Source organism: Varanus komodoensis, unplaced genomic scaffold, assembly GCF_004798865.1.
Source record: "Varanus komodoensis strain SLA01 unplaced genomic scaffold, ASM479886v1 scaffold1, whole genome shotgun sequence".
In the NCBI taxonomy this organism is placed as follows: Eukaryota; Metazoa; Chordata; class Lepidosauria; order Squamata; family Varanidae; genus Varanus; species Varanus komodoensis.
In genome coordinates this window covers 117,779,952-117,898,380 of record NW_025335268.1, presented here as the reverse complement: position 1 = coordinate 117,898,380, position 118,429 = coordinate 117,779,952, and the positions used below count along the sequence as shown (strand labels likewise).

The following is a 118,429-nucleotide window of genomic DNA, read 5'->3' as shown; positions in this document are numbered from 1 at the left end:
TCCAAAAGTATACTCTAAAGCTAGTGCGGAATAATTGAATCAAAATGATCAGTTCCCATATGAGGAAAAGTTAAATATTGGGGGCTTTTTTAGTTTTAAAAAAGAGTAAAAGGAGACTTGAGAAAGGCTTATAAAATAACACATAGTGGTAGAAAATAGAGGTTTTTCTTTCTCTTATAATACTAAAACTGGTGTGATCTAATTAGGTTGTTTCTTTGTGCCATCACGGCATCTCTGACTTACAGCAACCTTGTGAATGAATGCCTCCCACAAGGTCCTGTTCTTCACAGCCCTGATCAGCTCTTGTAAACTCAAAGCTGTGGCATCCTTCGTGGAATTAATGCATCTCATATTAGGTCTTTCTCTTATGCCTTTGACTCTTCCTAGCATTACTGTCTTCTTCAGTGAGTCTTGCCTTCTTGTGATGTTCCCTAAGTATGACAGCTTCAGTTTTGTCATTGTTGCTTCCAGGAAAATGATGCCTAGTTTTGATCTAGACTCGCTTGTTTGTTTTTCCGTTGATCCAGGATGTTTGCAAAGCTCAGCCCCACCATAATGTTTCAAACAGATTTCTTCCTGTCAGCTTTCTTCACTGTCCAGCTTTTATACTCATACATTGTGATTAGGAAGACAATAATTTGGATGATCTTGACCTTGGTCTCCCATAAAACCTGATAATCTTTTCTAGTTCCATCATTGTTGCCCTTCCAAATTTCAGTCTTCTAGTTTCTTGGCTGCAGTCCTCTTTGAACTGATGACTGAGCCAAGTTTTCAAAATTTTTCACAATTTCAATTTCCTCATTGTTGATCTCAAAGGTGTGTAATTCTTCTGTAGTTTTTTTTTTACTTTTTTGCACTTTCATCAGATGTAATTTCAATTCATTGCTGCTTTCTGCCAATATGGTAACATCTTCTTATCCTAAATTAGTGTCTTCCGTCAATTTTCAGTGCTTACTCAGATCCTAATCCAGCTTTCCTTATGATATATTTTGGTACAGATGAACAGATAGGGAGATAAAATATGCCCTCAGCTAACATGTTGCCTGAAGGAAACCATTCTGTTTCTCCATATTCTGCCCTAAGAGTGCAGTGGTACCTCAGCTCACAAATGTCTCAGTTCATGACCAGATCGGGTCATGAACAGAAATTTCAGAAAATTTTTGCCTCACGTCATGAACTCTGCATTGTTCATTTGCGATCACATCCGTCTTCCCTGCACGAGCACAACGGCAATCACGCCCATCTTCCCTGCATGATCGCGGCTGCAATCTTTGTTGTTCTTTGTTACTTTGTTGTTTTTGTCACTTTGTTTCAAATTTTTGTGATTTAAAAAAATGGTTACAGAACAGATTAACCTTATTTACATTGAACCTTACCGGGAAATTTGACTTGGCTTACGACCAGTTTGGGTCGCGACCAGAGTTGTGGAATGGATTAAGTTCATGAGCCAAGGTACCACTGTAGTTTCTTGCCTATGATAAGATTATGCATCAGAATAAACAAGTACTGAGGCACACCCATTTCTTTCAGGACTATTCATAGATTATTGTAATCCACACAAAGGCTTTAATCTATAAAGCATAGACTGATCTTCTTTTCATATTCTTGATGTGCTCCTGTAGCTAATATATATTATTATTATTTCGATTTATATCCTGCCTTTATCCTACAAAGGGTTCAAGGCAGCTTACATCTCCTCCTCCATCTTATCCCCACAACAACCCTGTGATGTAGGTTGGGCTGAGAGTCTGTGACTGGCCCAAAGTCACCCAGTTGGCTCCATGGCTGAGCGGGGACTAGAACCCAGATCGTCTGAGTCCCAGTCCCATGCTCTTAACCACTACACCACACTGACTCTCACATATATATAAATACATGCATAATAAGATCTTGAGTGCCTCTTTCTATTCAGTATCTAGCTTGAACATCAGTCATTTCTTGCTCCTTTTAAGGTAATATTTTAGTTGCAACACCTTAAGCATGACTTTGCTCATTGGAAATTAGAGTAATGGTCCAGTAAGTTGCTGCATTCTTCTGCATCACCTTTCTTGGGGATTGGAATGTATATGGGACATTTCCAGTCTGTGGAGCATTGTTTTGTTTGTTTTACATATTTGTTGACATACCACTAAAAGTAATGACTGGGAAGTTTCAGAAAAGCCCAGCAGTAAACAGTAGTTAAACAATGGCATGTGCAGTGGCTGAAAATTTAGATGTTTTTACCAGAGGATTCAACAAATTCATGAAAAATGAGGCTATCCCTGGCACCTAGTCAAAATGACTATGCTACCTCCATCATCAAAGGCCTCTGAAAATCAGTTTTCACAGAACAAGAGCCAAAAAGGTGCATCTAGTTGCCATTGTGGGAAACAGAATGCTGAATTAGAAAGGGCTTAGATCTGCTGCTACGTTGATTTTATCATACTAGATGGAAGGGTTTTGTTTTTAGGAGGTGAGTTTACAGGATTCTGTTGTTTACTGGAGCAGTTGGTTTGAAGCTTGGAAATAACCCAGAGAACAGAACTCACACAAATACTCAGATGCCACAATGGGAGATCCCAGCTGCAATTCTCAAATGACTAATGCAGCTGCAACCTCACAGGAGACTTTCCTGTGCTAAGCTATTCCTTTTCTTTTAACTAAGTCCCTTCTCCTCTACCTGTTGGGAACAATGGAAAGGGGATGAACAAGAACCCAGATTTCATGTGTGGCACAATGGCAAATGCTTGCTTTTTTAAAGCTAAGTAATGCATACCTTTTCAAATAAAAATAAGATTGGTCCAGAAATGCAATTGATTTAAAGTAGGCAAGTATACAATATGATGTTCTGGGATTTTACCAGTTCCTCAGTTCATCCCTTTAGCTGAGTGCTAGAATTACTAGTGTAATGGATTAAAAGCTGTGTCTACTATTAGGAGCTAAATCAATAAACTGCAGTGGTGGATTTCTATTGTAAAAACAACCTGGACTCACTTCTTCTGTGGCTATGATTATTTGGCCACTTATTAAGCCAAACAAAATGGTCAATGTCATTGCACAAACTGCTCACTCCCGATATAACATACAAAAGAAAATTCCTAGGAGCAACTGTGATTTCCCCTAATAGGAAGTCACAACCTCCACAACCACTTTTTCCCCTCTGCTGCGGTCCATACCGCAGGTACAAGATCTCGGCTAACAATGATCTTCTATTCATACGCTTTGCAGATGGAGCAGTGATGGAAGAAGCTCAAGCTGTGATAACTAGGCACAGTCTTGGCAAACAGTTGCATTTTCTAGGAACATATCCAGCCTGTTGTTACCACACTTACTCAGAACATGCATCTCTAAACATATCTGCAGACTATTTCTATATGTTCAGGGAATTGCATCTCCAGAACATGAATGACCAGAGGAATTTAGTTCAAGTCTATGCTAGGGATCATTTCCCAATGCATCCCTGTCTTTATTCTGCACAAGTTATAGGCATTCTCTCTATCAATTAAAGCAGATTCAAATTAACACACCTTTTTACCAAAACATGGAGGAAAACATGCATAACTGGGATCATTTAGTCTGGGAAGAAAGAGTGCTCCCATAAGATATAGAAAGCCAATGGAGAAGAAATCAAGGTTTTCCTGAAGATGAAAGTTGTTTTTATTAAAGAAATATCACCCAATAATAGTGATAATAAGCAATCAAAAAGCTTTCTAGCAAAGGTATTCCATAAAGGAAAAATGGAAGGAGCTATGGAAGAATTTGAAGGAAGCTTGAGTATTGATTAGTCAATGTGAGTCCAAAAAAGATAAGGGAGGGAACTTACAGAAGAAAATGGGGGAGGGAAAGAAAAATATTATTAATTGTTACCTTCTGTTTAGGTTGCAGCAAGAGGCAGTGACCCAGGGAAGCACCTGAGTCTTACAGAAGAGCAGACTGGGAGGGAGACACATTGGAGAAGACTTGGGGGAAACAGTTCCAATGAATCTTGCAGGGAGAGAGCGAAAAAGATTTCAGGAAGGAAGACCTCATTGAAAGTAATGGAACTCAAGAAATTTCTAAGGTACAGGGACTTGTATTCATAGACTTGTATATTTGTAGATTGCTGAATATTGGGGTGGTCCTAGAGGGGTGACCTTAAGGTAGATGCAGAAGAAACCACTGCTTAACAGGACAGACATACATGAAATCAATTGTGAAGGTGACTTTTCTCTTCTGCTGGATAATTAGTGCATGGCATAGTGAAGAATGCATAAATTAAAATAGGATGGTTTGGCTATCTGTGATCTCTGTAGCACCTCAATAGCTAAACATCCAAAAGAATTCCTCCTTAACCCAAATTATTAGAAGTCTAGAGAGGAACTAGTAGGCCGTATATGCATTATCATTTTCAGCCACAATCACAAGCAAGGTTGTGTTAACTATAATCAGACAAATTGGAAATAATTTTGAGGAAAGGGTGCCATGTGGGGGGAGTAGCAACAGAACTTTGCTCTCTGATAAAATTATCCAGTTATACATTAGGTAAAAAACAGGCGGTAGTACCAAGCAGATACTCCTTATTGCACCTCTTTCCACTACGGAGCAGCTCAGCAACATTGGAACCATTTGCTGGATTAGACCTAAAGTGTGCATTCTTCAAAAGTGACCAGACTTCCTGGGAAGCTAACATCAAGGGCATGATGTCATTATCTCCCTTGTATGTTCCTCATTTGGTAACTGAAGTATACTTCTTCTGATTAAGGTAGTGTGAGAAATGAATACTTCTGCTACTCATCTAACTAGCGGCAAATGCAAACAGCCTAGGGATGTTGCCAAACTGACACTTCTGAGAGTAGAGACGCAACTTGAAATTCAAGTTACTCCCCAAATCCCAGCCACTGTCTCAAGCAATAACAAGCTAAGCTGACCAAGGTCGGGTAGTAACAGTTGATTCCTGAAATATGACTGTTTTAATATCTGCCCTGGGCATTGTGGCTCCCTAGAGACAAAGGGCATGGGGAGAGGAGGATTTTCCAGTTTATGGGGCAGAGCAAGAGAAATCTCACTATTGACTATCAGTAAAGCTTTTACGACTGCTTCACAGCATGAAGTCTGGGTTGTGAGCATGTTTAGAAGGTGTCCTAATAAGCACTGGATACATGGCTTCAAATAAGGTGGGTTAGATGAGGCAGGGGTCAACTGCCCTTACTGAGGCCTGTTCCAGGTCAATCCATCCGAGGTCAAAACACCCAAATGTTTGTTTTTAAACCCTCCATGTTATGGATCTGTCTACTCACAGCAGTCAGGGTGATAAAGTCATAAAACAAATGTTGCATAGAAGATGAAGCAGGAAGCTCTGTGAACAGGACTAGTACTAATGGATGGAAATTGTAAAGAAGCAGATTTTTAGGGGGAAAAATAGTACTAAAGCTGTTCAACATAGGAACAGGCTTGCTGTAGCGGATGCTGCATGTGGCTCCTTTTGCTGTAGCGGCTTTCTTTGCTGGAGGTATTCAAGCAGCATGTTAGGGATGCTGTGCTTGCAGAATTCCTGCACTGAGTAGGGCAGGGGTTGGCAACTTTTTTCTGTTGACAGGCTCACTCCGCTGTGGGCAGATTCTGTGTGGAGCTGTCACATATTAGCCATAAGTGGGTGGGTAACTTTTTATTTCTTTTTCTGGCCAAGTAGCAGGCTGCTATGGAAAGGATAGATAATTTCTGGCCAAGGTTTGCACTGCTTGTGTGCAGAAGGCTGCATGAATTTGTGCCTAAGTCTGCAAGATACCTATCCCTGGAGTAGGGGCTGTTTTGAGTTACCTGAATAGTCCCTTTCAATTTAAGATTCTATAAAAGTAAAGTGGGATGCAGGTCTCTAAACTGGAGAGAAAAGTTGAACAGGAATCCATGCAGAAGAAGGGATGTAAGTGAAGTAATTGCACCTGGATAACTGAGGCCATGTTGCAATTTGATGGCTCAAGAAAGGTTTCTCCTTCCTTTAGAAAGTTCTTGTACCAGCAACTGGAAGCCATGGAGACAAAGCAATCTGTGTCAGTCTCCCAGTGGATGTATCCACAACTATATGGGACATCACGATTGCAGATACAACTGAAAACAAACTTTGTAGGTACCCTGAGGACAGCATTTTGAAGTGAAGATGCAGTTGTCCTTGTTTCGCATGCGAAACATCACCTGTCAAAATCTTTTTTCAACAGCGATAAAAGGATCCCTGTTCTCCTTTGCATTTGATCATCCTGACATGTGCAGTAGTTTATTCAATCCCACAGTGAAACGGTATCCTCACAGTGAAAGTGAGATGGGAGTGCACCTTCTCCTGGGAAGCTGATGATGCAATCAGCACTTTACTTATTCAGACTCTAGTGTAATAATTGGCTGTAGGAATTGGTTTCAGTTTGGTTTACATGTAAATTTCATCTATGGAGCAGCACTAGTGCAGAAAATGGTTTAAATTATCTCACAGTACTCTTATTCCTCTTAGTCAATAGTGGTTTGAGGGCCCTTCTTGGACTATCACTATAGTAGTAAGTACAGAGGTGGCGGGGACTATTTCTTGAAGAATGAAGTTTTCCATTAATTAGATCTAGGACTTCTTGGCTGAGGTCAATGTTAAACAGAGGAAGACAGTGGTAAGCTCTTACAAAACAGAGGGCAGCAATAGTATCAGGCATCAAGCTTCACATTGCCTTTCCTGGTCCACTGGGCACAATTCTCTGAACTACAAAGTGCCATGTCCTAATCCAGAGACTCCTCTTGTAATTTTAAGAGTAGTCAGAAAATATGTAGCCGCTATACCTAGCACTGTTCTGTGTTAACCATCTATTTGCCTACTAATTTCTCCTACCTGTTTTAGCAAGATTCAAGTAATGCCCAACCCAGATGGACTCATGCAGTGGGACTTCCCCTTCATCTTGTTCTGCCCCTCACGGCAAAGAAGAATGGGCAGACATTCTACCAATAGTAGCCTTTGTATTATCAGACAGGTATTCTGGGATTTTGCCCTCCCATCTCTTAAAGTTACAGGCAGAGTCTCTGGGTTGGGACTTCGCAAATCAATATACAGTGTCTCCTGCTATGTAAGGAAAAGGTGATTATTATGGAAGAATTATAGTGCTGCCTTCAACAGGCGCTTCCAGACAGCAGTTAAGCCAGCACTGCAGCCTGTAAAACAGAGGTGCTTAGCTGAAGGGTTCTCTGAAATGCTGGTGCTGGGATCCGGACAATGTAAAATCAAGTAAGCAATATGCTGGGTGAATTCCCATCAGGAGCTCAAAATCAGCCAACCCAGCAGACCGACCAAGCCTCAGGGAGTAGTAAGCAGGATGCCTAGCTCTGAGAGCAGCACGGCTTCCAGGCAAGTCTGAGTCTCAGCATCTTTGTTTTCATTGGGATGCCTCATGTTTGTTGCGATTTGTATGAACAAAGCATGTACATTCAGGAACAAGGCCATTCACATTGGCAGCCTTGATTTAAATACCAAATGGTGCAGCAGCCAAAAAAATAGTAAGACTGGGGAGGGGTTCAAGATCAACTGTTCTACTCTAGAAGTCTTGATAGTTAATGGTACTGCTGTGCTCATCAGCTGGAGCACTGTCACTATCACTAAACAGTCTTGAGAGATCAGATAAACAAGAGCAGTACTGTTCTTTCTAAAACTGTGAAGTTTAAAGCAGCAGGTTAATGTCTTAGGAAAAAACATTCATCAGGAGCTCTTGGAACAGGGCCTGAGAAATTGCCACAATGGGCCACTTTGCCTTCCAAGATCCATGCAGCCACATACCTGCCTCTCGATACCATGCTTCCCTAGCCCAGTTGCCTGTTCTCTCCTCCCTGCCCATAGATGCCCCTTATTCCTTTTGACTGCAGGCTGGGGAGTTTATCTCCAAGATCTAATTCCCCATAATAAAAACTCTGTTGGGTCATAAAGAAAACATTTTCCTCATTCCAATTTGTATGCTCAGTAGCACTAGATAGTTAGCTCCTTGGAGTTGCTGGTCCATTACATTCAGGACCAGTCTCCCTCTGAGCCAGGGTCGTTTGAACAGGAATAGCCTGTATAGTCTGGCTGCCAAGATAACCACAAGGCTGCATTTATGTCCATTCCATCTTAAAATTTAGAGAAGAGGCCGTATTTTAATCCTGCAGTCTGACCCTTGCTACCAGCTGTCGGTTATGTTCAAGATTTAGCCAGAACAGAGTCTTATGGAACACACTGGATATTTCTCATTTCAGATTGCATTGCTGCAGCCTGAAGGGTATAAAGTAGGTGCCTGTGCAGAGGATACAAAGTACTGAGCGTTCTAAGGAGTTAACAATTGCTTCCTGGTTCTTCCAGAGTGGGCAACTGGTTAACCAGAAGGAAGTGAAGCACTTAAATGCAAAAAGTATCATACAAGGAAAGGCTGAGAATGTAACAGGACAGGACACCTTTCCATCCAGCAGAACCAACATGCCCAAGACAAGTCAAGCTGACTTCACATCAACTTTACTGGAGCTTCCCCTATTTCTGTATATCACAGGAAAATACAAATCAGCAGGAGAGAGTGCACCTTCCAAGTAGATCAATGCTGACATCTGCTGGCAAGAACGGGTTCTTCTTAGGGGATACTGCAAGCGGCTAAGGTAGCTAGGGAATTAAGAGATGATATTGTTGCCTTAAATATGTCTGGAAATACAGTGCATATTTCAAGATGCTTAAATATATATTTAACAAAAATTGGATCATCGACTCTAGCAATTCCCAGCCCTATCACTTCCTGTAAGCCTTACATGTAGGAAAAGTATTTTGGAATCTGAAAAACTGAAGGATGGCATCCCTTAGGTACAAAGTTGCCAGGAAATGACATATTTCCTGGTCATAAGACATATTCCATTTATGTGACTCTGCAAAAGCAAGTTCACTAACTTTTTTTTCTGGTAATGTCTCATGCCCTTAATAGTTGCATGACAAGCAAAACTTCAGCAATTACTACACACTTCACCATTGCTACACAAACTCATCCAGAAAAGCTGAATTTCTCCTGTTGCTGTTAAAAGCAAAAGTCTTGCCACAAGATATGGTAACCCTTAGAGGATGACGGAACACAAAATGGCAGAAAACATTAGAAACTTCACTAATGTTTCAGGTGATAATTTAAGATAATTTTAGCAAAATATTATGGATACACATTTGAAGACCAAGCTTAACATTTTCAAATCAAGCCTGTTACGCATTTTCCCATGGCATTCTGGCTAATTCCAAAGTCTCAGCTAAGGGATCAAACAAATGGACCTACCTTCCCAAAAATGCTAAGGACAGAGTACACAACTATCTCAATGCATGTATTATATCATAGGGATTCTTGGAGGCACAGATCTTGAAATAATGCACCAACTTAAAGGCAACCATTTAAAATTAAGAAATAATATATGAAGAGCTATGGATCTTTATCTTCTGTGGGGTGGCAGGAGTTGGTGAGCAGTTTTGCAGTTTTCAGACATCCTTTTGCTAACGCTTGCAGATGAATCCTAAAAAAAGGAATGTATTTTGAGAATCAGAGACATTACAAGGGTAAGGAAGATAGCTTTAAAAATCATGTTCAACTCAATGGTGCTCCAGAGGAAGAGGGATGCTTGTAAGACAAGAAGAGATCGCCTACCTGCTGCACAACATAGCATTACTAACTGAGGAAAAACTAGGTAAAGTGAGGAATGATCACTGTACTATATATAAGTGTGGCAGTTTTTGTGCATTCAGCCAATAACAGTAGTAGTAGTTCCTTGAAAGTTAATACTGTGTTACTTGTCAGTAATATGATGTTTAGGATTGAGATATATATTGGGATTTTATATTAGTATTCTTTTTTTAATTCATTCATTGTAAAGGCTATTTAGTACAATTGTATGCTGTTTCATTATCTGCGGAGTTTACAATACCTACAGTATAAAAACAATTTAAATAGAAAAATACGAGAGAAGATCATAGATCAAGAGCAACACACTTGCAACAACAGAAAACAAAACTGACAGCAGGCTCAGAATTAAAACCCAGATTTCAAGATAAAGAGTCTTGAACTTTATGAGGTATTTAGAAGTCCTGAGTAAATAAGAAAGTTTCATGTGTTCCTGAAGTGACCACAAGAATGGCACCAGGCAAATCATTCTGGGAGGGCTGTTTCATAAGCCTCCAGTAAGACCTGCTCCCTGGTAATCACCTACCTCAACTGCATCTGATGGGGCACCCATAGCAGGGCTGAAAAGACTGCACAGTTCCACAAGCTACCTACAGCAAAAAGTGGTCCTTCAGGTAACCTGGTCCCAAGTTTTATATCAACAATTAAATTGTTCCTGCTATAGCTTTGATAAGTACATTAACAGTTAGGCTTTTTTGACAATTTGTGCATTTCCCATCACTTGCATCCTGCTTTTTGAGGTCCATTCACTCAAAATCCACACCTAATAACTCTCCATTCACTAGAATACCTCTAGTGGCTTATTACATGAAGGAAATTAAAAACCAGCACTTGATCTCCACTTCAGCTGTGGCTACATACTAGTTGCCAAACAGTTTTATTTCCACCCATATTAAAAGATTCATCCAGTTATTTTGGTGACGATCAGATAAGCATCAATAATTGTTGTGGCAATGACTTTTAGTGAGAACAGATACCTCTAAATTTGGAGAGAAGGTTCAGATTGCCAGGTACAATCCAATCTTTGAATGGAAATGTCCTATCATCTTGACTTGCCTTGTAAAAGGAAGGCCCCTTTCCAAAGCACAGCAGCTGCAGTGAGGAATGGACAACCAGATTGATTTTTGGCATCAGCCACTACAGGCGTAGCCCATGTTCCTATTTCCCCTGTGCTGGCGCTGCATGAAACCACCTGCTTGGGTTTAATGGTTCCTTGATCCCAGCTGAGCGCTGAGAAACTGATTAAGATTGACTGGTGTGTGCCTGTCCTGGCTGTCCTTTGACACTGTTGATACAGCCTGGGGAGGTCAGAGGTTAACGTCACACTTAGTGCAGTGAAGGAGGGTGTCAGGTTTGTTAAACACTCTGGTAATGAAGTCAAGGCAGCTGCATTATTTTGTCATTTTCTTAGAGAGAGAGAGAGGGAGACTCCGGCACAGCCCAAACAGATCTATAAGGGCGTGCATTAGGAGGCCACAGTCTCAGGCATAGAGTTACAATGGCCCGAGCAGTAAGTGGAAGAGCGTCTGGGAAGCAGGGGCTAGAGGTCAACAGCTCCGCTAACGTGGAAGGTGGAGGTGGCGCCATGCCATCATGCAGACGGGTCAATCTAAGGCGTGCGCAGGTACTGCCCCCCCCCCACCCCAAGACACACATGCACATCCACACACAGCTCCTGTGGTCTTCTCTTGAGGGAGAAAGGTATTCTTAGTCCACCTAGGAAGCACCTTACTGCCTCCCCAAGCCCAGCTAAAATCCTCACTACCACCACTAGCTCTCTTCAGCATTTTCTCTTCTGGAGTCCGTGGTCACAAAGAGCAGAGTAGCAAAGTGAGCATAAGAGTTAGTTTGCCAGCTACTCCAGTGTACAAAGGTAACTGGGTCAGCTGCATTTACTCTGGAATGGGCACCCAAACACTTGTGCAGGAGCACATCTTTTCACTTGTGCCGGAGCACAATCCCAGCTTTAACACAGGCTGTGTTTTGGAGCTGGCATTGGTACTTTTTAATATCACCAAGAACCCAAAAAGTAAAGCCACAAAGAAGAGGGGAGGGGAGGGGAGGGAGCCCATGGCTAAGACAGTGGAAATCAGCTCCTTGTGCTGCCACTGTCTCCTGAAGTGGCTTTAGACAACTCACTTGCTTCACAAAGGGACGGTGCCCATAGATAACAAGGTGCAGATGAGCTGCTGAGGACAAAAGATCCACTCCACACTGCTGGTCAGAACCAGGAGGCTTGCAAATTGAGGTGATGGAAATAAATAATGAACCACTTCCTGCCCAGGCCAATGAGACCAAGCATGTAAGGTACTGAAGGGAGGGGGAGACATAAATCTCCATGATGGATCAGCTAATATTTTATTTAAAATATCTTCAAAAAGAGGAGAGAGATGATCTATCGAATGTATTGAGAAAATGCTAATGCATAATAGCACGTGTCAGGAGGCTCGTCCATCACTTTCTGCTGCCTTCCGGGAGATCCATATCTAATTAACGGTAATGAATGATCGAGCCACACTGACGACAAGCCACCAGTTTGTTATGGAAATCAGGCAAACCAATTAATTAAACAAACTGTCCCCACCATGGCAGCCTGGCCTCTGAGCTCTGACTTCAGTGCTGTTTTTATCTACCAGCCAAAGATGCGTGTGTAGAGGTAGGTGATCAACACTCAGGAATCTGATGCTGGTGCTATCCTGGCATGTAAAGGGAGCCTGTTCAGATTCTGCTTCCACCCAATATCCATTCCTTGGATTCTGGTCAAATCTTTCCACTACTCTGACCCACACACTCAGTTCATAGTTTGAGCAGGCTGTTCTCTCAAAGACAGCAAGGCAAAGTCTGACAGGACATCACTATTAATTGCTTTGGTGCTTATAAATCAGTCGGTCAGTTACTAGAGAGTTAGGTTTGTTCCAAGGGGAATGTGGCATGTATGTCCATATGCCTGTTATAACCGTGTGTTCTGATGGTTCATGATAAACCAGAAGGCAAAACAAAATCTAAAATGTGTTATATCAAGATTGAAACACTGATTTTATGATAGTAGCAGTGACGGACGAGGGGAGGTAACAATCTTGAATCCAGTAGTCACAGACCCAATTGTGAATCTCTTACTCAAGGATCAGGTTGTACTGAATTTCAGAAGTATTGATTTTTTTATTGCCTTGAGCCACTTTGGAAATACATTTCTAGCAAAAATTTGGAATAAGTTAGAGGTACTAATGGCTGGTAGTTTGTCAGGTTCAGAGTAGTGAGTGATACTGAAATCAGCAGCAAGAGAAGGACTTGTAACTGTCTCAGTAGGCAAGTCCTGCAAATCCCTACCCAGGCTGCCTTTCATTAAAGTGTACTTCCAAATTTAGGAAGGTCGACAAAGGAGTTGAAAAATCATGACAATGGAGCATAAAAAAGAAAAGTGGGAGCACATCCACAGTTCCCCACTTCCCCAGCTTGCAGAATGCCTCTCTTCTGTGTGCTGAGCACCAAATAGGAAAGAGAATCAGACTGCAAGTATAACAAATGAAAACAAGGGACGAATATTATGATATACTGGATTTTCCATAAAACAGCAGTCACATTCTACCTAGGTCATAACAAATCCTAAGGAAGCCACAGATACACTGAAGTGAGATGCAGGTCAGAAGGTGCTGTAGATCAGGGCAGTCCAACTTTTCATACCATGGGTACTGCATGAGGATGACATGGAATCTGGGTGCGGTGCAATGAATTACATTTCCATATCACAAATTAAAGGGTTTGAAATATATTAATATATACAGTTAATATATTTAACCATTAAACAAGATTTAATAATTTTAAGATGATTTTAGGACTAATTGAATGACAGGACCCCAATCTCTGGAGAGATCACAGGCAGCTCCTCTGTCCACAGCCCAAGCACAATGACCACTCCTCTGGGGTGGCCCATCCCCTTCTTCCCCGTTTCTCCCACCCAGAAAACCTCCCATGTGACCCCTCCGGCCCCTTCTTCCTTGGAACTGGCATGCTGAGCCTCTTTTACTTCAGCCAAGGAACTCTCCCCAGCATACCCTTCTGTTCCTGCTGGCGAGTAAAAAAGGACTCTGCTCCTGAGCACATTTGTGCTAATCAGCTGGAGCAGTGCAGGGCATGCTGGGGCAAGTTCTTGCAAGGCCATTGTACTGTCCCACTCTCTTCCTGAGCCTCCTGAGGATGCAGACTGGGGGTGGGGGTGGGGGGCTCTGAGCAGCAAGAGGGACACAGAACAAGGCCTTGGGGACCACATGCAGCTCACGGGTCACGTGGTGGACCACCCTGCTATAGAGGATCAAGTCTGCATATTCTGTTACATCTACAGAAATAGCTAGAATATAGGTCAGGTTTGTGCTAGACATCTCAGTCTCCTTTCTACTATTACATTAAAATAATGTTCTGCCTTCATCAGGGCATGGAAAACTTTGGAAAAGTGCAAGCAGCATTTCCTGACAGCTGAAAAAACAAACATGCAAGGGTTCAAGTGGATACAAGTCAGTGCCCTTGACTTTTTCCCATTGCTCCTATTGTCTTAACCTGGCCAATAGTTTGTCTTCCTTGTCTGTCAATACAGTTACTGCTGTAGTATCTAGTGGAAATCCAAATGAAACAAAGGTTTGAAAAATAATGACCATGTTTATTTACAGCTTTGCAAACTAATGGGACATGCATGGTATGAGAATATACCTCTCCTTACCTCACTGTAAAGATGTGAAGGCCTGGGAGGCAGGAAAGCCAATCCCTTTTCCCCCCTAAGGCTTATTTGGAGTTTTTTTCCCCTGAAAATTTGAACAGTTCCATATTATGAAATATTTTCTTTCAGAAGTTAAGACAAAGTGTTTATATGTTGTTAGTCAGCATTTACTCCCATCTAATGATTTCTAAAAGCTATAAAATAACACTCATAGAAAGACTAGAGTTTTAAAATGTCTGAAACTTATGAAGCCATGGTGGGAAATATTTCTTTAATCCTCACTATAGGGTTACCAGCATAGTTATTTCTTCTGTTCCTTATTAAAATTACTGAGTTAATGTTTCTTTTATTGAGTTTTTAGTGAAGTTTCAGATCATGTTCAATTTGAGTCACTATATCATAATATAGAAGAAAATATACAAAACCATTAATTCCTACTAGAAAACCCAGGAACAGAGTTAGGAAGTTCTCTGAACTTGTCACAAACAGAACAGATGCAGTGCAATTAGTCTTCCTTTGTCCCCAGTTCTTCTTGATTCTTTTGGTTTCTAGAATGATTCAGGTGTTTTGGAAGTTCCTTCTGGACAGACATAAAACAGGACCCTAAAATGTGTTATCTATAACTTAGTTTGCTCATAAAATACATTTGGAATGTTAAACTTAACTTATAGCTCATTCAAACAAAAATTTCAAATTATTTTTAGTTTACTTTAAAATGCTAATATAATGACATTTTTATGATCAAACCAAGCTACACATTATATAACTTTAGGGATATAATGTTTTATGTTCCTAAAACAGCCTTCCCAACTTGGTGTCCTCTAGATGTTTTGCACTACAAGACCCAGCATTCCTGATGTTGGCCATGCCTCTGGAGACTGATGGACGCTGACGTCCAAAACGTCTGGAGGGCACCATGTTGAGGAGGGCTGGCCTACAGCAACAAACAGTGCAGTCCTATGGCCACTGGACAGCATCTAGATGGCCATAGGATTTTTTGGAGACCAAGTCAGAAAATTGCTCAGCTCTTGTGGCTGGGTGTTTGTGCTCAGAGACACCATCCCTGCTTCACAACTAGCAGACAGAACTGTGCCAGCTATGTCTCCAAGGTCCCAGGAGCTGGTGTTTTAGGAGGCAAGGAGGAGAAGGGCATTGACAAGATACATGGTATCGTGGCTGTGCCTCAGTGTCCTTTCCTCGTACTCCCAGGTGTAACATGCAGCCACAATGAGCTAAATGTTTTGCAGGAGGTGACCTTTGCCTCCAACTCTTTCACACTACATAAGAGACCCATAATCCTCAACTCAGGGGATACAGGCATCTAGATTGAGTTGATTTAGATCCATAAAGAGCACCTTTGCTGGTTTTTCCATTGCCCCCTCAAAATTGCAATAGCAAGCAAAGTTTTCCCCCCATAGCTTCAAAATTTGTGGAAATTTTATCTCTTTCATTGTGAACAAATTTTGGAGTGAAGATCCTGGCTTGTATGAAAGGAAAGTTCCCCAGTGTACCAGCCAAGGGGATTCTACTTAACAATGGTTGATAAATCAGGATAATAAGCTAGGATCTTTAGTCGGATAAGGGTCTTCTACTTAATGCAAGCCAGGATCTTGCCAAAACAGCTGCACAAAGGGAAGGGTGTATCTCAATTGTGTTGCCACATTTTCATAAACCATGGTTTATGAAGCCATGAACAATTACGCAAACATGCCCAGTATAAGCAGGTTTGCAAATATTTCACTATAACATCTTATTTCAACATTCCAACACTTTCATTCCTAGTTATTTGCACATCAGGAGCCCTGAGTTTGCACTAGAATCTCTCTCTGAAGAGCTGTAGCCTGGGCATGCAGGACTTCATCTGCACACGCATCACACCAAGCTGGAATTCATGCCCTGCTTCCTTGCCCCCAGACCTTGGCTCTCTGTTTTTACATGTCAATAGCTTCTCAGGATCTCTGTGCACATACACAGATTTCCAATTGAAGGCGTGTATTTGGCTCCTGTGGTATTGACACTGAAGCAAGAAGGGCTCAAGGTTAATTCCTTATCAATACCTTATTGTCAGCTCGTTAATCAAAGTGAGAGGTCAGAGGCAACTAAGGTGTTCAGACAGCAAAGAGATGGACTCTAGCTCTGTCACAGTCCCTTAAGACTCTTATCACTATACTATTCCCAATTTAGGTTGAACATTCCAAGCTTTCTGATGGCCTTTGATCTTCTGCCCAGCAACATATCACTTTTACATTTCGTAGCTCTCTTTGGGTTGACTCCACATAATAGAATTGGCCCATTTTCTTGGGAATAACAAATCTATTCCTAACTAATGACCCTCTCAGTATCACCAGCCTGGTCTTCTTTGGTGCCTTTGATCTCCCACTTGTATTCTTTCTCCCCAAGACAAATGTTCTATGGCTAGTAGATATGAAACAACACATGAACTCATTTCTGTGCCATGTCTAGTAAAAAGTAGTCAGGAGTAGCCTTCATCAAATGCAAAAACCTTTTTAGATCAGAAGGAAGCCTGCCTAGTCCAGCAGCGTGTTTCCCAGGGGCCCAACCAGATGCCTCTGGGAGGTCCACAAACAGGACGTGAAAGCTACAGAGCTCAGAGATTAGTATTAAGTGCTTCTGCACATGGCAGATTCCACATAGTCATGATGACTAATAGCCAGTGACAGGCTTATTCCCTGTGAACTTGTCCAATTGCCTTTTAAAGCCATCTAACCTTCACGCCATCACCACATTGTGAAACAGTGAATTCCATTAATTAATTATACGCTGCATGGAAGTATCCTCTTTGTCCATCCTAGCTCTATTGTCAATCAGTTTCACTGGATAGCTCTCAGGTCTTTCATTTTCTAAAGGGAGAAAAACTTCTCCCTATACATTTTCTGTACACCATCCATCATTTTATAAGCCCCTATTAAGTCCTCCTCACTTTGTACTCTTTTTTCTAACCCAAAACAAGTCAAAACTCTAAAGAAGCTCTTGCAAGAAGTTGGGTTAATTGGGTTAATCTTAGTACAGAAGAAAGCTATATGATAATAGTGTTTTATGTGTTACTTTGGGCTATATCGCTCAGAATAACCAGTGCCGCAAGGTACATAACTTTAATTCTTAATAAATTAATTAGGACAGCCACTATTCAGTCTGAGGGCAAGGAAAGAGGAACAGCTAAAGAGTATTAGACGTGCTGCATGAACATGCTTTTAGGCAAGGGCCAGCTACATCTCGCTAATCCATGGGTAGGCAACCTTGGACCCTCCAGTTGTTTAGGACCATAGCTCCCATAATTCCTGATCTCTGGTTATGTTGGTTAGGACTGATGGGAGTTGTAGGCCAAAATAGTGGGCGGGCCCTAGGTTGCCTGTCCCAAGCTTTTTTCTGAATCTCTGTAACCAAAACTATAGTCAGGATAAAGCGGTTAGGACTGATACAGTCAAACATTTCCCGTTGCCTTATAAATGCCCATACGATTTCAGAGTCTTGCTTGTGCCTCTTAATTCATTTGGGCTGTACAGCACTGAGTTCCATACACTTCTCATATTCAAAAGCTCATTCTTTAAATGATTGAGTTCAGAGTGTCAATGGTAACACAACCTACTGCTATTAATCAAGCATTACACAGTTGCATAATACCACTCATATTTGTATAAACTGACATGAATTTCCAAATGTAGTTTATATTGTCAGATTATGACATAGGTACTGTGCATAACCAAACTGCAAAGTTATTTTTCTAATAAATTAGTTGAAAGATTTGACTGATCAATTAGATCAATTCACAAGTTGACCTTTGAACCCATCCCCATTGCTAGACACAAAAATTGGGTAGAAAGATTATAGTTATGAACTTCTCTAGCAGCTGTGTATAACAATTGTCTTCCTGCTGTACTAATGGGTGGTCAGATGTGGTCTTGTAGTCATGGGTACTATATTATCTCTGTTGTCAAAATAGTTGCAATTTTAAGGAGGAGTCTGTGGCCAGCTGTGAAAAAAAAAAAGCAATGCAACTGTTAGCTGAGCAAAGCAAGCCTATCTGCTCCCATGAAAAAAATAAATAATTTAAACAACAGGCATTCTAGCAAATGAGAATTATCTGTGTATTTGCTTTTTAATCTTGAAGCTTTTGTTGTTTTGACTTAGATCCACTAGAAAGTGGTCAGTCATACTTTTCCCCTGCAAGTTGGGAACTTTAAAAACACTTCTGCTAACCAATATTTTCTTTTAATAAAGAGGGAAATAATTTTAATCAGGAAAAGAGAACTTGGAGCTAGATGCTGCATCACTTACTCTCCAACTACTAAATCCATTTTGGGTAACTGACAATCCCTGTGCTTCCAATTCTCACCCAAGCTGTGTATATAACTTCTTCCAGGGCTGTATGTGTTTGGGCCTATAGCACTATGAACCTGTATGAATATACAGTAGTGAAATCAGAACAGAAACATATGCATTTCTACATGTTGAATGATTTCTATCAGAAATTAGATTACTTTGGGATTAATTGGTTTAATAATTCTTTTATCTGTTTTATTCTCTTTTAATGCTGCTTTCCTTTTTCATCTTTTACTGTGCTTGCATTTTATTTTTACTGTCTATGATTAAGTGCATTTCATTTTGGAAAGTGGGATATACATCTTCAAAATAAAAAAGCAGTGGACACTTCATATAGCTTCTAAAAAGCAACACAAAAGGCAGCATTTAAGTATCGTTCAAAGTGTTCTAACATAAAGCTTTGTGCACTACTGCTCAACTTGCACTGGATCACCAACACTTTATATCTCAGTCTTGTTCCACTGAGTTCAGGGTGATTTACGTAAGGTTTTTCCCATGTCATCCTCACAAAAACCTGTGGCAGACATTAGACTATAAGTTGTGGCTGACCCAAGACTACCAAGTACTTTTCATCACTGTGATGCAACTCTATGTAGTTACCTGGGAGCAAGTTCCAATATTGAGACTTGTTTTTCAGCAATGATGAAAGATTAAGGTGGGAGTAGGGATTGAAACCAAGGCTTGTTGGTTGAACTCCAATGCTGTTCACTCTACCAGAAAGAACAGAACACAAAACGCAAGACTGTGATGCCCATTTTGTTTTTTATTCCACATAGATGCAAGTGTATACATCAGTAAGTCCTCTTTTCAAGTAAGGGCTAAATTACCATTCCTGACCTTAATAATCAGTCTGCTTTTTTCTATAGAAGTGCTCCTTTCATCCTTCAACTCTGTGACAGTAATCTGAAAAAAAAAACCCCAGCGGTACAAGAACTTGTGTTCGCCTGAGGTGGTGGATGGGCAGCTTCCCTGATCTAATGCCCTCCACATGTCTTGGAGGACATGTTTCACAACTCTCAACTTTCCTTACCATGGGCCATGGTCCAAAACTTGTGGTGTCAGTGCAAAACTTCTGGAGGATAACAATTTGGAGAACCCAAACCCAAACCCAGTGGTAGGGAATTTCTATTGACAGAAAAGTGTATCATACAAAATCCGCTGGCTGGGGGAGATATGACTGCTCTCACCACAGATCTGTATTGAAGGCAACTAGGACCACGTTCCAGGGGGAATGCCAGTAGCCTTCTGAACTTGGAGAACAGAAGTGGCAGAGGAGCAAACATCACTTCTCTGCTCCTCCTGCCTTGAAAAAAAATCCTTCACCACTGGCTATGCTGGCTACAACTGATGGGAGTGGTAGCCTGGTGCACCACACAGCTCCTAGCCCTGGTTTACAAGATTCAAGCCCTTACAGTTGTTCAAGATTTATTCTTATTTAAGGTAGCTTCACAGAAAGCAACAGGACCTTAGTTGAAACTTAAGTTAACCAGGACTAAGTAACTCCCAGTGTTTTTTAACATAACTCCCAGAGTGTGCCTTTCTACATGAACTGGCCTGCTAACAAGTTGGGGACAGTTCCATGGCTGCCATGGAGTCCATGAAATCCTGAAATTCCACTGATAGGGTGCCCTCAGCATGGATGTTAACATTCCCCAGGACCAAAGTCTGGGGGACTTCAGCACTGTAGCCAAGGCAGCCTCTGTCAGCTCAGGTAGGGAGACTGTGGAGCAGTGGGGTTCATGGTACACCGACAAAATTATCTACTCTGGCATACTTGCCCAACACAAGATGCAAACCCTCCAGACAAGTAGTCAGTCTGGAAAGAGAGATATAACTCCTACAGACCACCGCATCCCTCCTCCAAATCCCTTAGGCCTTCTTTGGAGCTGGACCAAGTACTCCAGTATCTGAGAGAGAGAAGCTCTTCCCAGTTCACCACCAGGTCTCAGTGCTGCAGGCCATATCAGCTGCTTCATCCACTATTAAATCATGGATGAGGGAGTCTTGTTCTGCACTGACCTTGGGTTCAGAAGCAATAGCCAGAGAGAGGGCAGGCTGATAGTGATTCTTCAGATTCAGAACACTAGATACCTATTCTTTTTGAATAACTAGCCCAGAACACTTAGCACATCTGATGTTTTCCTCTCTGATTATTTTCACTACACAGTTCAACAAGGAACAAAACAGCTTGACTCACTGGATCATGGATGCAAAGGGATCTGTTTCAGAGTAAAAGACATCCAACGATGTAACAAACACACAGACTGAAAAGCCACCTAAGGTGAAAAAGGGAGACACATACACACAGATACCATGATGGACTTAATCTACCCTTTAATGCATATTAATTCAGTTATGACAGCTTGACTAATACTCCACTCAATAGCCTTCACTATTTTACAGCCTTCCTGCTATGGGCACATAAACAAGTTAATACTGACTAATTGCTACAAAACTCCCTCTAGCTACCCCTATTCTTAAAACAGGATAGTGAAAGAGTATTTTGTTCTGAACAACATCCTTTCAGTTCCAACTTTTTGGTACAGAATCCGATTTATGTCAGTACATAACATACAAAGATATGGGCATTATTTTAGGTGAATATGGATTTCAAGGAATCACTGTGTGCAGAATGCCCAACCACATAAGGGATATGAATTCGAAATGTTTCCTCTTAGTTCAGTTTTGCAGGCTGACTGTTGATAAACTGCTTTTTGCAAAGTAGCTTTGACTCCACAAGAAGTCTCCTTCTATCCTCAGTTTAAAAGTTGACAGACACAAAGGAAGTCTGTGAGGAAGAAAGTAGCCCAGATACAGTCATGGATCAAGGAGGATCCATAGCAGGATGGACACAGCAGCTCAGGAAGGAACTTTGTTTCACAGCCACAAAATAGACAATGACAAAAGGAGAAATGAGGAAGGAGGTGCTGCAAAAGAAGCTTTGTACTTAAGTGCTCTTGTCTACCAAAACCTCAGAAATCAAAGCTGAATAGGAAAAACTTTGGACAAAGCAGAGCTTTATGACTGGTAGAGCCAGTAGCTCCTTGACCCTTATAAGAAGCAGAAGCAGGACACAGTATATAAAATAAGGAAATATATATAAATCTGCTTAAATGGATACAGGAGATAGCACAAAGCCCACTTTGCAAAGCTTATTTAGAGAGCACTTTGTAAAGCTCACTTACAGGGCCAAGAATGAATGGATTGCAAAATACACTGGTTTGGTTGTTCCCACATTTATCCTGCAGTCCCACTTCCAACTGTTCAGCAATGTGACTATTTCAGATATTCAGTGTGCAAGAAGTACTTTGGTTTCACCAGCAAAATTGTATTGAGAGCAATTATGAACAGTGTACAGTATCAAACTATTAAGGGAAGGTGGAATATGCAGTCATGGCATCCTGGTGAGCCTAAGCATGCCCAATGCAACTGTACATGAAGGAGACGCAATGAGTTGCATATGAGGTGGGATACACCCGCAGATGGCTGACATGATCAGAGTCCACAAAGTCCACAGCCTGAACAAAGACCTGTTGCCGCCGCCGGGCCACTACCATGCTCTCCACATCACTTGCTAGGATAATGGAATCAGCCTTGGAGTATAGGTACAGCTCAGGCCATCTAGACAGTTGCTTCAACATGGCATCATAGTGGTTCTGATGTACAAAACGGGTCACAGGATACAACATGATCCGCAGTGTCATCACCATGACCGCAAACATCAGCAGAAGAAGGTACTTGACATATATACTGTATGGTGCTAAAACAAGTGACAGGGCACGGAGCCCACCCACCAGGTTCCTCCTGCCAGGAGCACTGTCAAACACAGTACCCACCACCCTCAGATGCTGGAACGGTTGCTGCGTGTGAAGGAGCTCCACAATGTAACGGTAGAGCATGACACCTCCATTGCTGAAGACATGAAAAAGCAGCGGCTTTGTCTCCACTTTGTAGTCAAAGAGGCACTCCAGTAGCTTCTTAGCCAAGTTCTGCAGGGACTTTATGCCCAAAGATTCTGAAAAGAACACCAGTCTCCAGGGAGCCGTATAGCGGATCACTACACATCCCTGTGAGGAATACACAAGTTTTAGTGTGGGCATGTAATACACAGAACAAGCAACTGACAAGATCTGTCAACAGGACTCATAATTAACTGCAGTTATTTACTGCAGTTATAAGATGCTGCACTTTACACAGGGAAAGGGCAGCATCTTAGAAGCAATACTGTTCTACAGATTATCATGGCTTGCAATGCCATACTTTAGGTAAACAACATGAGAAGCGCTATGGTTTCTAAGGACTTTATTGGTCAGAGGCCTAGACACAAGTCCCAACTAGTCCTGCTTCCAGTCATATTTAAACTGCATAAGAAAATATGAAATGACAGACTGATTTACCAAAGAATGGAAGACAGTGTGCTGGGTTCCCACAAAGCTAGAAAGCTGTGTACCTATAGGCCAGATCAGGTTCCCTTCCACCTTTCAATCTGGCATTTATGACTCCACCTTGGCTTCTTCCTGTGTGGTGTGTTGGCTCCACTGCCATCTCTCTTTGTTTGTAGACTCCACTGCTATCTTCATGATCCTTAACAGTTCCATGTGAGTGACACACTCAGGAAAAGTAGCAATGAAATAGAGGAGCATCCCTCCTTCCTCATGAACAGCTTCCTCCTTAGAGCTGTTCTGTACATATCCTAATTCAAGCTAGTACTAATGGGGCAACAGAAACTATGAGGTGTTGTACATGCTTCTATGTTATATACAAAAAGAAACTTTTTGAAATGAGCCCCAGGTTCATTTAAAATTGGCAACATATCCACATCGTATACAAAAATAATCTTCACTTGGAACCTATTGTGGGAATTTATACTGCCTAGCAACCACAAAATGCAACTTTTGGGATCCAGCTCTATAGAAGTACTGGACAAGAAATTATTACTATTAGAAAGCAGTCAGAGAAATACTACTGAGGAAAATCTTCCCTCTGTTATGATCTGATTCAATTTGTATCCACGTAACTGTAGGAAGAAAATGGCAGTAGGTGCATCCTATGGTAGGATCACAATAATTTTTCTGTATTTACTTAAGCAACAACTGTGGAAGCTGCCACACCAATCAGTGCAAAATTAGTTCTTTCCTACAAGATTTGACAGCAAATGCAATATTCAAATATTCAAACCATAGCCATCTATGGGACGATCTTCAAATTAAATCTGTAATTAAAAAATCACCAATATCAGACAATAAGAATGATCAAATTAAAATGCCACTTTATTTAATGCTATAAAGCAGCAACCCCACCAAAAAGGAGGGGACACAGGATAAATACAACAGAAGTAAAATAGCAGTAACTTAGTCCATACTTAAAGCTACATTTTTTCCATTGTGTCTAAAACAACTCAATAGTTGATCCAGATATACAACTGTAAGGTTTCACAAAGGTGGTGTGTCTATGTTACATGTGAATACTGGTAAACTGCAGTCAGTGGAGAATCCAGAAGAGTGTGAGATGTTGAACAAAGAACTCCCAGAGGAACACGTATGGGCAAGTGATCTTTATGGTATCCAAGCCATTTAGAAATGTAAAAAGTAAGAATTTTTAAAAGAAGGGTTTTGATAGTTGCTACGTCTATAATAATTTAACTTTGCATTAACACTCTTGCATATAGGAACCCTAACTGCAGCTATATATTTTTACAGTTTGGCCATGTTTAAATCATCATCATCACCCTCACTGTGGAAGAGGGTGCTTCAATGATGAGGAAAGTCTCTTGGGGCTGTCTATAACCCTGCATATTGTGTCAAATTGGTATCATTTTAGAGAACAAGAACCCAAATTAAAGTCAAGGGTAGACTGCTAGACACAGGAAGGAGGGATCACATGACACTTTTAACCTACAGTATGACATAAAGCACACAGTATGCGTTTAATGCATGAGGTCTCATAATGTAGCCAATGGATAACCAGGTACGCTGTGGACAGCAACCCCTTTGGTCCTTCAGTGGGTTTCCCAGAAGACACCCCAGAAGCAACGAGGTTTCCAACCCTCCCCACTATAATCACAAGCCTCTAACAGCAGACAGTGTGTAACTTGGGGGCACACTGCTACACCATGCCAAGCTTCTGCTTGTGACAGCAAGGGGGAATAGACCCCTGCCACTGGCTCAAGAAAAGACCTCTCAAGCCAGCAGCAGGGATCACCCCTCCCTGCCACCATCGCATGGAGCCCTGTGGGGACCAAACACAGCAGCAGTGAGAGCAGGGGCAGGGAGAGGGAATCCCTGCCACTGGCTTGAGAGGTTTCCTGTTGAGCCAGCAGCAGGAACGGCTCCTGCCTGACACCATGGCTCTCTGCTGCTGGCTCAAGAGGAAGTTTGTCTTGGAGCCCCACCTGCCTCTTTCACATAGGGGTGCTGAGAGATGATTCCTGCTACCAGCCCTCAATGTCTCCTCTCAAGCCAGAACTGTTCCTCCTCAGTAGCACAGTGCATGATGCAACACCGAGAAGTTCTCTGTAGCCAACTCAAAAGGAGAACTCTGAACTATACTCCCTGTCATAATTGTGAGAAGCCCTGTTGAATGAAACTCTGTGCAGCAGCAGTGATGGGGAATTGAGAGGCAATTCCTGCTGCATCCTGCCACTGTGAGCCCCAAGGTGCTGGTTCTCTCCTGAAACCCTAAACAAAGCATTAACTCCTAGATGTAGTTTACCCTCCAGTGTTTTTCACCCCCGACATAGGGCAAGTCTTTCTAATATAATTGGAGTCTCTGGGTATTAATTTTTAATCCAGATTTCACAAATAATTCTGAAAATAGCTTGCAAGAACAAAACCAGAGCTCAGTATTATCAACCTGATGAGTCAAAACCTAAGGAACTGAGAGGATGGTTCTGTTTTGAGAATAAGCCTATCTGTAAAGCCTCTCTCAAACCACTTCCTACTAGCAGCGATTCTTAGCAAAGAACTAGACAAGCAGTTTACAGTTATGATTGAGGAAGGGCAAAATTTTCTTTTCCTACAAAGTCTTGAAACCACCCTGGATTATATTCATAGACAAGTTATTTTGCTCTGGCTAGTAACCATCTAAAAGATAATGAGGATCTGTGCAAACGCTTTCAACTTAAAACCAAAATGAATGTATACCAACCCCCACCCCATAACAACTAGAAGAGAGATAATAATTAGGGGGGGAAATTCAGACAGGACCTTTGCACATCATTTAATTTTCAGAACCTCTGAAGAGAAAACAGGTAATAAACACAAAACTGTACCTCTTGAATGACCTATATAATACATTTTTAATCAACAATACTAAGCAATCCTGCACTGCTGAATTTGGTCCTTTCCTGCCTAGAAATAAAACCTACAGCCTTCAATTATTTCCTGTTTTTTTGTTAGGAAATTGAAAAACAAAGCCAGTTTTAGCAGTATGTTTAACACCAGTAGAGGATTTCATACTGGCAACATAATATTTTTGTTTGAATTAGACTTGGATCCCAATCAAGCTACTCATTGCAACTTAATACAGCTCATAGGACCCCATAGCCACAATATACTTTCAGTACATATGGATGTGTCAGAATCACACACTTCTAAATTCTGCCCTAGAATAGGGTAGATTTACTTTGAATAATTCAAGAAAAGCTCACAAAATGTTCATAGTTCTAGTGCTTTATTTCAAGAAATGAGGAATTCACACACTGGATCAGACCTAGAAAAGTACTGGTAGTCCTGTTTGCAAGTGGGTAAGCAGTACAACACAAAAATGTACAACATGCCACTTTAGGTTTTTCATAGCACAGATTTCTTTAACAAAATTCTTTCCAACTTTTTCCCCATTAAGACTGCGTGTACACCATGAGAGATGCTCCAAAACAAAATTCTGTCATAACTTCTTCACAGATTTCTGGGTGGGTCAAGAATTATCCTTGCATTTAAGTATAGAGGAGAAACTGAGTTGTACCAAAGCTAAAGTTAAGAATAGTCACTACTCACCTTTCGTAGATATATGGCGCTGTATTTCTCCAGATGCCTATCTTTGCAGCCAGCCCACCCAAGCAGTATCACCACAGGCAGGTTGACATTGTTTCCCTTCTCAGCACTAGCATCTGAAAAAGCAAGATTAAAGTCTGCCTTCCATCTTAATCATAGGGACTACAATGCCATTTCACAAAGACCCATACAATTTTGGCACTGCAGTCTTCTCTTCATACGATCCTTGAGCTAAATAAGAGAGCCCTCGATTATGTGCGCGTGCGCTTCATATCTACGCGATTAAGGTACTCGGACATTAGAAGTAGATACCGGCTTGGCCAAGGGCAATCAAGCCTCAAAGCTAACTCTCAAAAAGAAAAGGCAGCCTTCATTGACCTTCAGATTCCACCACATTCGGTGTGCCGGGATCTCGCCTTCTCCAGATCTGCCCCTCAAGATCCATATGAGAGACTTCACTCACCAGCACTTGGCTCCAGCGGGGTCGAAGGCAGTTCCACCACACACCCGGGCAGCTCCTCGACCCTCATGCCCATCCCTACGCCGGCTCTCTCAGAACTGCCGCTTCCGCCTTCCCCTTACCGGAAACACCCGCCTCTTGGACCCGCCTTCCCGGCAAAACTGGAGGAAGTGCCGAGCGCGGGCGCGGTAACTTTGTGTTCTCTCTTCGTCACTCAGTGGAACGTTGCTGAGCAACGCAACGGCCTTAGCGAACGACCTGCTGCTGCTTTCCCCGCGCTCTTTTCTACAAAGCGAGCAAAACAAAACCGAACTAAATTGTGTCATTGATTGAAATTTCGGAGGGGTTCCACTCGAACTTTTGAAACGGTCCAAGAAATTGGGGTTTCCGATTTCTGAGGTGCGGTCCGGGTGCTAGAGCATTTTGTATATACCGAAGGTAGGACAGCGGGTGTAAGGATAAACTGTGAGGCAAGGCAAATGACTTGCGGAAAAAGACGGACCAGGACTGTGATCGGACAGTGGTGCAGCTCGGACCAGAGTCCCGGCGGCCTCTAAACGGTCAGCCACAGTTTGTTGTTGCTTGTACCGTCAACTCGACTCACAGGTTATGGCGGCCCTGTGAACGAAAGTTCTCCAAAATGCCTTGACGTTGAGAGCCCTGCTCAGCGCCTGTAAACTCAAGGCTGTGGCTTCCTTTATGGAATCGCTCCATCTCATGTTTGCTCTTCCTCTTCTTCTGCCTTCGACTTTCCCCAGCGTTACCGTCTTCTCCTATGAGTCTTGCCTTCATCATTTTTGCTTCCAGGGCTAGTTCTGCCTGCCTAGGACCCACTTGTTCATCCTTCCGTTGGTCGAGGGTATTCACAAAACTTATCCAGCACCATGTTTCAAACTCATCGACTTTCTTCCTGTCAGCTTTCTTCACTTGTCTAGTTTCCACATCCCTTTATAGTGATCTGGAATACAATAGCATGGATAATCTTGGCCTTGGTCTCCAGTAAAACATCCTTATATTTGATCATCCTTTGCAGTTCCTTCATTACTGCCCTACCAGGTCTTTGCCTTCTTTTAAATTTCTTGACTGCAGCCTCCATTTCAATTGAAGATTAATACAAGATATGCAAAATCTTCCACAGTTTCAATTTCTTTGTTGTTAAACTTAAAGTCGTGTAATTCTTCTGTCATGATTTAGTTTTCTTAATGTTCAGCTGCAGTCCTGGTTTTGCATTGTCTTCTTTCACTTTAATCATAGTCTGTTTAGTTCAGTGGTTTTCTGTCAGTAATCATCTGCATATTTTACATTATTCATATATCTTCCATCAAATTTCACTTCTTTTCCCTCTGATCCTAACCCAGCCTTCCTTATGGTATACTCTGCTTACAGATTGAACAAATGAGATAAATTACACCCTTGTGTGATGGCTTTGTCAGAAGCTTTTGCAGATAGGAAATGATTCAATTTCTCCATGTTGTGTCCTAATAGTTGCTTCTTGTCCACATTACAGGTTCCATATCAGGACGCTCAAGAACTGAGGCACACCCATTTCTTTCAGAATGACCCATAGCTTCTCATGATCCACACAGTCAAAGGATTTGATGTAGTTTAAAAAGCATAGACTGATTTTTTAAAAAAAATATTTGGTGCATTCTAGTAGCCAACTGATAATAAATTCTTAAGTGCCTCTTCTTTTTCAGAATCCAGCTTGAAGGTCAGGCATTTCTTGCTCTTTATAGGGTAAAATTCTTTGCTACGTTCTTTGCGTGCATGAGAAATTAGTGCAGTGGTCCTACAGTTGGTGCATCTTCTTCTTGGGGACCAGAATGTATAGTGAATGTTTCCAGTCTGTGGGCCATTGTTTTGTTTTCCATATTTGTTGGTATATTCTTGTTAGGATTTGGAGACTGATTCAGTCACTACAGCTTGGAATAATTCTGTTGGTACCCTGTCTATTCTGGGTGCTGTTTATTCCTTCCAAGTGCTTTCAGAACAGCTTAATCTTAGCTTTCTAATATTTCAGGTTTTCCCTCAGAGAATGCCTCTTCAAAAATTCTGTTATTATCTCTTCTGTATAGTGTCTCTTCTTCTGAATAAGCAATTTATGTATAGCCAGAAACTGGGGGCGAGGGGGGGAAGGGTATTTACAAAGCCTAATCTACTGATATACTCTGACATTTTGATGATGAAAAAAATATGCCTGGCAGCTCAGAGTTGGTGGAAAGGCTCAACTTGTTTAGTTGAGTTTGTAATTTTTACTTCTTGGGATATGCCAAGGTTTTAATTTTGTTTATCCTAAGCAGAGTAAATATTATTTGATTTGTGCTTTTAAATGTAATCATTATTCTCTTTTCACTGCCTCAAAATGGAGGAGGGGGAATATAAGATTATTTACTTGATCCCCTTTTAAAGTTATTTAAAATAATGTATATTAGGTTTGAGAACCCCCTGCCATATTTTATTTCCTTGAAATTTATAACTGGAAACTTACCACAGACATTTTGTTTTATTGTTCTCGCCTATCTCAAAACTGAAATGAAGTTTTGGGGATTTTATGTTAACTGCATTATGGACAGCTGATTCAACAGATGAGCCTTCACCTGCATGGAAATGTTATAAAAGGAAAAGCATTGCTATGTTTTATGGTGCTACAAGCAAGCAGTCTGACTGGAGGCTAATGTCAACCCCAAGCATTGGAGCTCAATCTATAAAAAGACTCTCAGTCTTGCATAAACATTGCATTCTTTTATCTAGAGGTCTTTCCACTATTCCCTGAAGATAGAAGATAGTTATGATTAGTTAGTGTCAAGGAAAAGACTTTCTGCACAGAGTTGGCCTTGGCTTAAAATGGAAACTTTGGTCAAATGTAAAAAAGACTACAGTCCAGACCCAATTTATTCCATAATGGTCCTGTCAAAGGTAACCAAAGGCTCTGATCCAGAGTAATTAGACTGTATGTGGCAACCAAAGTATCACTTACTTTGTGTACATAGCAGACATTATGTAATAGAAATGTCCTATGTTTCCATGGTTTTAAAGTTTCCACTTAATTTGTATACAAGTTTAAACATGATGTAGTGGACAGAGAGTTCTTGGATCAGGAAAATCTTGGTTCAAATCCCTACTTAGTTATAAAGTTCATTGTATGGCTGTAAGCCAACCACTGTTTGCAAGCTAGCTAACATCTCAAACAGTTGCTCTGAGGTTAAACAAGAAAAAACAATGTCTACCATACTGAGCTCCTTCAAATAATGCTGGAATCAAAATGCAATAAGCAAGTAAAAAAATAGAAACTGTATACACAAGCAACCTTAGCTGCCTTTGGAATGTTAAAAATAAAAGAGTCACACAGCTTCTCAAACCTAATATACCTTATTTTTTTTATCAAAATCTGTCTTTTGCCTTTACCAGCCTCTGTACCTCTGTGTTCAGTGCTATAGTGACAGCATTCAGTGTTGGGTGCTATCAAAGAAATGACATTTGCCCTATCCTCAGCCTAAATAAAGAACAGGTGGGGATGAATTTAAATTGCCACCTTTTTCCCCCTCACAGGGCATCTGTGCCTTTAAAAAATGCATGTCAAGTGGAAATTCAACCATGAACTCTTATATTTATTTATGACATTTGTATGCTGTTCCATAATGAAGTTCTCTGGGTTGTTTACAATAAATGACATGTACATTTCATTATAAAATAAGACATACAATAACATTAAAAGCAGCATAAAATACAACAAAACAGCAACTTAAACATGGCGATTTCAAACTTGAGAGGTCCAGACTAGTTGAATTATTGAACAGCCCTGGTTGAACAGAAAGGTCTTCAGCTGGTGCTGAAAATATCATGGTGGAGTGATGCAGAAGGCTTCATCTACCTGTTACGTGATTGTTAAAGACTAAGGAACCCTGCCAGAAAAAGATGGGACCGTTACATTGGCAGCCTTTTTAGAGCACATTGCTTTAGCTCAGCTCAGAAGATGTGCCAATTTCATTTTTGGAGGAAGGTACCTCAGGTTGTTCTAACAGCTTGTGCCTTGACAGGTAACATAACTCTGTTAGTGCAGTGTTTCCACAATATTCTAAATAGAACTCCATGAAAACCCTAAGACTAGTTTCTAAATCACCAAAAAATATTTTGTGCTCAGTTTCCACTTTGTAATATTTAATATATTTATATGCCAAATCTACTGTATCAAAAAGTGGCATTCATGCCAGCTTTCACAGACAATTAAAATGGTTGCAATAATAAAAGAATGCAATTAAATACAAAAAATAGACCTCTTCAGAACTATTTTGAAGCTGTGCCTGTAGAAAATTAATGTTCTTTAGTGAAAGCTGGGAAGCTTTAACTTCTTTATATGAAGTATTAATACAGGTAAGTATCTTGGTAATAGATGGTACTGATGCATATTCAGGTAGAATCATTTTCCAGTATGATTGAAGATTTTTTAAAGTACTCCAAAGATTTATTGGTTTCTAGAGAAAAAAGGAGCTATTGCCTCCTTATAAATGAGGATATGTTAATTTAGACTGAACTTAAGATTGTTGCAGGTGGTAAAGTTCTTTTACATATACCAATGTTAAAGAAAGAGTTTCATGTCATAGCACAATAAATTTATCATGGATAGCCAGATGAAAAACAACTTTTCCTGAAACACAAATATCAGCTATGAGGCTAAAGTAACATACTACAAATTTTCTGTAAATCAGATAAATAAGCCTCCTGTTTCACTCTTTTCTCCAGAAGGCTGATACAGCTGTTCTCTTGTTAGTGCTAACATTTGTTATGGCTAATAACACTTTCAATCACAACTATTTGAGGAAAATTGATTTTGAACCTTCTCTGTACTGACATACTACCAAGGACAAAGGCTCCTACAGACCACAGGTTGTTAATTCCTTGATGGATTCCTATGCATTTCTCAGCAATGTGCATCTTTATCAAGTTTTGAAGGTGTTGCTTAAACTCCACCCCCCATAATAGGAGATACAGTTCTTCCAGAGATTTAATGTTGCTTCAGCTGTAATGATTATGTAAATGCTCCCCTTACACATAGACAAGATCTCTAGTTGTGAAACAAACCTGTAGGACATACAGTTAAGTGGTTCATAAATTTTCAAGCCAGAAACTATACAAACTACATTCTGGCTTGAAGAAGATTTGGAGCAATGTCTTGAAAATTCTGGAAGTCAAGATATGTGAGGAAGCTGTGAGCAAATGGAGTCTGTGTAGAGAAAAGAAGAAAAGTGGGCAAGTGATGACATCACTGCTTCTAATGAAATTAAAGCTCCAACTCTTGAAAAGCAGATGAAGAATATCAGGGCTAATCTTACCAATAGGCAGTGTGATGACTGATTTGAGGTTACTCCCCTAGAGAAGTGCTTGTGTAACTTTCTGTCTTGGATTGCAAAATAACTTGGCCAGCCTTGCTACTGTGCACCATCTCTTGTTTTGCAAAATGTTTTAAGCTGGCATTGCCTGAAAGAAAAGTTACGTAATTTAGGGTATGTCTTGATCCAATTTTGTCACTTGAGAACCAATTGACCTCAGCATCCAGAAGTGCCTTTTACTAGTTCACCAGCTACAACCATTTCTGGATGCAGACCAGGGTGGATAAAAATAAATGTTGTTGAATTGAATTTTTAAATTCTAAATTATTTTTTTAAATAAACGGCTTTTTGAAGAATACCTGTCTAAAGATAGTTTTCTGTTTAAGATACATTATAGTCCAAAGGTTATTCATCATGAAATAAGGATTAGTTTTTAATTATGTAGCATGAGGCTGTATATTCATACATGTATAATTTTTTTTGGTAAATGACTTCTAGTAATCCACTCACAATGTTGTGCTCTTCCAGAGGTTTCTGTAAGATTATTGGACAATTTTTCTATTCAGAAGATATCACAGATGCTCGGTTTTACAGTTCTCACAACTGAATGTGTGTTGGCAATGATCACATGTCTCTTCTTCACAGCAAAAATGTTATAAAATATACAGAGTTGCGAAAAAGACCTTAATCCCATTATTACTTTGCAAATCTATGTACACAGAATCAACCTCTTACCTCTTAAGTGCTAATTTTCAAAAAAAATCAATGAATAGAAGATTGTTGGGAGTGGAATAGATCTGCACAAGAAGTTAAGTGTCCGTGTGGGGGAGGAGCAAGCAATAAAAATGAAAGTGAAACCTTTTGAGCAGAATACTTCACAAGTCTTTGGATCTTTTTGTGTATAGCCAGAGGTTTATCACATTATTCTTTCCCTGGAGATAAAAAGCCAGTAATGACCCAACAGACTGTAAAAGAGACTCAGTTTGGGAATATTTTAATGAAGACCCAGTACCTACAGATAAGGCAGGCACACATGTAAATTATGAAAACCATGATTTAAATCTGGTCTTACTGACTAGTAACTTAAATTGTGATTTAAATCAAATCCACTCTGATGCAGGCCATCTGTTCATAGTGATTCATGGTTTGATCACTTGTAATGCATTTTTGAAGATAACTCCAAAGTTTCAGCTAGTTTTAACCAGTACACCTAGGTGGGGTCAAATTACACCAATTCTAAAAGAGTTGCACTGCTTCCCATTGGTTTCTGAGTCCAGTTTAAGATGTTGGTGTTTACCTTTAAAGTCCTACACCGCCTGCAACACAAATATCTGAAGGAATGCTTCTCTGTATACCAGTCTAGCCATATTTTAAGATAATCAGGGGAGGTTCTTCTCCAAGTAGCATTGGTAATTATGTGACAATTTTGGGTTTAATAGGCTGAATAGAGATTTAGGCATGTGCAACTGGGATGGCTGAAGCAGATTTTCCTACCCCCGCCTTTCCGTGGGATTCCACCCAAAATTGTACAGCCAGGTTTAGAATATCCTGCTTTTGTGGGGGAGGGGAAAGGATTCCTGAAAACTGAGAGGAGGCAACTTCTGTTAGTGGAGCCCTTCCCGTCACAGAAGGCAGAGCCTGGATCCCACACATCGTACCTAGAGCCACTGGAACAGGTTATGCTGCCCCTGAGCTTTCTGGGGTTCCCGCTTGTCTGTTCACTATATTTGGAAATATGTTTGTGGTAGCTTACTGAAATAACTCCAATATCTGAGGCCTGGTTACAAAAGAATTAGTCTCTAATGATATAGTGTTTTATATAACCAATTTTGCTGCCACTTTTCCATCAGTAATTTCTGAATTGGAAAAAATTGGAATGGCCTCTGGCTTGAAGGCTGCTTTATAGACTTAGAGCAGGTTTTCCCCTTTGCAAGATGGGGGACCTCTTAGGATGGTCTGTCGCCAGTGGTTAATGGATCCTGGTAGCTTCCAGGCAGCTCTGGAGGCTTTTTCAGTTCATATGGCTGACCTTCTTGTTGAAATGGTAAAATGCAGAAATACCTGAGCAAACTCACTACAGCAGAACCTCATATGGGTTCATGGTGTATCCTAGAGGAAACGATTTGAGTGAACATGGAGGAAAATTCCTGACAGATAAAATCAAGGGTTGGTATGCGCCTATGATGGGATATATCAATTCCTCTATTTATTTAAAACATTTCTATCCTGTCCTTCATGATAAAAAAATCTCAGGACGGCTTACAAAACTTAAAATCAACAACAATAATAAAAGTACAATCAGTGATAGAGTTAAAAAAATAAATGGCAAAAAATGAGTAAATCACATTCATAAAGAAAAAATAAAAATAAATAAAAATATGACTATTAACTTAAACATCTAAAATCCCTTATTCTTAAAATGATGGTTAAATATAATGGTCTTCACCTGGCGCCAAAAAGAATATAAGCTTGATGCCCGGTGAACCTCTCTAGGGAGCGCATTCTACAGTCTGTGCGCCCCGCAGAGAAGGCTATCCTCCAGGTAGACATCCTCTTTACCTCCTTCAGGGAGGCTTCCCAGAGCAGGGCCTCTCCTGTGGATCTTAAGGGGTGTGAGAGCATATAAGGAAGGAGATGTTCAGGTATCCCAGTCACAAGCTGTTTAGGGCTTTATAGGTTAATACCAGCACCTTGAATTGGGCCCAGACTTCAGTTGGGAGCCAGTGTAGCTGGTAGAGGACCGGCGTTATGTGAGAATAATGACCAGCCCCCATCAGCAGCCTGGCAGCTCTATTTTGTACTAATTGAAGTATCCAGACCGTTTTCAAGGGCAGCCCCACATAGAGCCCATTACAGTAATCCAACTGGGAAGTTACCAGGGCATGTGTCACCATTGCTAGGCAGTGCTCATCCAGGTAAGGCTGCAGCTGATGGACCAGCCGAAGCTGGAGGAAAGCAATCCTCGCCACTGACATCACCTGAGCCTCCAGGGACAGCTCTGGGCAAGGAGCACTTCTAGGCCATGGACCCTGTTCTTCAGAGGGAGTGCAACCCCATCCAGCACAGGATCAAAATCACTTACCTGAAAGCCCAAACCACCCACTCATAGGACCTCCATCTTAACTGGATTGAGTCTCAGTTTTGAGTCTCTATGAGCCATGCAGCAGAACTTCTCAAGGTTGTCCAAAGCTTATTATATGCTGGCCCTAAGGATGCTGTGAATCCTTCAGAGTCCCACTGTGATATGGTTGCACTTCCAAGATAAGATCTCTTGCATTCTCCATTTCTTAGACTTCAGTGTTATAGCAGGTAAATCAGGTGAAGTATCTAGAATACAGCCTTGTACAGTTTTATTTAATCAGTTTCAATTGACCTCAGCATAACCTAAGTATTGGTTACAGTAAAAAAATGACTAGTTTCCTATACTTTATATTAATACCTTGCCAGGGTGTTTGGGTTTTTATTTAAGGTTTTTCCTACAACCATTTACAAAAATAGCAATCTGTAAGATTGATGTGCTTTGGTTTGAAGTTTTAATTCTTCTCGCTGTTTGACATGGGTTTGATTGTATTTCTGTTTGTTGCTTGGACTTATATATTACTTGGATCAAACATATCATTGTTTCTGACATAATTTTGAGGTGCCTGTAATCTTTGTCTTGTTAAAAAAAAAATCTGTAATAAAATTTTATGTTTTTTTAAAAAGAAGATTAATGGGAATATGTTTGTAGTTATCCTGGTGAAAACAAAAAATACTGAGAGGTTGGCCAGAAAATATGGGTTTGAGTTGGACTATATCTGGAACAAGCTTATAAAATGTAAAAAATAAGTGAACAAGGAATCAGTTATATTGCAAAATTCTGGAATCTCCACATCAGAAGAAACTGAAGAAGAAATTGTAAAAGAATTGATTCCAGTTCAGGGGATGATCTAAATTCTTTTGATCTTCCTTTAAATTAACGTTTAAAATATGATTAGTAATTCATGCAGTCCTTCATAAGAATTATAAAAATATATATAGTCATTTTGCAAGGCAAAATTGAATTTGGTGAAATCTGGTGTTCTGTACACCTCTTTTGAGCTATACAGTGCAACTAGATTGAATTGGTATATTCTCTGATCTGAAATACTCTTCTCTTCCCTCCCCTCAGAAGGACACTGCTAGTCATGACTTCCATAAAGGAGCAGGCAGCCATCAGCAGATTAATAAGTTTCCTACAAGAATGGGACAATGCTGGCAAAGTTACTCGCAGCCACATTCTGGAAAATTTCATCCTAGCCAACCAAGGCAAGACAGGTCCAGAACTGGAGATGGAATTCTCTCAGGGAGCCAGTTTGTTTCTGGCCCGCTTAACTGCCTGGCTCAGACTAACGTATCCACTTGTTTGGAGAGAGAGTGTTCACATAGAAGGAAAAGTCAGAAAAGAGAGCAAGTTTTTCTCATGGAAATTACCAAGATCAGATATAAATTTGTTTGACAAAATGAGCACAACTTTGAAATTTGTACACCAAGGGCAATTGTGCATGTGCTACAGTCGCAGAATTTACTAATCCAAAACAGTTTTTCCTCCTAAATCCTGCTTTAGTCAATCCATTCTTAATATTTAGAAGGCATGGGCTCCAAATATATTAAAATAAAAGCCTTAACAAACTTAAAATAGCTACATGTATGGAACATGCCTAGAGTACCAGTTGAAGTCCATTGGTATCTTCCTATCAGCTGCAAGTGGGTAAGTACAAGAGGTGCCATTTCCAGGAGAGTTTTAGCCCACCAGATTAGAGAAGAAAGGAATGATCAGCTGGCCTTTGTTGTAATATAATTGCATTATGAAAGGCACTGACAATAGAAAACTCTACTGTCTGGCTTGTGCTTCTGTATCTTTCTTGCCTAATGAACCTTTCAGCATCCAACTCCACTGCCTGGGGACAATCCTATTTACAAGCCAGCATGAATGAAGCACTGAAGCTGCCAAAGACCCCAGTTGTGTAAAGAGACTGATAGTTAACATGTGTTAAGAAATGACTGAAGTGATTTTATATGATGTTGCAAAAAAAGTTTCCAAGCGATCAAGATTTTTGCTTTGTTCTTCAATTTTTTTTGCAGCCAGCGGTACCTTATTGAATTCTTGGAAATTGGTGGCATCCTCACACTGCTGGAAATACTTGGACTCTCTCAACTGAAAGAAGAGGACAAAAGAGAATCCATAAAGCTTCTTCAATTAGTAGCAAACTCTGGCAGGAAGTTCAAAGAGCTTATTTGTGAAAGCTATGGTAGGCAAATTATGACGGATGAGATATACTGCCAAATGTTAAGCAAGGAAGTTTTCTTACCTCACAGTTTTCCCACAGAGCTGAGCTCATTCTTTCCCATCCCAGTTAATCCACTGATGGAGAAAAGTTTCTTTTGTGTCTTGTTAAATATTCTGTTCAGGGAACACCTTTCACTGGTCCAACCTCCAGTTAGAAAAGAATATCAAAGTCTTTGATCTTCACAAGAATCTGACTTTAGAGAGATTTCTTATTTCAGAATGTAGCAATCATAATGTTGATTCCTATAGAGTAAGCTGAGTAGTCACCTTTGAAACTGTTGCACTTATTACCAACTGCATCCTTGACTGAAGAAAGATGAAGTATTTCAACTGTTAAAAGATTAATAAAACATACAGAGCATTAAAAACAAATATTGATAAGCTCTTGCCTATACAGCTGCTAGGGATGTAGATTTGCATCTGGATCTTCATATTAGAATCCTAATTAAACCTGGTATAATTGATTGAATGTGGCTAACAATACTGAAATGGATATTTGCTATGAACTGGGCCTCTTGTTCTATCCCAGTTCAGAAGGCCTACAGCAGTTTTTCCAAAAAGTTAATAGGGCTTGCAATTTAAGGCATAATCTTTATAATCTAATTCATCTACACTGTGCATATCTGCCTCTATTGTTACTCAGAGAGAAGTCCATCTGAGTTCAATTGAGCTTATTCCCAAACAGGTAGGCATAATACATGTCTAAAGATTGCAACTTGACACTCACACAATCTTAAAAGCAAGGTCTGATTAAATAAAAATGGAATAAGGTAGCTTCTTAGATGATGCTGTGATGTATACCATTTGGCCCAAAGTCAAAGTAATTTGACTAACATTTAAAAACTGTTTGAATATTATAAAAACAAAACAGAGATTATGAAGTTAGCATTGTAACAATGCATTACTTGAGAATATGCATTGCACTGGTTGAAGAGCGAGGTTTGCCAAATATGCATTAACTTATGCAATAAATAGGTACCCCACTGCTAAGAATAACTCTTTGTTTTCGAGTCCTTTTATCAACTTTTGAGAAAGCTGTTTTCCATATTCTATTCATCCATTTTTGTATCAATAGTCCAGAAGATTTTCAGTTTAATGGAGTCTCAAACCAGTAGTTGTAAACATGGTGGCAATCAAGTCTTTACGTACAAAGTGTGCATTCTCATCTTTGCAAATTGGAAAATAAGAGTGGAGTGCACAATTTTAATTCACTGCTCAGTGAAGGAAAGAACATTCCCAAAAATTTACAACCACTGGATATAATTGCTACATATGTAGCAGAAGCTAATGTGACCATATGCCCTCCAGCATAATACTGAAAAGAGATTTGTTGTGCTTGTGTATTTTCCTTGTGGTGATGTGCCACTAGTGAAGTACCTTTGTAATATACTGATGTTTTCCCTTATTTGTGCTAAAATTGTGCAAAGAGGCAGAGTAGACCAGAGTCAGGACCATTCATGTTCCATGATAGTTGTGATCGGATGTGCTTCCCATACAAATTTTAACACTGATGAATTTATTTTAATAATTTATTAGAGACTAGACCTTTCATGGGACCACAGTGGGCTAAGTATCCATTTTCAAAAATCAGTAGCTCTCATGCATTAGCTTCTTTGGTGTTTTAGCAACGTGGATGATATAGTTATTACATTTATATCCTGCTTTTCTTCCTCTTGCAAGGAACCCAAGTGATTTTGTAGCCAGGATTTCCTCGCCCCTCTTAGACATGTCTCTAGGAAAGGGAGGGAGATAGCTGACCCCTTACAAAAAAATTTTCTAACATGGAGAAATTGATCTGCCTCAAACTCGGGAATTATGCTGGTTCATCTACTTCTACAAAGTTGGGGTAGTCTAATACTGAGTGCAGGATCGGGGAGAAAAGTAGCCCATGAGTTACAAATGTTGAGTGTTGCTTTGTAGAAGGTTTTTCGACCTCCTCTGTTGCAGCCATTGTGAGTCTCCTAAAAGAAAGTGCTTGCTTAAAGGGAAGCCCCATTTTTATAGAGGCAATATTGCCCATAAAGGATAGCTTCATATTAGCCTGTTAATTTATACTTCATCCATTTTATAACATTTGTGTAGTTTCATGGAACTAACAAGTCCTTTACTATTTGAACACCCAGATATTCAAGGCAGAAGTGTTTCAAAGTTAGCTGGCATATATTTTGAACTTTCTTTTGTGTTCATAGGGGTATCAAGGTCAGTTTATCATCATTTATTTTAAGACAATATGGTTCTAGAAAGTGGCCAACATTTAAGTACTGGCATAGCTGTTTTGGGACTGGAAAGGAATGGAAGGTCATCAACTGCAAAAAGATTAATCAAGTAGGGTAATGATGAATTGTTTATATTAGGAATTCTATAGCAACAGCAAAAAGAAGAGGGAAGAATAGGTACCCCTTTTTTGACCCCCTATGAAGTTGTTTAAGTAGAGAGTCTATTTTATTTTCCTCTGAGGCAGTGTAGAGCTGGGCCACTACTGCCTGGGTTTTAAAGCATCTAAGACCAACAGAAACCCAGGATTTTGTAAAGTTGCTATGATGACAGTGTTTGCCGCATTGGCTAGCTTTATCTGATGGCCTGACATACTCTCCATTTGTTCGATTATAGATGCAGTAGGTGCTGAATTAATCCACCACACACTCATGAAAGTGAAGACTGAGATGTTCCATGGGGAATTTATATGCTTTGGTATTTTAACCTCTAGCACTTCACAAAGTCTGCATGCTTCTGCAGTCTTTGAGGCTATCATGGCTTTTCTGCTATCAGTCTGAAAGGGAAACCCAACCTGTAATGCACTCCAACTTCTATCGGGGGCTTTATAAAGGGCTTCAGCAGTTTCTGCTTGCCAAGTGTTTCAGGAGCAAGGTCCTGAAATATTTGATTGTGGATGCCTGTATGTTCCAGTATCAGAGTTTGTTCAGGGTCTACATAGCTTGAAGTTTCCAGAGATAACTTACAAAGAGGTTCATAATATCCCTTGATTGGGATATTATGTTGGGATGAGCCCCCAGAACCTACTGTGTTAATCACTATTCAACTCTGTTAAATGTAAGTCTAGACAGATTATAGCAGACTGAGTCACAAGACATATGATCATCTCTCCCTCATACAGTCCCGCCAAGCTACCACTTAGACACTCTGGAGGGGCTGTCAAAACGGATTGTGACACCAGCTTGCCATCAAAAAATTAAGGGCAAAATAGCTGCAGCAAGCTGGAAATGAGTGTGTGCATGCGTGTGTGTGTGTGTGTGTGTGTGTGTGTGTGTGTGTGTGTGCGCGCGCACGCGCGCACACACGCACACACACACACACACACACTGGGCAGGAGGCAAGTCAGTCCTGCTTCAGTGTCCCATGGCATACCTACAGGAGGAGGGAGAGAATGAACCAAATAATTTGTCAATGACCTGGAGGTGGGGGTGACCATTCTGCTGATCATATTCGCAGATGATACTAAAATGGGGGTGATGGCCACAACTGAGGAGCAGGTAGTCAGGATCCAGAATGATCTGGACAGACTATGGAAGTGGGCAGGGGATAACAGGATAAGTGCAAGGGCTTGCACTTGGGGCATAGGAATAGGTGTCATAAGTACAGGTTAGGGGACAAGGGGCTGGAGAGCAGCAATTGTGAAAGGGATCTCAGTGTACTGGTCAGCTGCAGGCTAAATGTGAGTCAGCAGTGTGTTGCAGCGGTCAAGAGCATGGACACTACCCGTGGTTGCATAGCCAGAAGCGTGGCTTCTAGATTGAGAGAGGATTACTGCCACTCTGTATTTATATATATATATATATATATATATATATATATATATATATATATATAATATTATATATAATAGCAATTTATATCCTGCCTTTTTCCTACAAAGGGCTCAAGGCAGCTTATATCATTCTCCTCCTCCATCTTATCTCCACAACAACAGCCCTGTGAGGTAGGTTGGGCTGAGAGTCTGTGACTGGCCCAAAGTCACCCAGTTGGCTCCATGGCTGAGCAGGGACTAGAACCCAGGTCATCTGAGTCCCAGTCCCATGCTCTTAACCACTACACCACACTGGCTCTCTGTATGACTCTTGTGCGCCCGCAACTGGAATATTGTGTTCAGTTCTGGGCTCCACATTACAGGAAGGATATAGCCAGGTTGGAATTGGTGCACAAGGATGGTGGCCAGATTTCAGGGAAAGCCGTATGGGCCAGCTGAAAACAGGTCAGACTAGATGGCCTGGGAGACCCCTTCTGACTACTTTGTTTCTATGTTTCTATGTAACTTAGTGTCTTGGCAAACTGAATTTTGAAGTTTCATGCTCTCATAGCATTGTAACTGGTAGAAAGGAGAGAACTGCTTCAAATTTGGAAGATGAGCAGGAAAATAATATGGATGAAGCAGCACCCCGTGTCAAACCCTGATTGCCATTATAAAATTAACAAGCGGGACCTGTAAAACAATGATTCTGGATAGCCTTCCTTCTAAAAGGAATGTTCCTGTTCAAGATGTTAGCCACCCATTATCTCCAAGCAGGGAATTCCACTCTAGATTTATCATTTATTTGTTCGTTTGGTTGGAATTCTTATATGCCGCCCCATTCACATAAGTCTCAGGGTGGCTTCCAACAGATAAATAAATATCAGTACAAATACATAAAAAGCTGGAAACATCCTGGCATAAATTATAAAATCAATAAATAAAATCAGCAATTAAAATAATGTTTAAATAAAAGGGTCTTGGCCTGGCGCCGAAAAACAAATAACGACGCCAGGCGGACCTTTCTGGGGAGCACATTCCATAAGTGGGGCGCCACCGCAGAGAAGGCCCTCCTCTGGGTACTCACCCTCCTAATATCTTTCACGAAGGGTTCCCGGAGAAGGGCTTCTGCCGCCGATCTCAGGAGGCGGGAGGGCAGATACGGACGCAGGCGCTCCTTTAGATAGCCAGGTCCCAAGCCGTTAAGGGCTTTATAGGTTATCACCAGCACCTTGAATTGGGTCTGGACTTCGATGGGGAGCCAGTGAAGCTGACGGAGGACTGGGGTTATATGAGAACAACACCCAGTCCCCGTCAGCAACCTGGCAGCTCTGTTTTGCACCGTCTTCAAGGGCAGCCCCACGTAGAGCGCATTACAGAAGTCTAGTTGGGAAGCAGCCAATGCATGTGTCACTGTCGCCAGGCAGTGCAAACCTTGTGCAAACCTTGTGCTTCCCCTAAGCATGCTAATGTGTTGCTGTTTCTCAGTCTCCTCCTTTTCAGCTACAAATCACCAGCAGTGGACTGAATAGCCAGCATGTTTAAACAGGAATGCCCATTTTTACTTACAAGGATTGTATCCTATGACAATCCTAATTAAAACAGTTCAATTGAAATAAATGGTATTTAACACTGGTTAAATGAAAAAAAATGTTTCTATTAAAACGCTCATAATGTTCAGTGAGCTAAAATGCTCATATGTGACTTTTTTGAGCCTGGTTGTTCAGAATGTTTTTCCTACACAGGTGTGCGATCAATTGCAGAGTTTTTGGCTATGTCCAAGGCAGAAGAGACTCAAGAACAAGTGCAGATTCTTCTGGATGCTCTAGGCCATGGCAACCCCAAATACCAAAATCAGGTTTACAAAGGCCTGATTGCTCTTTTGAGGTGCACTTCCCCCAAAGCCCAGCAACTATCTCTGCAAACTCTTAGAACAATACAGGTAAGGGAGGAAGGGGGAGGAAATATATGCATGTGCATTTCCAACTTGAAATTTATATTTGATTATTGTTCTTTATGTGAGTTCAGCTATAATACTTGTGTAAGATTTTTTCGCTAGGATCATTTATTTCTCACATACATACTTCTCATATTTTGCCTCATGTTTACATTCTGTTTTCCCCCAGTGCAATACTTGGTCCTTGTTGTTTCTACTCTGTTTTAAAACTGAGTTTGAGGAATATAGCAGACAAATGCTCATTTTTAAAGTTCTGTGGATGCAGGAGGTAACCCCCAACCAATGTCTTTTATGTCCCTTTGCATATTCGCACATCTTTTCAATTATTTCCAAATAAGTCTTGTCTTCATCACAGATTGTATATACTAGTCCTCCCCATGCTGACTAGGAATGCTGGTAGTTGCAGTTCAACAGATCTGGAGGTCACCAGGTTGGATATGGCTGGTATTAGTATGCTAAATATGTAAAATATGAAGTATTTCAAGAGGTATTTCAGTATTTATATTGACAATACATAGCTGAGCAGGGGATTGTATTCCATTCTCCATGTCAGTATAACCTGTCATCTGCTGGACTCTGCAGATTTGCTCTGAAGATATTATATAGCCAGAATCTCCTTGTGATCTCTTGTTCGTGGCTGATATTTTCCAAGGTCACTGGAGTGCTCCAGCAGGGATATTTACAGAATACTCTTCAGGGAATAATATTTTGTTTTTGTTCCTTTGCTTTAACAGACAATTGTGGGGAAAGCCCATCCAAGCATTGTGGACTCTGTACTGGGTGTGCTTCGGTCTATGCATTTGGAGGTACGGTATGAAGGTAAGAGGCTTCACTCCACTTTTGATGCTCACCTTTCAACCTGGGCCAAAGAGAATAAAAGTATACTGAACAATGAAAATCAGTGCTTGAATAAAAAACACATTGTGTAAATCTAAGATCTGTCAGAGGGAAGGCCCTCTGATGGTTGCTAAGCATGAAAAAGCAAAGCTTATGAAAGGTACAGCATAAGACAGTTTTTCCATATAAAGATGACTTAGTTCACTACTCCAAGGAGAACTGATGTTTGCACTGTCCATGGGCTACACTGCATGGTGATTCACTTTGGTATTTTTCTTCTGTCAGCAATTCAACTGATCAAGGACCTGATGGCCTATGATGTACGACCAGCATTGCTTAAGGGATTGGTTGCATTGTTAAAACCATCAAGACAGGAGACAGCCAAAATGCAAGCCAAAATCCTGGAAGGTGAGGTCTTTAAACACTGATCTAGGCCTGCTTGCAGAAAGGAGGTTCTCAACTCTATATCTTCCCCCCATTCCTGGAGAAACATGGATGAATGTGCATTTTTAGTGAGATGTGGAGAAGAGCCTACCCTAGTACTACCACCAGCATCTCAACATAAATTATCCTATTTAAATGTATAGCCTGTTTTTTAATCAATAGTCCAACCTCTTACCTCATTCTCTGACAATGAAGACCCCTGTCACAAGTGGGCATGAGGATTAAGAACCCACTGATGCAAAAGAGCAGAAATTCTTCACCACCACTGATTTCAGAAATAAGAACAGGAAAGCTAGAACCAGACCTTTATATTTTTCAAAGTAGATTACAAGATTCCCTGCATATAAGTAAAGGAGCCAAAGTACCTGCCTAACTTGTGAAACAGCAACTGGAAGATAGTGGGCTAAAACAGACACTGCTTGCAGACAGGTGCAGAATGTACAGGAATAGTCTATTTGAGAACCTTAATTTTGCTTCAGATCTTTTTGGATAATGTTTTAGGTCAAAAGCTAAGGCTTTGGAACAGATATGACAGTATACCTTATTCTAATATTATTTCCTGTGTTCAGAAGCAGGAATATTACACCTGGAGTCCTTACCAGCATATATTCAGCAAGCTGCTGCAGCCAAAGCAATTGGGTAAGAGTTCATGATGGGTTAAGTAATTGTTAACACACTGGACACATTTGCATGTCACACCAATCAGCCACAGTGGGTTTGTTATCCTGTGAACAAATGGTAGTGTACCTAACAAATGATTGGGTTATTCCTTCCCTCCTCCTGTAGGTATGCCATGGGACACTGCAGCAGGACTGACATGCCTCCTGCCCAGCACACACACACACACCTCATTTCCAGCTTGCTGTGGCTTTTTTGCCCTTAATTTTTTGAAGGTGAAACCCAGCTGTCAAGCTGGTGTCACAATCCTTGTTTTGACAACTCCTCCAGAGTGTCCAAGTGGTAGCTTGGAGGGCTGTCTGTTGTTAACAGTGGATTCTTTTCTTACTTTTTGAGACCCACAAATGCATGCTAATAATTGCACACTTATTTTTTAATTTTTTACAACGCAAGTCTGAAAATGAACAGCCTCAGCTGAGTAATCTCCAGGGAGATACCTGCTGCCAAGGTGCAGCAATTACAGCCCTGGGTATTGAATCCAGAGACGCCGTATGGCCCCTTTGGCTTAGTTTGACAGCTGCCAAAGGTAAGCTTACAAGCCAAACCAAATGGTTGAATGATTTGTGTTCTCAAGGGATGGGGTGATATTTACAAATCCCTTGTGAGAAGGTGTGTGTGCGTGTACTCCATGGTCCTAAGGGATACTTTGTCACTTTTCTACTTGGCTCCGAGAAGCTTCTAGAAGCTTAGGAACATGAGAAAGGGCAAGCCATGCCTTTTTAGGGGAGTTGTCAGGGGTTTTCAGGGATATAGCAGGGACATTGTTCCATTTGGCTGTGGACCAGCTGCATGCAGGAGTGAAAAGCATCACAAATAAATAAATCTAAGCAGCACAAATAAAGGAATAACAACTCAGTAGCCCAAGAGGCATGCTCAATGTAAAGCACATAGCTTTATATATTGGACCAAATAAATCAGTTTCTCTCCGTATACAAAATTTGATCTGTTGAAATAGGGCTTCCAACAATAGTTCTAGATTCATAATGATCTCCATGGAAATATTTAGTAAAAGGTGAAATATGTATGCAATTGGGAAAGAAACTAGAATGAAAAAATCGTGTTTTGCAGCAACTTAAGTGACACGTCCTAATGCTACATCTTTATATTACAATTCCTTCATCATGTATTAGTCCACATACAGGTTTTAGAGATGCAGGTCATTGATATTATGGAAAAAATATCCTTCCTATATCTATCAGCCAATCACCAGTGAGTCTAGTAACAAGACTAGTTGTTCTTTTCTTCTGCCTTCAACTTTCTCTAGCATTATTGGCTTTTTCAGCAAGTCTTGCTTTCTCACGAAGTGCACTATGTAGGACAGCTTCATTTTTTTTCAAGTTCTGCTTCTACAGAAAGTTGTGACTTGTTCATCTTTCTGTTGGTACTTTTCTTATATTATTGGCTGGTTCTGGTCACTATATATTATTGACACACAGGCTTTAGCAGGTACATTGGAGGCAGAAATTCAACAGTATAGTAATTAAAAAAGTGAAACCTATTGACTCACTGTCAGGCAATTGTTGAAGACATAAAGTAATATAGATACATTTCTGGTGGTGGGGAGGGGCAACCAATCCTTGGAACGCTCTCTGCCATAAGCAACCTGATTCACTCTCTTTCCTGGCACTGATTTGACCAATGTTTACCTTGCAAGAATTCTAGCCCAAGATTCAAGAGAAGTGGCTGAGGAACTGATATTCTTGAGAGTGGTGCATGGCCTCCTCTGTGCCATGGGCAACAAAGATCACACCAACTGCCAGAGGCAGGCCAGCATCACACTAGAGGTGAGTAGCTTTGCAAGCAGCAATGAACTGGGTGTGGGTGTCTTGTTACCTCTTGAAAGCTGTTCAATTAATGAAGCTGCTGTGGGTGGACCAAACCTAAGGAAGAGGTAGAAGAGTGAAGCTAAAAAGGAAATCAGGCTATGGTAAGAGTGGTGAGCCCATGCTTGATAAGGGTGTAATTTTTAATAGAGCAGAATTGTCTCTATATTTAGTCCAAAATGTACACCTCTGCAGAACTGTATTTTCACCACAGAACTTTTCACTGATGGCTTCAGGTGGGCAGGGAGCACTGGAGAAGGTTCATGGAGCTCCCTCCCAACCCTTTAAAGTCTCGGAAAGAAAAGTACAAAATTGGGAATACTAATGTAACCAATCCAAATAACAAATTCTAGATTTTTGGAGTTTTCCAGACCTGCCTGCTAGATGGCACACAAGCAGCATTATGCCTTTTTACTAAGGACTGACTGGTATCTCTGCAGTATTTTGTGCAGATGTTCATAGTGGTGGAGCATCATGTAAAGAAAGCCATGGGAGAAAAATTGTTCCAGCTGTTCATGGTAAGTTATCTGCCCTTTCTACTGCACTTGCCTGATTGAGACTCTTACCATCTGAGATACACATTTTAATTTCCAAAGTGACAGTGAACATTCAAGTTAAAATAAAATTTCAAAACAATGGTTTTGGAGTTCAGGTATTCTCCACTGCCCTAAATCTATAAAGTGGACTGTATTTTATTCATCAGTACAGCTGAGTCAGGCACGTGCCATCCTAAAGCCTGATTAAGAGGTCTAGAGTTCAGATTGAGTGATGTTATCTGACTATTTTATTGGGGGAACTATTTTATCCACCATCTGTTTTTAAGCTGCCTCTGATCTGTAAGACCATCTGTCCTCTCAAAGAGCAGGGCCACTGTGCTGTAGAAGTGCACTTGCTTTGCATGTGAAAGGTCCCAGAGTCAATTCTGCCATCTCCTAGGAACTTTTGGAAAGTCAATGTAGACAATACTGAGCTGCATGGACCAGTGGTCTGACTCTTGTGTTCCTGTCCCATGACTAGATAGGAAATATATGGACAGCAAATATGTTTAAAGGCTTTAGAAGTGCAGATATATTACATGTAGACTAAATTATCCCTTTTTGTTGATATACTCAATATAAAAAAATGATGGAGCAGGATTCTGCCCTGCAGAAGTCATGTTGATTCTTCCTTGTATTTTTACATGTTTTAACAATTACCTTTATTTGAATTTGTTGTTGGGATGTTGCCTTTTTCTAAAAAACGATTTAGGTATTAGTCTAAGTCTACATTCAAGAATGTGTTAAACTCTCCCCCATCCCACTTCAGCAATCTTTTTCCGTTCAGTTCTATTCTGTTCTGTTAACCATTTGTCTCCTTGGCTAGTTTCTTACTTCTGATAAAAATTAAGAAGTTTTATTATTATTTTTAAAATTTGTCTTATTTGCTTTGCCACAGTATGCATTTCATTTCATTTTTTTATTTGAAAGAAGATTCTTTGCCTTTTTAGTTTCCTCAAATCTTTCCATTAAACATACCAGCATGCTCGTTGAGTTGTTAACTGCTGTTCCTAGCCTGTGGTACATATTTCATCTGAAACTATCTACCCTCTGTTTTGGTTGGAGACAGGCATGAGAAGAATAGATAGCAGCAGTACTATATTGCTTAAATGATCTGGTATTTATAACCATAGCAATTCTGCAAGAGATTTGCACTCTGCTTAAAAGGGTAGCAAAGCCAATGCCAATAGGTCCTTCTCTTTTGCTGGAGGTGGTATTTGTATAGATTTTCTTTATGCACATTTCTTTATTACACATTAAGATAACCAGTCTAAATTTCTATCCCAAAACCAAAATATAGCAGTATCACCAACTACATTATCAGAATGTTCTATGCAAAAGACGAGACTATATCTGAGTTATTCCTATGAGCCTGCCTGAGTTTTAAGATCTTTTGGGAAGGTCCTTATTTAGAAAATGACCACCAACAGAAGGATGTTCAGTCAGGGTATAAGAGGAGGTCTTCTTGGGTACCACTCTCAGGCTTGGAAACTCCTTACTGATCAAAGCTAGGTTCATGTTTCTGTGTTGCTATTCATAAGCAGGCAAAGGCATCTTTATTTAGACAAACTGTCTCTAATGATTATAGATTATAAGCTGTCCCAAGACATATATGGGGTCGAAAGGGGTAGATGGGGTTGAAAGGTTTTAGATAGCTAGATGGTTAGAAGAATGATGGGAATACGATATCTTGGGTTTTGTGGAAGACCAGAACTACTTTTGGAATAATGAGATATCAGAAAGAAGCACCACCTTGTCCCTATGACACTGTCCTGTCCTATGAAAGGTGTGGTAGAGTACCACACTGGTTTTATGAGCCAACATAGTGGCTACAAGAAATACCACCTTCCAGGAAACAAGATGTACAGTGCTTGGGACTCGAGGTTTGAACAGTTTTCTGGTCACTGCTTTTAAAATGATAGAGAGGCTCCAGAAACTACTGAGGGGTATATCCACAAGAAGACTTCTTTCTTCTTGTGAGGAACACAAGGTGGCCTACATAATCCTCCTCCACCCCATTTTTATCCTCATAACCACCACCCAGTGAGGTGGGTTAGGCTGAGAGTGAGCAACTGGCCCAAAGACACCCAGTGAACTTCATGGCTGAATGGGAACCAGAACCCAGATCCCCCATCAAATATCTTAACCTTCACACCATACTGGCTCTCAAAAGGGCAGAAGTGGATTGATTGGTGTTAAGTAAAAAGAATGAGATCTGGCATTTACCAAAAGTGTCATACAGTCAGTCAAAGCATTTGAAGGTCTGGGCATTGAATGCAGCTCTGGTCTTGGGGAGGCAGTTCAAGACCCAAGGCAATAGAAAGTAGTCTCGTCAAGGCTGTGAAACAAGCCTGTCCTGGCCACCAAAGGGCTATTAGAGAGCAGTTCATGGAACCCAACTAAATTTTCACTAGGATGCTTGTGAGAAGTGAAAATGGAGGGAAAAGGTAGAAGAGATCTAATGTCCAGTGAGGAAAGAAGACATTCCCTGTTCCTGTCCTGATGCAGAATGCCTGGCAGACCTTGTTCTGCTCCATCAGCACCTGTAATGCCTGAGCCCTGTCCAGTGGCAGTAAAACCAAGCTTGTGTAGCATCTAGAATCATGGCAATGTTCAGGAGAACCATCAACAGTTGCAAAAGTGACTTTGCAAAGTTCACATAGAGTCCTAGGTTAGCTAGGAGAGAGTGGGAGGGAGATGGTAGAATTCAAATGTTCTGTTGACAAGTAGACTGTCATATAGGTATGAGTATACTTGAATGCCCTGAGCAGAAAGATGAGCAGAAGTGAGGACCATACAGTTCATGAAGATTCAAGGAGCTGTGAAAGATCAAAGGGGAAGACTTAGGACTGGTAGCCTTCCAGTTCCATGTGAAAACAAAGCACTAGGTCTGTCAGTGGATACCTATACAGAAGTATGCATCCTTGAGGTCAATTAACATAAATCAGTCAACTTTGTTTAGGGCAGGAAAGAATGTTTCTCTCTCAGGTCCAGAAACAGTCAGAGACTGCCATCCTGTTTTAGTACTGTAAAATATCAGGAGTAAAAGCCCTGCTAACAGAGACAGTATAGAGCACATTAAATAGCCCCTTTGAGTAGAAGGAGACTTCCAATATGAGCATCATAGATGCAGCCATAGATCGAATTCCTGAAAAGGTGAAGGTGGCACTAGACTTGATTCTGTAACCATTTTGTAGAATGGATAAGTCCCAAGAATCTATCATGATCCAGGGCCAACTCAGCAAAAACAGGAAAAGGCAAACTTCAAAAAGGGAGGTGATAGATTGGCAATCACTTATAGGAGAGTCAAGTGTTGCCATTTTTCAGCAGATTCCTCTTTTCATCAATAAGTGAGCTGCCCGTTTGTAGGGTAGGACTGTTATAATACCAAAACCTGCTACTGTTTGCAAAATGGTCAGTCAAGTTGTTGTGACAGAAAAGAGGACCGCTAGTAAACCAGTGAAGCCCATGGTATGATTGGGTTAGTGCTAACTGAGCAATTTGCATCTTCTAACCTGCCATTTATGCCCTGTGAATTGAGTTCATTGCCTCCTGTTTTCAAACTGAAAAAGACTGGATCTGTTAAAGGATAAGTCCAGTATCCTGGAGTGAGCTTTTGTACCAAAATCTGTCTGCTAATGAGCCGAAGTAACTTGCTGGTATGAGAGCTTCATGGTCTCTGTTTGAAAAACCCTAGCTAACCCACTTTGATCATGAGAGAGGTACTTGAACAAGGCACTCATCTTTTCCCATAGAAACAGCTAGTACTGAGATAGGGTTGCTTGGAAGTTTGCTACATGAAGTGCAGATGAAGAGTAGATTTTGTATCCCATTGTGTCCCATTGGTGACTGACCTTGTCTACAGATGATGACTACTTCAACGAGAGAAGATTGAACTATGCAGTTTCGTGAAGGATGCATGACCTCTGTATAGGTTCTCTAGTGGCCTTGAGGTCTGGCCCAATGAGGATAGTGTTTTCCAAGATTGGTACACACTCTGAAGAAGAATGGAGAGAAATGAGATTGCAAATGGGGCTGAAATCTTTGCAGAGATTATATCCAACACTATGCCATTCAGTCATTGTATGGGTTACTCAGGTTCTATCCCTATTATTTATTAAATTTGTTTGCAAGCCACCCCTTAGCATCGTGCCATTCTCAGTGTCTGTTCCAAAAAATAGTGCATGTCTTCAAGATGGGGAAGCAGGACATTTACTCCAACTGGAGCATCCAGAGAGGAAGCTGAAGGTACTAGAGAGGCAGACATCACATAATCAGAACACTAATTTTCTTCAGTAAAATGCAGTTCAGTGTTCCAGTGAGAAGTGTGTCTAGGTAGCTATGGGAGCTAACAAGCCCATCATGCGTTGAGCAATATAGGGCTTTAATGGGATACACACCAGCAGTGTGGGCAAGCTTCAATAATACGGGTAGAGAGTAATAGTTTACTGCCACACCGAACATATTTGCAAAAGGGAGCCTTCAGAGTCATATGAGAGCCCTTGTGACAAACACGATCCTCAATCATATAAAAAGAAAACAAAAAATGGAATAACAAAGAATAAATTGATGAATGAAGAAGAAAACGGAATAAGAAAGAAGTGATGAGAAAAACCTCAGCACAATAAGGATTGCTATCTCTGAGACTAGAAGCCGCTCCTGAGGTTACCATAACAACAGCTGAAGTACTGAGAGAGTACAGGAACCTGTTGCTGACATGCATGGTAGATGATAGAGGGTGAGGTTCCTGCCAAAAATTCTTCCGCTTTGAAATCTTTCCACACAGGCACACGTCCCATTTTTGTGATGCATAAAGAACCACTATTTTAATACATATATAATATCAGCAGGGTCAACTATGAAAGTTTTGTCAGATCCTTGAAATTTGAACTTCTGGGTAATAAGCAAGCTTATAGCATAACCTATTTTAAGATCAAAGGATAAATAAAGTATCTAGAAAAAGAATTTGAACTGTCATTTCCTAGCCTCTTATTGCTCAGTAATTATCCCAGAATTGGCTAAGTACACCAACAAAATGCTATTTTTGTTATCTTCTGTTACTGTGTGAAATATAGTGACTGAAGGGCTGCAAGAGAAGTTGAATCAACTCATGACTCAAGAAGCACAGATTTATCTTGCCAAATTATTGCTAGTCTGTATGTTACAGTGCTGTAGAGGTTGTGGCAACCAAAACCCATGCTTGAAAACCATGATGATTCATATATTCTTGTTCATAGTACAGTTGTATGCTGTTTTATATACATAAAATCACTGGGATAAGTTGTCTGGAGTTTGCTGCCACTTGTTTTATGGAATGTTTTAATTAAGTCTTAGTTTTAATCTGCATTTTATCATTATTGAACAGCTGTTTTGGGGGGAATATGTAGGATATATGTGTAGTATTTAAAAATAATTAGGATGGTCCTGTTTCAGAGACAGATGCTAAGAAATCATGCCCTTTCTTTCAGGCAAGCTACTGAGTCTCACCCCTTTTCTTTGCTTTAGCAAGATGCTACAAACTTGTATCTAAAGATGGATGCTGTGCAGGCTGATATCCTGTCCACCAATATAGTCAATATTCCAGCAGAATTTTTGGCTCAAGGAAAAATGGAATTCACAGGTGTGTTTCTAATAATTCTAGAGAGTGTAGATACTTGCATAATGCTAAGAAAGATATAAATGAGGAAATAATATCTTGTGTTTCACTTCAAGGAAGGAATGAGAAAGAGTTATGATTTAGGTCTAACTGAAAATTCAGAACTGTGTTAAGAAGTCACTACACGTTCACTACAAGTCCTGCAAGTTCACTAGGGGGGGGAAATCAGATTACCATCTTGTATATTTTACTTCAAATACGTAAGACTTACTCGGTCAAATGCCAATTAGTTGATACCTCAAAAGGATGTAGTCACAATTGTTTGAGCAGAAACAGGCCTTTATCTAGTATAACTTAGCTACAGTCATCTACTAATTTTTTAACCATTCTAGTGCACTTACATATGCAGAGTGCTTTCCAGTTCTCATTTCCCTTTTATTGTCTCAACAACCTTGTGACTGAGGATAAGTTATTGAACTTGCTCAGACACTGTACTCATGTCCTATACTGGCTTTCATAAGGAAAGTTTGTGGATTAAAACCACCCTACCTCCATTACACTCAGACTATTGGGCACCCTTTTTCACTGAGTACACTGCAGGAAAACATGCTTCTTCTCTGGAATCTAGTTTTCTTAACCCTCCACCCCCAACAACACTATTCCAGCTGGTGAGGAGCACATGCTGAGCTCATAGACAAGCCCACTCCTCAGCATCAGCAAGACTGTGGTGCAGCACTGCTGGAGTCTACAGCTTGCTCAGCTACTTGAAGCCCCTTTTGGGACATGAGAGGGCAGCAGACACTGGCAGCAGTGCCATACATTGCCTCCCCACGCCCAAGTTTAGGGCTTGAGGGGGTTGGCTTGCAGCAATTGAGAAACTCCTTGGGCACTTGGGAAGCTATCATCAGTGCTCACCTGAAGCCACTTGGCAAGAGCAGTGGCAAGAGCAGAACAAGAACGCTTGCTCTTGCCAAGCAATTTCCTTGTGGTGGGGCTTGCCCTCCTCCACTGGATTGGGTTATCTGTGTTCAGACCATGTGGCAAGCCACCCTTAGAAAAGCATCCCAGGTTGAAGCCGTGGTAGCTTAGTGTGACATATAAACCCACTCTAAAAGACTTTACAATATCCATGTGTATGTATGACAATGGGTTAGTGGTATGGCCAGTGGTATGCCTGTGGAAATCTGCTAGAGCAACAGCATTTTTCTCCCTTTTTGCTCTGCACTTCACACCCTTGCCTGAAAATCTGCTTTGGAGAATTTCACAGCCCTCCAAAGCAACTTTTTAGGGTGCATTGGAGTATGGAAGAGAATAACCCTGCAGAATCAACATCATTGGATCCAACCCAGTATCCAAAACAGGTCATCACACCTGTTGCTGAAATTTGCTTGCTTGCATTTCTTTACCCTGTACCTCTCTACTTTTCTTTCCCTAGACACAAAGCCAAGTCCTGAAGAGGAATTGCAAACTGAAGACAGTGAAATAACTCCTCAGCCTTCTATTGACTAATCCATTCCAAATACTGGGATAATTGTTGATTTTCATCTTGTTCCTGTTTTTTTGTCCCTTTCATTTATTATTCCTTTCCAGGACCTTCTATCCATCCTATGAGAAACAAATGGAAGGTGCACAGAACTGTAAACACAGCACATACTTGGCACTTGTATGAGGCCCAAACACCTTGCAAGAAATGACTCCTAGTCTCATTCACCATTTCTATTCCCATTCCTGAAAATCCACCTAACGCTAACTTCAATAAAATATACCCAATGGCTATTACAGTGCAGTTGAATCAACCTGTCTTATACCAAAACCTCAGCCTAACCTGTATTACAGGTTTATGAAGACAAATATGGAAAAACCTCTTGTATCTTTGCCTTGAGCTCCTAAGAAGAGAAAGCATGCTAATATTATAAATAAAAATTGTACTGGTACTTAAAATCATATTTCACTCCAAATTAAAGTTTTAATATGCTGGTTTACTTGCCCAAACACTCAAATTAATGAACACACGCCCTTCTGGTACTTTCTCCTGTAAAATAAGCACTACAGAACACATACTTAACTAAGAATAAGTAGATCCAGCCCTAATGTAGCCAAGCCTAAACATTTACTATGGACTTTATTAAATAATTTCCACAGAAATTTATAAAAAAGTGGAATGTTAACACTATCTGGAAAGAATCCAAAGTATTAACAATCATTCTTTTGCAGCACTACTGAGAAAGCAGCAATAGGTTATCTAGTTAGGAAGATTGCATTTTACACTTAAAACTGATGCCCTTAAATTGTTAAGAGTGGCTGCCTATGCAGGCTTTTAAAGTAACCCTGCTGTTTTAAACCAATCAAGGATATATGCTTAAATGCATTTGAGTTCTTACATGTCTAGTTCTGTAAAAAATTTGGCTGCCCATTTCCAAAAATGGGTGTTTTAATGCAGAGGGTACTGTGTGTGCCAAGTAATCAGTTCCACCTAACTTTATAGAGATAGTCGGCGGTGTTAGAGCTGAATTTTATCTCAGCTGCTTCCCCCAATCCCCAGCTGTGTTCTGAAACATGCTATATAATTATAGCATCACTATTGCCACTTCCGTTACTTTTGTCTACTAATCTGCACATTTTAAAATAGCCAAACATTCATTCCCAAGCACATGAATGCACTTTCTAATCCCCACATGTAAATATTCATATTCCTGATACAGACAGATCTGGTAGTTTTCTGATGCTAAGACCCAATACATGGGCAGAGCAATCCTATGAACAAAAAGTCCATTGCAAAGAACCCCTTCCTAACCCCATGCCAGCTTTATTTTTTTTGGCCCTTACACATGCTTTGTGGTTTCAGGAAGAAGAAAAATAACTAGAGCAGCTGCAGGTCTGGCACATTGGAGAAATGCAAAATCTTTGAATTCTGTCAATATAACGCCTTTCAGCTCATACTCCTATTAAGGTAATGATGGCAATGGAGGTGCAACAGAAAGTTTTATGCTCCAGTAACAGACCTCCTCTTTCTGCAGATATCTTTCCCTAAGGTCTGAAATATCCAGCCTCTAGCCAAGAGCTTATCTTGCTCCCTTAGTGTCAATGTCTGGTGCTGCCTGGGGAAAATGGGAGTTTTAGTCTAACATACCTGAACAGCATCAGGTTGGGGAAAACTGTTCAACATATATACAGAGTATTTCTCCATCATGTGGGTAAGCTTGAAAACTACATCTGGTAACATTATTACATTGCACTATTCCTATTTACAATGTAATAATAATAATATATGCATTCTTCCATCTCATTATGTATCTTCCACTCGAATTGCATAGAATTTATCAAGCTACTGTAGGAGTTAGACCTGCTTTTTTTCTTTTTTTTAAAGCAGGAAATTGCTGGGCTGGGACTGACAGCCTTTCAAAAGCCTATATATGCTTCACATTCACTCTATAGCAGGGAGGCTAGGGAATAAAAGCAAGGACAAAGAAAGAGAAGTTCTTGGATAATTATAATGCAAGCAAGTTTCCTTCACCCCATATCTTGGCTAGAGAAAGAGTAAAGTGTTACTGATTGCACATAAATGCTGCTAAGAAAAGTCTTCCTGCAGGAAAAAATATCTAGTTGATTAACAATATGTTTTCACCAGAAGTAGTATTCCTGCTGACATTCTCCACAATGATATAGGTTCCAGAATGTATCATTTACAGACCTGCAGAAAAAGCTACAATGCCCTTGCAAGGCAGAACTTAAATGAATTTAGAAATATTTATTTATTATTTAAAACAGCTTAAACTTCTGTTTTCCTCAATATTTAAGAAATATTAATACAACAGCAATTCACTAGATTGCACTGAAGTGTAATATTGAAAAATATTTAGCCAAAGATTTTATGTACACTAGAAAAAGATTTATGTACACATGCTTGCAAGTGACACTAGTTCACCTTTCCTTCTATAGCATAAAACACCAAAAAAAGAGGGCAGCAGTCCTAGAATGGCTACATTCTGGCAGTGTACGGACCTCTCAAAACTGAGAGGATGAACCTTTTGCTTGCATTTAAAATGCAGTAACCAAAGAAGTGACAGACAAACAGGGAAAGCAAAAGATTCATTTAAGAATTGGGTAACTATTGAAGCCGCCTCTTATTCAGATGTTTGCTGGCTTGCTCTTCCATCTGCATGGCAAGGGATAGTTCTTCCAGTGTGTCTGTACAAGAGGAGAAAGACAGAAAAAAGTGAGTCAGCATAAGATTAATAAAGCAGAAAACAATTCAGAAAGGAGAAACCCAATCCATTCTAGAAGAGAAAGAGAATGCATAAACCATCATTACTTGGAACATTCTGCTTTTACACAGTCTCAGGAATGCATTTCAACTTTTCCATTTTTATATACTTTCAGGTCATTCTAATAAGTGACCTGCAAAAAGTAACTGAAATAAAGTCCCTAGGCCAGTTCTTTACTCCACTTCCATCTCAAGAAAAGTGGTCCCATGAAATCAAAACATGGAAGAAATCTATTCAGTGTGTCAACTTGCCACTAGGTTAAGAGAATTACAACATTAACTGGGCCAGTACAAGATAAGGATGAGAAAACATTCCTCCTTGTACCTGCCACAAATACTATGCAGCTAGCCTAACTCTTTGCAACCTTTGGGAAAAGGCAACAGACATCCGAACATCCTAAGATTATTGTCAGCTGTTAGCATTGCAAATGTAACTATGACTTACTATTCAACTGTTTTCATCAAATTCTAATCAGATACTTGTACTTCCCTTACAAAAGATGACCTGGATTTAAATTCAGTGACCTCATTATTACAACACAAAAAGCCCAGGAGATGTGTTGGCATGTAGTATAAACTTGGATGGATGGCCTCACTGTGGGATGTGAGCACCGGTGCCTTGCTATGCTTATTTGAATCACAGGCAGTGCCAGTTGCCCCACCAATGCCCAGGCAATATTGTGGGCCAACAAGTACTGGCTCACTCTCCACTGCAACGGAGAACTGTTTTGCTAGCTACAATTCTTGTGTGATCACAGGATCTTAGCATCACATGAAAACCCACCCAATGAATTAAAAGTCTAATAAACTTGAGCATGACAAACTCAAGAAGATAGTCTTTAAACCTCTTTGTTACTCACTCCCCTACACTCCTTCAACATCCCCTCAATTTGGCACAAGACCATAAACTGCATCTCTTGATCACCTTCTTCCACTCTTCTGCCCCTTTAGAACAAAGGCAAGAACCATATTGTTTTATTTCAAATCCTTGCACTTCACCTTTTATAAATACACAAAGTAATTTCTGGACCATCCTCGCCTCATCTTACCTTCTCCAAAGCCCTTACCATTAGTCACTGTAAAACAGCAGTTCTCACCCCACCCTTTTCCATCTTGTGTAACTAATGTAAAGCTCCTGCATCACTTGCATATAGTGCTAACCACACAATGGACCAAGTGTTAGTATCATAGCAGAATAGCCTGTCACAGCAAAATTGGAAGGTCAATACCAAGGTACTTTCTAGTATCTAGTACTTTCACTTCTGTACTACTTTCTATGCCAAGTTAGTGAAATGCACCCGCCATGTACCTTTCAGACTGAAGAAGCTTTCGGAACCTTCATTAATGAAGCATTGGGCTTGGTGCACAAATGCCTCCATATCATATTCTGGTTGTTCTGCCATGTCCAGGAGACCATTACAGTCATTCATTCTCTGGATGCAGAAGGGAAGAGGGTTATGGAGTTGGGTTGAGTTTTTCATGAAAAGTGGGTTTCACAAACATTTACAGAATAGGGAAGTTACTTGAAAGACTGGCTAACATTTGCATTAAGACCTTGTTGGGCACTACTTGATCTATAATACCACTTCAGAATTACAACCAATTATTTTCTTATTTTCCCACTTTCCCAACAATATACAGCAGTAAACAAAGTCCAATAAGAAGGTTTGATTGTCACCTATGAAGACATACCTCCTTAATATCCTTAAGCTCTTCTATTGCCTTCTCTTCGAGTTCACTAATCCGGGTCAGAGCTTTACGGAAACTGGATAGATGAGGAGACATCTCATCTTCAGATAACTGCAGTTCACAAGGGGAAGTATTAGCACTCTACCAGGTTCTATCTCCCAAAAGACCTTGGTTCCAGCAATACACATGCATACCTCAAGAAGGTGGTCCAACCTTTCCTCATTGATACACAGTTCTTCATTTTCAGTTTCCATAGAATTCTGCCTCTCGCTAGTTGTTCCGTTGTGGGGGAGCTCCTTCACTCTGAGAACAGAACAGAGGGCTTGCATATAGAAGCCATCATTGGCAAAGCAATCACTTAATGACCTACTACATACCTCAGATGAAAGGAGCTTGACTAATGTCTGTTTCACCCTGTATGATTTGCTGTCAGTTACATACAGACAGACATGCCACACCCCATTCCTCTGGCAGTAGACCCACACTGATCATTATTTTTAACACAAAACCTGTTTGATGGATGGAAGAATGGAATCAGGGTTTCCTTCCCACATTCAGAAGGTTGTCTTTATTAGAACTTTTGTCAAATTGATTTTAAGTAGAAATATTCCCAGTGTTCTGCAGGGCAGATACTGGCTGTGGCAGCTACTTAATGAAGCAAAAAACAATGGGACTATTCACACATAACATGAATGATTACTCCACAGTTACCTTTCTTAGTTTGTATCCTGTGTTCACACATTCAAGAGATAACTCTTCATGAGTAGTCTCCATTCACCATCAGCTAGGACTCGAGCCCAGCAGCATGACTCTGCCTTTCCCCCAGTGGCTTGCACACTCCCCTAAGTGTGTTCTTCATCAGCCACTGCTCCCCCTCCCATTCCATAAAGCCCCATCTACTTATTAGAGTAGCACAGCAGCTCCAAACTACCAAGCAGCAGCACCACTCCAAGCTGCCTCCACAGTTGCTGCTGGAGGTGCTCCCTGTCCTCCCTCCCAGTGTACATTCATGAATGCCTCGTCACCACACCACCACAATGTCCTCTGACTGGTCAATCACCCATCTAACATTTTGCCTGGTCAATCGCCTGCCTACCCACCACTGCCCAGCTGCCCACCTACTGGCTGGGTTGATTGCCTCATGTGCTGCCTGGCCAATCACGGAGATGTTCCGCTTGCACATCATTGCAAGCACCCACCCTTCATGCAAATGCTCACACACTATCCCCATGTCCCCACCTCTCATAAGGGATATGGAGACAGCACATCTGAAGGGCAGATGCTCATGAGGTGACAACACAATGCCACCATGGAAGATGGCCAGGCAGCTCATGGCAACCCAGCTAGGAGGTGGGTAGGCAGATGGCACACAAGATGGGCAATTGGCCAGGTGGTAGACATGGAGGTGGCACAGTGACTGGACATAAGCACCAGGAGGGAGGACAAGGAATATGGGGGCAGCCAGTCAGTGCCCTGTGAGCAAAAAACTTAGCCATTGCTATGCTAGCAGGTATTGCAATCTGTGTTTCTCCCTCTAAAGCAGGGGCCTCAAACTCAGCTTACCTGGGGGCCACTGGAAGTAGAGTCTGGGTGAGGCTCATGTGCTGCCTGGCCAATCACGGAGATGTCCCGCTTGCACATCATTGCAAGCACCCACCCTTCATGCAAATGCTCACACACTATCCCCATGTCCCCACCTCTCATAAGGGATATGGAGACAGCACATCTGAAGGGCAGATGCGGTGGTGGTGGGCTGCTCATCCCGCGGCTGGCCCGGGCGCCGCCGGTGCTTTGAAGGCCGCAGGGCCCCTCCCCCGTGCCCTGCAGGCCGCAAGTTTGAGACCCCTGCTCTAAAGCAATATCAGCCTCACCAGTGTCTCTTCACTTAATGATCTTTATTGTTACACAAGAGTCTCTGAGCCTACACAAAGTGGAGTGTTGAACCCTTTCTACCATTCATTTCCTGAAGCTCTCTTTATGAGGTCTTCTGTGCTTCAACCACCCCCCCCGGGGGGGGGGGGGGAGGCACACTGAAAACAGGCACCTGTCTACTCCTTCCATTGTGCCCCTAATTGGACTTTCCTCCAGTAATGATGGCAAGCAACTGGGTCTAACTCTTCAGGGGACAGGAGTTCTCCACTGGAGAGACTTCATGTTTCAATATCTACTTGCCCAAGCTGTAATCCCGCAACCTTCCCATGGCCAGGTTGACTGGTCTCCCTGCCCGCTCCCTGCCTAATCTCCCCCACTACTACCTCCTGTTGGGTCTCAGGAGCTTGAACCACAGCTGGAATCTTGAGCCTTTTCAAAAACAGTCTCATCTTTGAAATTGGGATCTGAATCATCAGTACAACCAGCACAGGACGCTTGACAGAACCTGCACACATGACAACAGGGTAGCTGGAGCAGTCGCTCCTGCCACTGAACTCCTGGTCACAACGGGGAAACTGCAGAAAAGCACTGCAGCTAGCTTCACATATAACAAGAAGCAATGCTGAAACCTTGGAACAAACCATTGCTTCTCTGTGGTGGTTCATGCCATGTTTCAGCATGCTTTTGATATTTATACATAACAACATGCCTTTCCTGCCATGGCATATCATTGTGTGTGAATACAGCCATTGACTAGAATCTGCTCCCTGATATTAGGTAGACATGAGGCTTTCGTGACAGGACAGCATATAAATACTTTAAATAATAAATAAATAAATGATATCTAGCATTTTAAAAAAATCAATCAGTCAGTCAGTCAGAAGACCACTTTATGAACAAGGAAAAGAAAAAGTCAATTTTTGTATCAAAAGCATTAAAGTTACTTAAGCCTGAGGATATTTGGAAATGGGAATCATGCCAATATTTTTTCATCCACTTTCATCCATCCACTCAATCAAGACTGTTTGTCTTATATGAACAACAGTTCAACCCAGCATTATGAAGGAATTTTGTAAGTGTGAAAATGACTCACCTATCAGCGTATCGCAGGGTATTTAAGGTGTATTCGCAGGAATTCATGCATGGAGAAATCATTGCAATCTGAAAGCAAAAACATTTAAGCAAACTGAATTCCCTTTTTTTTTTTTTTTTGGTCTTCTAAACAGCTGCAGTCACTTCCAACTACCTTGACTGTACTGCTATCTATTCTGCTTCCCTGACGAAATTAGGGAGAATATTTACTTAGAATGTAGGCTCTACTGAAATTCACTGGCCTTTTCCCATCTTAACACAAGGGACAGAGGGCTCTGGGGGATTTTCCAGCTGGTATATATTGACACTCCTGTCAAATCCCAGGTCACACTGTGGAATATGGAGATGGCCCAGGCAGTTGACATGATCAGCACAGCTCATCCAGCTCCTTGGTATATGCCAGAACTAAGGATGATGAAGCAAGCGGGAGGATGGCTAGCGCTCAGGTGGATGAGAGCTTGGGATGAATCTGACCAAACATGTCTTTAAGCTCATTATCAAGTCTATTCCAACACTGTGTTCTCGCAGTACCATCCAGCAGAGCGGTTTGTGGATTTTACACTCTGGCCCAAAAAAGAGGTTTTGAACCCTCACTAGCCCATTGTGATGAATCTGTTTGACACTTTGAGGACAAAGTCACTCAGATTCCTCATACACCAAAGTTAGCCCAAAGCACCATTTTGTCCAGTTTTGTTGCATTAAGTTCCAGCTATTGCAGCCTGAGGATGCAGACAAAATGCTTGGTCAAGTTTGGCCTACCACCTGAATGCTCAACCCTTGCCCATCATGGTTAATTGGAAGATCTAAGGAGAAGGTTCACACCTGGGTCCAGGAGGCTATAAACACCTCTTTGAGAGAGGAAGTGGTGCCAGGCCCTTTAATGAAGGCTGTGATTACACCACTACTAAAAAGGCCTAACCTGGAACCAAGGGATGTGAATAATTATTGACCAATTAAACACCTTGCCCAGGAAGGGGATGCTGGTAAGTGGGTGGTGGCCAAGCAGCTCCAGACACTGTGGGATGTAATGGATTTTCTAGATCCATTTCAGTCATGTTTCAGGCCTGGCTTTGGAATGGAAACTGCATTTGGATGACCTTTGCCAGGAGAGAGAGAAAGCGGGAGTGCGACCCTGATTATTCTCCTCGACCTCTCAGCAGCTTTCAATACCATCAACCACAGTATCCTTATAGATTGGCCAGGTTAGGAGTAGGTGGCACTGCTTTGTGGTGACTCCACTCCTCCGCGGCTGTCCAATTCCAGAAGGCGGCATTGGAGGATTGTTGCACTGCACCATGGCAACTTTGCTAAAGAGTTCCACAGGGCTCCATTCTATCCTCCATGCTATTTACTATCTACATAAAACCACTGGGAGAAGTCATCCATAGGCATGGGCTGAAGTGTCAACAATATACAGTATACAACAATATACAATAACACTCAGCTCTACCTCTCCTTTTCACTCAATCCAGGGGAGGCAGTGAAAACTGTCTGAACTCAGTAGTGGACTGGATAAGGGGCAATAAGCTGAAGCTCAATCCAGATAAGACAGAGATGCTGCTGGTGGGTAGACAGTCTGTCCAGTTAGAAAATCTTCATCCTGTCCTGGACAGGGTTGCACTCTCCCTAAAGGACAAGGTTCACAGTCTGGAGGTGCTCCTGGATTCAGAATTCTCTCGAGTCACAAGTGGACTGACCTTCCTACTGCATCCCTATCTGGACAAATCCATGTTCCAGTAACCTCTCACCTGGATTATTGCAGTGTGCTCTACAGGGGGCTGCCTTTAAAACAGTGCAAAAACTCCAACTGGTTCAAAACAAGGCACCACAACTGATAACGAGGATTGCTCCATAAAATCACATCATGCCAGTCATCTTTCAGGTGCACTGGCTACCTGTTGAATTCCAGGCCCCATTCAAAATTCTGATGTTAACATTTGAACTAATTTAAATGACTTTAGGCCAGACTATTTGAAAAAACACCTTTTTTTTTGTATGTTCCTAACCTGGTCCCTAAGAGTCTTCTCTGGGAAAGTAGGAAGATAGTGGTGACACCGGAGTGACAGGAAAGGTGCCTTCTCTGTGGTTGCACCCCATCAAGGAAGTGCACCTGGAACTATCACTGCTTTCTTTTTGGCACTAGGTGAACACTTTTTTATTTTTTATTTACCTGAAGTATTAAAGAACAGATTAATTTTTAATATTGTTTTTATCTTAACTGCTATGCCATGTATTTATTTTATTCTATCACCATGTTGCCAGTTTTATGTTTTTGGTTTTTGATTGTCTTTAATGTTTTGTAATTGCTTATTTAATAATTATAAGTTTTGCTTTTAAACTGCCCAGAGAGCCCTGCAGGCTATGGGGCAGTGTAAAAATATAATAAAATAAAGCACTCCAAGAGCAGCTGTTTAAACAACAGTATGTGTTTAGCTGTTTGCTGATATTTTCTCTGCATCCAGAGGTACAGGTTAGTGGAACAGTGCATCAGAATATAAGATCTCCAATTTTTTTCAGCCGTTCTATACCAGACAAAAGTGACAATCATCTTGATTCAGATACACTGGATAACTTCAATTTTTTATTTGATCTTTTTTACACTTTTATTACACTTTACTTTTTGGTTCTGTTCTAGTAAAAATGAAAATTTCTCAAGTGCAACAAAATTTAGTGATCACAAGGTCTTATATTTCACTTACCATACATGTTCTGGAATTTGTTCCAATGAAGGAATCCCTCAGCACCTGGGTAAGTTTGCTCTCCCGAAAAGGTGTATGTTGTTTATTCTGGCCTAGAGCCCGGATACATTCCTAGCAGTGGGTAGGGGAGAAAGGACAGCCATATTTGAAGACTGGCTAGAGCTTAGACCTATATGATCATGGCTATATATCCTGTATTATGACTAGTGCTATTAAATATATTCATAAATGATCCGGAATTAGGAGTAAGCAGTGAAATGACCAAGCTTGCTGATGTCACCAGACAATTTAGCATGGTTACATCCAAAGGGATCTCTGAAAACTGGGGAAATGGGCAGCAAAATGGCAAATGCAGTCCAATGTAAGCAAGTGTAAAGTAATGCACACTAGGGAAAGAATTCCCAACTTCAAATATAAGTGGATAGATTCTGGGCTAGCACTGACTGAATAAAGAATGATCTTGAGATTGTGGTGAACAGCTCAGTGAAAATGTTCATCTAGTGAACAGCTGCTGTGAAAAAGCCAAGCTCCATGTTAGGCATAATTAGGAAATGGACTGAACATAAAGCTGCCAAAATCTTCAGTCAAATAACCCTTAGAATATTGTGTACAATTCTGGTTACCACGCCTGAAAAAGGACACTGAGTTGGAAAAAGTGCAGAGAAGGGCTACTGAAATGATCAAGGGGTTGGAGCCACTCTGCTATGAAGAACAGTTACAACTATAATAATTTGACTTCAAGAAAAAAGCAAACAAGGGGAGGTGTTCAAATGTATGCACGGTGTAGAAAAATATCTCCCTTTCCCATAATACTAGAACCTGTGGTCATCCTATGAAGCTGATTCAGGACAGATAAAAGTTCTTCTTCTAGGAGTGCCTAGTTAAACTATGGAATTCACAGGAAGTAGCAATTGCTACCAATTTGGACAGCCTGGACAAATTCATAGAGTAGGCTATCAATGGCTACTAGTCTTGTTGGCTATGTGCTACCTCCATTATCAGACGCAGTATCCCTACATAGACCAGCTGCAGAGGAACTTAGGCAAGCAAAACTCTTGTACCCATCCTGCTTGAAGAATCTGGTGAATGAACCACTGGTCTGACCCACAATGATATTTATGTTCTTACAAACATACACATTTTAAAATTACCCTTCAGCCAATTACTTCTGTGGAAAGAGCAGAACTGAAAAATGTTCCAGTGTTTTAAAGGATTCCTACCACTTCTGCACCAGTCTCCTCATGTGTCATGTATTTTTTCAGGGCAGTTTCATGTTGTTAAATGCTTCTTCATTTTTACTACATTTTAACATATTCTTTCCAACAATATTTCCATTTATCAACTGTATTTCTTCAGTTTTCTTCAGTTTTTCACACTCTAGTAATACCATATGCTAGTCTTCCTGTGCTTTCACATATTGCCTTGATGCAAAGTAACTAAATGGTTAACAAGCTTCATGGAAATACTTCCAGCTTACCAAGATCAGAGGAAATGAAGTACTACTAATCTTTAAAACATAAAACAAAAATAAAACAAACTAAACACAGCCTTACTGTCAATTTTCCTTCAGTTTGTTAGTGGAGAATGTTACTCTTAGAGGGCAAATAAATATAAGTAAATACGTCTAAGTCTGGTCCAGGCCCAACCAGGAGCCAACTGTGCATATCTTAATTTTTAGTCTCTGCATTGGCAACTGAGCACAAGGGTTTGTTGGGGCTTGCCTCAAAGGAATAACTTATAGAAATGTCTATCCTATATTTAGTCCATGTAAGGGTAGCACAATGACCCTTATAATTATAAAACATAATTAAACAAAGACAGGTATGGGGTTTTTTCATGTAAAATACAGCATTGAAAACTTAGCTGCTCCACATCGCTGCTTTCAACAAACTATGGGTTATTTGAAGCCTGATTAACCCACAAAAATCCATGCTACCCAGCTTTGAACAACATGACAAACCATAGCAACCCACCCACCAGGGACTGAATAATTAAAATATGTGCCAGCATGCGCCATAACCCACTATATCTTAAATAGCATAGATCATGCAAACACAGGCAATCAACCATGATTTCAGCCTAGGTTAACAATCCTGTGTTTCTGCCCATACTCTACTTTGGTAATAATCAGCTGTTCTAGCCAACATGACCATGTCCAGCCCTAGTATGACGGAGCTGCATTACTCTGTCCTAGAGCAGGGGGTAGACAGAAGGCAGTTCCACATGAAATGGTAGATCTTTGCATTAATTTGCAGATTAGCAAGAATGCCTGACCACCAAATATTTGACCATAAATGCAAGGGGATGACTACTATCCCTGCCAAATTTAGCAGCTGAAGAAATCTTGTGGAATAATTAGGAATGGATTTCTATGAGAAAGGCAAAAGCTGTATCCAATTCTTTTTACTGAAATCAAATTTCTTGCTTCAGAATTCTTTAATTCTAAGTGTATACACTAGGCTCCAAGTGTTGTAGCTCAGGGTTTTAGTAAATAAAAAAGATCCCAAGAGTCTGAAGTCTGCCTGTCCCTGTTCAACAGTACATACACAGCCCATGTATATATTTGGTTTGACCATGCATATAATTCTAGCAGCAGACAGCAACATAATGTTAGAGAGGCAGGCCTGTCATTATACCATCAAGACCCAAAGCCCTCCTGCTTTTGTCCCGGGAGCCACAACATCTTGTTACTGATGCCATCTGTGCTCTAGTATACCTTGAGTGCCAGCAAGCTTTTATTTATTTCTGCTGCTTCCATGCGGGTCTGCCGATCAGCACTAGATGTATCAGCACCTCTTTCATTCCCAGCTAAATCCACCAAAGAGAACTTGCCATGCAGTTTTCCTTTTCGGCGCAAAATGATTTGAAAGCAAGCATGGGAGCGTGATGAGCTAGAATTTGCAAATGTTTGCCCAGATGTCCTACAAAGAAAGAATAGTCATTGGTTAATGTATTAGTAGACTTAAGGAAGTTTTGGCCTGTTTCCTGGACAACAAATTGTTCATTATCACCAAAACTCACCTCCCACAAAAGACAAAGTGCTACCATTGACCTCATTCTACTTCTGAATGTAGAATGTCCCTGAACTGAGGTGAGGGACAAATCTGCTCCTCCTCCAGCTTTAAAGCCTGGTATGCTCCCTAAGCACAGAGGGTAAAATAGCTCTGATGTGAAGTGCTGTGGATGAGCAACTGACAAAAATACATTGGCTTCCCTCTGCCTTGGGTCCACATTGTTTACCATAATCTGGCTCCCCTGTTGTCATGGTACAGGGAGGGGAGCAAAATATAGGAACTCTGAATAGCAACTGTGCTGAATTAGAAATACCAAAATAGCTTGTCTATCTATTATATTCCAATTAGTGTCAACTTCCTAATGTTAATGTTTAATATATCAAGTGAGAAACTAATGTCTGCAAAAGACTGTAAGGGTTCTATCCAGTGTCTGTATAACTTAGGTCCCATATATTTCAGTAAGTCTACTCTAAATAGAGCATTAGATGTGCTACCCTAAAAGTTCAGTTTTTGGAGGGTACAACATCAATGACTGAAAAGTTTCCTCATGACCCCAAGTAACTGACCCCTGACTCTCCATATCTATCCAAGAATCTCTTCCTCTTGCAACTGCTTTATGTAGCATCAAGAAACCTACCAAAGTTTCAAAAGCTGTATAGAATGCTAGTCTATTTAGTATAAACAATTATACATTTAGAATGTGCAAGTGGGTTTTGCTCCTTAGCACAGCAATTTTCATGACATTCCAGAACATTTGAGTTATGGATAGTGCCCACCCTGCCTTCCATGTTGTCTAATATTTGATACAGCAGGAAGTAGATGATACAGTGTTTCACAGTAGCTAAGAAGGCTGGACTGGGACTCAGGAAATCTGGGTTCTAGCCCCCCCTCAGCCATTGTTGTAAGCCGCCCCAAGGCTTCGGCGAATGGGGCGGCATAAAAATGTTTTAATAAATAAAAAAATAAAATAAAATAAATGAAGCCCACAGGCTGACTTTGGGACAGTTACTACCTGTCAGTCACAACCAACTTCACAGGGTGGCTGTTGTGAGGATAAAATGGACAAAAGGAGAAGCCTGTACACTGCCTTGGGTTCCTTGCAAAGGCAAGAAAGATACAGTATGAATACAATGTACTAATAAGAACACCACAACAGTAACAGCTGCCCCTTCTCCCCAACAGTTATGGAGGGTTTTGAGAAATGCATTATAGAGAATGTGTGTCTGACACTAAGCCAGTTATGGCAAGCAAAGCAACTAACCTGCAGGCACTGCCTATCTCAATCATTCGGATAACATCTTCAGCACAATTCACTCTCATTTCCTGTAGGCCAACCACTTGGACCTGCTGTTTGCCATCCTCCAGGACACGCAGCTTTGCCTTTTTGTTTAAAAGGTCAAACAACTAGATAAGGAAAGAGAAAGAAGGACAAATAGTTGCAGGAAGGGCTGATACCATTAATTTAAATGCAGCATTTCTAGTATTTAGTTAAGCTGTTTAGCATGTATACAATACAAAACAAAACCTCCTGAAGGTCTCAAACACAAGTGTTTTCATTCAATAAGGGTACCTTATACTTAAACTATATGGATTTAAACATTATCCCAAACTAGGAAGTTTATTTTGAAGGATAGTCATTCCTAGAAAAAGTACAATTGGTTCCTAGAAAAACCAAAGCTTAGGATCACATTCTTTTGTTCATACCAAGTAAGGGGCAAATAACATCTTAATTTTTTTCCTGACTCTTACGGACACAATTACTTCAACATGGAAGGGGCAATATCCTCCTACTATGGAATACAAAGTCATTTGCTTGGCTTCCATTCTGCCCAATTTAATCTCACGTTCTAGTCAGCCTTTATCCTGAACTTTCCAATCCAAGAAAAATCGCAGAGTGTAACTCAGAGATGGGCAAACTGTGAGCAAAATATTAAAGTAAAAAAAGCACTCAAAGCTGCAAAATCAGAATTGTAGCTAATTTGTTACAAACAATTCAAGTTGACCATATTTCTCATGGACGGTTAAATGTGGAGAATTGATTGGATATTAAAATCAAGGGATTGACAGGTACACTTCAGAGACAGTTCTGGTAAGAGTTCACATCTCTCTGCAGAAAACCTGCATCATCTTAGGAATGTTCACCTAATTTTCACCTAATTTGAATTAGAGATAATAATATTAATAGTATGTAACTTAAGGTATAAGAGTAATGGGTCACTTCTGGCCCTTCAGATCTTTTTTCTTACAGCTCCCATCATCCTTAAACGTTGACTAAGACTGATGAAAACTATAGGCCAATGCGTACAGATAGCCAAGAAGCCTTTCTTCTCATAAGGACACCTTCTTCCCAGTATTTACAAGCCTGATTTGGTTCGCCCAAATTTCCAACATGAAACCATGCATCTTTATGTCAATACTCTGCCCTAAACATGACTCAGCCTTTCTTTCCTAACATCAGACAATAAAACTGTGATAGAACTGTGCTGCCAAACCTTAGTTCTATTGGCTAAGAGACTAGGACTAAAACAACTAGAACATGTAACATCAGCAACTATTCCATTACCTTAGCCAAGGGAGAAATGTGTTAGTCCAATATTCTCTACTACTACTGTATTTTATACAAAAATAAAGATACACTAATTCCTCTCCAGCATTCTCAACAAATACAGATACACACACACACACTTCTTCCCCAACCTCCTTAAAGGCAGCATTTAAATAAAAATTTCAAATGACTAATATATATATATATGTATAGCCACACCTTTCCATTATATATTTCAAAGAAAGTCACATAGACTTCCAGACCTTGAGCCTTGTACCGTGCCTGGTTCTGAAGAAGAAAGACATCCTGTGCTGGAGAAAGTTACAAGACAAACGTTTATCAATATTAGTTTTTAATATTTATATGCCACCTAACCCCACCACAGCAATGTATAAGAATTCAAAACTTTGCATTATTAACATACTTTTAAAAATCTAATGGAGGCTAGGTTTAATAGATGGACCTTGATCTCTTTTTTCTTTTTAAGTCAAGAGAATGAGGACTAAATGGAACTCGGAGTTCATTCTGCAAACTGGGAACTCAATAGGAGGTAAGACCTCTCACATGTACTTGTCAGGTAGTCCTGAGCAAGCTGCCATATTCCGAGATAGGCTTCTTCTCCAGATCTTAATTATTGAACAGGTTCATGGAAGAAGTGGTTACTTGGTGTTGTGTTTTATGGTCATTTTTAGATGCTTTTGCATGACTTGTGATAAACCAAAGTACTGGAAACATTTGCTGTTGACATTCACTGATAATACACTATTTGGATGAAAGTTTAAACAGAAAGATAGGGTGGGGTTGACTTAGACTGGGATGTGTAGAAATCTATCTTTCTTTATAGCAGTGGGGAGTGATATGAGGCCTGTGGCCTGCATGTAGCCCTTCATGACTATTTGTTTGGCCCCCACTGCTTTTCCCACCAACAAAATCATGCTGCTGTGCCTTTCATTCTGTTTCTGTTCTTCTACAGAACTGCCAATCAAATCCTGTATCTGTCTTATTTCCTTCCCTTCTTTCCTTTATGTCTCTGTGTGGGATCTACATGGTTTCCAATCTTCCTGTGATACTCAGGTATGTGTGTCACACTGGTCACTATGGCTCAGGAGAATACTCACCATCCTACCTCTCAACAGTGTTACTACTGAACCAGTAAGCTGATATATAAATGAGTAAATATGACAGAAACTAAAGGAAAGGTAGTGCTTGTGACTGAGAAAATTAAAGGGAATAATTTACATTGTACAAAAGTAACAACAATTAAAAAGAATATGACTTTCTACTGTTACACTAAGAAGTGCCATTAACTTGAAAAAGATGAGATACAGTGAAGTAACATTGTAAAGCAAATTAACTCATTTTAGAAAATATCAATTCCTTTTTGGCTTAGGCTCTGCACATTCTTTCTCAAGCTGTGCAGCCCGACTGGTTGCCTGACATGAAAATTAACATTTACCAACACAGAGGTTGCCCACCCTGCCTTATGGTTCATCTCTTTAAATGTTCAAATTAAGATAGTACATACATGCAAAAGCATATATTCCTTTGGAGGCCTTCTGTACCTTCCCAGAGAAATCTCCTCCCATGGTCTAGAGAGAGAACATATATCTATTAGGATATTTACAAATGGTCTTTCATCAAAATATGCATCAGGGTAGTGAATACATGGGTAATTAAAAATAAAATACAATCATGCAATAAGGCAGACATAAATGCATCAAATTGACTCACATGTTAAACTGCCCTGGCAAGCTGAAAAGCTGATTTAATCTGATATTGAAATGATTACAAGGCCAATGACCATTACAATCCTATGGGAAGGATGTCCCACAAACAAGGTAGGAAAGTGGAAAAGGTTCTATCCCTAGTTATCATACAAGTTGAAGCCACCTTGAGAAGAGCAGATTTTAACATATTAGAAGGCAAAATCTCTGCAGTTACAAAGGAACCTCATTTATCTTCAGCTGTGATTATTTGTAAACACGAAATTTTTAAAAACACATTTTTTAAAAACAGCAGAATTCAATCCATGATCATGCAGGAACATTCTTCACGTATCATATCATTTTTAAGAAATCACATAATTACACTAGCTCTGAATATGCAGATAAATGCAGTTACAGTGCTTGGGTTTGCAAGTCTCAATCAGAAGTTTCTTAACATCATGAAACACATGTGCTAGACACTAACATGGTATCACAATTAATACAGCACTATCCTTGGATAGGGTAGTAGAAACTTAACAAGTAAGTCTGAGCAATTATGAATATTCCTATCTGAGTTTTACTTGCTTCTTGAGTTGCCAGGACTACACTAACTATGAAAGTGGGGCAGGCCTCTGGTTCAAATATACCACCCCTACTAGTACACTACTACTGCTCTACTTACTACCAAAGGGTGGGTCACACACACCCCACTGGCAGCCCCTGCTGCCCTCCCCAATTTTTTTTAATGGTTTCCGTAGCCACTACAGAGCACCATGTTTGTTAATTTTAGCTTGGACATGAGCCAAATTTAGCCCTGTAGTACTACAGGGTGGCTTGCTGCCAAATATCAAGCAACCAGCTCTTTTAATTTTGGTGTCGGAGCCCGTGATAAGGGGGAAAAGGAAGGGGGAAAAGGCCCTCAGAACTCTGGGGCTTGCCCATCCCTCCATTACAGAGAAACTTGAGCAGCCTGGTTTTTTTATTCTAATGCAGATTTCCCAGAAGCTGGAAGTTGGCGAAGGGAGGGCACATATAGGTCATCTGGTCTCTTGGAGGCCATGATGGACTGAACAGTGGTAACAGTGGTATGCTAAAAGGCCAAAAATCTTCAGATAAACCTTCAGAAATGATTTAAACTGCTTCAGTTCAATCTAGGTTATAACACAGTTTAGGAAGATCAAAGAGCAGAATAAGACATCACTGCTTTGCACAAGAGGATTTTCTCCCATTCTTCTCTCTCCTCATACCCCTTAGAGAACTGTTCTGGGAACATCACCATCCACCATCTAGAGCAGATTTTGAGAAGAAATTGTCCCTTTCCTTCTGGTTCCTCTGAAAAAGGCAGTTCATCAACAGAAAAACTTCGCTGGGTTTGTCTGGATAACTCTGAAGGATAGAGGAAAGATGACACTCACGTGAGTTTTTCCACTCCCAGTCTGTCCATAAGCAAAACAAGTAGCCATTCCTCCCTCAAAGATGGTCTGTACAAGTGGCCTAGCAGTGAACCTGGGCAAAAATAAGGACATCAGTGGTACTACAATAATTACAGTACAAATACAATCAGAGCTGAAATTCACATAAAACCCAACTATAAAGTTAAAAAACCCTCCAATTTAAACTTAAATAGTGTCAATAAACACCAAGTATGCTAAACAAGCTCAAAAGTTATAGAAATGCACATCACCACAACTACATTCTAGATGGAGGAATATAGTAATTTCAGCAGAAACTCAGGCACTAACTTTTTAACTTTAGGGAACAATTCTATTATCCTTGGGAGAGCAACTGAGATGCGAGGTGATGTTACAGACATCTGTCACTCCTGCGGGGTGGGGGAGAAATCCTCCACCAGAAGTTTCCCCAGAGCAGCAATGAAAAAAATCTGCTGCTATCACTAGTATTTTGTTGCCCAGTACCAGAGTTACTGCTGACACTGGGCCAGAAACAGGGTGTCATGGGAGCATGTTAAGTAGGCCATGGATTTGCTTGTTGTGGAGGCTTACACAACTGTGCGTTGTGTAAACCATGGGCTGTTCTATCAGGCTACAAGGCAACAGCAAGAATAGTTTTTTAAAAACCGAACCAGCCAACCAATTAAAAAACAGCCTCTTTATATGCTGGTACTGCAGTATCACACAGTCATTTGGGACACAGGCAGGGGACAGATAAAGGAGGAGGAAAACAATCCAGGGACTAAAAGTACAAATAATCATTTGTTTAATCATCTGCAGGACAAATCTTGGGTAGGGTAACAATGAGCAGTAGCCCACTGGCAGATACAAAGACACAAACTTCTCAAACACAGTGTCTGCTTCGTGAAACACCTGAAAGGGTTAAAATCAATTCATTGGCACTGCATGCAGGAAGCATCAGATTGGTCTTCGGTGCCTAGTGTCATTACAAATTGTTCCCACTCTGCACGGCTCACTGCCACTAGAAAGAAAAACATGCATTACCAATAAACCATTTCATTAGAAGCTTTTTCATCAAATGAGTAGTCGAAGCAAAAATGCTGGTTTTCGAGATATTTTGTCAGATCCACCTTCACCTTTGGTTCATGTACTAGGATGCTGTTCTTGTTGACAACAGTGATTATATCACATTCCCTTTTTCCAAGTTCTGTTTAGGAGAAAAATACAATTGTTTGTATCTTGAAATAAACATTCAAAATCATGGCAACTTGAATAAGGATTGTGAATGTCATGCATAACTACTGCTGCAAGAATTGAATGCTTTAGCACAGAATTTTGACAGGAGAAATTGCAGTATTGCTGAGAAGCAGAAAGGAACCATCAAAGGAGAATACCATCTGGCAGAACTGTGCTGAAAAAAGGACTTACAATTAGTGGAAGTTGTTGACAAGTTGTACCTCCTCTGTGATGGAGCCTCAGGAGGTTTTGCAAAAGATATCCACCTATTCCTCCCTAATTTGATCTTACTGCTTGACATTTTAATGGTTTTTTAAAAGCCATTTTCTGCAGTGATGGAATTTCAACTACTAAAATCTACCCTAATCTATTCCCAGCATGAGAACTATCATTGGATTGATCTAACAATTGCTAAACCCTGTATATGTCATCTTACCTTGCTTATTTAAGGGCCTTTTCCTCACGCAGACACAAATTCTGTGCTCTTCTATCTTTAAAAAATACAATAAAATCAACAAAGCATTAAGACCAAAAAGTTCAGGCAACCTTATTTCTCAATCCATATGTACAAGATAAAACCACTTGAAGGCATCATTGAGCTGACAGAGAACTGATGAAAAACCCAACACATGATCTGGGACAAATGACATAGCCAGGCAGGGTGTGGGCGGGATCACCAGGGACTTTGAGGTCTTGGGGAAGAAACTCAGGGACCTAAAAGCCCAAGTGCCCTTCTCATCTATTTTACCGGTTTGGGGATTTGGGCCAGGCAGGGAAAGGAAGGTCGCCAAGGTGAACAACTGGCTTAGGGTGTGGTGCCAGAAGGAACGCTTTGGGTTCCTCGAGCATGGCACCTGGTTTCTTGCCAATGGACTTCTGGCAAGGAACAGGTTGCACCTCACGAGGATGGGGAAAAGGTCCTTCGGAAATGCTCTAGCAAACTTTGTCCAGAAGACTTTAAACTGAGCCGGGGGGGGTTGCCCCCCCCCAGAAATTTGTCCGCACAGGACAAGTGATGGGAGAGGATCAGGGCTCCGGAACCAGGGTGTTAGAGGTACTGCAGGGGCTGACAGGACTCCTAGAAAGAGGGGGCTAGTATCAGGGAAGATGGGAGGAAGGAGGAGGCTGGGGATTCCAAAGAAAGGAAGCTGTGGGAAGGAGTTGAGAAACATGTGCACAAATGCTAGGAGCATGGGTAATAAGCAGGAAGAGCTTGAAGCTCTCCTGGGAATAGGAGGGTATGACCTGGTGGGGATCATGGAAACTTGGTGGGATGAAAGACAAGACTGGAATGTAAACAGAGGGGTATCACCTGTTTAAAAAGGACAGGAAGGGAAAGAGGGATGGGGGCGTAGTGTTATATGTCAGGGATATATATGTCAGAATGCAGTGAGATAGAATGCAGTGCAGATGGGGATCTGGTAGAGGCAGTCTGGGTGAAACTAAGGGGTTTAGACAGAGAGAGGGACCTGACAGTGGGAGTATATTATTGCCCTCCAGGTCAACTTGAGATCCTGGACGATGTCCTGACAGATCAGATTGTAAGGCTATCTCGGGGACGAACACAGTAATTATGGGAGATTTCAATCTCCCAGATATTACTAGGGGGACTCACTCAGCGGTGACAGCCAGGTCACGTTGCTTCCTAGACACTATAGTGGGAGGGATTTTCACACAGAGGGTTCGAAAGGCGACGGGGAGGGGCATCCTTGATTTGGTTTTGACCAACAGGGAGGAGCTGAAAGATGAGTTACAGATTAGGGAAGCTCTAGATGCCAGTGGTCACTCCATCCCTTGCTTTGAAATCAGGGGAATAGGGACGGGCAGCAGGTAGAGCACTAGAAGCTGGGACTTCAAGAGGGCCAACTTTGGCCAACTGAAGGTCAGACCGGGAAGAGTATCCTGGGATAAGTTAGTGAAAGGCGTGGATGGCACTCAAAAGGATGGTTTTGAAGATGCAAGCCTTGACGATACCTCTAGTTAGTAAGGTGGGGAGGCAAACAAGAGTGCCACCATGGATGCAAAAAGAGGTGGTTAGACGGATTAGACACAAGAGGAACCTCAGTAGGAAATGGGTACTGGGGCAAACAGACAAAAGGGTATACCAGGAGGAGGAGGCCCATTGCAGAAGGATTCTTCGCAAGGCTAAGGCTGATTACGAGCCGAGACTTGCAAAGAATATCAAGATCAACAAAAAGGGCTTCGATCAACATGTAAATAGCAAGAGGAAGGGGAGACAAGTAGTGGGACCACTTAATAAGGAGGAAGAGGATCCAGTGACAGATGTGAGGGAACAGGTGCTAAATGACTATTTTGCCTCTATATTCTCCCCAAAGTAGGATGAGGGAGATCCTTATGGGAGATTAGATGAGGCCAGGGACTTAGGGGCACAAATTAGAGTCACCCCCCCCCAGAAGTCGAGGGGCTCCTCAGGGCACTGGATGTTACAAAGGCACCAGGCCCTGATGGATTACACCCGAGAGTACTTTGAGAGTTGGCAGGGGTTCTCTCAAACCCGTTGGCCTCCATTTTTGAGGCCTTGTAGAGAACAGGTGAAGTTCCAGAGGACTGGAGGGTGGCATCAGTGATCCCAAAAAAAAAAAGGTAGAAGGGACATGCGGAATTACAAACCAGTTAGTTTATGTCCATTGTAGGAAAAACAATGGAAAGCCTCATAATAGCGAGAGATCTAGTGATGCTAGATAGGAAAGGGAGGCTGGAGGCCATACAACATGGCTTCTGCAATAACAGGTCCTGCCAGACAAAACTTGTGAATTCTATGACAAGGTTTCCAGGTGGCTAGACAGAGGGGATGCAGTGAATGTGGTTTACTTGGATTTCACTTTGACAAAGTGCCCCATGATATCCTGGTTGAGAAATTGAGGAGTTTTGTGATAGACCAATGCACTGCCTGATGGGTTAGGGCATGGCTGACTGACCAAAAGCAGAGGATAACCATTAGTGGGGAATCATCAGGATGGTGGCCAGTGATAAGTGGGGTCCCCCAGGGCCTCTCCTGTTTAATCTTTTCATCAACGACATGGAAGAAGGGGTGAACAGTCAGCTGATCAAATTCACAGACGATACTAAAACCGGGGCAGTGGCCACAACTGAGGAGCAGGCACTCCAGATCCAAAAGGATCTGGACAGACTATGTAAGTGGGCAGGAGACAACAGTATGGTATTCAGTGTGGATAAGTGCAAGGTCTTACCCTTGGGGCATAGGAATGGGTGTCATAAGTACAGGTTAGGGGACAAGTAACTGGAGAGCAGCACTTGTGAAAGGGACCTTGGGGTGCTGGTTGACTGCAGGCTAAACATGAGCCAGCAGTGTGATGTGGTGGTCAAGAGGGCGAATGCTACCCTTGGATGCATAGCCAGAACTGTGGCTTCTAGATCGAGAAAGATATTACTACCACTCTATATGACTCTGATGTGCCCGGAACAGGTGTATTGTGCTCAGTTTTGAGCCCCTCATTACAGGAAGGATATAGCCAGGTTAGAGTTAGTGCAGTGTAGGGCCACACTGGTGGCCGGTTTGCAGGAGAAGCCGTATGAGGCACGACTGAGGGAACTGGGTCTTTTCAGGCTGGGGAAGAGGAGACTCTGAGGGAATCTGTTGGCAACATACAGGTATGTGAGGGGGGTGGCACACAGAGGTGGGTAGAGGTGTTCTTCCCTGCAGAGGAGGGCAGGACATGCTCCATTGGAGTAAAGCTCAGGGAACCAAGGTCCAGTTTGGATGCCAGGAAGTACTTCTTGACAGTTAGGACCCTGAGGGTATGGAATGGGCTTCTATGGGAGATGATTGAGGCCCCATCAGTGAGGGTGTTCAAGGATAGGTTATACATGCACATGGTAGGCATGCCGTGAGTGGAGCCTGCTAGAACCAGGGGTCAGACTAGATGGCCCAGGAGGCCCCCTTCTGACTTGCTCTGTTTCTATGATGCAAAGACCTCAAAATAAAGATGGTCTTGCTGCAATAGCAAGGAGTTTACCATCAGTTCAAGCTCAGAGATTTTTCATTACTTTATGTTATCCACTCCTATTAAAATGGCATCAGACTTCATGTGTAGTCTTGTTCTCAAATTTTTCATTATGTGAATTTGAGGAACATGGAATATGCTACAACCTAACAAAAAGTTTTAGCAAGTGAATCTTATAACTCATATTAAGGGTATAAATTAAGCATATTCTCATTGCTGTAGTTTACATGACTGAACTTATTTAAAATATTTCTAGCCCGTCCTACATGGAAATTGTCCCAGGACTGCTTATAACAACAAATAAACATACATAACCAAAAAACAAAATGCGACTGTAAATATTAAAACCAGTTATAATTCCTTAATCCTTAAAATAATGAGTGAATAGAAAGGTTTTTACCTGGCACCAAAAAGAATATAAAGTCGGCGCCAGGCAAATCTCTCTGGGGAGTGCATTCCACAGAGCGCATTTTATGTGGACAAAGCAGACAAATCCATATTCTCATGTGTTTTCTGAAACTTTAATTCCTAAGAGGTTACAAAACTCTTCTCTTTGGATTAGTCATGTATGAATATACCTCATACTTTGATATTCAAAAGCATATTCAGAATTAATAACACATTAGATTTTCACAGACAATAGCCATGATATTTTAGATAGTATTCTTCTATACTAGAGCTGTTTATGCCTCATGCTTTACTTGATGCCATTGCTTGACCTTTCAGGACATACAATCAATATATTAAGTTGATTTCAATAATTCCCAAAAATATATTAAGAGTTCAGATGATGTTCATTCTCTCAAATAATTTAAGTCATTTGGTTCTTGATGTTTATAGATGCTTCTCTCTGCTGTATCTTTAAATACAGGCTGCATACACTAAGAGCTCTATTTATTTGAAAATGACAACTAAAGTAAATATTTTGATAATATGGCAGAAATATGTAATTTCTACATATTTACTTACTGGATCATTCATTGATATTGACTGGCAAGTAATACTGGCTCTATATTCTTTGACCATCCGAGCAAACTCCCAGTTTGGACAACTACTGTCAAATTCCTGTAGCACAAAGGCATAATTAGTAATTTCTCTCCCAAGTGTGTGTAGCAACAGTTAGAAAACAAAGTACACAGAAGATGGAAAGGATCTTAAGGCAACCACCCCACCACATCTTTCATTATGTATATATTCTGTTGTTAGAGCTCCAGTACATTTTACACCCAAAATACATCTCATTATACTTTATTTTGGATTGGGAGACAGGTTCTCTGAGGTGTTTAGTTCTGGCTAGGTGCTTTCCATTATGTTGGTCCGATTGTAGATCTTGATCTTCAAAAATGCTATGCTGGGTAATAATCCTGCTTTCTTGATGAGCTTAAGCAAACAAGTCTACACAGACAGCTTTTTGTAGGTCTAACAAAGCCCTTTCATAAATATAGCAAATACAAATCTGGAAGTTTAATGTTTACATTCAATGCTTTTAAGGTTGCAAAAGCAAAACTAATTCATGGCATGCTAAGAGAATTGTATATCTTATTTTAGACTATACAGAAAATAATCTGTACAACTAAATTGTTCATGTTACTTAAAATACCAATAGCATTCAGCTACTAAGAATATTATTAAAAAATGAACTGTCACATCTTTACCTGTGCCCGCTTGTTCCTTATTTCAGAGAACTGGGCTCTTTTCTCTTCTCTCTTATTTTTCATTTTTTCCATTTCTTTCACAATGTTAGATTTTCTCCGAGCTAGAGGAAGCCAGAGTGACATTAACAGTTCAGAAATGCAACAACTCACATACCAATTCAATTTCTATTCAGGGCCTTCTGAAGAGGCAACCCTAAACAATTCAAGAAATTACCATTTAATTGGTACTAAATAAAATAGCTGTAATATAGTTTTTAAGATTGAAGAGCTCAAGATTCCAGTCTGCCTAGAAGTCAGCCTCTTTGGCTGGAAGCTTTGCCCATCATTAATAGATATACAAATTGACTGTGGTTACTTGACAGTAAGCAGAGGACATTCTGTACATGCTAGGATGTATTTGTAACATTTATTTCAGAAATGAAACTTTTTATTCAAACCTGGATGCAGTCTTGAAGCTCATCTCAAAGTAAGCTTTAGTCCACATACTCCCAAGAAATGCACCCACTTAGTCAAGAAAATTACAGTTGAAAGCCCTCAGAAAGACTGAACAGAATTTTGAAAAGATGGCAAACATTCTTCTACCTTGAATTGGAGCAGACACAATTCTCAGAGACTGTGGAGGTTCTTCTGTCACTCCATTACCATTTGCTTGTACATTACATCTACCTATAGAACAGCTGCTCCGAGATCGAGCAACTGTTGGAACAGGAAACCAGGAGTCAAAAATCACTTGAACTAAGACAACATAGAAAGAGATGGTTTGGAGCACCTAACTCAAAGGGAGAAAACTGACTGGGTTTGTACATAATGCTAAACCTCAGTGAAAACCACTGTGGCATGGCTTCTCTTGCAGGAACCCATCCACAGTGGAACAGCATGGTAAGTACACTCTATGTCACCATGGACAATGGTCTGGTCTATGGTTTCCATGCTTCACCATAGTTCAAGTGAACCCAGATACAGTGTTTTAGCATGGTTTCCACACTACACTAGAGTCCTGAAGAAAGAGCAGCTGTTGCTGGGGGAGACACTCCAGACTACATTTTCTGCTGTAGCCTAGTAGCAGGCTCCGGGCTAGATCTGCCTAACAGAGGCACCAGCTCCAGCCATGCTCCAATTGACCACTTCACCCTCCCATTCACCTCTGCCACTGTTAGAGCACCCAGCATCTCGATTCAAGCTAGCATGTAGTGGAATGCTATAGGGGGTGGGGAATAGCATGTGGGCACCAGCACAAAGGACAGCTTGATTTATTAACATCAGGCATGCTTCTCTCATTCAGGCATAGGCATCCTTTCCCTGCCCCCAATCCCCATGATGCTGCAGAAATAAATACGAGTTTTGCAACAGGGGTTTGCTTCTTGTGAGGAGGACTGGCTATGAGCTAGGTCGGGGTGAAGGTAAATGCCAGATGAAGCCATTCAGAGCAGCCTAGCACAGAAAAGGGGGTGCCAGGATGAGATGACTCCACTCTTAACAGCTCAGGCAGAGGCAGGGGCAAGGAGCTTCTGAGGGTACAGTGCAGGGCACTGGATAAGGGTAGCTGTGGCTATGGCACAGGAGGGGGCAGGGGAGGACAAAGCCTGAATGTACTGATGCCCTCTGCATGCCTGGATACAGGGGCGAGATGGCTCCTTCCAGTATGTGTGAGTCCTGCACAAGAGGAGCGTGGAGGGGTGTATGTGGGTGAATATGCCCATACACTGGCATCAAGTGTGGCAGCACAAGAGTTCTCCTCTAGTGCTACTCTACTGAATAAGCTTTAGCTAAGCAGAAAACAAAAAACAGAAATAGCTGACTATGGGCATATCAGGGGAGTGTGAAAGAGAGGCAGGCACAGAAAGCAGGAGCAGTTTAGTCTGGGATTGAACTTCAGCCACAGGGACTGATGGAGGTATCAGGAAGAATGAGGAGAAACCATGCAAGTATGGACCACACAATAGTCTCAACCCAAAAACTAGGTAAAAAGTCATGCTGTGCAGTAACTGCATGGCATGCCTTAGCATTATGTGAGAATACAGCCAATGTCTTAGTACTACAGACTTTTACCCAGGCTGCTACAGGTTGCTACATGCAGTGACAAATCCAGACCAGAATATAAATATTTTAAATTACTTGTGTTTCTCAAGATAATTGTCTAATTCACATTTGCCTGTCCTAAGAGGAAAATACTGATTAGCCAGGTAATTAATAGGTAAACAGCTGTACTTCAGCAGCCTGATTCTGCAATCTGATGGACATTCTTCAAAATGTACTTGTGACTGCGCTTTTAATTCTGCCTAGAATTACCAGGATCTTCCAAAAACTATGCCTGAGCCTCCAAGAGACTACAAGCAGCAGGATGCATCTTGGATTTTCTGGAACACATCTAGTCAAAGGCAGAGTTGCTACGGACCACAAATTTTGGAAGAATGAGCTATCAAGGCCAACATTTGTGGACTCCCCAGCATAAGCTTCACTTCAGTGTCTCTACCAGCAGGAAACATACGCACTACTCACCAGAATCAAGATTAATGTCGCACCATTGGACTAAAGACATTCCACACCAATTAAAATGATAGCATGGAATTGGGGTATAAGATTGTTGATAAGTGCAGTCCATGTAATGTTTTATTCACAAAATTGTACTTTCAGAGGATAGAATAAGGTTTATGCTGAAATGCCAGCCCAGCTTTTGAGAATTTAGATGGCCTTACAAAAATGTGGCTTTACAAGATCCTTTAATGCACAAAAGAGAGTGGTATCCTGCTCCTATGGCTTTGTGTGCAAGATAGGTATAAGGTATTGTACACATTCCAACTCACCGGGAAGGGCAGAATGGCTTCGTGGTGGTGCAGAAGCAGGTGGTTCTACTTCCATATCATTCTCCAGAGGGTTGTTCTGTGATTCTGCTATGGCAGACATTTTGCTAGCTTGTAATCGCAATGCTAAGGAAGCAAGGAAAAACGTTGTTAATGGTCAGCTCAACAGCATTCAGCAGAGTTTACTTTTAAAATGTGCATATGTCAGTGTGTGAATCAGTAAAAAATACTTTTTAAACCTGTTGAAAGTTTTGGAATAAAACAGGACAAGATATCATTTTAGTAAAACTCATTTTTAAGAGAGTGAATAATAGGGTAGATGGGAGTGTTCCAGATGCCAAATATTTCAGTTACAACAAAGTTCTACCTACAAATATAGCATTCAGCCCTTATAGTATTCAATAGTTGTGGTAATCACAACTAAAGGCAGTTTAAAATCCTTAGAATTACTAATAAAATTCAGCACACTCATCAGAACAGGAAATCACCTTATCAATTTAAACATTTGTCTACAAAAATCCAAAAACAGTACCATGCAATATTTGGCAATATTAAAAAACCAGTGGGAGAACGTTGCAGCCTCTCAGGATGCCATTACTAACCTTATAATGGCCATCATATATCAAAGGTTAGTTAGATTAGACCATGGGCCCTCAAACTATGGCCCATGGGCCGCATCTGGCCCATCAAGCCCATTTATCTACCCCGCCTTTTAATTATGCGAGCCCAGGGGCGACTGGTCCCATGCCCCCCCACCGCCACTGCCTTGCCGCGCCCACCGCCTCCACCTTTCAACTTGGTCCCCTGTTGAAAAAGTTTGAGGATCCCTGGATTAGACCAAAAGCTGACAAGTTAGATTTAATAAGAAGGGTCAATTCTATTGTCAAAGACTTGGACCAGGATCAAGGATTTTGACCTGCGTTGTCAGCAACAATGTTTTGAGAATGGCCAAGTACTATTACCATGACTGCTACTGTCAGTATTTTCTGCATTTAATTTCCTTCTGATCTAATGGTTTATAATTCTACCCATCCTACATGTGCTGTATGCATACCAGAAAATTCACAATACTCCATGCAAACCTATAATACATGAACGCTTGTGCCAGAATACATTGGTTAGTTTTAAAGATGCAACAAAAGTCTTTGTGTTTGTTGTAGTAGACTACTGCAACAAACTAATAGTTAATACTAATAGCTACTCCGGATTAGTCTTAGTTCAAGACTTTATTCTGGTAACAATGAGAGAACAGACTTGGAAGGCTATTCTCATATTTGTAGGTATTCATACTTGTTCAAGAAAGCGCTAAAACAAATACTGAATGCTCTCAGACACTAATATATAATCTCTTACACATACTAACAATGGCATGTTTCTGCAATTTAATATAAGGGAAAGGACTTAGAGAACTAATGTGCAATGTAAAAGCAGTAATATACTGCTAGTACTTTATTTGAACATTTTATGCCAAAGAAAATGTTTCACTTGGAAGTTTTATTTCCGCCAACAAGGAACAATATACAACTCTGCATCATTTTCCATATTCCAGCCCTTATGAATTCAACAAAATTATAGAATCCTAAATAAGAATGTTCACCCATACTATGACGCTCCTGCTGCCTCAGATTTCATGGATAAATATCAATTTACAGATGGGATGCTGAGAAGAGCCCCAGGCATAAAACAGGCTTATCCCACTTAAGCTAAGCTTAGAAATGACCGTACAGAACTTCTGTAAAGAGACAACAGGTACAGAATCAGAATGTATAGTATATTTACTAGGGCTCACATGCCTTATCTGAGTAAACTGAGTAAAGCTGCTTTTTACCTTCTCTTGGAGCTGGAATTTTTGAGAGAGTTGATCTGCGATTTTGCCTCTAAAGTTAAAAAAAAAAAAAAGTGTTCCAATGTAAATGAACAGCAAAAAAGGCCTCACTTCAGATACAGTATTCCTAAAGTTACTAATCCTCCGCTTCTGAATAAAGCTAAGGACAAAAATAGGAAGAATATTATTGTTGTAAATAAGCTTCCAAAAGTTACTAGTCTGCAAGTTACCTGCAAAAGGCTTCTAAAATGCTGGCTGTTGAAAGGGAAGTGGAAGAAGTTCCTTTAAGCAGGCTAATAATTTTTAATTTCCATTTAGAAAACAGAAAAATGGATCAGTGAAATTTGCCAGATTTGTTGTTGTTCGTCGCGAAGTCGTGTCCGACCCATCGTGACCCCATGGACAACATTCCTCCAGGCCTTCCTGTCCTCCACCATCCCCCGGAGTCCACTTAAGCTCACACTGACTGCTTCAATGACTCCATCTAGCCACCTCATCCTCTGCCGTCCCCTTCTTCTTTTGCCATCTATTGTTCCCAGCATTAGGCTCTTCTCCAGAGAGTCCTTCCTTCTCATTAGGTGGCCAAAGTATTTGAGTTTCATCTTCAGGATCTGGCCTTCTAAAGAGCAGTCAGGGTTGATCTCCTTTAGGACTGACCGGTTAGATCGCCTTGCGGTCCAAGGGACTCGCAGGAGTCTCCTCCAGCACAACAGTTCAAAGGCCTCAATCCTTTGGCGCTCAGCCTTCCTTAAGGTCCAGCTTTCACAGCCATACATTGCAACTGGGAAAACCATAGCCTTGACTATACACACTTTTGTTGGCAGGGTGATGTCTCTGCTTTTTAGTATGTTGCCTAGATTTGCCATAGCTTTCCTCCCCAGGAGCAAGCGTCTTTTAATTTCTTGGCTGCAGTCCCCATCTGCGGTGAGATCTTGGAGCCCAGGAAAATAAAATCTGTCACTACCTCCATTTCTTCCCCATCTATTTGCCAGGAAGTGAGAGGACTGGATGCCATGATCTTAGTTTTCTTAATGTTGAGTTTCAAGCCAACTTTTGCACTCTCCTCCTTCACCCGCATCAAGAGGCTCTTTAGTTCCTCTTCACTTTCTGCCATTAGAGTGGTATCATCTGCATATCTGAGGTTGTTGATATTTCTCCCAGCAATCTTAATTCCAACTGGTGATTCATCTAGCCCCGCCTTTCTCATGATGTGCTCTGCATATAAGTTAAATAGGCAGGGCGACAGTATACAGCCTTGCCGAACTCCTTTCTCAATTTTGAACCAATCAGTGGTTCCGTGTCCAGTTCTCACTGTTGCTTCTTGACCCGCATATCGGTTTCTCAAGATTGCCAGATTTAATAAGTGTCAAAAGCTACAAGAAAAGTTTCAACATGAACTATTATAAAACAGCATATTTCAAATTATAAAGTTCCAAGAATAAAAACAAGAGAATTGCAAAAAAAAAAAAAAAAAAAAAGCAAATGGAAGTGCATACAGCACATCAAACTTTCTCAACGTGATATTCTTCTCTACATTATGCTAATAGTGGGAGTTTAAAGAAGTTATTAGTTGTTGGGGCACAACATGAGCAATCGAAGATTTCTCATGCCTCTGGCAGGATGGCCCATATGAACATACCATGAAGAACACAATATGAAGTTTTTTTCCTTTTCTCCCCAAGGGAACTTTCAAATGCAGACAAAAAGCAAGCCTAGCAATTGTGAAATGCAAAGATAGAATAACCATAACTGGACTGCAGTGAAGAAGCAAGAGACAATAGTATGAAGGAAAGTAGGACACAGTCATGGGAAGGGTTACCCAATGGGAATGCCGGGCAGTCAAGAAAAACTGCACCTGACAATATTTTCTCTTCCAAGTCCAGGGAAGTTCAGTTTGTCTTTCCACATAATCCTCCTGGCTTTAGCCTGTCACCATATTCTTAGACCAGGGATCCCAGTCCAGAGAGCTGGAAGTAACTAGAAGGCTCTGTTCCCTTCCCCTATCTCTTCTCCCTCAATAAGTAATAATTTGTACAGTCCTCCCAACTTTTGTAATTTTGCCCTATTCTAAATAGTTGGAATAACTCTAAGGCTTACTGGAAGTACAAACTTCAGTTTGTATAAATTATGTGCTTTACAAAAACAATAATGCGCTTAATTTTTGGCTCTACCCAAGTCCCAGCTCAGCACTCTTTAACTGTTACATAACAGTGGCTCTCATATGCATATATAAAGCATCAAGTAGTACTTTTAGAGGACAACAAACTTATTCTTTCTTGAAACAGAAATTATCTCCAGAAAAGTGAGTAGAGATACTTGCAGTGTTGTAGATTATTTAGTTCTCAACCCCCTGCATATATGGCTATTTACTTCGTATAGCATGGGGATTAACAAAAAAAAAAAAAAACTTTGTACTTCAGACATCAATACAGCAGCTATCAGAAAACAGCAACCATTTAAAACCTGTAAAAAGACCTCATTAAATTTGGAAGCATGATTAAAATCTCAACAGTTCAGGAAATCAAGAAAGTATCAGAGGAATACTTTCACAATCACCTACCTGTGTGGTTACATTTTCCCGAAAAGGAAGGGAACCAACAACTGTAGTTGTAAACAGTTCTGGGTTTATTTCTACCACATCATCAAAGTCGATCTGCAAGGAGAAAAAATGCACAAAAATCTAAGCCAAATTTAAGCATCAGTCTCACATATTAATGCATCCAAATTAATTTTGGGAGCAGAGAGAATGACAGCTGCTATGTGCTGATATCTGAGATGCTTATTAAAACAAGCTGTCCAGTAATAGTACACAAACCATATAGTTCCATGGATGGCACTTTATTCCAGAAGACACTGACAAAACCCATTGGTCACAAATACTTTAATCTCTAGTAGCTAATTTTAGTACATCCTAATCAAGGCAGCTGATGTCTGCTGTAAGAATATACTATTTGCTAAGCAAGTTACTACTTATTGAAACAAACTAACAAAGATCGACACTTCCAAAAGTGATGTGTTTACCTTATAATCCAGTTTCAGTTAGTCTATGCAGCTGACTGCACACTCTTACTTTTGTGCATGCCCAGAAGTAGTGAGTAAGTCATGTCCCTTCAGTTCACCTGTTTCACCTTGGGATGACATCATAATCCTATTGCTAGTGCTGCAGTATTCTAACAGCCATTTTCCTGAGGTGTAAACAGACCCCATGATAGATACATACATATATGACCCTCGGACTCAGCTCAGCCATTCACCTCTTAAATACACCATACTGTACTAGGAAAAATGACCTCTTACTCATTTTTGTACAAGAATAGATTTGTTTGCATGTACTGTATTATGTGAAAGGTTAACACATATCACTCAATACACTGTGTTTAACTCATGCATTGTATATTATAGAGCATGCAACTTAATCATAACTCTGTATACTCACAAGTTAAGCCAAACTGACCTCAGAAGATTTTACAACTAAATGAATTAGAATTATGCAACATTATAAGCCAAAGAGCCCAACTGCTTTTAGGACTCTTTTCACAGAAAGCGTTATTTGCCAGGTTAGAAAGTGACCATAGTCTGTTGGACAACTATCAGTGAGCTACCTAGTTATTCTTGCCACCTCATTGTTCTTCTAAACTATCAGTCTCATCCAGCAGGACAGTTCATTTGTTCTTGAACAAAAATGTACACACAGGATCACTTAAAATAGACTAGATATGCCTTGTTACAGGTCTCAAGACTCAACACTCGCTTTGTGCATGAAATCTACAAAGACAGTGAGATCCTACTATGAAAACAAAAAAGTCAGTTTGCAATTTGTGGGAACTCCCACAAAGATGAATAATTAGTGAGGGGAAGCTCTCCCAAATATGAAATGGGAAAGGAATTAACTCCCGATAATCTTTAGCCATATGCAAGCCAATTTAGATTTGGAATCTTGTTACTAACTCTGCACAGATTATTGGGTGCATTAAAAGGTAGTGGCTGTCATGTTTTCTGTTGCAGTTTTAAATGAAGAGTTTGATTCAAAATTAGAAGGATCTGATTAAGAAAAGGATCACATTCAGAAATGCTGCACTGTTGGCAATTTGTTTGTCTTGTTTCACAGCAGTCAGGGGAAGCTACTAATCCTTCTTCCTTTCAACAGAGCTAAACTTGGAAAAAAGCAGCTGAATCACCCCCACTTCCAAAATATTGCTTGATAAGAGGGGGGCAAATATGCACAAAGAAATGGCATGCCTGACATTCTCTCCTAGCCATCACAAATGAGAAGGGAGGAAGAATACACCATGAGAGACAATTCTCAACTAAGATCACCTATAAGGTTATGATTAACAAGCAAGGTACTCTCATCAGCCCTTCCCTGCATCAAAGCTGCCACAGAAGAAGTGCAAGAGCTTGTGGGTATGTCACTGATCCCGGATGCTCCGTTGAACTCTGAACTATCACATACTTTGAATACCATGCCTTAGGATCCTACTTGGAAATGTACTTCTGAACTTTAAGCCTATTTTTAAAGTCTGCTTGGCTCATCTGATTTAACTTGAATTTGGGTTCACAGAGAAACCTGATTTATGGACTCTGAAGGGCTTGTGTTTGTTGCCTACAGTAATAAAGGAGTTCACCATTTCTTTTTATACATTTTGGTTGCTATTATCATGAAGCAATCAGGTCTGACAGTGGAAAATAATTTAATCCATTTAAGTAATCAAGTGCTTATACTTTAGAAATGCAAAGCCCCACTGAATTCAGTGAAACTGATTCCCAGGTACACATACACAGGATTGCAGCTGAATGCACTAGCAGAAAATATGAATGCCTTTCCAATTCTCACCTCCTTCCCTTTGATACTGTCATTTTCAATCCATTCTACTGTTAAAGTCATTTGCTCCAAACTCACTGTCTTGATAGTTGCTCCATGGATTGCCCCTGAATAAAAGAAAATATTTAATTATGCCATTAGAGAAAAAAGCTAATTTTGTCAAGTCAAGAAACAGAGGAGAAAGATACTTTGAAAAGAAGGCATAGCAAGTATTCTTTCTTCCAGATTCTTTCCTTTAAAATCTTGATAGATCACAATGAGCCTTTATGAGCCTGCTCATTGTGATCTCGTAGCACATTCTACAAACCACCAGGGTGAAGTTTAACTGGGGAAGTTCAAGTAATGTTTTCAGACATGGAAAGTGAGCCCTTTCATGAAAATCCCCTACAATAGCTGATACTTCCAGATAATACCAGTTTCCTTAGAAACACAGCTACCAAACACAGGGTGACAACTGTATCCAGTGCCTAAAGATCATTTTAGAAGTTGTCTGTAAAGAATCTTTCAAGTCATTTTATGGCCATATTAACTTTCCACATCCCTGCAAACTGAAAGAAAAAATTCTCTGGCATAATTATCTGATGTGAACTGTTCTGCAACATGCTAATGAATAAATCTCATTTATTTGGTGATGGTTGCCAACACAGCAGGGCAAAAGTGTGATAACTGAATCTGCCCATTCTCTTTTTAGTTTGACTTCATTTCATTTGATTATTTTCTTCCTGAAATAGCACTCTATTCCAACTACCAGTTATTGTCAGATTGGAGAGCTGATGAGAAAAGTCCATTCTGTCCTCAAAGGACCAAACTTAACGGTTGCCCATAGGTGAACTAAACACTGGATTGTGATTGCTTCAGGTTTGTGTGCAGATTATAGGAATTTATTATAAATCAATTTGAGGAGCATTCCATCTGACAGATCTAGATCTTTTAAATACACATTAAAACTAAAGGAAAGCAATGCATAGCAAAACCAAATTATTCTGTAAAATAGTTGCCCTAGTTAGCTTCCAGAACAAAGTCTTATTAATGGCTTACAAAACTCTAAATAGAATGGGAGTTGCTTAATTAAGGGCTCCATCTCACCGTGCAAGCCTAACTGCTTATTATGGTCTTTTGAGACAAAGTCACCTCCCCAAAGGACATTGCACATCTTCCAACACAACTTGGTATTCTATTACCTCAAAACAAGATGTTATTTGCTATTGTCATAAATTACTTCCGGTTTCTGATTTCAGAGAAAAGGCTGAAAAAGGGTATTGCCTGAGGCTGGAGAAAGAATAGCAACAAAATTTTAAAAACGTATGAAAAAAGATCTTCTGAGCCAGTTCCACTGGATGGGAAAGCTCAAGCAAGACTTCCCTATAGTAGCTACTATTATGAAATTCTCCAGTAAAGAGCCAGTGTGGTGCAGTGGTTAAGAGTGCTGGGCAATCAGACAATCTGGATTCTAGTCCCCACTCAACCATGGATCTCAGTGGGTGAACTTTGGGCCAAACACAGACTCTCAGCCTAAGCTACCTTATAGGGCAGTCGTTGTGAGGGCAAGAGGAGAAAGATGATTGTGTAAGAAAGGAAGGGGAAAAAGGGAGAATAAATAAAATAACGCAGACAATCAGAAAAAGTACCTGTCAAGCAATAAAGTCACTGCTCCTTTGTTTTTCTAAAAGCACTAACTGGTGTGGTATAATTAATTTTGGTTACACAATCCACAGTAGCCGCTGCCAGAGCAAACAGCACTAAACTAGACGGGTCAGTGGCCCTTTAAGAGGGCTTCGTACGAGACCCACGGGGAGGAGAGGGCGGCGTTTATGAAGAATGTCAATTTCAAAAAGAAGCACATACAGCTTTTAGCGAGAACTGGAAAAACATGCGAATGTTGCGTTCTGACACCTTAACAGTTTCCTCCTCGAGAATTCAAGAGCCCTGAAGAAACGGGAAGACGGGAAGAAAAAGAAGAGAGTGAGGTCTACAGTTAAGGCTTAAGCGCTTCCTTGCAAAATGTTGGTTCTATCTGGACTCCACTGCACTCCAAAATAGCTGAAAGCAAACACAGCGCGTGTGCATTAGCCTCACGGAAAGCGGAAAGAGAGATTCCAGGGCAGATAGCGTTTTTTGCTAGTTACTTGATCTTTACTCACCATTGCTACGCTGAATATTAATCAATACTCCAGGCTGAAGACAGTTGTAAACGCTTGAATCCATACTACCAGAAAATCTCCCTTGATAGCAATAAAAAAGCCCCTCTCATTCACCTTCGAAACCGGTATTACACTAGGGCATGGAACCAACGGCCGCCGTTTAAACAGAGCGCGCCGCGAAGCTTGCCGGGAAATTACGCCAGAGGACGTACACCCTGGCAGAACTACACCTCCCAACATGCTATGCAACACACGCCCCAGCTCTATTTTTTCCTATTTACTTGAGAACTACATTTCCCAGAATGTCATGCAAGCTACAATGGCTTAGACCTAAATATATGCGTGTGCTGTTGTTAGACTTCAACTCCCATCGGCCCTAGCCAACATGAGTCACTGTGAGGCTTGTTAGGGATTGCAGTAAAACAATTGGGAGGGGGCGGGGTCTGCGGGCGGCCACGAATCGTTCAGAACTGTTTTGTAAGATTAAAATGAAAAAGCCTAGAATGGTGTGGTTGTTTATGTAAAATATATACATATACATATAATATACTGATTACAGATTTCTCTCAGTTCATAAAAGACGTAGCAGTGGTGCAGGTGTAGTTGCACTGGAGAGAACCAAGATGGAAAATCTTAGCAACCTGTCATGACTCTTCTTGCTTATATAAACATCCAAAGCATACAGAGACCACGTATTTCTGTACCTACAAATCAACCTCATTTTGATAACAGCCAAAACAAAGCCTCTCTTACAAAGTCCTAGGTATTACTTATCCCAGTTCAGGTGAACTGCAAATATAAACAGTCAGCTACTGCCATGGTGATGATGCCAGCCACTCTGAATTACTTTGCTATATTACTTTTACAGTTGGGCTCCACCCCTCAGTTACCAGCATAGCAACTGGAAGTTCCAAATACCAGTGAACTCCTTGCCGGCAAGGAAGAGCAAGTGACCAGTACCCACCAAATAAATACTCTTATCTGCTCCTCAAAATGACAGATCTGGTGGTTCTCCACTGTCCCAGCTGTGAAATGGGATTTCATTCCAGGAGACTGCTAGACAAACACATGGAAAAATTCTGCATTGGAGGAGAAACTACAACCACATACCGGAACGGGCATGCATCACATAAGGGAAAAGAGCCTAAGAAAACTGAGACACCAAACAAAACGGTAAAGGAAGTACCTTTTGTTGGACTCTAGATTTTGCCCATTGATTCCAGCATAGCATACATGATAATGATAGGGGGGAGAAAGTTAAGTAGGTCAGTTTTAATCACTGCATGAATAGCTACGATATAACGCTTGTCCAGACATACAAAAACAAAATCATGGAATAGTAGAGTTGGAAGGGTGCAAGAAGGTTGTCAGGGCCAACCCTATGTCCAGTGCAGGATCCCAAGTCAAACCATCTTAGATGGCTGTCCAGTTGGATCCTGAAGACCTGTAATGTGGGAGAGCCCATAATCTTCCTATGTGTTTGGTTCCTTTGTCATATTGCTCTAACAATAAGCCAGTCTTTTTCCTATGTTCTGAATATGTGCACATACAGCAGAAGAAAATGGCTGTCAGGTAAGCAGCAGAAGGGTTTGCTTTTCACTGACCCTCCCACACTTTGTATGTGCAATGCCTACTCATATCAGAATATGCATAAATATGTCATTGTCCCACATACAAAGAAAAATACAATGTACAAACATAACCACTAAGTCAAATATTAAAATAGTATATTCAACCTTATTACTTACCTTTTAGTATACTGGAAAGCAGCTTCTTGTTTTGTTCCTGTTTATCATAACTATGTCCCTAGTAGGTCTACCGAAATGTGGGAAATTGTACTCCTGTTTAAAGGAGATTCTTCTCCACCCCCTTCTTTTCATGCCAGGCCAAAATCTATCAATGGATTAATGTGGGCCTATTTTGGGACACAGAGCTACTTCTGCAAAGTATCCTGGGGTACCAGTCTAGCCTTATTGCCTCTAAAGGGTCAGAAAATGATGAGGCCTTACTGAGGGGAAAGGGTTTTCATAAAAGCAGCATGTGTACTCCTTTGTGTCAGGGATACAGCATGGTGGTATTGTGCTTTTCCAGGAAAAAAAAGCAGTTTAAAATGTTTAGTAGTATAAAATGCCATAAGCATCTGTTAGGGGAAATGTTATGCTGCTCATGAGCTATGATATCATGGACACCATCCAGAAGGTGCCCTTGATATTTATATAACTAATTTCCTTAGCACTTCCAGCATCCGTTGGAGGCATTAGCAAGGCATCACACCATGTTGATTTGCAGCACACTCCCTCATTTGTGCACAAAGTTTTGCATTTCCTTTTAGGGAATTTTTTTTTCTGCAGCACAAGTACTACCTTGAAGAAAACCATGATTCTTGGGCAAGAACTCAGCAACAGTTATGAAATGGCTGTATTTTTAAAATTGTGAATCTGCTGATTTGAGGAATTCCTATTTTGTTTGTGGATATTTTCCTTCTTTTCATTTAATATTACTCTTTGTGGGAGATGCCTAGGTTCCTCTCACAAATTCTGTAATTTCTTCTCACAAAATACTTCCTTGGAAAGTAGAGATGTAGTAGAGATGAAAGCAGAGAAACTTTGCAGCTGTTCCCTTGAAGGAATTCCTATAGACACTCCATCTCAGCCACACTATTATTTTCCTGAAACTCGCCCATTTGTTTGTTTGTTTGTTTGTTTTCTCTACTGGCTGGTGGTTTCTGTTGAATGATATCATCAGTTACATGCCTGGAAATCAAAGAGGCATCCCTTCAGACACTTGGAAGATGAGGAACTCAAGCAACAGGAACACCACTGCAGAAGTTTTGACCATACAGGAAATGTTCCAGAGAGTCCAGCTTTGAAAAAATTGACTGAAGAGGTACTACAGGAAAACAAGAATTTTGCAGTCCGAAATTCCTGTTTTCTTTATAATTAGCTTGTGTACCCCACAGGTGATCCACATACCGCTGCCTCATAAACCTATAACACAGTGTTTAGGGTGCTTCCAGATGAGGATTTCTTAGTGGGACCAGACAACATTGTCTTCCATTCATAGCCCTCCCACTGCATCTTCCATCTTCTTTCTTACTGGGAAAACACATGCTTAAGGAGAAAAGCTGGAATAGCTCCTAGTGCCTTTTGAGCTTTGATAATGGGGAGCTTCTGCCTGGGAGCACCTTAAGTCTTCAGCCTCAATTAAATTGTGGGCTGAGTGGGTCTCTAAAAATATGTTTTCTTCTGGATCTTGGAAAGTAAATTCATACTTCTCTAGGAGAATTAACTCTTAGGCATCGAATCAGATTTTTACTCTTTTACAAACTCCGGTGTGCTTAAGCAAATCACGTGTGCTCCAATTCTGAGCTTGAAAATAAGCCGGCAGCCTTACTGAAGTACACAACTAAATAAATTCTTCCCTTTCACAGTTCCACAAGCTGCGAATGTCACTGGAAGACACACTCCCTTCATTCAGGACCTCCCAGAAAGAGGTAAAACAGTGATATAGGACCTTTAAAATTCTGCAGTGGATTTAAGGCAACTGAAAAACCTACATTTATAAGGAAAGAATCTGAGCTTAGGAAGACAAAGCAAAGCATGAATTTCTATTTGCCTGTATGATTATTGTAATGTTTTTCTGTATTGTCCTCTTCCTCTCTTACAATTCTATTGGTTCTTCCTGAGGAATTCCTGCCATCTGTCATTTTCCCACTGGCACCTTCTTTCATCCTCTGGAACATTCAAACTTATTCTTCTTCCTCTACTCCAGCACTAATGGGAAAAATGAAGGAAGTAGTAAAGTGAGGAAAGGGCCTTGCACAGATGGACTGCAATGCTACAGTGATATGATAAATTCTACAAGTGCTTTGATAAATCAGTGGAAGGTGATTATATTTCTATAGCTGTAAGGACAGGGGTGAGAATCATTTTGTGGGGAAGTGAAAAATAGACATACCATACAGCAAATAGATAAACCAAAGATCTCTGTTCTTTGGCTTGTCACTGATGATAGCCAGCAGTTCAAGTGTTGAACTGTGGACCTGGGAGATCTAGGTTCTAGTCCCCAGGCGCCATGCGGCTTACTGGGTGACTTTGGGGCAGTTGCAGAATCTCAGCCTAACATACCTCACCGAATTGTTGTGAGGATAAGCTAAAGAAAAGAACTTTGAAAGCTGTCGTGGGTTCCTTGCAAATAGAAGAAATACTTCTCTCTAGTTGTTAGTGTTGTATCCTGTCCTTCCATCCAAAAAACATAGCAGAATAATACCATTACAACAACACTGCAGAATGTAATAATCACTATGTGATTTGTTCTATGAGCTTGGTAGATGAGTGAGGATTTAACTTAGGTTTACCACATTCAGGACCTTTAGCTACTACACAGTCTATGCTTGCCCCTCTTCTTCTGGAATTCAGAATTAGCTTGCCACATCCTATCTCTCAGGGTACCTTGCTCTGAAGCATTGTATCACTGGCTCTAAGACTAATGACTGTCTTGAACTTGTTGCCTTTCATTCACCCTTAGGATGGCAACAGCCACCAAATTCTCCACCAGAAGGAATACTGGCAGCGTCAGCAGCAAATGAAGGAAGCCCATGAACACCAGTTGGCTGATATCCAGACCAGGAACCAACACCTGCAGCAGCAGAAAGATGGTAAGAGAGAATTGGAGGGCACACTGAATTGCTGCCCTCCTGCAGTCCCCTCTCTTGCCTTGAGTTCAGGTTAAGGGAATGGCATGAATTGGAGAATTAAGCAGTGAGTAAAGGATGGACAAATAGCCTCTACCCAGAAGGAAATGTCTGAGAATAACATATAGGGCTCATCGTACCTCAAGTTCTAGAGACAAAGGGCTGGCCCAAGTCAGTGGTCCTGCTGGATGGGAATTTTGGGTGTTGCAGTCCAAACGCTTCTGAAGGCCACCAGGTTGAGGAAGGCTGCTGTAAAGAGAGCAGGAGGCAGCTAGATGGAGAAGCTGCCTGCACAAGCACTACTGGCAGGCTATTTGCGTTTAGGCTTCCCAGCTGCCATGGAATAAAAACAGGACTACTTCCCTTAAACAGCAGATAGCACAGGAAGCCTGTGCCTGGGCTGTATCTCATCAGAGACACTGCTTCTCCCTACAAAAACAACAACAGAAAATATGCATTCTCATATAAAATTGGCATTTCAGGGATGCACTTTCTAACTTAGCGTTCTCACTGATCTGTTGGTTTTACACATGTAAGAATCACAGGGTGCATACTAATCCACAAGGGATAATATATTCTTTAGGTTGATAGATCAGGGATCTGATAGAGGATGACAGAGTGGAAAATGGTGCATTTATATTCTAAACAAGAATGTGATTTAGAAAACATCTGAAAATTTGTTGATTTTGGCCTGGTGATCCAAGACAATGTGATCAATTTTGTATTTCTCCAGAGATCCATAAGCGCCTGTCAGAGCTGAAATTAGAGAATCCGGCTACAAGTCACATAGAACAGCTGCTAATGGAACTGAATATACAAGAGGGAAAGAATAAGCTAGCTTTGGATGCCCTGCAGGAACAGGTGGGACTTCTGCAGATAGCAGCAGAGAGTAGGTAAGTCTCCGAGGGAAACAGCTGTTGGCAATGGGCAGAGCCCCACTCAGGGTTCATGTGTCTGGGATGTAGGCCTTTGCTTATGAAGATGGTATGGGAACTATGTAAGTATAGGCATTCTATAAGGATCAAAGGTCAGATCATGGAGATACATCAAGTCATTCATAACTCGGCTCATGCTGTGCAGTGTGGGGGGCTTTTAAATACCTCCCTGTGCTTCCTTCTTCGGTTTCTTTTTAGAAGCAATCCGGAACCTCCCACCAAGATAAAGACAGAGGCTACTGAGGAGAAGGTGCAGAAAAAGGTCGCCTTCAAGTTTATGCCATTTCCAGCAGCTGTTGGACCCCTCTCTTCGGAAATACAGTGAGTTAGAATGGAGCTGCAAGGTTGAATGGGTCAACAGCAGTAAGATGAGATACTTTCTAAGGGAGGCTTTTATTATGCATGTGCCATTCCTCTCTTGTGGTAGTTAGGTAGTTTTAAATGCTTTAGACAATGCTGAATCCTCCAGGGCTTCTTCCATGTTTCTAAGCATTATTGCAAGTTTTTTTTTTTGATGGAGGAAAATTGGGCATAAAGAAAATGGTGGAAAAACGCTAGTGTAGATGCACGATTCCACTATGTCACAGTGTCACTTGGAGTTTATGAAGCAGAACATACTGAAAGGCAAAGAAGAAACCCACCCATGACCATAAATATCTAATAATCTTAAAATAGAAATGGACTTTGGTTAAAAGCCTCATTTAGAAACCCAGAGAATTAATATGAATGTTGATTGATTGCATTTTATTGCTTACTTCCTATGAAACTTGCTGCTAATGGTAAAGCATCTACTTTGCTTGGAGAAGTTCCCAAGTAAATACCCAACTCCTCAACAGATTTAATTACATGAGAGGCAAAAAACAAAAAATAAAACAAAACAAAAGACAACCTTTTCCTAGTTGACCAGCCAGTAGAAACAGTTGCCTTTCCTTCTTCATGGTCATGTAGTAGTTGCATGATATGCAAAAATTTAGCAAGTTCAGCTATCTTCATCTGTTAATCTTCATACCAGGAAAAATGGTACCTGTTGAATTTTAAGCATAAGGTGCAACTAATAAAGCCATGGAAATCCTGTCAAGGAAAACAGAATGTAGCAATACCACAAAAACTTTGATGATGCATTTTGATCTTTGTGCTAGAGGACCAGATAATAGCTAATGTAACATCAATTTTTTAAAAGGGGCCCAGTGGGCATTCAGGGAATTGCAGGCCAGTTAGCTTAACATCTGTCTTGAGTAATTTACTTGAAAGTGTTATTAAAGATAAAATCAGTAAGCAAATAGAGGGACAAGCCTTGATGAAAAAGAATCAACATGGCTTCTGCAAGAGTAAGTCATGTCTCACTAACCTTTTAGAATTCTTTGAGAGTGTCAGTAAGTACATGAACGGGCAACCCAGTAGACATTGTTTACTTGCACTTCCAAAAGGCATTTAACAAAGTCCCTCATCAAAGATTCCTGAGCAAGTTTGACAGTCATGGAATAAAATGAGTGGTGCCCTCATACGGATCAGTAACTGGTTAATGAACAGAAGGTAGTGAAGGGAGAGATATAACCAGTAGGCCCCATAGGTTTCTGTATTAGGACCAATGCTGTTCATCCTATTCATAAATGATTTGGAATTAGTGAAGTAGCCAAGTTTGCTGATGACACCAAACTATTTAGGGTGGTTTAAACCAAAAGGCATTGTGAGGAGCTCCAAAGGGATCTCTCTAAGCTGGGAGAGTGAACATTAAAACAGCAAATGCAGTTCATTGTAAGCAAGTGTAAAGTAATACAACTTCAAGTATAGGCTGATGGGATCTGAGCTAGCACTGGATAAACAAGAAAGGGATCTTGGGTTTGTGGTGAACAACCCCAAGATCCCTTTGAAATGAAAATGTCAACCCTGTGTGCAGATGCTGTGAAAAATCAAACTCTCCTGTAGGCTTAATTAGAAACTGAAAATAGAACTGTCAAGCTTGTACTCCCCTTATACAAATCTTTGCTACACCCTCACTTAGAGTATTGAGTACAGTTCTGGTTGCCACATCCAAGAAAGGACGTTACTGAATTGCGAAAAGTGTGGAGAAGGGCAACTAAAATAGTCAAGTGGTTTGAGCATCTCCTATACAAGGAGAATCTACAACAAGTGGGACTGTTTAGCTTAGAAAAAAGGGTAAGTACGGGAAGAAATGATGGAGGTGTTTAAATTATGCATGGTATAGAGGAAGTGAACAGCAAGATATTTCTCTTTCTCTCCCATAATACTAGAACCCAGAGGCATCCCTTGAAGCTGATTGTTGGGAGATTCAGGACAGATAAAAGGAAGTACTTCCTCACACAACCTATAGTTCTGCTATGGAATTCACTGCCACAGGAAGTAGTGATGTCCACCAATTGGATGGCTTTAAAACAGAATTGGACAAATAATGGAGGCGGATGCTATCAGTGGCTACTAGCATTGCTGGCTTTGTATAATCTCCATTATCAGAGGCAGTATGCCTGTGTACCCCAGTTTCTGAGAAGCTTGTACAGGCAGAGAGAGGTCTTGGACCCATCCTCCTTGAGGGAACTTGTGAACAGCTGGTTTGCCACTGCGTAAATGGAGTGCTGAACTTGATGGACCATGGTCTGATCTAGCATGGCCTTTCTTATGTTCTTATTTGTGTTTTCCTGAAGGACTTTGTACCTGGCTTATCTACAGGGTGGAGGCAGTGACCACAACATCCTCCATCAGATGTATGAGCTGCAAACAGAGGCCATAGCACTGGAGAAAGGTGGAGCAAGGCCTAAGCACAGGGGCACAAAGAAGAGTGAGCTATGTTCCTGATTGCCTTCTTCTTTCTAGGCTTGGATAGTATATTGTAGGGAAGCTACTTCTTCAGACTGTAGATATAGAATTCAGACATCACTCTTGAACTCCCTAAGGATCCCATTGTATGGGAACTTGCTTACTGGGAAGCAGCATCTTGCCAATGAAAGATCAGATATAATAAATTTATACATCTTCAGGATGCCACGGACTACATTTTGGTTATGGACATTCAGAAACCTTGTCAAATACTTATTTCCTCTGTCACCTTTCTAATAGTGCTTCCAGATTACTTTGCAATCACAGTGCTTCATTCATAGAATGTTATAGGAACTACAAACAAATTCATGTCTCATTCGTAGCCCTCCCTTGCATTGTTACTGTTTCTTATGAACTAGGAAAATACTTGTTAAGGGGGAAATTAATATGCTTTTTGAGTGTAAGCACTGAGAATCTTCCACCTAGAAGCATCCCAAGTCACTCTTGTTGCTCATTGGCTCTTCTTCTTTACGTTGCAGCACATGAAGGAAGTCCCAGCACATACCCACGGGGTTTGGATGCTGAACTCCTATCTATTGAGCTGGAGAATCAGCGACTGGAGGATGAAATATTTAAGTTGAAGATGCTAAAGGAAAGAAGGAAAATGGAAGGTGGTAGGATTTCTAGCCTATTTATTAAAGGCTAGTCAAAAATAAAGGCTAAAGAAACATGGAATTCATAATAGTCCACAACAGTGCAGGAACGGATTGTTACACCAGGCAGGCAGGCAGGAACCTCTGTAATCAAGAGCAATGGCATATAGTTTGAGCTATATAACACTTGAATGTGGTGCATTTTATTTTGGCAATTCAACCAGAAATGCAGAATGTTCCATAGTAGCATATGTGGACAGTGACTGCAGACCAGTTTGCTGAGTAGGGATGATGTCTGATAGTGTGAGGAAATCCTGAAAGATGGAAGAAATGGCTTGTGTGTTCTGCTGCATTGTGCTAGCTATGGTGTTTATCTGACCTAGGCATTATATTTCTGGGGTGGCAAAGAAGGTACTCATTATTTGGAATCCCTAACATACTGAGGTGGCCAGTTATAAAATATTGTTTCTTGAAATGCTTGGACATTTACACAGATGCTGTGTTCAGACAATACAGCAAGCCATGCCCAGCGGGTGGAGGTTACCATTATTGATCTGTCCTGTTTTCTGAACCCAGATATGGTATTTTACCATAGTAAGTTTCATTTTTAGAAACCATGTTAAGAAACAACAGCCAGGTTCATACATAACAATAAAGTATGGTGTTTTCTGCCATGTCGTCTGAACCCAGTCCAGGACTTACTGCATGATACATTTGGTCTCTGTGAAACCATACAATGAAGCAATGGCCTGTTGTATGGTTTCCATGCTTCACTATCACTTGTTTGGTCATATGAACCAGAAACAACATTTTCTTGCAGTTTTCATGTTTCTGGTATAGACCCTGGTGCAAAGAGCAGCTGCTGCTGTGGAGATGCTCCTGCCTGCAGTCTGCACTGTCCAGATCTGCCAAGAAATTGCTGCACTGGCTGCAGTTGTGCTCCACTTGGCTGCTGCATGCTCCCTCCCACCTCTGCCTTCTTGCTGCCTTCCAGATGCCTGCCCATGGCTTTGGAGTCCTCCAGCAGATGTGACCTTGGAGGAGGCCATATCTGGCACTCCTAGCTGGTTGCTACTGTTTTGTGAACACCGCTCGTGAGTGGCTCTGCTGTTGCTTCTCAGGCAGAAGCATCCGTGTCCTCTGTGCAAAGTCACCCCTCCATGAGAGGAGTGCATGGGCTGTGCATGGGGCATCCTCAACAGGGTGCTTGTCCTGAAAAGCCCATGTCCCCCGCTCTGTCTCCCCCCTTGACTTTGTGCCTGTGTTCCTTGAGACTGCCACAGCTGCAGAACAAACGCTTTCTCAGTGGTCAGCCTAGGAACTTTCCCTGGCAGATAAACACACATGCCCCTAAGGAAACTCTTCTTGGCAGGACATATTGCCTCTGTCCCTGGCAGGGGTGCCTGCGCTTCCCAGCAGAAGAGACACCAAGGATGATGTCTATTGCACCCTGACCCCAACTCCCTGACCACCTGCCTCTTTCCCAAAGCGCAGGACCCTCTCTGGAGATGAGCCAGTTGAGGGAGATGCTGTCCACTCTGCAGGAGGCTGTGCTCTACTTCTGGACCAGGAATGAAATGAGTTCCTTCTTCGACCTGTACAGCAGCCCTGAGGCACAGGAGTGCAAGCATACCATTCACCACTGCCACGCATGCCAGCCAGCCAGCCAGTGTCACCCAGCATAGCCTCTTGCCTTTGCTGGGCTCCATGTCCCAGTTTCCACTTATGTTTCTCCCTGCTTCCTGTAGCAGCCTGCCCAATGCCCCCCTGCATCGCCCAGTGGGAACTGCTGCAGCCAGCTTGGCAGACACGCCACCAACTGAGGGGGGTGAGGCAGTAGGAGTGTGCAGCAGAACTGGATGGCACTCCAGTCATCCAACCCCTGTGTGGGGGCCAATGAAGAAGAGGCAGGTAAGGTAGACAGGGAGGGAAGCAGCTTGGGATTGACTTTCAGGCACAGTGGCTGATGGGACGCATGCCAACAGTCAGAGGTCTGAGCAAGGAGGATGGAAACAATGATAAAGTAGAAACCACTAGATCATCTGTCAGGTAGATGATCGTAAAAAACTGCAAACCATGGTAACCACACAGGGTTGTTTGTTGTGTTGTGTGAATGCAGCCAGAGTCATGGCCCAGTGGTTTCACATTCAAGACCTATAGCCCCATTGTGGATGCCACTGCATCCTTTTGGAGACACAGCTGAAACCCTTTCCTTGCATTTTTCTGCCAGGCTAGGAAAGATGAAACACAACTTTAAACTGTCTTTGGTAAACAGCTTCAGGTAATAATAAACAGCTACCAATAAGTATGTTTCAGTCCTTGTTCCCCCTCTCCATGTTCTTTTCCTGCTACTGGCATGGGCAAGCTTCTTCGGTAGAAATGTCTTTGCTATAGCCCTCTCTATAACTGGGTATGATGGTCCCTTATTTACCTCCTCCCTTCTGTTCTTTGTTTCCACTAGGGCCTTCAGACACAGAGCTGACCAAGCTGCAACAGACACATATGGCGGAGGTGGCTCATCTGCATGCTGAGATCGGCAGGCTTAGAAATAACACTGAGGCGTTGAAGCCGCACTGGCCCAGAAAGGGGCCACCACCCATCCTGCCTCCTCCTGTAGCCCCCCCTCTGCCACCTCCTCCACCCCATCATCCTCATGGGCTAGCTGACCCTGCCTTTCTTGTTAGCAACATGGTGAGTGCCCTTTTTCTGGTGAGAATTCGGGATGGAACTGTGTAGAAGATCTGCTTAAATTTTTATCCTTTCCAGTTTTGGAGCTGTCATCCTGTAGAGGTGTTTTCCTTATATTTGCATGGCTTTGCATCATTCTCCATGAGCATGTAGTTAGGGGAAACTGGCAGAGCCAATGTCCTTCCTCACGTACCCCATGCACGGGGAATGGCAACAGTGAGGTGTTGCCTCATCAAACGTACATCTGATCCTGCTGTATTCCTTGGCTGTGCTTATAAAGCCTGAAGAATCCCACGTGCCTTAGTTTTTCAGCTAAGAGCTTATGAATTCACATTAACACTTTGGTAAATGTTTGCCACGGAAAAATCTTGCATATGTTTTTCTTGTTATAGCATTAAGTTAGATCCAGTACTTCTCTGTATTGGATGTGGCTGTGGAATCCCTGCTTTTTGAACTAGAGACTCTGTAGCTAGCTAAGATTTGGCTTCTGGCTTGCCATGGTAAATGCTTGGTATTGTGTCAAAATCACTTCCCCTAATGATTCTGTGCATTAAATCAGTTGGCCAGGAGGAGAAAAAATGCATGTATAGAATTTTTCTGTATGTACACGGACATCTGAATAAATTTTATGGTGCTGAGCTTCAGTGTTTCAGTATGTGTCTGCATTCTTAAAGTCTAGGAAACAAAACTTGAAAATTTTGGCTCACATGTGCAGGTCTTGATAGGACTGGAAAGGATGGATTCTGCAGGGCTAGCTATATGGTGGGAAAAAATGTACTCAGTGGTTCATGTTGTTTATTTGAACTTGTTAGGTTGTATTTCTAAGGAATATAATGTTTGCTAGAGGGAGCAAGCTTCATTACACTGTGTGAATTAACGCTTATCAAATTTCTGTCTGTTACAGGACTCAGTGGGATCATCTGCCCCAGCTGCAAACCAGTACTTTCTGGATCCCTCAGAGACCCTGGGACCAGCTCCATATGATCCAGCGTATGTCAGTTCTTCTCCTGTCCTAGATTCAGGGCATATATAGACTCTTGAAAGAAAGTTTAACTTTGGATTTCTTGCATGCAGTATTTGGCCTGACAGTCATGTGGGCATTGTCACATAAAATGAAGATGTTGATTCTTTCCCGGCCTTGTTACCATTTCTTCCAAGGGCATCAGCATAGCCTGGGAACAAGTCAGTTTGCACATCCCCAGATCCCAGCTGCTGCTGCCCAAGAAGCAGCAGTAGCTTTCTCCATGAACACAACAAACTCTCTTCTCTCTGCAGGTCTGGCTTTGTGATATTCTATGATTTTCTTTTGGGCCTGGATCCCAAATTTCACCATGTTTGCCTGGTCTCTAGTCTCTACCGTAATGGGCAAGAGCTGGGCAAGCGCACCCCACTGCCAGTTGTCTCCTCTGATATGGGGCAGTTCTCGCAGAGTATGATGGATGGACAAAAGGGGTGTTGTGCCATCTTAGCGACCAGGCAACCAGTCCCAAGGTGAGATTCAGTGGCTGTTTCCATGTTCTCTCTTTCCTTCTGCCTAGCATTTTAAAATGTATGTTCTGCTTATATACTCTAAAATAGTGCTCAACACAAATATGATGGCAGGTGTTAAAAGATACATTTCTAACCACACTGTGAAGGGGGCTCAACCAAATGTTTTCAGCACAAGAGAATGATGGACCAAAAGCATCTGCTACTGTGATTCTTTAATATCTCTGCAGCTCCAAAAGTGTCCCAAGTGGTGTTTCATGTTCTTCAGCTACCTATGCAGTTACTCTGGGTCTTTCAGTCCTCTTAGACAAGGCATGCAGAATGCAGGATGGCCAAATTCCATTTCAGATAAGTTTTCAGCAGCTGCATTACAGTGGTGAACAGGGCCCAAAGCAATGGGTGGGAACAAAGGGTCAGGACTAAAATTAAAAAAAAACCAGCATATTTTAAAGCTCTTACCAACTAACTTCTAACTAACTTTCAACTTTTTAAAATGAGGGCAGGGAAACTACAGAAAAGCTAGGTTATTGTTTCCTTTTAATTCTGTTAACTTCCCAGAGAGCCCTTTTGCCTTTGAGTGCTGTAAAATGTAATAAATAAACTAGAAAGCAATTGGTTGCTGGGGAAAATGATGGGCTGCATGGGTTAGAGATAAGGTCTCCCCATCTGAGGAAACCTGTGGGTTGAATTTGGCCTGAGGTTGTGCAGGCTTGTCTTTTTATGGTACTTGTTTTTTTGTGGAACCCTTTGAGAGCCTTAACCTAATCACTCTGGGAATTAATGTGACCTCTAGTTCCCCATTAAACCACTTCTCTCAGATCAGTTTCATAATTGTCAGATCTGGCCTCGTCTTAACTGGAAGGTGCTTTCACTAAATAATTGTAATCTAAAGAGCAGAGATCTGTGCCGCGACACATCATGAAACACACACACTCAAGGTGTGAGGGAGGAGAAAGAGAGGACGCTGGATCAAGATTTGTAGTGAAAGAGAAATAGCCAGGCTGGTGTGTTATACCCACTGTCTGTAATTGCTTTTCAGAGTTCTGCCTTCAGCTTCCATCACTCTGGTGACTGAACTTCAAGCTTCTGGGGGATTTGATGCTTATGGACTGGAGATCCAGAATCTAGTTCCTAGGGGATGGGCCAAAATCAACATTTTTGACCATCTGCACCAAGTGATGAGCGGACACTGGAAGATCCCTATTCGTGTGCTGCCCGTGAAACCCAACTTTACAGCAGAGCAGTTGAATGGGGTACCGCAGGTGAGGACCTTTAACAAGGATGCCAGAGCAGAGGCCCAGATCAAGCCTTTTATCCAGACAGTGCTTGCCTGTCCACCAGGAAAAGGCTGTGCTGCTGGTTCTCTCAGGAGGCTCGTGATGAACCATTAATGCAAAGCCCCTCCTCTCCACATTCATATTTATTTAGGATAACAGTGTACAATTTGAGACAGATTGCCTCCCAGTTATAATTCACATAACAAAAATACTATCAGGGTGACAACTGATTCCCAGAACATCTGATCCTTGCCCAAACCTCACCTTCAGTTATTTTTGCATTGGTTTTAATTCTAACAAAACTAGATCTTCTTTTATCTCACAGGCTGGAAAAGCAGAGCTTTACTTGCGACTGGTGAATGCACGAGATGCTGACATGCAGTCAATGGCTGAGATCTATCCTGGCAGTGCCCTCTTGTACAAATACCCCCCCACAGTAAGTAGAACTCCATGGCAGCTGTCACCCCCCCCCCCCATTTTTTTTCCTGTTTTTCGTTTCTCCCTGAATGAGGTTACATGGGTTAAAGTTTTGGCTGAATATCAGAAGAAACTTCTAACAGTGAGAGCTGCTCAGCAGTGCAGTAAATTGCCTTGGGTTGTGGTAGGTTCTGTTCCACTGGAGGTAGTTAAGTGGAGGCTGGATGGTCATCTGTCAGGGATGCTGCAGCTGAACCCTGAAGTACAGAGTCAGCACTGGGCCCATGGTTGGATTGGATGATCTCTGAAGCCCCTTCCAACACTATGATTCTATGAAGGTGAACTCTCATTGGGTGACATCTCTGAGCCTTATTAAGAATTGTAAGGAGCATTCAGAAAGTAGATTTGCCAGCTATGGTAGCAGCTATACCCCATGGCGGGCACCAGGGGTTGGCGTCACTGTAATACACTCTCCAGCAGGACTATCATTGATGGCACCAATGATCTCCTGCCTCTCTTCGTTATTTTCTTCATGATTGTCTTCCCTTTCTGAGTGAAGCAAGGAGTTTCTACTGCATAAACCTCCCTGAAATGAATAGCAACCACAAAAGGCCCTTTGGTTATTTTCAGTGGATTTTGCACCTAGTGTATTATAGTGGTTCTTGCAACTGGAGATATCAAGCTAGAGATCATGTCCCATGGTAATTTCCTGCAACAGAGGTTAATTTAACTCACCTCAAGCTAGGTGAAAATAGAGTTGTTGCTTTTTTCCTGTCATGGATCTTGTTCTTTCTATGCTTGCATGTCAAGGCAGAAATACAATAGGTGGAACATTCCCAACCATTAAAATGTTAACATGCTGGAAATGTCACCTGTTGAAGTTGTGCTTCTCTTCAAGCTGTTACAATAACAGGAGTGCTAAGTGTGTGTGTTTGTGGACAGAGGGGTGGCCATGGGGGAAGGGGGTAAATTGCTTTGATTAACCTTAGCTAATTATTCAATTGGACCACAGCAGGGTACCTTTGAATGCTATTACCATGATGTGGTATATCTCAAAGTGTTCTTAACAATTGGATGATCTGTTGCAAGTTCCCGTTCTTGAATGAACATTCTATCTCACTGTCCAAAGGAAGAGAGGTTAATGGAGTTGAGTTATAGGAGAAAGTATGGTATCAATATTGTGGTGAATTGAAACAAGATATACTGTAGAAATGTTAGTGGATGAACAGCAAAGCCTTGCAGCGAAGAGCACTTGAGACATAGCTATTGCCAGTAATCTTAGTCTACGTCAGAAAAACAACACATTGCAGCACATTGAGAGATAGAATCACAAGGACTGAGGTGTCGACTGCTCCCTTGTCCTACCTCACACGCTTCCCATGTACTTCCCTGCTCTCCATGTTACCCATCCCCTGTCTCTTTAATCATGTTGTGCTTTCTTCTCTCAAAATACAGGTGTCCAGGCACACAGCATCTCCTGCAGACTTCCCGCCAGCCCAGCGCTCTTTCCACCCTGCCCCCACCAACCTGTCCTTTTCTGTCTCTCCTTACACTGGCTTTGTTGACCCCCCTCCTAATCAGGAACAGCCTCTCCAACACAAATCTCATGAAAGGTGAGAAGGGAGGAAGATGGCCCACACCCTGTCCCCCAGCTCTAGGCTTTCCTCCTAATTAAAACAAATTGAATAGAAACACGTGTGTGTGTGTGTGTGTGTGTGTGTGTGTGTGTGTGTGTGTGTGTGAGAGAGAGAGAGAGAGAGAGAGAGAGAGAGAGAGAGAGAGAGAGAGGCAGGCAGGCAGGCAGGCAGGCAGGCAGGCAGGCAGGCAGGCAGGCAGGCAGGCAGGCAGGCAGGCAGGGAGAGAGGAGGGAACATCTATAGAGAAGAATAAGTCTGCAATTTTTCCTCTGCATCTTCTCATACCTGAGCCAAAAGCTGTTTGTAAGGGCCTGTGTGCATGTGGCTTTGGTGGTGGTGTGATTGGATGTGATGAATGAATACTTCCTATGCCAAACCATCCATCATCACAAAGAGTCCTTCTTCCTTGGGAACAACCAACAATGTGAACTCTGTGCTGGTAGGTCTGCACAAGACCACAATCAGCACTGGACCATGTTACCCAGCCTGGTGCTCTCCAGATATTTTAGACTACAACTCTCAGCAGAGGCAGACCACTGACCATGCTGGCAGAGTCTGATGGGAGTTGTAATCAGCAACATCTGTAGGGCACCATGTTGGGAAAGGGCACCTCACTTTATCAAGGGCTGTTAGCTAAAATTGAACCTTGAATGTTTAGAGGGGCTGTATGCCTCTGATTACCAGGTGTTGGGCACAGCCACCCTATTGTTTATTTCTACCACATGCCCTTTTTGTGTGTTGGAGGAGATGTAATAGAGATACCCCTTTTTATCAGTTTTAAAAAACATATAAAGATCCTGTATGATATCAAATTGCCTCCAGTTAATAGGTTTCTAATGAATGTTTTTTCCAAAGTAATTATCAAAATGTCTTTTAGCCTGGAAACCACTTGTTGGTATTGGAAAAAAATGTCTTGCAAAACTTCTTACATCCACAGTTGGAGAATAAATTTATTAGGACTGACCAAACTGCCAAAATATTTACCCTTTGTTCCTTTATTTTAATGTCTCCTTTCACAACTTCTGAAGGGATAAGTTGTACAAATCTAGAGTTTTGCAGCACTATATGGGGCACGTCTACTCAGAAGTAAGTCTCATTAAGGTCTCTGGGGTTTGGTCGTAGGAACATGGGTGTAGGATTTTAGTGTTAGACTTCATGGGATCTCCACTGGAAACTTTATAGCATTTGGGTGAGCAACATTTAATCTCAAGAAGTTGCTTTCAGTGACTATGGAGAAGGGTCTTGGTAACACTGGCAGAATTAGCCTTTTAAAGTACTTGAGCCCGTAGAAGCTAAGACTGGGGATCCTTCCCTAGGGTCTTGTTGGAAAAGGAAAATGGAAAATATTGGTCTTCACTCATTTACTGTGGAAACTATTGTCTCTCATGTCATGGTACCAGTAGTAGAGTAAGTAAATGGTCTCCTAGCTTAGCAACCGTTATAGTTGTAGAAGCATTAAGTATAATACCAAATTCTTGTTTTTCTTAATGTTTACTTCTCTTTGTGGGTATTTGTGCTATCTAAAACTGGTGTGAATGTGTAAGACAAGCCTTATTTTTTAACCATTACATTGTAGTGGTTTGAGCATTGGACTAGGACTTGGGAGGCTTGGCTTCAAGAATCCACTCAACCATGAAGCTCACTTTGTGACTTTGGGCCAGTCACTGACTCTCAGCCTAACCTACCTAAAAGGGTTGCTCTGAGGATAAAGTGAAGAGAATAAGGATCCTGTACTCTTTAGCATTCTTTGGAGGAAAAGGCAGAATATAAATATAATAAGTAATGTTTATAAAGAACGTAGCATTCTTTGGAACTTAAAAAGTGTGGTAATAAGAATACACTTGCTGGTTTTACATGTATACTCCTAGGCTCACCAGCTAGAGCAGGAGCAAAGGAGAGACAGGAATGAATCTGAAACATTCCTTTGTGAGTTGTATAACAGAAACAAGGTGCCTTCTTTCCTTGACTCACTGTGCTTCTCCATCTTTTCTTTTGTCTTTCATAGTGAACTGTGCTTTCTCTTATCTAAAATGGTTCTTCTTGTGCCTCTGACATTAGGTGCATGATTTCTTTTTATTGGAATATATGACATTCAGTTTCACTCCCATGGTTGTGCTGATGCTTTTCAGTGGCTGTTTTGTTTTCTGTGATTTTGTTCTAGAACTTTTGATGAAAAAGAGAGGCATGGCAGGGCCGTTCAGTCCATTTATATGGAGCAGGGGCATAGTAGCTGATCAGAAAGGGGTGGCAGGCTGATTCCATTCAGTTCTCTGTCATTCATTTTAGGGCTTCTCTACATGAGGCATTTATAGTGCTCTTGTGATCTTTCACTCATAGAGATGTGTGGGGCTTTTTCAGAACCTCTCCAGTATTTTCCAGCCCTTTTTTTGCAATTTTTTTCTTTTAGAGCAAGGAAAGTCTGATATTAAATTTTGAATCAGGATAAACCAAAACAAAAGCCACTTTTATTGCAAGAAATACTGCAGCTATATCACAGTATCACCTTGTGCTTGGTTAATCGAATATAGAAAAGCAGAGAAATACCAAACCTAGGGGGGAAAACCCATGTGAAGCACACTTTGTTCCTCTCCCAGTAAAAATGGAAGGAGCCCAAGTAAAGCAGTGAATTAAACCCCTCAGGTAGAAAAGCCCTTAGAATAATATCAATCATTAAACAAAAATGAATAATCTTCCATTTGTGAAGGTTTCCTTACTGTTTGGGCTGCATGTTGTGCAGCTGTCTAAGCAGTTTGCTAATTAAATCCATTGATGATTTACCAGATTTTGAAGAGAGATCTTTTATCTTTTTCTTCCTTTCTTATTGATCCTCTTTTACTTACCTGTCATGCCTCTATAATCAATTGCCTTTAACGTCCCTTCTTCTTTCTTCCCTAGCACCTTAGTGGGTACTATATTGGGTTTCTTAAAGAAACTCTTTTCTAGCTTGTAATCTGCTGTTATCAACAGTCTGTTTCCCACCCCACCCCTTTCTTCATTTCTCGATTACTCCCCTATGCTACTTCCCTGGCTGTGGCACTGGTAACTGCCAGAAACAAAGATCAAAGGCTTCTGCATGCCCTTCCAGGTAAAGAACCAAGTACAGTTTATTCTATATATCTGTGGGGAAATTGTCTGTTATTTCTCCCTGCACAGCCACTGCAACAAAGATAGGCAATGAGAAGCTTGCAATCCCTATGCAAAAGCTGTCTCTGTTGTGGTTGCAAATTACCATTCTAATGGCCAGAGAGAGCCACCTCACTTTGGCCCCAGACAAGCCCCCACACCTCAGCCCCCTGCACATTCTACAAACAGAACCCAGCAGTAGTGGCAATTGAACCTTTCTTCAAAGCTGGAGGCAGGACAGTGCCCACCACCAAACCTGAGGGCCCCAGGCTAACTTAAGGGATGCAGGGAAGGCCACATACTACAGTTCTGTCCTCTAACAACAGGGAATAGCCTGGGGCCTAAGGAGCAATAGCCTGGGCACTGCCACAGCCCACCCATCCTGCCTCTACTACCTGAAGGGCTTCCAGAAGAATAGCTCAAGAAGGGACGCTGCTCCAGAAGTAGCGAAGGTCACAGGAAAGGGGATGCTATAGCAATACTGGACCAATCAGGATGGGTGGATTTCTCTTTGCCTTTCCCTTAACACAGCTCTACTGCTTAATCTAGTAAGGTTCCTGTTCAGTGGGAAATCACCAGTTGCTGTCAGAAGAGAAGGATTCTGCATGCTGTTTCAAGGGAGGGGGACGACAAGGAATATGTTAATAAGCATCTAATTCTTTTAGGAAGGGTGAAACACAACCTCAGGCAGGGCATGCCAAGCCGCAGCAAGAAAGCCTCTTGGGGTTCATCCTTGATAGAGTGAAAGGCGCCCCACCGGGAGATGGAGCTATCCGGCTGACAGGTTATCACCAGAAAACTGGTCAGGTAGGGAACACATCTGTGCCTATATCATAAGAGTCGGTGCTACATACTGGCTGGTGTTGGACTAGGAACTTGGAGACCTGAGTTCAACGCTTACTCTTGCATGTCTGTGGGGAGTGGCAATAGATCGCATGCATTTTGTTTGCAGAAGGTCATGCGTTCAGTCTCTGGGAAATCACTGCAGGTAAGTATAGACCAGTTTTTCTACCCAAGTGCCTTCCAGCTGCTGTGGGAGTTGCCATCAGCCCCACCCTCTATGATCAATGGTTGGGAATGCCGGGAGCTCCTATGCAAAACAGGGGCGCAATCCTCAGGCCTGGGGGCCAAATCTGGCCTTCCAGGGGTCCTAGGTTGGCCCTTCAGGGATCTTCGGAAGACCTACCTCCCTTCCCCACACCATCAGGTTTCCCAGCCTATGTACTCCTTTTTCTGCTTTCTAAACGGTTGAAATGCCTCTCCTGGGGTTTAGTTACTGACTGTGAGATCTCTCACCTAAAACGTGCTGGTATTTTTGTATGTTGTCCCTGCCTCTCATCCTTTGAGCCCTGCCCATCCCTGAAACTGTAGTCCCTGTGAGCTTATTTGCCCCCTGGGCTGAAAGTGGTTCTGAGCCACTGGTCCAAAACAAATGGAGGATGGCAATTAGAGGAAGACTTATGTAGGCTACACTGAACTAGATAGACCAATAAAGCAGCTGTGGAATACACTCCACTCCATCTAACGTGGCTGAAGATGCCGCTCTAGGTTAGGAAGAAGTGTTTTCTTCTCACTTCACAGGATGGACCAGTTGGCAAGGATCTGTGAGCCATTCTAGTTCAGTTTGGCAAGTTTCTCTATACCCAAACTCATATGGCAAAGCCTCGTCTACAGCTAACAGGATCCTAGTTCATCAAGGAGATATGTCTGGATGAACTCAGTCATGATATCTGGATCCAGCTGTCTAGAAGCCCCAGCATGTACTAAAATTGCAGCATCCCTCTGTTAAAAAGCTTGCAAACCTTATTGTCCAGGTTATGATATGAGAAAAGCTGATAGAACCATCCTAGAATTTCTTCCAGACAGAAAGAATGCATTTAGTCAAACACATCTAGAGAAAAATGCTGAACTATGTGTCACTTTTAAATTTATTTTTTAACAGGTGATTGGCACCAGGGACTCAGGACTGAATTACTGCACTGATGCCGTCAGATCCAACATCAAGCATGGCTACTTTGTGTTTGGAGAGCAGGAGGTACAGAGGCTTAAATGTGGACATAACTCAGATTCATGTTCTTGTTCAGTACGTAAGTTCACCATGTCTTAGGCAAGTTACTGGTGACATTCACACACGGCGCTAAGCAATGCCACACAACGCATGATATGGAATCTGACCGTGTATCCTGGGTTCACCCCTTTACATGGTTTCCATGCCTCTCCATCTTCCCTCCAAATGGTTGCATATATCCCATCAGCCCCCATGGCTAAAAATCAGTCCCAGGGTGCTCTTCTCCAACCTGCTTCTACCTGCCTCTCCCTCACTGGCCCACACACTCCCCTGGTATGGCTTTGGTCAGTCACCTTAGTGAGCAACTGCCTACTCTAGAGAAGCACAAAGCCCTCACACGCATCCACCTCTCTCCACTCCATTGCTGAACATTTGTCCATGCTCCCCATGCACAGGACATTCACATGCTGCCAGGGGTACCTCCCTTGCCCAGCTGCACACTCAGAGCATCTGTTTGGTCAGGGCAGGCCAGGCCAGGCCAGGGAAAGAAGGGAGCACATCCTGCCAGGCAGACTTTCCCGGGGTGCCTGTGTGAGCATCTGCCTGAGAAAGTTTTCTGGCTGACTGCAAGGAATGTGTTCATCCTGAAACTGTAGGCAAAATGACAGCAGAAAACTGTAGGCAAAAAATGACAGCCCTCAGAAATGCCAGGGACAAGACAGGAGCGGTGAGGAGAGCAGGAGACAGAGTGGAAGACCTGGGCCTGCCCTGCTGGCAATGCCCATGCACAATCCACGTGCCCCTCAGCCTGAGTAGCTGAAGCACCGAGCCATTTCCAAGTGCCACTCCAGTGACGTGACCAGACCAGAGTGCCACACATGGCCGTCTCTGCTGATGGAAGCGGCATGCTGTGATGCCCTGCTGCCAGCAAAATGCTGAAGCTGTAGCTGGATGTCAGGAAGGCCGAAGGAAAAAGTAGCACGAGGCAGCCCATCACAATGTGGCTGCAAATGCTTCAGCAGTTGCTAGGCAGAACGGGACAGCAAAAACTGGAGGATAGTGCATTTGGTGCAGTTTCTCTTACTGTCCAATTTTATGGTGGATGTGGAAACATGGCAACTGGGGTCACACACAAAGACAAGTCATGGTGTAGCGTGGAAACCTTAAACAAAATATTGTTTCTCTGCGTGGTTTCATGGAAACCATAATGGCAAGCCATGCCTACACAGTTTCCAGCATGGCTTGTCGTTACTTATGAATGCAGCCACTGTATCTCAGTTTAGCATGGTTTATAAAGAACTATTGTGAGGCTACAAAAAAATAAGGTAGTCTTGTTACTTGCCTGATAGTCTCCTTTTGAGACCTTATGATCCAAAGAGGCTCTTGCAAAAAATATATCACTCAGCTGGTACCATATGCTTTAAATCATGGTGTGAGGCCACACCAGAAATCTAGATCAAGGCAGAAATCTAATGTATTTACTTGAACATACCATGCAATAACTCTATACCTGATAAGTCTACATTGCTGTCCATGTCAATGCAAGTCTGACCTCCAGATCCGCCCACACAAGTTCTTGTCTCCTCTGGAAAATAACTTTCTGCAACAAGAAGAGTCACATTATGTAATCTGCTGTTGTGACTGGGAGACTTTGAAGGCAGGTTCATTTACATGCAATGTTTTTCTGTGCCCATCTGATGGGATAGGTATGGATATTACAACAACACCTGCACTAAGCACTTGTTGTCCTAGATTCTGCATTATTAGCTTGCCAGGGGGAATTACTCTAGCCTTTAAGCTCACCTGAATTCTTGGCTGTAATGATTTTGTTGTTGCTTGCAAAGCAAAGGCTTTTTTTTTCTCTTAGCAGTAATGCAAGCTGCACACTATAAAGGCAGTGCTGAACCCAGAACAAACCTTAATCACTTTTAATCAAAATGGAGGCTTTTGAACCTGATTTAGGAAGGAAGGAAGGATGGAAGGATAGAAGAGAAGGGTAGAAGGGGCTGATCACTACCCTACATTACAGCCAGGTCTGGCACTCTCATTAAGCAGAGTGATTTATCTGCTTCAGATGGTAGATTTGCATGTTTGCAAGGGCAGGAAATGCTTAGTTATTTAATTTGCAATTACTGTATTTTTACTCCCCAGGTGCTTGTACTTTTCTGTCTCATGTGCCCAAATACCTTGGAGTGCCATTTACCCTGACTAGATGGGTAGATTTGTGGATGCCGTTGTCTGCTCTGCTCCTGCCATCAACACGTTTTGACCCATCCCCAGTCATGGCTCTCTTGAGCTGCTTCTCTTTGTCTCCTTCAGGTGACCTTCTGGGATGTTACGGTGCAGGAGGACATGATCCTTGTTGCTCGTTTTTACCACTGGCCAAGTGGAAGGACAGCAACTGCCCCCTGGGACAAAGTGTTACCCCAGCCTCAGTATCAGCCACTGCTAGAGAGTGAAAAATGGCTTGCTGCTTGGACTGTGGTCAAACTAACTAAGCTCTCTGAATCTGCTAAAGTGATGTTTGCAGGTATGTCGCTGGCATTTTAGCTGAGCTCCTGTGCTGGGATTCCATCTATAGGAATTAAGGTCTGTAAGAACAAAGCTGTCTCTATTCCACCTCCATTCAGGTGCCACAAAAGAAGAACTTGGTATGCCTGTGTGGAACACAGGGACCCATACACTGACCCTGTACCATGGTCCTGTGCCATCTGTAGCAGCCTTGTCCACACTAGTAAGTTCATTCCAGTCCAGCACAGTTAGGTTGGATATGTTGGGTGCATTGAGGTTAATACAACAGCAAAATGTTCAGAAGAGGCACAAAAATCATGTGGTGGCCCCAGTTCTGCTGCTGGTGTTAATGCAGCAGTCTTAACTCCAAGGCTGGCCTAAGATCATTTGCTGATTGAAGCTCCAATTTATCCTCACAACGAAAAGAACCCTGTAAGATATGTTAGGCTGAGAGTGAGTGACTGGCCCAAGGTCACCCTGTGAGCTTCATGGCTAAGTGGGGACCAGAACCCAAATCTCAAATGTCCCCAGTCCCACTCCCCAACCACCACAGTGGCTCACTTTTTTGTAAAAACTTTTAAAATCAATGCTTCTGAATTGAGCAATGCTTTATATAGAAGCTGTGTAATATTATAGGATGGGCTACATTCAGTTTCCATTCCATGTGTTTTATTCCCTGTTTCTTGGTCATGACTTCTCATGCTTTCTTCCTGCTTCATCCTTGTCTGGTATTGGATTATAGATCCTACAGTCAGCAGAACAGAAGCACCAGGACTACAAACTGTATGGTGATGCTACCTTGAGGCTGCACATCTTCATCACCCAGAAACCAGAACTGCCTTTCCTACCAGAGTCATCACCCACACTGGACCCTGTAAAACCCTGCCCTCATGTGAGTGCTGCATTTGTTGTCCCAACAGACTGGGATGGCTAGGTCAGGCCTGCCTCAAAAGAGATTGGTGAAAGTCTGAAGCTGCTGCCTTTTATTTTTATGGGGTGCAGGGGAGAAGGTAGCTATTTCTTTCCAGACTGGAGTTTCAATTATTACTCAGTTCATCCTCAGTCCAACCAGGTTCCAACACAGCAGTGGAATAATAATAATAATAATAATAATAATTATTATTATTATTATTATTATTATTATTATTATTAATTTAACTTCTATACCACCCAATAGCCAAAGCTCTATTAGTCCTATTCAGCTTAGCCAATTTCACTATGGATAATGGGAGTTGCAGGCAAACAACTTCTGGAGGGCCACACTTTGCCCATCCCTAACATATGCAGTGTTCTACTCCTGCATAGTTATTCAGTGCATGGATTAGCTTAGCCATGAATACACCAGGTAACTCTAGGTCAGTCTTCCCAACCTGGTGCTGTTCAGATGTTCTAGACTACAGTGCCAAGGTTTCCTGGCAATCGGTCGCATTGGTTGGAATTGATGGAAGTTGACAGGGCTGGACAGACCTCCAGATGTTTTGGAGTTCAACACCCAGAAGTGCCTGCCAGCGTGGCCAATCACCAGGAATTTTCACTTCAGAATATTCATCTGAGGCATCCAGAGATCCCAGGTGTGTTGAACTACAATCTCATCAGTCCTAGCTAGCATGGAGAGCAGAAAACTGGGGAACTCTAGTGGACAGTGGACTCTACTCCAGTTCAACTATGAACCTCTTAGTTGTTGAAATGCACAAAACTGTTTCTGTATTGTTGTTGTTTTTGCTGCAACGCATTAACATAGTCACTTCACCAAAGGGAAGGCAAAAGGATTCCTTTTCAGCCTGACTCATTTTCAGAATTGTTGTAATCATTACTGAGGCTGGGCCTATACATTAGGAGGGATATATGAGGTTCCCAACCCCGAGGTTCCCTAATAATATTCTTATGTGACTTGGGGACATTTTCAGGGAAGCCAGCAGGTAGAACAGTAGGTACCTTTCCCCTTTGCCAATGTCCCCTTTTGGGCTTTTAAATAACTCCCCCCAATACAATGTTTGAAACTGGAAACAAGGCTGACTAAACAAAAAGCAGCTGGGCAGGAGCCATCAGCATGAAAGAATTAGATGGCACAGG

The 118,429-nt window shown here is 41.5% G+C and overlaps 4 protein-coding genes across 6 annotated transcripts; 2 read left to right on the top strand and 2 right to left on the bottom strand.

Moving 5' to 3' along the window:
* Window positions 1-14,274: 14,274 nt before the first annotated feature.
* Window positions 14,275-27,276, bottom strand: TMEM53 (transmembrane protein 53). 3 transcript variants are annotated; one of them, XR_006415911.1, is made up of 5 exons: window positions 27,148-27,276; window positions 26,688-26,800; window positions 20,891-22,760; window positions 19,294-19,403; window positions 14,275-18,343 (listed from the first exon to the last, which is right to left on the bottom strand). XR_006415911.1 is itself a non-coding variant. In XM_044442347.1 (3 exons), exons 1-3 carry the CDS (start codon window positions 27,218-27,220, stop codon window positions 22,104-22,106), a joined length of 843 nt encoding a protein of 280 aa, XP_044298282.1. In that variant the 5' UTR covers window positions 27,221-27,276; the 3' UTR covers window positions 19,437-22,103. The 3 variants fall into 3 exon arrangements, 1 of the variants encoding a protein (XP_044298282.1); XR_006415912.1 differs by lacking the exons at window positions 26,688-26,800; window positions 27,148-27,276 and adding an exon at window positions 23,091-23,152; XM_044442347.1 differs by lacking the exons at window positions 14,275-18,343; window positions 19,294-19,403 and having other exon boundaries at window positions 19,437-22,760.
* A 9,211-nt stretch (window positions 27,277-36,487) lies between these two features.
* Window positions 36,488-55,048, top strand: ARMH1 (armadillo like helical domain containing 1). The gene is made up of 11 exons (XM_044442330.1): window positions 36,488-36,843; window positions 37,132-37,200; window positions 37,575-37,741; window positions 43,270-43,466; window positions 44,216-44,300; window positions 44,604-44,726; window positions 45,332-45,401; window positions 47,095-47,224; window positions 47,704-47,781; window positions 53,305-53,419; window positions 54,831-55,048. Exons 1-11 carry the CDS (start codon window positions 36,638-36,640, stop codon window positions 54,902-54,904), a joined length of 1,314 nt encoding a protein of 437 aa, XP_044298265.1. The 5' UTR covers window positions 36,488-36,637; the 3' UTR covers window positions 54,905-55,048.
* A 2,419-nt stretch (window positions 55,049-57,467) lies between these two features.
* On the bottom strand, window positions 57,468-83,492 carry KIF2C (kinesin family member 2C). Its single transcript, XM_044450800.1, has 17 exons — window positions 83,370-83,492; window positions 81,148-81,261; window positions 80,566-80,666; window positions 79,880-79,975; window positions 75,361-75,415; window positions 74,733-74,895; window positions 73,692-73,782; window positions 72,096-72,159; window positions 70,790-70,881; window positions 69,287-69,429; window positions 67,728-67,932; window positions 65,012-65,122; window positions 62,314-62,381; window positions 59,543-59,651; window positions 59,352-59,459; window positions 58,969-59,092; window positions 57,468-57,583 (listed from the first exon to the last, which is right to left on the bottom strand). The coding sequence occupies exons 1-17, from the start codon at window positions 83,467-83,469 to the stop codon at window positions 57,504-57,506; spliced, it is 1,824 nt and encodes a 607-aa protein (XP_044306735.1). The 5' UTR covers window positions 83,470-83,492; the 3' UTR covers window positions 57,468-57,503.
* Window positions 83,493-93,042: 9,550 nt separating this feature from the next.
* CCDC17 (coiled-coil domain containing 17) lies at window positions 93,043-108,694 on the top strand. The gene is made up of 14 exons (XM_044450786.1): window positions 93,043-93,336; window positions 94,900-95,040; window positions 95,585-95,647; window positions 96,682-96,811; window positions 97,581-97,740; window positions 97,981-98,103; window positions 100,443-100,576; window positions 101,094-101,228; window positions 103,669-103,898; window positions 104,800-104,885; window positions 105,171-105,386; window positions 106,423-106,645; window positions 106,986-107,096; window positions 108,533-108,694. The coding sequence occupies exons 1-14, from the start codon at window positions 93,148-93,150 to the stop codon at window positions 108,692-108,694; spliced, it is 2,103 nt and encodes a 700-aa protein (XP_044306721.1). The 5' UTR covers window positions 93,043-93,147.
* Window positions 108,695-118,429: the final 9,735 nt, after the last annotated feature.

Excerpts from the sequence above, each read along its gene's own strand:
- TMEM53 (XM_044442347.1), bottom strand. The coding sequence starts at position 27,220 with ATGGGCATGAGGGTCGAGGAGCTGCCCGGGTGTGTGGTGGAACTGCCT. Across the intron at positions 26,801-27,147 it reads CCCGCTGGAGCCAAGTGCTG|ATGCTAGTGCTGAGAAGGGA; the intron begins GTGAGTGAAGTC and ends TTGCTTTTTCAG. Across the intron at positions 22,761-26,687 it reads GCGCCATATATCTACGAAAG|GGATGTGTAGTGATCCGCTA; the intron begins GTGAGTAGTGAC and ends TATTCCTCACAG.
- ARMH1 (XM_044442330.1), top strand. The coding sequence starts at position 36,638 with ATGACTTCCATAAAGGAGCAGGCAGCCATCAGCAGATTAATAAGTTTC. Across the intron at positions 45,402-47,094 it reads GCTGCAGCCAAAGCAATTGG|AATTCTAGCCCAAGATTCAA; the intron begins GTAAGAGTTCAT and ends TTACCTTGCAAG. Across the intron at positions 47,225-47,703 it reads AGGCCAGCATCACACTAGAG|TATTTTGTGCAGATGTTCAT; the intron begins GTGAGTAGCTTT and ends GTATCTCTGCAG.
- KIF2C (XM_044450800.1), bottom strand. The coding sequence starts at position 83,469 with ATGTCTGCCATAGCAGAATCACAGAACAACCCTCTGGAGAATGATATG. Across the intron at positions 81,262-83,369 it reads AAGCCATTCTGCCCTTCCCG|TTGCTCGATCTCGGAGCAGC; the intron begins GTGAGTTGGAAT and ends CTGTTCCAACAG. Across the intron at positions 59,093-59,351 it reads AGCTTAAGGATATTAAGGAG|AGAATGAATGACTGTAATGG; the intron begins GTATGTCTTCAT and ends TTCTGCATCCAG.
- CCDC17 (XM_044450786.1), top strand. The coding sequence starts at position 93,148 with ATGACAGATCTGGTGGTTCTCCACTGTCCCAGCTGTGAAATGGGATTT. Across the intron at positions 97,741-97,980 it reads CAGATAGCAGCAGAGAGTAG|AAGCAATCCGGAACCTCCCA; the intron begins GTAAGTCTCCGA and ends GTTTCTTTTTAG. Across the intron at positions 107,097-108,532 it reads TGTACAAATACCCCCCCACA|GTGTCCAGGCACACAGCATC; the intron begins GTAAGTAGAACT and ends CTCAAAATACAG.